Source organism: Malus sylvestris, chromosome 5 (genome assembly GCF_916048215.2).
Source record: "Malus sylvestris chromosome 5, drMalSylv7.2, whole genome shotgun sequence".
NCBI lineage: Eukaryota > Viridiplantae > Streptophyta > Magnoliopsida > Rosales > Rosaceae > Malus > Malus sylvestris.
In genome coordinates, this window is record NC_062264.1 from 5,624,758 (window position 1) to 5,768,936 (window position 144,179).

The window sequence follows — 144,179 nt, forward strand, 5'->3', positions numbered from 1 at the left end:
CAGTCTAGCAGGAAAAGACGATGTTCAAAGCTTGATTCCTTCAAGGATGAAGCGCCAAGCAGCTTTGGAAGTCGACACAAAAGGACCATTGAAGGTAAGGAGGCGCACCATCATCTACACTGGCCAATCTTCACGGTAACAAACCCAAGAGAACCGCACTGAAGAGGAGGCCCAAGAAGACAAAGAAGACGAAATCCTGGAATAAGACGTCATTTCCGGCTCTGTCAACTCAAAATCTTCACCTCAATCGCTGGGGGCATGCTCCAAAACCATGCCAGTCAAGCCGAGTGAAGTTGAAGGATGAACTTATGTCACTCCGAAGAAACTGAACAAGAAGCATATGTCTTCTCCACAAGTTCACCAATGGGAAAGGGGGTAAAGCAGCTCCTGTCCACCTCCATAACAATGTGAAAGTGTTGGAGATAATGAAACTTTAACACGAAGATCATCCATCCCCATCACGATGCGTGACATCTTCCCAGAAGACTTCTTCAACTACTCAGTCAAGGCTCCTTGCTATGAAGATTGCGAGGAACGACTATCTCAGATCGCTTGACGAACCAACAAAGCTTCTTGTTCACACAAGCCTAAACTGCACGAACCAACGCTCTTGTTCCGCATGAGCATAAAAGGCGATACCAACGCTCCTTGTCTGCACGAGCTGAAACTGCAACATGGCACCAAATGCTCATTGTCTGCACGAGTTGAAACTACAAACGACACCAAACGCTCCTTGCCTGCACGAGTTAAAACTGCAAACGGCAACAAAAGAAAATACCAAAAAAAAAACAAAAAAAAAACAAAATATATTTGAACTACGTTATGACTTGATCTCTTCTTTGGAAGGGTACGTAGGCAACTCGAACGTTCAACTTCGAGTACAGTCACATCTAAATAAAAAATAAATGCTTTATTGAAGAAGGTCAATTTTATTACAAAAAAATAATAATAATAAAAAAAAGAGAAAAGGATTTCTTTTACAAACATATATATATATATATATATATATATATATATATGTATGTATATCCATCAACAGCAAGCCTCTCAAAAGGAGGCCATCCAGGCCCAAGTGGCAGCCCCCAAGCTCCAGCTTGTCTTTCCCTATTTCTCCTCGGCCCACGGTGCGGCCTAGCAGCTCACACTCTCCCACTTCCTCACGAGCCACGCCGAGAATCCAGCCGTGTCTTTCCACCCTCACATCTCCTAGAGAAATCAAAGAAAAGAAAAGCCTCCTTGTTTTGCCAGCAGGACAGAGCGATTTTTTTGCAAAGAATGCAACCTTCCAATTCACAACACCAACAATACCACCAGGTTCAAGTAGTCAACCAACAACAAATTCTATAGTGTTTTTGGTTTCTACAACGGGATTCCGAGGAAACCATCTCCGTTCCTACATCAAACAGTTGCAAGATTTGAGAAATATCTTGTCGAAGTGTCGCCAGTGGACTGAGGAATTAGAGCAGCTGCTTTTAGACTCTGAGAGGAACCCAGCCAATGATGGATCCTCATTGTTGCAGTCTCTTCCAAAAGTTATGTCAAATATGCATTTTTTTTTCTTTCGTTCACATGGCAGCTAAGGTGGAGAGTATTCATCAGTACATTGTGTCCATGAAAACAGCCTATCTTGTTAATAAGCGTCGCCCAGGGTACGGGAACGATCCATTCCTCGAGGCTAATCGGCGGGAAACAACTAGGCAAGAAGCTGCTGCTAAGAAGGTGCATCCAACTTTGCATTTACCTGCAACGTCGCAACCATCAATACACGTTGCTGAATTGTTTGCTAGTTCAGGAACCCCTAAGACATCTACTACCCCATAGACGTCTACTGCAGCTACCATTACAACTTCAGCTGGGAGTGGACTTTTCAGGACCCCTCATGTTTCATGTGCTCCAGTGTCTTCCTCTTTATTTGCTAGACCACCGACTGCAGTGCACTGCATTTTGGATCATCTTCCCCGCTCTCCGCCGTTGAGAAACTCCTCCATTGAATAAGCAGCAGCCATGCGGTTCCAGGAGTACATGGACAAGACGTGGGAATCTCTGGCACTCCAACCTGTCGCAAACTCCTGCCGCGATCCGAAGTCGATAGACCAGGCGATGCAGCTGGGCACACCAATCCACACCATTGTTAAAATGGAATGATGATCCTCTCTGCCTTCTTTCCGCCATCTGTGAGCTCAGCAACCGCATTGTGCACTTTTGTCTCTACTGACAACAACAAAAAGGGAGTAGCAAACTAGTGACCTCAGAGACGGCAAGTCCACCGGCAGCTGGAAGACCGACAATGAGGTGATGTCGATGTATGAAGGGTTGCTGACGAATCACGGTAAGCCACTTCTTTCTCTTCTCTGCCATGATCGTCCTCCCCCATCCATGCTCTCTGTCCGTCCTCATCATTCTTGGCAATCAAAGTTTGAGCTGCTGCTTACTCCGCAGTCGTCGGAGTCGAGCTAACCGAACTGGTTATGGTGCAAAATAATGGCATTAGCAGCAAGAAACACGACGGGCCCATCAATAATGAGCGGCACTCCCCTTCGCAGCAAACGGAGACAGCAGCAACAAAAGGCTCCGACAACGCAGCGGCATCAACTGGTGATCCCTTCCTCGGCAACGGCAGGCAGTGCATCAGATATACAGTGGTTATGGTTAGTGGTGGTGCTCAGTGACGGTGCAACGGGTGTGCGGTGGCTCTACGCTAGGTGGTTGCAATCGGTGGTTGCAATCGCATTCCTTCTGCCCATCAGCTTCAGCGGCACATGCAGCCCCTCTTCCTTCGTCATCTCTCGGGCTCGGCCTGGATTTTCACCCACAAACCTAGCCTTGCATAGCACCGTATATAAAGAAAAAAAAAGAAAATATATATATATATATATATATATATATATATATATCATGGTGCGGTATGAATATGAGGACCATCATTTCATTAGTGATGGTGGGTGTAAGCACCACCGAAAGCAAAGAAAAAAAAAGTTACAATAATAATGTAAAAGAGTGATGGTGCATCTGGCACCATGTGCAAAAAAAAAAAAGGGAAAAGAAAGGAAAATATAAAAAAATGGATGGTGCATCTGGCACCATGTACAAAAAAAAAAGCATTAAGAGAAATAAAAGTCCATTTTATTTATTTTTTTTGGAAATTTTACATAAATTTGCATTATACATACCTATAAAAAAAAAAAAAAAAAAAAAAAAGTCAAATCAAATTTACAGAAGGGGATCTTCAAGGATGATCAGGTGGCGCCTTATCACTCGGCGGAACTCCAGGAAGAAGAGGAGCTGGAGGTTGATCATCTGGAGCTTCATTACGCGGTACAACCCCAGAAGACGAAGGCAAATGCTGTTGGAACAAATCCACAAACCTCTGATGATCAAGTAAAATCTGACCATCAGATTCATGCATCTAGTCAATCTTCCTCTTCATGTTTGTAACATAGTTATGTGCGAGACTGTGCAACTGTTTATTCTCATGCTTGAGCCCTCTAATCTCCTGTTTGAGACTCATCACTTCAGCCGCCAATGATTCAACTTGACGGGTTCGAGCAAATAGGCGTTGGGCCATATTGATAGGATTTTTTACTACTTATGTGAACGAGCTTAAATCTCCTATTTTACTTGCAAGAATCACAAGGTTATTGTAGTATAAACGGATTTTGCAAGGTCATCTCCACAGGGATTATTAAATAATTCAAACTAATCAGATTCCATTTAATTATTGTAAAGTAGAAATTGAAGTGATTGATTTTATAACCTAATTAAAATAAAAACGAATTTAATGAATTAAAATAAACAATCTGCAATATTAGGACTAGAGAGAAGAAAACAGTTCTGAGAAAATCAAATTAAGAAAGCACTAGGGTTCCACCATCACCTAGCAATCCTATGAATTTTTACCCATTACTTATGATCTATACATGCTACTTTGAAGGTTAGATTTTCCTAATTCATATTCTACTTGGAACCTCCAACATAGAACGTATATCTAACATGCAACCCGTCCGGACGTTCGGATCAAATCTAAACATGAAAGACTCATTATGCTTTATGAAAATCCTTTGAAAAACCATGCAATCCTTAAGACGTGATATTCATCCTAAGAGAAATTACAATTATTAATCACAAGAAGCCAGTGTCAATTTCAGGGAACCTTCCGACCAAAATTGCATCAAATTACTTTTCTAAAAATCCTAATGGTAATCAGGCATTAAAACAATTAGATAGTTTTTATCTCGGTGATTAACAATTCAAGGTACGCATGCAATCAATCATAAGCAATTAAATAAAAATCACATATTCATGCTAAGGCTCAAGGCTTTGCCCTAGCAATAGAAATTAGTTCCGCATATTCATAATTGAAATCATAGAAAATATATTCAAGAAAAGGATTGAAAGCACCTTCAAGTAAAAAGTCTTCAAAACCCTAACAATTCTCTCTGTCTCCAAAATTGCATAAAAGAAAGCGTAGTCTAAAACTGTAGACAGCTAAGCAATATATTTTCCAAGCCACCCCCCAAACCCTAGGAAACATAACCCTAAATTAAAATAATAAAATTCGTCTAAAATCTGAACAGCCACGTTTTGGCCCATAAGCTGCTCCAAAACTGGCCCAATATAGCTGGATTTAATGTTTGGAATATTCTGAACACTTTTCCAGAGGGCCACGAACCCATCCGAGGTCATCTTGGGCTCCAAAACCGCAATTTAAGCCCAAAAACGTTATTTTTCAGCACTGCGTACTGCTTCTTTATTTCATCGCCAGAAAATAACCGCTTGGTGGAAAAATCCCAAATTTTGATACGATTAAGCTAAGTGACTCATGAACGTCCTCCAACTGGAATTACTCCGAAATTCATCCATTTGGTTTTGTTTTGCTCCAGAGGAAGTCGAAAGTCCTGAAAATACAATTCAAAGTATCAAAATTCTTCCAATATATTAACCAATATATACTAAGATTAGGGTAAAATATATAATACAAAATATACCCATCACATATTAGACACAGACTTGCACACTGCACACTGAGAGCCATAGAATCCTTAACAACCAACTCATCAGACCGTTTGGAAAACAGTCTGTTATCTTTGGGAGTGACAAGGTTCCGGGCCATCACTGCAGCGGTCATGTCATTCTTCATCACCGAATCCCCAACGGTAAGATGACCAGTAGGGGATATGACGGATGGGCGCCATATGTTGTCTGGAGAAGGCGGAACTGCCTCTTCACCAAGGTTCAAGTCAAGACGACGGTCAGAGGGGCCAGACATTTTCAAAAGTGTTGAAAGAAAAAAGAGGTCGGACAAGTCAAGATCGTAGAAGTGAAAGAAGAGAGTTTCTACAGGCAGAAATTCAAGTGTGCTTTGAAACGTCCTGCGTACCTCTATAAAAAATCAGCACTCGACGGGATTTCAGAGATCAAAGAGGCGAGCTCAGAATTCGAAGAGGCCAGTTCAAAAATTGAAGAGGCAAGCTCAGAAATCGGAGAGGCATCTGCTTTTCCAGACGCGTCAACATCCGTCACACGTAAACTCAGCTTTGAGGAAATCACGGGTAATTTGTCGAAGCGCCAATCTCAGATATCGAAGAGGCGCCAGTCTTTTTCAGCCTCGTCAACACCTGTCACATGCACACTCAGCTTGGCAGAAATTACGGACAATTTGTCGAAGATTTCTGATAAAGAAGAAAACACGTGAAGCCATAATGATCAATCACGCAATGGTTGCCGACATGAGTGAAAGAATAATACCTCTACAGGTATTAAAGAACTTCCTATAACTGTCCATCTTCACCCTTCATAGCAAGGCAGACATACAGAACCTTTCTTCATCTCCGAGAATGCCTTCCCAACGAAGCCTCTCGAGTCACTCAGTATTCCTTATTCCTTAGGGTACCTTTGCAAACAAATGACACCAAAGCAAAAGTATCTCATATCACTAGGGTAGAAAGCAAGAGTATCTCATATCATGCGTTCTCCCTGTCATTTTCTTTGTCTTTGTTCTTACCTACAAAGACAAGGATAAAGAAAACAATATGCCGGAACCTTCACTCAAACTCGGGTAAGGAACCGACTGCTTGGAAAAGTTCCCTGATTGCCTACCTAGTACTGCTCTCGAGTACTCGTTTCCTACTGCTGCTGTACTTCCAAAGAAGCTGCCACATCTGCCTGAAGAATAGATAAGGCAAGTGAAAATGATACCTTGCAACACGTGGAGACAACGTGCAGAAGAAACAAGCAGAGAAGAATGCAGCTTGCACAGTCAACTCAGCAGAAGGAGTCTGAGATGAGGAACTCGAGAAGATGCCACATCTGCTTGAGGAGCAGATAAAGGAAATGAAAATGATACCTTGAAGCATGTGGAGACAAGTGCAACAAAGCACGTGCTGATTCATCGGCTACTTCTTCAAAATCAAAAGTATCTTATATCATCAGAGTTGCAATCATTCTGGACGGTGAACTCGTTTTGACCCTCAAATTCTTGGGTCAACTTACTAGGCGTTGTGGGCTGCACGTGCCGATTCACCACCCTTGAATCAAATCATTAAAGATCAAGTCACCAATTGGAAGAAGAGCCCATCAATCTTGAAGATCATACTGTTGACCAAACTGCTCAGGTGTGAATTAGAAAGATTGAACAAAGCAACAAGTCGTCACCTTCACCTCGTGCCTGTTTGCCATGTGTTCGAGTCAACCTTCAAGAATCAAGCCTCAACGGCCCTTGAAGAAAGTTTCCAGCCAAATTCAAGATCAAGCCTCGACGGCCTTTGAGGAAATCACAAGTCCGATTCAAGATCAAGTGTATACCACCCTTGAATCAAATCCAGTTCAAGAATAAGCTGAGGAAAGTCAACAACTGGAGGAATCTAGAAAATCCTCCAACCCAGTTCAAGATCAAAGATGTGGAAAGTCAATAAAGCGCAAAAACAAATACGTGCCGATTCATCCACTACCAAAGCCAAGGATCATCTACCACATGAAGCTCCTTGTGGTCCAATTTCAACCTTCAAGATCAAGCCTCGACGGCCCTTGAAGAAATCTCAAGCCCAATTTAAGATCAAGCCTCAACGGCCCTTGAAGAAATCGCCAGCCCAATTCAAGATCAAGCCTCGATGGCCCTTGGATCGACATCTACAGTAAGGGACTTCAAAACGCATCTCCTACACCCGACAAGCACATGTATACGACGCGCCTTGAAGTGGGGGCATTTGTAGACATCGAAATTTCGGTAAATAAATGTTGAACGATAAATCAAAGTTTCAACGCTCATGTATTACATAAATTTTACACGTAGCGTGTGTCTAAACAAAAAAATCGAAATAAGTTGGAAAAGTCATCAAACAGGACGCGTGTCAACGCCCGGCAGAAATGATTTATTTCATCTAATTATTTAATCCCCAAAATCAAGTTTTGGAATTCTATAAATAGAAGCCAATTTCATTCATTTGAGGAACCAAAATCATTAGGCAAAATTCTTGAAGCTCTGAAGCTCTGAAACTCCGAAGCTCTCAAGCATCCAGGTTCCCGAAGAATCAAGAAAGCTCTCTTCGTTCTTCGTTCTTCGTTCAACGTTCATCCTAAGATCAAGCCCAAACGGCCCTTTGGATTAACAATCATCCATCAATTCAAGATCAAGCCCCGACGGCCCTTGAAGAAAGCGTTATTCGTTCTTCGTTCATCGTTCTTCCAAGATCAAGCCCCGACGGCCCTTGGATCAACAATCCACCAAATCAAGATCAAGCCCCGACGACCCTTGAAGAAAGCACCATCATTCAATATCTGTTCATCTTAAGATCAAGCCCCAACGACCCTTTGGATCAACAATGTCGACAAATCCACACATCCAACCGTTTTTCAAGATCAAGCCCAAAAGCCCTTGAAGATCTGTTCATCACCGTTCTTCAAGATCAAGCCCAAAAGCCCTTGAAGATCCGTTCATCACCGTTATTCAAGATCAAGCCTCAACGGCCCTTGAAGAAACACTCATCCTCAAGATCAAGCCCCAAACGGCTCCTTGAAGATCTGCTCAAATCCACCTTCAAAGATCAAGCACACGGCCCTTGAAGAAACTTCCAACAGTTCATCCAAAATCAAGCCTCGACGGCCCTTGGATCAACGAAACATCCACAAATCAACACCTTACGGAGATCGAATCAGAGGATCAAAATAGAGAGAGATTGTAACCCAAAATCATCAAATACAAAATATTTGTTTGTGCACGTTGTTCTTGTCTCTTTCGTTTCAGGAATTTTCCGTGTTCACAAATTGGCACGCCCAGTGGGACAATCTCTACCTCTCATCTCTTTCTCCGTTCAAGGAATCCAAACACACCTCAAAGTCAATGGCATCAAGCAAAGGACAAGTCGTTCTCGCAACCACCGAGGGAAGGATCCTAAGCACTTTTGTATTTTTAAAACAAAAAAAAAAGTATTTTCGAAAATGTAAACCATTCAAATTTAAGTCATATCTCTCTAAAAAATATTTTAATTATCAAGGGTTATAAGTTATTATTATTTTTTAAATTTAGATTGTTTCAAAAGATATGTTACTTTAGTTATTTATTTATTTATTTTTTGTCTTTTTAAAAAGTTACTTTAGTTGTTTTGTATTGTAATGTTTAAGAGATTTTTTATGTACGTATATACATGAGAATTTTTTTGTCTTATGCGTTTGGTATACAATTTTTTAAAGCTTGAAATCTTTTAAAAGTACACATATAACCATTGAATGATTCTATTTTTGTTTAATTGTTGATGAATAAAAGAGCAAGTAGATACAAATGACAATCCTTGCCGAAAATTGTAAATATAAAAAAGTTGGAAAGAAATACAGTCATAATGGCACAACTTAAAGAAAATGATTTAAGATCATCCAAATTACATCACTACAAGTTTCATTAGTGGCCTTAAGTAATAAAAACTCCGAGGAAAAAAAAGAGTGGCACATTTGCTTCCTTGGAAAAGAAACAAATGACAAATTGCAAACTACAAACCATCCATTTCTTGCAAGAGCCGATGACGGTGTCCCTTCCCTTCCAATCTTCCGTAGCATGCGAGCCACATTTTGGCTAATAGAAAGCCGTCAGTAGGACAAAACACTACACCTAATGAGACTCTAGTTAAATTAGATGTCACATGTATTCATTTGATCAATAAACTAGGATGTCACGTTCATGAGAAAACAAAACACTAATAAAGTAATAAAAACGAATGAGGTAGTTAATAGTCACACCACAATCAGAGTGGATGGTTTGGTACCTTGCCTTGTCTATGTCGAAGGTCAGAGATCAGAAATGCGAACAAACTATGAAAATACCAGTGAGCGACCAATCGAGGGCAGTAGGCCGCCAAATTATATATTGTTCATGATTTTATTTTGTGATAAAAGATTAAATTATTTTTTTGTTTTGTTTTTGTTGAAAAAATAAATAATACTATGGTGACTATCTATTTAAATCGTATTTTGTATGTGGTTGTTGATGATTCGATTATTAAGTGTTGATTAACGTGTTTATTTTCTATAAATGACACATCACATGAATTGTAAATATAATCTAAATTAGTCTATTTAGTATTACTCGATAATAAATAGTTTAGATACCGACCATGCATGGATGGCACCAGAAATGACTTGGATTTTCCATGTGAACAGTAAGGACAACTATTTTGATATATACTTTCTTTAGCTAATAAATCGGTATACGTCAATCCCCCAAGCATCAAACCCTCTCACCACACAAGAGATTTTTCAATGTGCTGAGAACACAGTCCGGTACAACAAGTGTTATAATATAAGTTGTTAGATACTTGATAAAAAAAATTTCAACCACTTATATTTATGACACTTGGTATACTAAGTCATGTTCCCGGCACACTGAAATTTTTTTTCCCACCACACATACTTAGCTATAATATTTATCTGTGTGTACACACACACACGCATCTAGCACTCTATAAAGCTCTCATATTCTTTCAACTAAAAGAAGAAAGCAGATAATTAAGAGAGAAAATGGTGGAATCTCCAGAACAACAACACCCCAAGAAAGCCTTTGGATGGGCTGCCAGAGACTCATCTGGTGTTCTCTCTCCCTTCAAATTCTCCAGAAGGTTTATCTCCATTTTATCTTTTACATTCTCCATCCAATTGGTGTTTCATTAATCTTTTTGTTTTTCTTTCATCCATCTACAATTTGCGTGCTGCACGTAGTTCCTAGGAAATACAATGAAAATCCAAGAAGGAAAAAAGTGTATTTGACAACTTGAACCTTTGCAATACCAGCAATTAGATAAATTGTTTTGAATACTTACATTTCCAAATTGTACGTACTTCGAAATATGAACTAATTAGTGCACCTAAAATCGTGTACTTATGTATATTTTCGAATTAATATACCTAAGACTAAAATGAAAACTAAATCTAACCCAACTATCTAACTTTCTAACAAAAAGTTATTTACTTAATGAATTTAAATCAATAGTCATTTGAGTTCAGTTGTTCATGTCTTAGTAGTGGGTGCAACTGAAGTTGTTTATTCTTCTGCATATATAAACGGATCAGAATGCAACCTACTCAATTTATCTCAAATTACTATAATTTGGTTGCAGGGAACCAGGAAAGAACGACGTCACGTTCAAAGTATTATACTGTGGAATATGCCATACAGATCTTGACATGATTAAGAATGAATGGGGAAATTCTACCTATCCTCTACTTCCGGGGTACGTATACATACCACTCTATACTAAACTTTGTTATGACAAGTTAATGACTTTAGTTAAATTAACTGTCCATTAATTAATCTGTAATATAGACAGACCTAGTTACTGTACGTACTACAGATGAGTTGTCTATTACATTTGAACACTATGACCTTATTTGACAACTTTGACTGTACTAACTATTTCAATCAGATATGATAAATAATCATCGGATAGTACTGAGTAAATTAATCGGGTGTTTAGTGTAATATTGGACTAAGAACAATATTATTTATACTGTACCGGATATGAATGCAATGTGTTTATCTAAAAACCCAAATACTTTTCAAATCCTAATTTTCAAAATAAAAAGCAGATTAAAAAGCTCCAAATTAAAGAAAAAAAAAAATGCCCGGATGAAAATTTTCCTAATTTCCAAGTTGTATCATCATTCTCAACCAAGATTCCAAAATAAACGCATATTAGATCAGAAAAATAGCAAAAAGATATCCAATTCGAATTCTCAACCAAGAGCAGGAGATGGCGAGAACGGCGATGGCGAGAGAAGGCGACGAGGAGAATGACGACGGGGAGATCGATGACGGCAAGAGCAGGCGACAGGGAGATCAATGTCGGCGAGAGTAGGCAACGGGGAGAACGGCAACGGCAAGACGAGATGACGGCGAGAACGACGATGGCAAGAGGTGGTGTCGTGGAGAATGAAGTGAGAGAGAGAAGAAAGGGAACCGGAACCAGACTAATAATCCACTCATTTCCTACTAAATAAGCAGACTGACTAAATTAATCCGACGACTATTTAATACGAGAAGACACCAAACAACCGGGTCCGTATTATTAGTCCTATCCGATCCCTTATATAACCCACCAAACGAGGCCTACGTATATGATGAATTGGATTAATGTGCTAACCATGTAACTAGCTTGTCAAATGTGAACTTAATTAATTTAATCGGGCAATGCATGCAGGCACGAGATTGTTGGTGTAGTAACTGAGGTAGGCATCAAAGTAGAGAAATTCAAAGTTGGAGACCATGTCGGTGTTGGATATATGGCAGGATCTTGCCAATCTTGTGATAGTTGTTCCACCAATGCTGAGAATTACTGCCCCAAAATGATAGCGACTTTTGGTGACATATACCATGACGGAACCCCAACATATGGAGGTTACTCTGACATCATGGTCGCCAATGAGCAATTTGTAGTCCGTATTCCAGGCAGTCTACCTCTCGATGGCGCTGCTCCTCTCCTATGTGCTGGGGTTACAACTTACAGCCCCTTGAGGTATTTCGGACTTGATAAACCCGGTATGCATGTGGGTGTGGTTGGCGTCGGTGGCCTAGGTCACGTTGCCCTGAAGTTTGCAAAGGCTATGGGGCTCAAGGTCACAATGATCAGTACCTCCCCGAAGAAGAAAGAGGAAGCTATTGAAAACCTTGGTGCCGATTCCTTTTTGATCAGCCACGACGATGGCCAAATGCAGGTGATAATACGAATAATAAGATCCAATAAATTTATGACTTTAGTCATATTTGTGAGCACTGTGACATACAGATGTGTTTATTTTGATTGTGTAGGGTGCCGTGGGCACAATGGATGGGATCATTGACACTGTTTCTGCAGTACACCCTCTCTTGCCTTTGGTTGGACTATTGAAGTCTAATGGAAAGCTTGTTCTGCTTGGAGTACCAGATAAGCCTCTTCAGCTACCAGTTTTTCCTTTGCTCATGGGTAAGCAGATGAATTCACACTAACTTCTAACCTTAATTGGGTTTAGATAAAAGAAAATTATGATTTAAAAGAAAAAAAAAAAAACTAAATGTCATGTGTAACTAAGTGCGTGCGGAGAAAGATGGTGTGTTGAAATCAGTTTGTTTTACATTTGATCGGTTGTGTATTTACATATTAACATTAGATTCTTTTTTTGTAATTTTAGGGAGAAAGATAATAGCTGGTAGTTCTATTGGAGGAATGAAGGAGACCCAAGAGATGTTTGATTTCGCAGCTAAGCACAACATAACAGCGAACGTTGAAGTTATATCAGTTGATTATGCAAATACAGCTATGGAACGTCTTCTCAAAGGAGACATTAGATACCGTTTCGTCATTGACATTGGGAACACATTGCACGTCTAGGTCTTACGTTTTGCATCCGAATTGTTCAAGCACTCTAAAATTAAAACTGATCAATCATTTCGCACATTTTTATTGTCTACTATATCTAGGTTTTATGCAAAACTGTGCCTTATAATCTGCAAAATGTGATATGCTCAATTCTGAATAAATAAAACTAGATATAATTAGGAGTGGTTTTATATTAGGAAGTTGCAATCCACGTCCTTACGACTGGACCACTTGCTATGATTAAAGGCCCAAAGAGTAGATGAGAGTTGATGTGTCACAAAAAGTTAATTTTCTCAAAACAAATGAGTTGGATGAGAATATCATGCATCTAGATGGAGATTGGAATCCAATCCAAGCGTTCAACCCAGTTGCACCAGAGAAATTTAAGCTTGTTTAATACACTTTGACTCCAAAAATTAATGTAATATAAACTGAAAAATAGAACGATGTGTGATAACCAACGAATGAAAAAGTAATAGCAGACATTTCTTTATTGCACGACGAATCTCTTGTTTATTATTATAAGATGGCAATTCATACAAATAAAATTAGAGAAAATTAAAAAGTATAAAGTATAATAACATAAAATTGTTCTGGTGTCTCTGCAATCAAGAAAATAAAGACAAAGTAAAACTTTGTCACACTAATGTGGTGTGAGCCAAAAGCTCTAAATTAACTAAGTTGACTTAGAAAAGGAATGAATGCACAAGCTTGTTGAGGAACAGTTACCGTTCCATTGAAGGTGAGCATACCAGAAGCCCTCCAATACCTAAGTCTCAGCTTGAAGGTGATTTTTAATAACATTTTTAGGATAAATTAATCCATCTATCACTTTGTAATTTGATTTAATTTTAGATCTAATTCTGGGTTGTGAATTTGAATAAAAAAAAAAAGAGCAAATCGTTGAACCCCAGAAAAATCCAGAAAAGAGAGGTACAATTAGAACTAAGGTAGGAAGATAGATACCCAAGGCCAAATATCTGAAGCCAATCTCCAGATCCCAAAACTGATCAAGTGGGAAGAAGATTTGGGTTCGATTGGACTTGGGCTGTTTTAGATATGCGTCCTTGGTGAGGCAGAGCAACGGAGAAAGAGGGAAAAGAAAGGTGTGTTTAATTGCAACCGCACGATCTGATTAAAGCGATTGGACCGCTCTCGTCGATGAAAAGCCAGTGTTTCAATCGACCCAACCACGAAAGCAACAGATTTGGGGTAATCTGTAGAATGGGTTCAAGGATTCGAACTTTATTTTTCAAATTCTAGAGGTAATACCAACTGTGTTCCGATTTGAAGGGTTCACAGTTTCGTTTTCTGGGTTTTTTTCCCCTTCCTTTTTGGTACCTATACATCAGTCCTTGTCTCCTTGAGGAGCCTAAGCTGCTGCCCAGAAATTGGGAAAAAAGATCCCAAATAATTGAACCCATTCGGAAAAGCTGTTGTGCAATTTGAATCAAGCAGGAGGACACCCAAATACATTCTCCAGAAAATGTCCAACTGGAAAAACCAACAATTCCAATTCCTTGAACCCATTTGTCCAGAAAATTATAAAGAAAAAATAATAATCAAATCGTTTAACCCGTTCATCGAATTGCCTATAATTGATAAGGCGGAGGAAACCCATATCTGAATTTGGGAAACAACACGCCAGGAAGAGATAGAAAGATTGGGGTTTTGGTTTGCGATTCGTCATTCGCGAGGGAGAGAAAGTAAAGGACGAAAAGAAAGAACAAGGAAAAATGGCCGGGTGTTTGATGCTCATTGGTCTGGAACACCGTCACTAGTGAGTTGTTGTTTCTGGTGCTTTGAAAAATTTCTCTATTTTTAGACCAAGCACGGCGCATTACCAACATCATTGATATTATCCTTACATAATCATCTATTACTAAGTATTAAGTTATATAATAAAATAATATCAGGGTGGAATCTCCCATATAAGTTGTATATGTCATATTATTATAATTTTCATGTGAAAATTTGTTGAGAGTAAATCCTATATTGGGATAAGAAAATGACTTTGCATGTGCTTCTAAGCGATCGAGTTGCTTTAATATTATCAATTGGTTTTTTTGGAGAAACCCCAACTTTCTACAAACGCATAGTTTTTTCTGAGTGATTGGTATGAGTGATAAGAAGGGTCATTTTGGTTCCGGTCCCTAATCAACCTAATTGTTAGACTAAAACCTTGTTTGTTTAAATATTTTGATCGAGATCTTTAACATCATTTAAGAGATTTAATTCATGCATTATGCATTTAATGTCCCACAAATTATGAAATTTAAACAAATTCAAATAATATTTTCAAAATATAATAAATACTTAAAAATAAATATTAGAGTAATATTTTTCTCAAAAAATTATAGCAAGAAAATAATGTACCCACATAATTATTAACACATTTAAAAAAATAACTACTGATATATTTTAAAACATAAAATAAATACATATAATTAGCATGGGTACATTTAGCACAATTAAAAATGAGTATAAATAAATTAAAAAATATGGGTACAAATATAAATAAAACTTTAAAAAAATATGGCCACAAAAAGAAATTAATATATGGGTACAAATTAAAACTGAAAAGAAAATTGGTGCAAATTAAAAAAGGGTTGCAAATTAAAAATGGGTACAAACTAAAAAATAAAAATATATGATAAAAAATTTAGCTATAAATATAAATATACCAAATGTAACATTATTTTTAAGAAACAAAAATATATTTTATTATTGAAATAATTAATGACGTTTATTAAAACCTAAGGATTTTAATAAAAAATTAAAAAAAGAATAATGTTTTAATCAATGGAGTAGCCAAAAAAAAGATGAGAACGTAATTTCTTCTTATAAGAATATTATCATTACTCCAGTTAATATTCTATTCTATTTATAATATATAAAAATATTTAAAATAAAAATGATATCGTTTATTAAAAAAAAATATTTAAAATCAAATTGTACTGAATTACATGGATGCCATTTGCCGACGAAATATGTTGCCAACTTCCCACCACCACACCAAGGCATTCCACGCGTTTTGTTCATAGGAGGAAAGCAGAGAAGACAATCCAAAGCTCAAGTCTCTAGCGAAAGAGAAGGCTTCATCTGCCCACCTTGCTTTCATATAACCGGGCCCCGCAGGCACCACATTTTCTAGGTGCGCTCTGCTTAATCCATGCATACTACGACCAAAAGTCTGAGACTTTGTTGACTTTTGACATTCAGCGTTCTTTAACCCAGTAACGAAAGCAAACGCATGCACCGTAGAATTTGGTCAATTCCGACTCAGAATCTGGCAACCAGGTTCCATCTTAATTTTACATACCCAGAAGACCCGTTGCAGATTTTGGTCCTCTGCTTTTGCTTTTGCTTTTGCCAGAGAAACAGAGGGAAGAGTTCGTTTTTGGACTTTTTTTGTGAGCCCCACAACCCCTCCCCTCCGCATATAATTGGCTTAAAAGGGTTCTGGGTTCTCTTTTGGACCAAAAAGGAGATTCTGTTCTTTATTTCAAAGGTTATTATTATTCTTTTGAACTTCGAAAGATTGTTTCCAACATTGATATATATAAAGCAGTGCAGTTTGGCATATCAAAGCAACCTGCAGCTTTCTTGGTCCTCTAATTCTTTAGGTGAGTTGCTCTGTTTCTCAATTTATTGATGTTTTTTTGCTTTTCTTTCATCTGGGTTCTGTAATTTTCATATACTTTTTGTTCTTTTGATTCATTTGCTGGTATGATCTTCTTCTAACTGCTGAACTTAGTAGAGCATTTCAGTCAGATATTACAATTAAATATTGCATCTTTGAGGAGCTTTTTTCTCCTTGAATTTTACTGTTTGATTCTTGGGTATGTTTATTTCTTCTTGCTCGACAGTTTTTTTTTTTTTTTTTTTTAATTCCATCGGTTGTGATATTGATATGATTAGATTATTGCAATTAAGCATTTTGATTAGATTTCAGCAAACAACATAAGATTCGTGCCGGAATTCGATAAGATAGAAGCTAATAGAACACTTTGATATGCAGGGGAAGCCTGTTTGAATTGATAATTTGATACAAAATGGCCATAAAGACAATTGGTCTTATTAAAGGTCGACTTCCTGAGGAGTTAAAGAAGGTACTTTTATCTGTAGCTTCTGAATGGGGGGATGTAGTGGATGATATGAATGGCTTGCAGGTTATCCCATTGAAGGGGGCCATGACTAACGAGGTCTATCAAATAAGTTGGCCTACGAAAAACGGCGTAGACCTTTTCAGAAAAGTTCTGGTCCGGGTTTATGGCGAAGGAGTTGAAGTGTTTTTTAACCGGGAGGATGAAGTTCAGACGTTTGAGTGCATGTCCAAGCACGGCCAGGGGCCGCGCCTTCTTGGACGATTTGCAGAGGGACGGGTTGAGGAGTTCATTCATGCTAGAGTATGTGAACTGCTATGTTTACCATTTCATATTATCTTCTATTTTTTAGTAGTCTTCAGCTAATGATGTCTTTCAAATACTTTCACTAATCCACTATAATTGTCACTACTTTTCCTTATTCCCCTCTCTCTCTCTCTGCCTCTCTCTTTTCCTCCCCACCCCACCACACACTCATCTTAGTTTAATGGTTCAATATGCACTTTAGGACTAAATTGAATGATGCAGACAGCAAACAGAGAGGCGGTACGGTCACTGTAATCTTGACCGTTCCTTTTAAGTGGTACTATAGCTTCTTTTCTTTCTTTTTTTGGTATGATAAGGGTATCTGATTTCTTAATTGTTGTGAAAGGAAGAAGCCGTTAGTCACTTAATAAATCATTTTTGATGAGTAAATTTTTGATAAGATTGTGATAATACTAGAAAATATAGACTGTTGAAACCCTTGTAGGCCTAGTTTACAGAATTATGCTTACTGAAATACATTTTGGATACAACTGAACCGCGATTTGCAGAATCTTATAGTTAATCGAAAAATTAAAAGGAGAGGCTATCAATCTTTTAGCTATCGAGATAGATGATGAATATGTAATAGATCCTCTCCAGTTTCACCTTCTATTTACTGTGTCAGCTGGACAGCTTATGCATCGTCTAATTTGAATTGACTTCAGTGATCTTATATTTTCTCAATATAAACTATAAATCGTCAAAAAGGACTGTCTTATTTGTTTTTGAATTTTATCCACATCATACCAAAAACGAACAAAGGGACGTTTGAGGTTCACTGTAATCTCTTCAAATTACCTGTTGCAGAAGATATTTTTAGCATCTCCATAAGCTATTTGTCTTTTGAATTCCCAGACGCTATCAGCTGCTGACCTCCGTGATCCCAAAATATCTGCAATTATAGCAGCTAAGCTTAGACAGTTCCACAATTTGGATATGCCTGGTCCGAGAAATGTAGTCCTTTGGGATAGAATGAGGTAATTTTATATTTTGAAAAGCTAAAGTTTCCCTTTTGAGGATTCATGAATTTTTATGCAATTTACCTATTTTCCCCAGGAACTGGCTCAATGAGGCGAAAAACTTGTGTTCGATAAAAGACATACAGAAATTTGGCTTGGACACTTTGGAAGAGGAAATTAGTATGTTAGAGAAGGAACTGTCACAGGGCTATCAAGAAATTGGGTTCTGTCACAATGACCTGCAATACGGTAACATAATGATGGACGAAGAGACCAGATTAATCACTATAATTGTGAGTTCCTTACTCGATTTCAATGAAACTGTTTCATTATCGTTAACTCTTTCTGTGGTTTTAAATCTGTGTTGCAAATTGCTGTACAAGTTCTAATATGATTTTGTTATGTTTCCAGGATTATGAATATGCCAGTTACAATCCTGTTGCTTATGACCTTGCAAATCATTTCTGTGAAATGGTAGCGAACTACCACTCTGACACACCTCACGTTTTGGACTACAGGAACTATCCAGGTAACTGTTAATCTGTTAGTGATTCGCTCTTCATTGCATTTTCTCCTACTATAAGAGCAGTTCCACCGTTGCTAAGGTCCCCAGGCTATCCACTATTTAATCCACCTAGTGAACACTAACTGCCCTTAATGAATAGTAACTGCATTTTGCATCTCCAGCTCTACACTGAATAGTCCTGGCAATAGACAATAAAATATTAGTATTTTTTTAAATAATACAAAATAATTTATTTGTAATTTCGGATATGATTTTTAATCGGTCTCGTTGTACCACTTTCTATTAAAAAAATTATTTTTATTTTTTTAATTTTTTCTTTCACATGCTACAGCACACCATTCCAAAACCTTTGTTTTTTTTTTTTTTTTCACATGGTGCCGATGCACCATTCCAAAACCCTTTTGTATTATTATTATTTTTTTTCTTCTTTTCACATGGTGCCAACGCACCATTCCAAAAGCTGTGTGTGTGTGTTTTTTTTCTTTCTTTTTCAAGCTCAGCAGCTCTCTCTCACTTGAGCTCCAAAGGCAGGGCCTCAGACTCTAACAACATCAATAGCTGATCCGTGTAAAAATTCACAATTTTTCCTTAGTTAAGTAGGTAAAGGTCGCCAACTCCTTAGTTAAAATTTCTCTCTCTCTCTCTCTCCTCTTTCCCCCAAAAACAAATCCCAAATCGTGCGATCTGGGTGCGCGTGGAAGGAGGGGGATCGCAAGTGCGCGGAGGCGAAGGCAGCATGGGGTGCGGCGCAATGGCGTAGCCACCCACAAGGCTAAGGTGGGCTATAGCCCAGGGAGGTTTTCTGTAAGGGTAGTGTTATCCATGCACTCATTTTTACTTCTTACACACTTCTCTTAATTGTTGATTGTTCGGATCGAATGAATTGAAAATGATCACTGACAAAATATTAATAAGGCTGTGTTGGAAGTAAAAATGGATTTGTGAATAGATCTATTCTTTTGTAAACTCATGCTTAGAGCCTACTCAATTTCAATACATATTATTATTTAATGTATATTTAGTAGAGGAGAGATAGTAAATAATAGTTTTATGCTAAAAATTATAAATTAGTTCTATCTCTAGTCCCCCTTTATTCTATTCTTTAAAGAAAAAGACCATTTACCCTATGTAGTTTAGCCTCTGTGCTTCTTACTCAAGAAAAGATTAATAAGTTCTTTAAATACACAATTAAATCCCTATCTCTGCAATTCCCGACTTTCTGTGCACTTTTTCAATGAATGTCACATTTGGTACGTTCTTAATCTCTTTATTTACTTATTCTTGATTTAATTAGTAGGTTAATTATTTATATGGTCCTTTAATTTATCGGTTAGGGTTATGATTTTAAGAATAGTTTATATTATATTGTTGTTCTTTTATATTGATTATTATATATTTTATAGAAGCAAAAAATATTGTGGCTGACGTCGCCCTGATGTCAGCCCACGTCACATTGCCTTCGGGCTCTCGGGTTGGCAACTCGTGCCGGGCCTCTCCCTCGAGCCTGCACAGGCTCCCTCACCAGCACACGCTGGGCTTGCTTGCTCAGGCTCTGCCACTGTTCGCAGGCCTGTCCCTTGGGCTCTAGCACACGCTGGAGCTGCTCTAACCTTGAGCATTCAATCAAGCTGCAAACATGGAATTAATCATTTTTGTATTTTTATTTCGTTACAAATTAAATAATTTGGTTTTCTCCACTGCGTTGCATCAGGTCTGGAGGAGCGCCAGAAATTTGTCCGTGCATATCTGAGCTCTGCAGGTTAGTCTATTGGTTTTGCGAATGATTTGAATGTTTGATTTGAAAGCTTTGGTGATTCTCAACAAATTTCATCTCCAATATTCCATATAGATTACGAACCCAGTGATGCTGAGGTGGAGCAGCTAGTTGAAATAACAGACAAGTACACTTTGGCCAACCATCTCTTTTGGGGTTTATGGGGAATAATTTCGGTAATAATTTCTAATTTTTATTACACTTTTATTCGCAATAGCTTGTGTTTACATGTGTTCGAGTGATCGCTTCTTTGTGTGTGTAACGTAAGATACGTTCGCTGCTGGTTTGCAGGGTTATGTGAACAAAATTGATTTTGACTACGTTGAGTATGCAAGGCAGAGGTTTCAGCAGTATTGGTTGAGAAAGCCTGCGTTGTTGGGTTCTTCAGGCGATTCCCTGTAATAACACGAACAAGGACTTTATACTCGTTCGTACTTAGTGATGTTGCTTCATAAATTTCATCGGAAGTGTGAAATAGTTGTACAAATAAAAACGCGTGAGATATTTGTACCAAAGAAAAAGAAAAGAAAAAGATACGTGTGAGATATAAATATGAAATGTAGTTGTCAATGGCGTTGACAGCTGATAATAATACTCAAAGGGATGATGCTCGTAAACGTGCTTAGTTTCTTCTTTGTTTTGTTAATGTCTTGCACAAGTGCTTATTAGCTAATAGTTGTTGAGTATGAGTACCCTTGTGAACTTTATTGTGTATAGTTAGGGGGTGTTTTACGCTCAATTCATTCCGTCGCCTCTTCTCAACCCTTTTCGAACTGAGAGGAAACTAACTAAACATACGTGCTTACGAAGATGGAGTATGTTTTATGCCCAATTCACATGTTCCGTCACGTGTGGTGAAATTTTTTGTGGCCAATTTAATCGACTCTCATGTATTATGCGTTCTAGTTAAACTTCATATATGAGCCAATCGACTATTAATTAATGAGGAATTTGTAATTTGAATACAAACCAGTTATTGAAGATACACATGTATAAATATCCAACTTTACTGTACAACCTACTCTCTACGACTCAACTCGACCCGACTCAATTCAACACGGCTCAACTCGACCCGACTCAACTCGACTAAATATGCTCTCCGACGAATGCGAAAAATCACCTATAATATTTATATCTAACTGCAACATGCATCACTGTTGAGTGCTGACAAATTAGGGCTTGTTTGGATATGATTTTAAATAACTGAAAGCGTTTTTGGTGAAAATATTTTTGGAACCAAGTAAAAATGCAAGTAAATCCTAGAAAAGCACTTAAAGTGCTTCATGGAAGAAGCATATAACTTGTACTTCTTGCAGAAAGCACTTAAAGTGCATTTGGAACCCAAAAACATTTTCTCTAAAAGCGCTTTCAGCCATTTTAAAAACACATCCAAACGAGTCTTGAATCAACCCAAAGAATGAATGTTCCCTGTAAATGTAAACGTAAGAAATTTCACAAGTTTTACCAACTCCCACCAAATTTTCGCATCCATTAACGCTCCCAATCAGAAATATCCTGCATCAGGAAGCATGTTTAGGAAGTAGGAATGGAATTACAAATGATTTAAGCTATTCACTAAACAAAACCGTATCACAAGACGACTTATGGGCAAGCCGCAAGGACAATTGAGCATTTGAGTAAACTTTGGGGCCGAAAAAAGGAGGTATTTTTACAATGTAGTAAGTACACATGAGTATTATAACTTGGGAGTTAGCGACATTAAACAAAATGATAGTTGTCGCTCAATCTAGTGCACAAACAAAAGTGACAATGAGGATTGATAGTTCTTAGAAGTAGAGGTACCAAATTGTATATGCAAGGCATTAAACAAAAAAACTTCAAGAATGTAACTTGGATCAATTTCAATTGAGAAACACATCTATCAACACAAATCATGGAAAAAAGGCCGTTGGTTTGGAACCAGGTTGGGTGAGGGGTTGACAGTCGAATTAGAAAATCCAACAAGATATTAATCAAATCAAATGCCTAGGAAAGTACTAACCTGTTCCAATTTTAAGCAGTTCACTCCAACATCAATACCCATATCCATTACGATGTCCTCATTTTCAATCTCGGCATCAGTGAACGTGAGGGCCCGTTGTAGCCTCCTAGGACAAAACACCTCAACCTCAACTGCATATGTGGCAGTCACTGGCCGATGATCAGAAAGTTTAAGTTCAGCCCTTCTATAACTCAGTAACCTCATTGCTCGTCCATATGAAAGAATGCGGTCACACCTGAGAAATACAGTCACACTATGGTCAATTCTGTTCAAGGAACCGATAAAAATAGAAGAAACACCTTATATTGCAACGAACATGAAAATAATTCAAACGCTTGTTAAGACATAAATTCATAAAGAGGACACAAATGTCATTAAACTTCTTTAGAGATATTATTAAAGATAATATGAAACTTCTTTAATATAAATAGGACACAAATGTCGAATGTCATTTCACTCTCTTTGGTTGACAAGGAGGGTTCCTTAAATATTGTATAAATTCTAACACCTATATTACGATAACTAGATAATCATACCAAAATAAAAAATAAAAATCAAATCAGCCTTTACGAAAGAGTGGTCGACATGTATTGTGCAAAGCACTCATTGAAACAAAACAAGTAAAAAAGTAAGTCAACAAATAAAAAACCAGAAATGGAGATGAACAGAGGCCTACCATGCTGGAGTTCGCCTCCCGGTCTTTGCATCCTCCCCATAGTACTTCTCTGAATTGGTCTCATACTTGTACGTTGGTGGAAAATTTACAACACCCTCTGACCATCCATCAAATGCACGGCCTTTTTTAAGCTGTTTTGCAAGCTGTCAAGATAAACATAAATGTGACTAGTAGCTAAGTTTGGAATCGCACTTAACTTCACTGAAAGGCTAAAGTTCGATCAATTAAGAAAAAAATTCAGTGGAGGAATCTCACAAAAATATTAAAGTCAAGTCAATAGACTTTTTAAAAGCAGAGATGCTGTACAGTTCATCACACGACTCTTTTAATGGAATGGATAAACCATCAATCATACACATTAGGGTTATATGTTTTAAGATGCTCAAATTATTGGCTTCAGAATTTCGATTTTTCATTTATGAATTTGTTCCGTGTTTCGATCTTGTTACATCTTGCATCTTAAAAAAATCTACAATCCAAACACATTATCTAAAAGACCCAACTGCCTAGAATCAGTAAGCATGAATTAGCGAGCAACAAAAGCAGGCTACATAATATCAGTAAAAATTCTTAGTAAATCAAATGAAAGTTCAAGATATTCAGGGACACATTATAAAAATAAATAAAAACAGCAAACTGTCTTAAGAAAATTACAAAAACATACCTGGTCCTTCTCAACCAACGTGGACCACGCCCTTTGGGAGATAAGATCTCGTGTTTTCTCATATGACAAATTAAGACGATAATTTAGATCACCCAACCAAATTATTCTTCTGCAGGAAAAGGAAATATTTTTATTGTTATTTCTTCAAGAGGGGTAAATATATCCTTAAAACACTATTAAATTGAAGTAATAGTATAGTTGAAAGTTAAACTAATTTTTCACATCGATTAAAGTAGAAGGTGAAGCCAAGATTTGCAACTTCCTACACCAGATTAATTTATAACTTACGTAGTTATATAATTTTTCTGACATGAGATCGTAGGATATAAAAACCTCTAGTTGAAAACTATTACATCAAAATATGTTACTGTTATAACTGAATAAAAGTGACCAGAGAATTGTCAGTATCATGCAACTACCTTTCTTTACGATTTCCAAAAGTATGTCCACCATAATTATTCAAAGTCAATGTCATGCAAAGCGCAAACCTTTCTCTCTTCACAAGTATAAAAGAAAATTCCAACATTATTTGATGATTCATGAGCAATATTTTCATCCAGAAAAGATTTCAATTAAGACGACGAAAAAAGAAAAGAAATATGAGAAGACATTATCTCTGAAGAAAGCATATTGTAGTTAAGCAGCAATGTACTTACTCATGGTCATAGATAGTTTTGGGAAGCCCAATACCAGAAAACGAACGAAAGTGAGTTCTCCGATGTATTTCTTGCACATCAGCATTTCTTTTTATTTCATCTGCCTCTTTCTCACCTGCTGTCAGGTGAGTGCACACAAAACAAAACAGCGTCTGATACACAGACATGCTGACAGATATAGATCCCTGAAAAAAATTGAATAACCGTCTAAGAATCAAATAAATGATAAGAAAACTAACCCGACAATTATTAACATTACTCCATAAGGGCACTTTCTAATGTAGAATATGAAGGCATGAAACATGAAGAAACAAGACCTAGCATTGAATTATTTCCGGAATATCTACTACTTCATCCTTCTTTGAGCAAAATCAACGAGCAGGCGTGCGATGAAAAACGTTTATGACATAGCCATAGAACAAGGGTGGTCGGGATAATGGGAACATTCAAATAGAAGGAATATGAGGAGAGAATAAATAATTAAGGTATAAATTCTAAGACAAGGGTTGCAACAGTAGAAATTAAGGGGAGAGAGTTGTTCAAAAGATAGTTTTGATCACATGTAATATGAACCAGTCTGTTAATAAGTGTATTCCTTGAGACAGTTTTGATCACATGTAATATGAACAGGTCTGTTAACAAAGTGTATTGCTTCAATGAACGAAGAAAATTAAAGGAAGGAAGATATAATGGAGATGGATCATATGGAATAACGAGATAATTAAGGACCTACAGAAATGGACCCTTCAAAAGAGCCTCAACATTAGATGGGTTGGAAATTTCAACGTGTAGGAACATGACAGGATCGTCCAGTGAAGTGGCAAAAAAGTGTTGCAGTGACACCATAATATGGAAACATAAAAAAATTTCTTAAACATTAGAAGTAGACCTAGTAATGATTAATCAACAGAAAATGTACATTTGATATTAATAGCATATTAGATATTAGTTATTACAGGTGGAAGCAAAGTGAGGAAACCACAAAAGCGCTCTAATTTTTACCAATGGTTTGTACAAGTTATCAGCTATGTGAATGAATACGTCATAAGATCCATTCACAGAATTATGTTAGCAGAAAGAAAGAAAAAAACTGTGAGACTATCAAATAGTTACTGACAAAGACAAAAGCTTATGTTAACGTTTGTCACCAGTTACAACGCTCATAGTGATGAAAAAAGAATTTAGAAAAACAGAGATAGGAATTTGTATAAGAGAAACACACCTTGTTACCAATGTATCCCATAACACCAACACCAACAGTAGACACCTTAACGTTCTGAATATGTTTACGCAACCTCCTACGAACCCATACAGTTAGGAACACCCCGACCATCTGCTTGCTTACAATCCTTACATAGGATGATCTTCTTTTTCGTTTCATGAGAGATTCAAGATCAACCTCTGCAAGCAATGCTATTTCTGATGGCACATCATTCACAGTTGACTTGAAAGAATTGTACGTTTTCAAAGATTTTGGGGATTTGAAAGACTTCATTGTTCGAAAGGAATTCCGTCTTTCTAGTAAGTGCTGAGATAGCAAGTTTAATGGAGGCTCTGGCCAGCTCAAACCAATCCTTTCAGATCCACTAAGCATTCTGGTTAACTTGCCATTAAATTGGACACCAGAAGTTGCTTCATCATCTAATGAACAATCATCTGTCCGAAGGCTATATAACCTATCCAATCTCTTTGCAGGATAACTTTGCCTCAGTAAATCCTGTCCGGTTGGCATGCCTGGTTTGCTATCAGTAAATTCTTGAACTTGAGAACCAATATTCACTATTTCATTTGTGACTGATATACCCTTGCTGTCACCAGAATTTATGGTTTCATCATCCAATGGATGGACTTCTTCACCAATATCACTATCACTTTCAAGTAGGATCTCCTCTTCTATATCAGGGATATCATCAGCTGGCTTAAACTTTGATGGAGATGGAGGATCACTGAAGGATTTAACCTTGCTCGTCGCAGGTCGAACTCTATCCAGTGTTTCACGAATAATGTTTTCCCACTTAGTAATTGGGCGGCTATCTTCGGCGCCAAAGATATTCCCAGCATTTAATGGTACAATCTCCTGAAGACTGAAAACAAAAAACAAAAAAGTTCACACTTCTAAGATTTACTCTTAACCACGAACAATAGATTCAGATAATACAGATCAAAGTGGTAGAGGGTATTAAAGAGGACAGAATTTTGATCTTACACCAAAGAGTAATAGCAGACACAAATATGACAGATACGGAATCCGATACAAGTGATGCAACTCTATTTTGATAGCACTTGTTTATCCATAATTATCGTATTTTCAGTAGCAGTATCATTCACATGATAAACAGATCATGACAGAAACAGCTTAAGTGTTAGTGTGTAAATTGTGATCTGATGTGGTAGTTGTATTTCTAGCTTATATTGCTAGGATGATTAGCTAAATTGGTTGTATGCTTTCTTATCTAAGTCTCATAGTTCTTAAGTAAGTGAGTGTACATGTGTCTTCATCTCATAGGGTGTAAGATGGATGGCTAGGATTACTTGGATGTAATTTTGAATACTGCCAAAAGTTTGGAAGTGTAACTGTTAAGTGTAGAGAGATGTTCCTCTCTCACTTAGTGAGCAATCAAACAGTGCGTGTGAAAAGAATTGCAGTGTCATATTCTCTGCTCTCATTCTTTCTCTCTCTCTCTCACTCTAGTCATTGCAGCATATCCTCCATTGTTGTACTACATTTTCTTCTAATTCTAACATTAAGATCCCTAAATGCAAAATCAGTGAATCAAGGAAAAAAATGGAAGGAGAAACGCTTACCCAATCACATAGAAATCAGATGGCTCATTGACATCTAACCAACCATCAATGTCCAGGTCATCGGGTGGAATTTGTCCTCCAACATTCCATGTTGTAGCAAATACTCTGGAAACACCAAAAGTAAGAAAGATCAGAAGTTAAAGGGAAGGCCTGATAAACCACGCAGTAATTGTAGTGAATTATACTTTAACGTCACAAAAAACAATGGGCATCAACCTGAATTCCTTTGTGTTTATATACTGTGTCCTAAGAGTCTCTGACATTCGTCTTCGTGCCCTTGGAAGATCGTCTGCATAACCAAAAAACAAGAAGCAAAATACAATCATGAAAATAATTAGCGAAAAGCAGTATACTGGAACTGGGATATCCCGTAGCACAAAGTAAAATAATACAAGGCACAGGAGACTCAAATCAGAAGTTAGAACACTGGAAATGCATATGACCCTTGAGACTAAACAATGCTACAAAAGATCCAAAGGACATTGATAAAACATCAGAATCAAAATATTCACTACCATCTTCATTGCAAACCTTTAAGCTCAGAACAAAATAGTGGAGTCCTTTTTAACTCAAACAGATGCAGAGAACCGTGTTTTAAGTCATCAGTAATCATCAAAAGCCAAAAAGAAAGCATAAAAACTCGAGGACGGTAAAAAAGAATTGATATTTAAGAAGAATGAAGAATAAAATCCGGTTAAAGCATAATATTACCAATAGCATCATCACTCGCAGTCTCATCTTCTTTGATATCTTTAAACCTCGAATCTCTTCCCCGTTGATAAAACTCTGCAAAACCCATTTTACAGTCAGCCTAAAACCCCAAAAGGGTATTCTAAAAACACAAAATTGAGCTCAAATTCCACAAGAGATACAGTAAAATTCCCATAATATTCAAACAAAAAATAACCCATTTTCCAGATTCCAATTTAAACACAAAGGCATCATCAGAAAACATAAAAATTGTCTGTACTGGGTTGAAAGAGAAGAAGAAGAAGAAGAAGAAATGACAGCCACCTTGGGTGTCGGAGTCGGCGTCACAGTCGTCTTCGTCCTCCGTGTCGGCGCTGTAATCAGAATCTTTGGCGGAGATGTTGAGCCACTTGCGCATGACGACTCTTGGCCAGAAGAGCTGTATGCAGGACCAATAATCCAAACAACACATGATTTCAGCCCAACTCCTCTGCACATTTCTCTCATTTTTTCCCATGACTAACACCCAACTTAAACGAAATAAAAAACACATGTCCCCTCCTACCCTATCCATATATATATATATATATATATATTATATATGTATGTGTGTGTACACAGTGAGAGAGAGAGAGAGAGAGAGAGAGAGAGAGAGAGAGAGAGAGAATACCTGTCGTGGGTTCTTGGAGCGGGGCTTCATCTGAGAATGTGAATGCATGGTCGGAGAACATAACAATTAACAAGAAGAAGAAGCAGAATGAAGTATTCAGGCTTGGAGGAATAAAAAAAATTACTTAAAATTGCGAAAACAGAAGAGATGATCGTAAATGAAGAACAAAGACTAAACCAGCGCCACAACAGTTGGAAAAATACACAGTTGGGAGGTTGGACTCGCAAATTGCCATGATTTGACTTTCAAGTTTTTATATTTGAAAGACAGAACTACCAAGCACTGCTGCCTGGCCCTGCATGTGCCAACCATCTTTTTTGAAGCATGCATTAATGTTAATGAGATTAAAATGTACAACAAGTCTTGTGGCTCTATCTTGTAACTTGTAAGTGTCACCAAACCAATATAATTACATGCGTACAAAAGTAGGATTGTGAGAGGAGGGAGAGAGAGCAAATGGTATTAAAAGACCCATCACATTTGTTTCCACCCAAAATCCAAATCCAAAATCCAATCCAATCCATTGGTTTCCTTGTGGCCTCTCCACTTGTTCCTGTCCATTGGTTTCATTTTGGTCCCTTTTAGTTGAATCGACTAATAACATTTGACCTTCTAGACTAAGAGAAGAGAACCCACCCGGAAAAGAATCCGGCGAGGATCTGGAGGTCTCAAAAATCATGTTCGCTTATCGTACATCGTACGGTTATAAATTATTTAAAATTAAATATAAATAGTATCTAATATAAACTGACCGCACGATATACGATGAATATACATGATTTCTGAATCCTCTGAATTTCCAGAAAAATGATCCGTACAGTATCCTTTCCCAACCCACCCATCTACACAAATTGAAAGATAATAATATAAAAAAGAAAATGATTTTTGCAGGCTCCTTTTTTCTTTGTGCATATCTTTATTTAATTTTGTTCTTTAATATTTTTTTCTAATTTATCAATCTATTAATAATTGTCTTGGGTTGACCAATTAATTAGTGCGGTGCCACCAAAACCAAATGATGGCATTGGCAGCACAATAGCACATGCCGCCGGCCGACCAAGTCCTTGTGGCTTACATATTACATAACCAAAATAACGAGGGAATTGTTATTAACACTCTAAATTTTTTATTTTACGCTTTAAATTTTGTATATTTAGAAAGAAAAATACACTTGTGAAGAGTGTAGAATGAGATTTTTGGAGTATCAATAACACTTCCCATTAACCAGGTTCTAAAAAACGCTAGGCGCTAGTCGGGCGGCGGACATGAGCCTAGCGCCTAGGTGGCTAGGCGGAGCCTAGGCAGTCTAGGCGGATTTATGTAAATTTATTATATATCTTGTAAATAAGTGTCTATTTACACCTAAAAACAAACTATACTTCTATGGATACTAACATAATCATAAAATGCAAAAATAAAAGTAAAAAAAATACACAAAGTATATACATCCAAAATAACAGAACCCAAAAAAACCTTGTATATTTAGTTATTTACAAAGAAAACCCTAACCTAAAGATGATAAAAGATTTGACAAACTCCTAGATGTTTTGCTTAATTTATTATATATTCTCAATCCATTATTTATTAAAAAGTAATTTCTTTCCAAAAAAAAAAAATAATAATTTCCTTTATTAATTGAATCATATTCTGACACCCAAACCCATTAACACCCATTTACTTTTCTTTATGCGTCAATTCCAAAGTCCCATCCCTTCTCTTCACTTCTCCCTACCCAAGCCCATTTACTCTCATCTCCTTTTTCTTTAAGCCGTCAATTCCAAAGTCTCCAATCTCTATCCCCTCTCTTCGCTTCTCCCTGGTTTAAGCAAGCCTTGCCCAGTTACCCTCTCCCTACAATGTTGTCCTGTCATCGACCAAACAAGCCTTCATCTTCATCAAAACGCAGATCCCGACCAACCCAACTCAAAAATCAACTGAATTGTGTAGGTTAGTGTAGTGGTGATCCCCGACGTTGATGGTTTCAAGAAGTTCCAGACAGCTTTCTCTTTCTCTTATTTCAACAACAAAATTGCAGATCTCTTTCTCCTTCCTCAACAGATCACTCTGTTGTCGTCAGTACAAAGAGTTTTTTTTTTTTTTTTTTGGTTACAAAACAAAGAGGCCGCCGAGGCGGCCTAGCCGCGTTGCCTGCCCAACGACCGCCTAGCCCGCCCAGCGGCCACTTAGATACCGATTTATAGCCCTTCCGATTTGTTGAACGATTTCATAATAATCGCGGCGGAGGCCTGTCGTCCAGCGCCTAGCCGCTGCCTAGGTGGCCGCCTAGCCCGCGTTTTAGAACACTGCCCATTAATGAAATGATTAGAGCATGTTCGGTACTCTACTTGAATCCAACTTTTTAAATTCAAAAACAATTTTCAAGTTTTAGGCCTTAAAAACTTGTTTGGTATGACTATTTTCAAAAACTGAACTCAAGACTAATTTAAAAATGTAGTATATTATCTAAAAACATAAAAAATTAGTTTTTAGAGTTTTTAAATTTAAACTCACTCATTTCTTTTCTCTCCCTCCTCCCCTCTCACTTTAAATATATCTCCCTTTTTTCTTCTTTCTCTCTCCTTTTTTTTTATTTTTACCTTTTTTGTCTCTCCTCCAATCCGTTCTCTTCATTATCTTGGTTCTTTCTCTCACTCATCTTCCTCTTTATCTTGTCCAATCCTCTCTCTTCTTTCTCTTTCCTTCAATCATCTCTTACTTTGTTTTCTCCACTTTCCTTTTTCTCCCTCTCATGCGACCCCCTCTTTTTAGATCTCTTTGTCTAGTTTAAATTGAAAGATTTAAAAAATTTAAATCGCAAACCAATCAAGTTTTTGAGTTTTAAAGAAAATTGTTTTCAAGAAATGTTCTTAAGAAATGTTTTGAGAAATGATAAAAAATTTCAAATAGGATACCAAATAGGGCCTTAGATTTCTGTTGATGATTTTTCAAGTATATCCAGCAATGTAGAAGAAATATAAAATATTATGCCAAATCACTTTGCAAAAGTCATTATTGGTCTATAAATTTGAGGAGTCGTAGAGAAAACAAATCGCAATTTTCTATTTGATACTTTGTTATGTTATGCAATGTACCATGTATGGTAGACTATTCTGGTGGTCAGGTCAACTGTCAATCTTTAACCCGAATTCCACAATGAAATGATGAAGAAGGCAAAGAAATATTTTCTTACTATTGATTACCAATAAAGTTCTTCTTGTGCCGTTTTTTCTACACATTAAATTTATATATACATCTAAAATTTTGTGTTCAATTTCATGTCTTAATATCATTTGTCTTAAAAACTTAGGATGATTTGACAAAAAAAAAAAGCTTAGGATGATTCGATGATTCGTGTGTTGATTCAAAAAGCACTTGCACAAAATCTTCATTGTTCAAATTTCTCATATGTTTTGCCATAAAGAGGATGAGGTAGCAACTGACTGTCTGCTTTTGGGTTGTACACTTTGCCAACGAGATATGGTTTGAGAAACCTCTTGACTTTATTTGGGGTTCGAAACTCGTCACGAAAATGGATTTTTGAAATAGTCATATATTTTTTTGGTCCAATTCCGAACTGAAAATTTCGAGATCTTGAAAAATACTGAAACTTATTTTGGTTTCTGGTCGATTCAATAAAGTGTGTTGGTGGTGATGACTGAAATTTGGTGACGACAATGATTGATTTGTAGTTGTGGTGGCGAGAGGAAGGATGGAAGGAAGAATATGCTAAATTGAGAGAAGGAGGGAGAGAAAGAGAGAAAGAGAGGATCTGCATAATTGGGAGGGTTTTATATTAAAATGATGATGAGAGACCGAGCAGATCGTGGTGTTGTGGTGGCTCGTGGTGTGACATAGAGATGGAGATGAAGGGCGGAGATGGAGGTCGTGAGGCCATGGTGGTAGTTTGTTGGATGGCGGGGATGAAGATAAAGGGCATGTTGGAAATATGCCCTGAAAGTCAATCTTTGGAAGAAACCTTTCAGGACAAATAAATCGATGTATAAATGAATCTTATACATTAAATGGCAAAGATACTAATTAGGACTATCTCAATAAACGATATATGTCCTAAATAGTGTATCCATGGACAATGGATCGATTGAAGAAGTAATCTAATGATGTTAGACTACAGAGACCTTCTTCACATAACCAAGTGTCCAAAAAGGTTCCTAGTCATTGGATTGTCGGAGGGATACTGACAATGCTTAGACCGGTACATACTGTGTCTGCTTCAAATGGAAGGATGGAAAGTCTCATCCCATTCGTGTTGTGACACTAAGACAAGTATGTAGGTGCTCATTAAGGGAATGAGTTCACTGAACACAATCGAACGAGAATACTTGCATGGAGGTCTACTCACATGTCAAGCAAGTAACTCTAATGGTTGGAATAATATAAGTAGTCCTTTGACCTGAGGCATCGTCGTTGTCTTGTGGTTAAGTACTTAATCTTTGATTATGTCAAAGTCTCCCCATTCGCGGGTGTCCACGGCATAATTGGGGTTAAGCCACTTAGTCATGAAGGCAAGTGTATGCGCAACAAGGAATCTCTAATCCTCGATAAGAGAGGAAGAATACTCTAAGATATGATTCGGGAATCTTCGGCCGAAGTATCGAGCGTAATAAAGGAAAGCGTTCCTATACGACTCAAAAGAATCATATAAGAAGGAATAATCACATTAGGGGTTTGACATAATATTTCCATACCCTAGTAATGTGATTGAGAGTATTGTTTTAGAGAAGGATCGAATTACATTGTAATTCCAACTGAATAGGTTCTCCGAACAAACTTCTACATTAGCTATGATATATGGTTAGATGTCACTCATGGTTTGTGAGTTCTTTTAAATGATTAAATGTAGTCGTCAAAGAAGAAGGTGAATTAAAAGTATGTTTTAATTCACTAAGTGATTGGATTAAATATAATCAATTGGATTGGTGCCAATCACCTCACTGCCTTACTAATTAGAACCTAAAAGATTGTTCACCAATATACTATTGTAGTGAGTAACTAATGGATGATGGAAATAATTAATTGGATTAATTAAGTGTTGTGATTAATTTAGAAAGTCTAAAGAAATCATAAAAGCGATAAAGATCGTTTTGGGCTTAATGAAACGTTCGGGTTTAATTGGGCCCATTGGGCCTAAACCCATTGGGCTTTTATTCAAGCATTGGATGACTTGAAATATATAAAAGCCCAAAGCCCAAATCCAACACAAGAGGCCGGCCACTTTAAGTGAAAGGGAGAGATATTTAGTCAAGTGGTTGACTAGGTTTCTTTTTGTCTATATAAGGAACTTTATAGAGATATTGTTCATTAGGGTTTTTGAAGTGTTAAAACAACAAAGAGGCAAAAGAAAAATAGCTCTCTAACACTACAAAGGCCGGCCACCTTAGGGGTGTTTTTACTAACACATCTTTCACCCTTTTGGTTATTCCTTCATCCTTCTCACTACACTAGTGGGTGAGGATCTTTAGAGGTTTCCTACTTTGGAAACTTGAAGAGAACCTAGGAGCACTCATTCTAACAAAGTGGAGGAGGCAAGGAGGGAAGCTAGGCTCAAGGAGTTCAAGGAACAAAGGGCTTGGAGGTGGTCCATCCTTGGTCTCAAGTCTAGATCAAGAGGTATTAGACTAAACCTTCACTTTGTTCTTCTCTAAAATTGTTTTGATGCATTATATATAAACCTATGAATCTTGAAGGGGATTTGCATGACTATAGCTTTGATAATTTGTTATAAATGCTTCCGCTGCTTTCGTATATTAAATTTAATTTGTATATGCATGATAGTCATTTTGAAATCCCTATATGTGAAAACTCATAATTTTCCCTTCAGGGCAGAGATGGGGACAAATGAAAAGAGACTCGATTTGCAATTGTTGTGGCGTGTAGGTTGTCATACGAAAGAGAGATGGTGGACATGGAGTTCGCGGGCTATGTGGTGGTTTGGTGGATGGCGAAGATGGAGATTATGGTAGAGATGGAGAAGAGACTTGATCTACGGTTGAAATGAATGGAACGAAGTGAATGTCGGCTAGGGTTTTTAAGGGTATGCTAAGTTGAATAATTAATAGTTATTAGATAACATATAAGGGCGTGTTTGTTTGGTCTCGCTAACCTTCACTGGACTGGACTAGCTTAGCCAGGATTACTAGTCCGTGTTTGGTGCAAGCACGGACTAAGTTTAATGGGATTAAGTTGGACTCGTGTGCTCTAAGGCCATCTCTAACCAAATGAGGGCCAGAGGACTCCTTTTAGCCATCCAAGAAATTAATATTTTATAATAGTGTCAAGCCATATTTCTTACCATCTTCAACCAAATGGGCCAAGGGGCCATAGGCAAAACATAGCCCTGTGACAAAAAACCCATGGGCCAAACATAATTTATTATTTTAATTGAATTAATATGGTTACTTAAATTAAATTACCTCAATAATTTTTTGAGATGTAATCTCAATAATTTTTCGGATAGGATTTCGAGTGACACGTGCCACTAAAGTGAGTATCTCTCCAGATTTCTTATCGATATGTAATCTCAATAATTTTTCGGATAGGATTTTGAGTGCCACATGTCAATATGTGAGTAACTCTCCAGATTTCTTGTTGATATGTAATCTTAATAATTTTTCGGATAGGATTTTGAGTGCCACGTGTCGAGATGTAATTGGTTTCGCGAATTTTAGATATGATTTTTATCTGCGTGACACTTATTATCTTTAGCTTCCAATGTCCATAAATAGGGTGGATATTGGGCTATAATTCACACACCTTCATCTTTTCCCTATCCAATATCTCTTTCAATTCAAGTTTGCAATGAATTCCAACTTTGGATCCTCTTCGCATTTCAAATGGGGGTTCTCATCCAATTCTGAATTGGAAGATAAATGGGCACATATGAGATGAGAAGATGAGGAGTCCGATGAAGAAGATGAAGCATGGCGCAACACAACATATATGGCAACAATGGCTGGGGTCATGGCGTGTGAGCCAACTGAAGAACAGCCTCAATAGGGTGGCTTCGTTGTTGGTTGTTCTTATAAACCACGAAATAGAGAGATGGCGCATGAGACTCTAATGAATAACTACTTCAACCCTAACTTGATGTACACAAAATAGGATTTTAAACGTCACTTCCGGATGAGGTGTCATGTTTTCGAGCGTTTACTTTATCATGTCCAACATGTCAATCTTTACTTATGACAGAAGTTGGACAGAGCAGGTCGCTATGGTTTCTTACCTCATTAAAAGGTTATTATTGCACTCTTAATGCTTGCCTATGCCTCCCTAGCTGATGAGATGTATGATACATATGGTATGTCTGAGTCTACATGCCTTGATAATCTTGCTGAATTTTGTCACACAGTTATTCAGATTTACAAAGAGGAGTACCTCTGTGAACCAAATCAAGCAGATCTGGATCGGCTCCTTCGCAAAGCTGAAGACCGTGGCTTTCCAGGCTTGATAAGGTCATTAGATTGTATGGATTGGCAGTGGAAGAACTATTCCACTGGATGGCAATGAGGCTTTAGCAGAAGATCGAGAAAGCCAACTATTATGTTAGAGGCGGTTGCATCATTTGACACATAGATCTGACATGCTTTCTTTGAAGTCCTAGGATCCTAAAATGACAATACATTACTTGGGCATTCATCCCTCTTCAATAACCCGATGAAGGGTAAATCACCTCAACTTGACTGCTACATCAACGAGCATTAGTACAATATGAGGTATTACTTGGCAGATGGCATACCGAAAAGGTGGTTTACTTGACTACTACATCAACGGACAAGTGTCCCAATGGTTCAAATCCAATGGTAACCTAGTGTCAACATGAATTTAACTAGTCGTTGCTAGTTGGCGTCATGCTGACTCCAGGTAGCGGTTGGACTTGAACCATTTGGCTGGCCCAGGGCTGGCTGGTTGGTTGGTTCGAGCTAGCTGGTTAGTTGGTTCAGGCTAGCCAGTTGGCCAGATTGAACAATTTTGGCATGGTACGGCCTATGAGCCTTTTGACAAGCCCTCGATTGGAGACGATTTTCGTGTCATTTCCGGCTATTTTTAGCCCTATGGCTCTCTGGCCAAATCAGTTAGAGATGGCCTAAGTGGTCTTAGTGAGACCCCCCCCAAATGATTGTTAATCCTGTTTCCAACTTCCGCATGCATGCGTCTTCGTTTGCAACTATCCTCACCCATGCCCATATCTAGCCCCACCCACCACCTAAATCTAAAAAATAAGGCTTGCCATCTGCAATTCCAATCCCTACCCATGCATAGACGCAGCCCCCTGCCTAAATCTCAAATCCCATGAGGGAAACCATATCAGAGAGAGTGTCAACAGCAACGAACCATCTAACAAAAAACTAAAAATCTCATTGTTTTCAGCAGAGTAGCGACAACTTTGTGAAATCGTTGTCGAATACCCATAGAAACCAAGTATTTGAATCTCGATTCCCTCTTGTGATTCTTATTTTCTTTGCGCTGCGCTGCGCTGCACTACTCATCCCCTTGATTTTCTTCGTCGGTCGTGGCCTCCACACTTCCAGTTCGTGCTAAATGGTAGTCCAGCCTGTCTCACAGTCACAGTCTGAAAATTATTTTTGTCTGGTGCGAAGAAAGAAAGGAAGGTGAAGATAGGGGAGAGAGTATGTCTGGTGCGAACTGCGAAGAAAGAAAGGAAATGTGAAGAGAGAGAGAGGGAGAGAGAGAATTAAAAAGTGTGAAAATATCTGGATTTAAAAAATAATTTAATTCGTGGTAGCCCGGTATTGCACCAAATGTTCCATTATTCTTATACTACTTAGTCCATGCCAAGCCAATCCCGTTTAGTCCCTAAAGCTAGTCCAATCCAAAATAGTCCGGTACAACAAACGCATCATAAATATATTAGTTACATTTCAATATCACAAGTTGAAAGTTGGCTCGGTGGTTAAGACCTTTGATCTTCTAAGGGAGATCATTGATCTAAGTTTCTCTAGCCTGGTTAAGACCTTCGATGTTGGCACCTCTGTCGAAAAAGGTGAGGGGAGGTTGAAGAAGTGTATTGGTTTGGGGAGGCCATAAAGGACTGTATGTGTGAGGAGGTCGGATGTGCGAGAAGTTGTGAGTGGGTGTTTTTTTTGTGCGTCTTTGATGTTTAGTTGTATCATCTCATATGGCAAGTGATGTTATACAGTCAACATCCAATCAAATATATTCATTAATTGACGGTAACATGCATATATCATTTGTCACATGAGATCATATATCAATTTGGTACCAAAATGTGATATTCCTAACAATTTTGTAATATGATGATATGTAGTATATACACAAAATTTATTTTTAAAAAGCATAAGAAAGGATCCTCCACAAGAGTCCTAAATAAGACCAAGTCCAACCCTTTCCTTTTGGTTGGGAAAATGGGGCAATTATTGCCCAAAAAATAGAAAACCTAACTACAGCCCAAGACAAACAATTGGGCAACCATTGGGCCCTACACTATCGGACTGCCCAACTAGGCTATCCTAGCCCGATTTGCACCTGTACCATCTGACGTCATGTTGACATCAGCACGATGTCAACCACTATCAAGAGCCCACGCAAACGAGCAATAACAGAACTTGGCCAGTTGAGGGGCCACTATTGTGTTGTTGCATCTTTCCATTAGCAAAGGCCGTTATGTTCATTGTAACTGTGCTCGCTGTAGCGCTACTGCACGAGGAGGACTTAGATTTGGTGTGGATGAGGACGGTCTGCCATTGTTGATGAGAGAGAGAGAGATAGTTTTAGAGTGAGAATCGAGTTTGGAGAATTGTAGTGAGACAATACGGAGAAAGGGATTTGATTTGGGTTTCGAGAGGGAGAAGGGAGGAAGAGTGTGATGGAGAACAGTTGGAAATAGGAGGGATGAGATGGAGAAATGAGGGAGATAAAGATAAGGGAGACAAAAAATGGTTCCTGATTTGTAAAAAAAAAAAAAAAAAAAAAAAAAAAAATTAGTAATAGATAAGTATTAATTAAGCCTGGGTTCATTTGACGAAGTTCTAAGGAGATAATTGTCTATTGCATAATTAGCTGACAATTGCCTTGAGGGGTAGAACTGCTTTAAGAGCAACCCCACCCCAAACAGATTAGTCGGACAAATGGGTGATTCTTGCCCAAACTAGAAGAAAGTGCTTTAGCCCATTCATATTAGTCAGGCAACTAAGTGGGCCTCAGCTCGCCCGACTGGTCCATCATGCAATTTTAACCCAAGCTTTTACCCAAGTGGTTTGACGTCAGCATAACATCATCCACGGAAGCTGACGAACAAGACCACAAAAGAGAAGGCGGGGGTCGCGACAAAGCAAAAGAAAAGGTAGAAAAGCAATTCCGGCGATGCTCTTTAAGCTGCCAAGAAGTTGAAAACAGTTGGAGTATAATTCCAAGAAGAAGTGGTGGCCAAGAGCTCAGAGTCGGAATCAGAATCAGGATTTCGTCAATTTCAACGACGAATGCGGTGAAAGGACTTGAAGGGGAGGAAGAGGAAGATAGAAGAGGGTGGGGGCCAAGAGCTCAGAATATTTGGAGGAAGATCAAGAAGAAGAAGCGAAGCTAGTACAGAGCTCAGAGAGAGCATGGAGAAGAAGGATGAGAAAAATGGGAGATGACTCTTTCGAGTGAAAGGAAGAAGGTTGTAGAAAATAACATAATTAATTAACATTATCTTTTATTAATTTAAAAAAATATAATTTCTTACTAAAAATTGTCTAGATAATTCATTTTTACGGGGTGGTGATGTACTTAGGCAATTATTGTTCACTAAGAGCATTTCCACCCTTAAAAGCTTCCCTGAGCTATAAACAACTCAATCCCCTATGAACAATAACTGTCTTTAGTGAACAATAACTGCCTAAGTGCAACTCCACTCCTGAACTGAATAGCCTATAAATTCGTATTAAGATATTATTTTTTTACAAAATAATAAAAATAATTTTATTTTTAATTTTGGATAATAATAAAAGATTGGTTGAAAGTATTTGAAAATATTGGAATGTGGTGTAAGGTGGAATAATATGTTACATATTTATAGGAAAAAAATATTTTTTTTGTATTTTTAATTTTTTTAATTTTTTTAATTTTTTTTTAATTGTTATAATTTTTTAATAGTGGATGACGTTATCATTACTTCAGCCTTACGTCACTGCCCCTAGACATTGAGCCAATTGCAAAAATTGGGCTCCTCTAGAACCTAGTAGATTGGTGTGGGCAGAAGGCCTTTTTTTGGGGGGGGGAAGGGGGCAAGGGGATTTTGTGGCCTATCCCCTAGGGGATTTGAATGGGGTGGACTTGCTCTAAGGTAATAATTGCGTGTTGCCCAATTACCTGAGCAAGTATTGCCTTAAGAGTATGTCCACCAGTTGGTGGAGGCAATGTCAATTGAAGGGCGAGGGCAATTTTATTTTCACTCTAAATAGTAATTGCATTTGTGCAAGTCCACCAGTTTGGAAGGAGGAAGGAAAAGAGCAAATGTGATTACTATTCACAACATATTTTTTTTAATTTTTAAATTTTTTTCGTCGTCTTATTCCTACATATCATTATTGCCGTATATTTTTGGGTAATTTTAAACATTTAATTTGCAAGTGTGTTCAACTTTGTAAGATTTTTAAAGTGTGAACTTTGTAAGTTTTTTTTTTAACTTTTTGATAGTTTTATGAATCTTTTAACTTTTTAGAGTTGGATTAATACTAGTTGTTAAATTTTTGAAGTTTTTTGTTGAAATCAAAGGCTCAAAAAGAGCCACATGGGTGGTGAACTGGGAGAGCTGGTGAGAGCACTTCCACCCCTAAAAAGCCCATTGGGCAATAGACAATTCAATTCCTCAAGTGAATAGTAATTGTCTTTAATGAATAATAACTGTCCAAGTGCATCTACACTTCTAAACTAAATGACCCAAGCAATTCGTATTAAAATATTATTTTTATAAAATAATAACAAATAATTTTATTTTTAATTTTGGATAAAAATAAAAAATTGGTTGAAAGTATTTGAAATATTGAAATGTGATGTGAGGTGGAAGAACACAATTAGGTATTTATAGAAAAGAATTATAAATTTTTATTATATTTTAAATTAATTTATTATTATATTTTTATAATTTTTGTATTTTAATTAATCTTTTATAATATTTATTATTTTTATAATTGTTTAACAGTGGCGGGCGTCACCATGACGTCAGCCTTGCATCATTGCTCCTGGGGGCTGGGCCAATCAATTATCCATTGGGTGAGCAACTGGGCTCAGTGAATTGGACGGGTTGGTGAGCAACTGGGCTCAATGAATTGGACGGGTTGGTGAGCAACTGGGCTCAATGAATTGGACGGGCTGGAGTGGTTTTTTTTTGGGGAGGGGGGATGGGATTAAATCAACTAACCCCTACAGATATTTGTTGGGCTAGAAGTGCTTTGAATAGCTTATGGGTTGGACAAATTTGGGCTTCACGTGAGGGGGCCCTCTGTTTGCTAGGCTTCAAGCAGGGCGCAAGCCCTTTCAATTGTTGAAGGTGCATCTGCCCTTGAAATTGTCGAAAGGGCAGCTACCCTTACAACTGCCTTGAACCCACTACGGGGTGGTTTGGGAATGAGGTGCTTAAAAAAAAGTACCCATGAAAAAAAGTTGTGAGGGTTTTAGGTGTTTGGTAAACTGAAAAAAAAAGGCTTATTTTGGAAGCTGCTGTGAGAATAAGCTGAAATCAAAGGAAAAAGCTGAAGCTGTTATTTGTAGCTTTGGAAAACTGGCTTTTTTTTCAAAGCACACGGAGCTATAGTGCTCCTTTAATGAAAAGATCCACTATCAGACTGCTTTTTTTTTTTTTTTTTTTTGTCCAAAAGCACTTTTACAAAAAAGTTTACCAAACACTCTGTTGATTTATTTCACAGCCGCTTCACAGCACAGCCGCTTATTCTCACAACAACTTTTTTTTCAAAGCACAGTAATACCAAACCAGCCCTAACTCCTGTTTTGTGGACTATTAAAGGAGTCTTTTTTTTTGGGTGAAGAACAACTTAACCTAATTGCCCGACTGGTAAAAATACTCAAAAGGGTGGAGTTGATATAAGAGAGTTCATCTAAAATTACGGGCAAACAAACAGATGTACAAGCGGAGCCACACAACTACATTTTCGGATACACACAAAGTTCCCAATGGGTGAAGCACAAAGTACAAGTCGGTAAAAGTCGTTTGTCACTTTGCCAAAATTAGAAGGAACCCCATCATCTTATCCACACAAAAAGGAAAACGTGTGATTTTTCATGAGGTCCATACCTACCCAGCTACCCTAGAGATGAAAGGAAGAAAGAAAGATTACGTTAGCTTGTCAAATGTTGTAAGTTAGTGGAACAAAAAAATGGGAACATAGTTGTCATTGTATAGTTTGGATAGTTTTAAGTTGTGTATCGAATTGATGGGCATTCAATTAGTATTAGAGTTTAATGATAATTTTTTTTACTTCTAAGTAAGAGGTATTAAAGTTTGTTTATGTATATAACAAATTCACAACTAAATTATTACAATGGTGCTTTTCACACCCTTTTTTATGACTATCCTATTGTGTAATCTAAATCTATATCGACTAGAGAAAAAGAAAAAGTAGACATGTCCAATATTTAATGTATAAAACTTACTCTTATCAAATTTACACCATTATGACAATAGTATAATATAAATCAAATTTACAATGCCTAATTTATATATATACACACATCACAAATCACCGTGGAAAGCAGTGTTGATATATAGTTTTGTTCATCGAATAGTAATTTTTTCTCGTCAATTTATTCATTGGAGTTAATGCGTTTTATAAAAGAAAATAATTAATAATACCTAGTATAAGAACAAGGAGTAAAGACTAAGTTCTGGTCCGAAATCAAAGATTCAATGAATCCTCCCGTGGGAAAGGGCAACACAGTTTCATGCTAATGTATAAGCTTCCTAAAGAAAATCCGTTCATCGCATACTAATGTATAAAAAATATCTCATTGTGAGGATCCCGGGGATTTTCCAATCACATTCGTTCATTGTACATTGTACGGCCAGTTTTCGTTAGATATTGTTTATATTTAATTTTAAATAAAAAGATTTACAATGATTTCTGGCCGCACAATATACGATGAACGGATGTGATTGGAGGATCCCTGGGATCCTCACAAAGAAAATCCGAAGAGGATCCTCATTCTATAATTTTTCACCCTCTGTGTCCCTTTTTTTCTCCCACCAACATCGCATACTAATGTATAAGCTTTCTTTTTTTTTTTTCACAAAAATTGTCAGGCCTATTTCTTGCATGACCTGTTAAGAAAAAAAAAAAAAAAGGATTCGGGTGAACCCGTTGATGAGTCGGATCGTTATTGGATTACCCGTTAACGAATCGGGTCACCCGTTAAGATAACGGGTATGACACGTAAACGACACAACATGTTAACGAGTTGGGTCATTATCGAGTCACTTGTTAAGAACTTGTTAAGATAATGAATTTAATACGACACGATCCGTTAAGACACGATAAAGACGACCCTTTTGCCAAGTCTAAAAAATTGTACTCCCTCTAATACTCTTAATTACCAATTGACCATAAGCTTTTTGCTATATATATCAAGTTGATCACTATTCACAGTTTGGTGATTATAAATGACGACAAATAAAATCCACTAATTAAACATATTGTATTAAGAGAGTGGTCCATGATCATGATGTGTCATGAGTGAGCAGAGCAACAAGTAAATCATGATTTCTTTGTCAAAGAAGGCACCGTGGCTATTGATGCAACTCAACTGGTTTATATTCATGCTAATCAAGGTGGGTGTGGGGTGAGGGAGAGTTAGGATCCTTTAATCTCTTTATAATATGGTGAGGACAGATGACAATTCTTGCATTTTCATTTAGGTGAAATCATGCGCGTTGGACTTAAATTTAGTTGGGATAATAATAATATATTGGTTCAAAACTTAAAGATACATCAAAAATAGGTGATGAAAATGAAGCAGTATCTATATATAACTATTTACGTCTTTGTCCAAAGAAAAATAACTATTTTAAGTTGTCACACATTCACTAATTCTCACAAAATTTGGGAGATCTGGTCTAGCGAACATATTATAAACAGGAACAAGAAACTTAATTGTCTAAATTAAACAAATTAAAAAGAAACCAAGTCTTAGAATAAATATATTATTGTACTATAAAAAGGAACAAACTAGAATTTTTCTTCCCCCGCTGATAATAAAACAAACTTCTATGTGATTAATTTTTCTTCCGTAAAAAAAATAGCAGATTTTCAAACTGCAAGAATTTTTCCACTGCATTTTGACTGGTTGCACTCATTCATTTGGTCTGTGCTTTGATTATGCTTTGTTTACTCAATTATCAAAGTTTAAAAAAAAAAAAAAATTAAGAAGGAGTGTATAAATGAAGATAAAGTCGGAAATAATATATAAGTCATTGATTGATCTGGATTCATCAACCAATTGCGGTGAGTGAGATAGAAAACAAAAACTCTTGGCTAAGAAAAAAGAGATAATACATAATATATATTTATATACATAACATAGATGAATATATGTGATGAGGAAATTCTTTTGCTTGATTTGTTTTATGTTTCCCTTTCATGTTCCCGATAGAATTATTAAAGTCTTCTGTTTCCAAAAGAAAAAAAAATGCTCTAAAAGCTCTTCGAACTTACAAATTTACAAAAATCCCATAAAACACACGAACTAGCTGAGAAATCCACAATCCACAAACAGAATGTATTACATGTTTCTGCTTACATTAACATGATTGAACTGCTATACATATCTAGTTCACTAGCTGTATGGCTATATATATGTACTGAAACAAGTAACATGCATGCATCTGAAACAGAAAGGAAGAGAGAGACACAGAGATCGAGATAAAAATACAGACATACCTTTGGTTTCATAATATATACTCTTTTTCTACTGCTTCAGCTCTTCAGATGATGAGAAGACTCTTCTCCCCAATATCCACAGAAAAGACGACAATTCAGCTGTTGTTCTTTTGGTAGATGAGTGTAGGTGTTTAGGAGAGATAGCTAAAGTTCCTCTTTTATCTAAAAGGAAGGTCCTTCTTTCTCTGCAGATGGATACATTGGCTTTTTCTCGGCGTAATTGTATTTCTTTGAGAGAGAGAGAGAGAGGGAGAGAGAGAGAGAGGGAGAGAGAGAGAGAGAGAGATAGTTGAGAGAATGAGAGAGAGAGAGGGATGAGCCTTGTAACTATTGGCTATTATAATGTTGGAAGAAACAGCACACGTCTTTTTCAACTCACCATGTCTCTGATTAAAACATTATATATATATATATATATATATTTTTTTTTTTTTCTTTCTAAAATAAAATAATATTACAAGAGGATTCTCGACCGATCTTAAAACAATACAGATCAAACTTTAACCTAGGCAATACTAGATTTGGAAAATTATTAAACTAGAAACAAGAGTAATTGTAGCTATGACCTATATAAGCAAACTCATCCGCTGCCATAGTAGCTTTCAATAAATATGAATTATGGTAATTCAAAATGAATATATTTGCATCCCCAGCGAGAGGAATGCACATTTTCCACAATTTCTGAATACCATGTTTAATTGCCATATAAATTTTATAAGGGGAACCGTTTAATTTATTAATTTTCATTTGAAGATTATTCTTACAAAAAACATCATTTGAATTGGAGATTGTTTGTGCATCCAAACGATGAAACAAAGCAACAATGTGATTACTAAGTAACATATTTATAATGTGACTATCAAGTAGCATATTTAGAATGAATCGTCCATTTATTTGATACATTTGGATAATTAAACTATCCGATTTGAATGAATTTTTTTTTTGTTTTGGTGAGATGGTCTTCGAATGAAAATCAGGAAATGGTTGCAATTTTAAAATTAGGTAAAAGACTGTTTACTACCCTCATGTTTTGTGGTTTTCAACATTTAGTACATCAAGTTTTTTTCGTCTCAGATTCATATCTAAAGTGTAAATTTTGGGACAGTCTCATACATTCGTTAGTCAAACTGTTAAATCTGCCGTTAATTGTGACGTGGCGCCATGACTGGGCGCCACGTGTCGTCCACGTTTTTTTTTTCTTTTCTTCTTTCTTCTTCTTCCTTCTTCTGCAATTTTTTTTTCTTCCTCCTCCTTCCTTCCCCTTCTTCTCCTTCTTCCTTCCCCTTCTTCTCCTTCTTCCTTCCCCTTCTTCTCCTTCTCCTTCTTTTTCTTCTTCCTCCGAATCTGGGGAAGTTTTGTTTTGTTTTGTTTTGTTTTTTTTTCTTTTTTTTTTCTTCTTCTTCCTCCTTTTTCCTCCTTCTTCTCCTTCTTCCATCCCCTTCTTCTCCTTCTTCATTCTTCTTCCTTCTTCTTCCTCGAATCTAGGGAAGATGAAGGTTTATTTTCTTTTTTTTTTTGAGGAAGATGAAGAAGAAGGAAGAAGGAGAAGAAGGGAAAGGAAGAAGGAGAGGAAGAAGGAGGAAGAAGAAGGAAGAAAAAAAAAACCTTCATCTTCCCCAAATTCGGAGGAAGAAGAAGGAAGAAGAAGAAGAAGGGGAAGGAAGAAGGAGGAAGGAAGAAGGAGAAGGAGGAAGAAAAAAAAATGTTGTAGTTGGAGGAAGAAGAAGAAGAAGAAGAAAGAGGAAGAATGAGGAAGAAGAAGAAAGAAGAAAAGAAAAACGTGGATGACACGTGGCGCCCAGTCATGGCGCCACGTCACAATTAACGGCAGATTTAACAGTTTGACTAACGGATGTATGAGACTGTCCCAAAATTTACACTTTAGGTATGAATCTGAGACGAAAAAAACTTGATGTACTAAATGTTGAAAACCACAAAACATGAGAGTAGTAAACAGTCTTTTACCCTTTAAAATTATACAACGAAGATGCGTTATTCACAAATGGTGGAATATGTACATTCCCCGGGTGGGGGAATGCAAGTATTATTCCTTCTGGATTTGCTGAAAATTGTGACAGCCCGTCCCGAAATTTTTTATCGATGGTGTGAAATGACTTATATACCCTTGGACGTTAGATGGTGTTGTGTGACATGCACTTTGGTTGTGGACCAAATATGTTAAGTTCTAATTGTTTGGACCTAGAACTAGGTTTTTCTTTGTTTTTAGGTGGCAGCCCAGTCTGGACCACACACACACCCATACCACTCCTGTTGACCGTTTCTCTTTCCTTCCCTCTCGAGTTTTCTTCCATTTTCATACAACCGTACGGTCAAGCTTTCATCCAGCTCTTTCATGCATGGATTGAGGATGTAGATGTTGTTTTCTTGTTCCTTGCAAGCTTAGAAGTCGAGCTATAGTTTTGGTTGAACGTGAAGACCTCGGAAGCTCAGGAACCTAGAAACCCCCGAAGAGATGCACAGTAGCTTAGTCGTGATCACGAAGATTTCATTGAGTTTTAAGGTCTTAGGGAGCCTTAGGACTGCTTCACGAAGCTTAGGGAAGGATTTTGAAAGGTTTTGGACGTTGGGAAGCTCGGGTTTGACTAGTTGCAGGGTTTAGTCGGTTTCCTTGAATTTTTCCGACGAGATTCTGTTGGTTTTAGGACCTTAGAGTGGTAAGAATGTGTTCTTCTCATCCTAAGCTTCATTTTGGTACAAATTTCATGAATTTTGGATGAGAAATGAAGAAGATTTGAAAATTTTCCAGAATCCGGCGACAGCAGCAGTGGCCGGTGCTGGACTCAGGCGAGCCAAGGAAGAAGAAGAAGAATACTTCATTAATTTTGACGGAATATGCTGACGGCGTCAGGTATATTTAACGGCATATGCTGATTTTTTAACGAAATATTCCATGATGTCGTTAACTGTTCCGTTTGGTGTGCTAGGCACGTACTTGCACGTGGTCGTGCATGTGGTAGTGCCTTGGCCGGCGCGTGAGGGTGCGTGGGTGTTCGGAATTTTTTTCTAAAAATATGGGGATGTTTGTGAGGTTGAGTAGATCACATTGGTATATTCAAACACCCAATTGAGCAATGTATGAGAAGTTAGTACCTAGTTTTGGTTATGTGCTTTAAAATAACATTTATATAGTTGTTTTGCATATAGATGAGACCTATCTAGAGGACGAGCGTAATCAAGCGAGACTCGAGGGCAACGACCCTTCCACATATCAGTGAGTAGTTGGTTTTCAGTATATACTTATATACTTGGTATTTTTCCCAGAAAATGTGTTTAAATGAAATTATGTTTTGAAATGCCATGCCTATTGATTTATGCTTAGACTATGAATTTGTATGGTATGCATAAATGTGATTTGACGCTGTGGACACTCAGGTAAGTACCAGGTGAGTTGTAGATTGTTTATGTGAATTGATGATTATGTGAAATGTGTTGAGAGCTCATTAACCTGCACCCCGGTGTTAGTGCTCCCACTCATGGTTAGGGCACAATCCTTCACGTGATGTTCACCTCCCGTACCATACGCTCACCTTAGATCCAAGTTAGGTGCACAGTTCTGTCATACAAATCATTATAGGTGGTTTTAACTCGTAGGTGACCCGCGATTATTCTCAGTCTTCACGTGATCATAGCACTAGAGTGTATATATTTACATCCAGTCCTGTTGTACAGACCACTTTAGGTGGTTCTGACTCGTGTGCAGGCATACTTGTTGAGCTATAGATTTTGCCGTACATGCCACTTTAGGTGGATTCGGCTGATATGTTATTTCTCATGAGTTAATTCACCTGAGTTACTTATTCAGTTATTTTGAGATATTTGGCATGGCATACTTTGAATATTACTATTCTGAGCATGGTTTTGAGATATGTATATATTCTATTTTCTGGGAAATTATACAGGTTTTACGGCGAGAGGTTACTATCTTTGATGTTGAAATGGTTTTGGAAAACTTTGTTTTTGCCCACTCACACTTTCTGTTTTGCGCCCCTCCAGGTTTTAGGTAGGAGTGCTGATGGAGGTTCTGACAGATTATCACCAATGTAGGATCACCTTTGGGTGTTGTATAATTAGTATTCATCCTGCTGGACTACACTTAGGCTACTTGTGCTCTGGTTGTGCAATCACACTTAATATGGCACTAGCACATTATCTTATCTAGTGCTCTAGTTGGTTTGGTTTTTATTTTATTTTTTTTGTTTATTCTCATTTCTTACATTAATATTGCTTCTGCACTTTGCACATGGCTACGTCACCCTCAAGTGATGGCCAGCATGCCTCGATCTAGGTCGGGGTGTGTCAGTTTGGTATCAAAGCCTAGGTTTGGCAATCCTGCATATCTTGTGAATGTTCTAATTATCTTGGTGTCTTCTTTCAGAACTATGCCGCCTCGTAGAGAGCCACGTCATTCAACTGAGTCTGGTTTCCCTAATATTACTCAGTTAGTGGAAGCTATAGCTAATGCTATTCGGTCTTCATTTCGCCCTCCCCAAAGGACTCTTTTGGAGACTGTGTATAATTTGAAGTTGAGTAATTTCATGCGTAATGAAGGACATGAGGGAGTAGAGCAATGGATTAATCATCTTGAGAAGACTTTTCGTTTGATGCATAGACAGGAAATCTTCTGGAGGATAGGTGGGTTGAGACGACCACTTGGTTTTTAGGTGAGCAGCCTGCATCCTGGTAAAGACAGGAGTCTTATCAGTTGTCCCCAGAAGAAGTTGCCAATTGGGAAGTTTTAAAGCAGTTATTTCAGAAGAGATTCATTCCTCTAGAATATATAGATCGCAAGAAGCAAGAATTCAAGCACCTAAAGCAGGGAAAAATGACAGCTAATGAGTATTATAGAAGGTTTACTGATTTATCTCGCTATCACCCGGAGGTTGCTGCTAATCCAGTTGAGATGCTCTGTTGTTTTAGGTTGGGTACTCGAAAGAAATGGCGTTCTATGGCGACCACAACTTCCTGTGCTACTTACCAAGAGTTTTATGAGATTTTACTACGAACTGAAGATTCCGAGAATATGCCTAGTGAGAGTGAAGAGGAAGAAAATGATGGAAATCAGAAGAAAGATGATAAAGGTAAAGGTCAATCATCTTTAGGACCTCACAAGACTCAGAGCTTTAAGAGAGGTGGAGCTAGTTCCAGTTCTTCCAGTGGGAGTTGGGGTTCCACTGGTTAGAGGTAGAGGGATTCTGGTGGCATAGGTGTACCTTTATGTCGCAGGTGTAATAATTGGCACTTTGGTGAGTATAGGCGAGGTAGTAGCGGATGCTATACTTATGGTCAAATGGGGCATTGGGCTATGCATTGTCCTCAGAATCAGTAAAGGCCCCAGCAGCTTTCCTTACCAGTGCTGATCCAGTAAGTTCAAGGATTTAGTAGTTATGGTCAGACAGGTCACAAATGTGCTTATCATTACTAGGGTGAAGTAGTTATGGTCAGACAGGTCACAGATGTGCTTATCATTACTAGGGTGATGTAGCTCCTTATTCTGCAGGGCAGTATCAGTACCCACAATACTCATATCAGCAAAGTGGTTATCCTTAGTATTCTGAAGGTTATATGCCATATCCGCTGTATTCAGCTGGTGGATCTTAATGGTATCCTGGAGGATAGCCTCATCACGTAAAGGTTGCTTCCAGTAGTGCGGGATCATCGAGGCAGCCTGGTCAGCCAAGTCAGGGGTGAGGTGTGCATGGGCGAAGTAATCAAGCTAACATAGGTCGTGGAGGACGACAGTAGGCCCAGGGACGTATACATCACATGACATTGCATGATGCTTAGAATAATCCTGATTTGATCATGGGTACGTTGAATTTTCTTGGTCATTTTGCTAGAGTATTAATTGATTATGGTGCTACGCATTATGTTATTTCTCATACGTTTGCTCAATTAACACAACCTCATCCTACACCTCTTGGATATGATTTAGAGTTTGCAATGCCTAAATGGGAGAGATGTTATGTTAGTTATGTATATCCAGGATGTCCCGTGTTAGTGGATGATGTAGTTATGCCAGCTAATCTCAGCCCATTAGATATTGTGGATTTTGATGTGATTTTGGGCACAGATTGGTTGCATTACAATCGTGCCAATATAGATTACTACAGGAAAACAGTTACTTTTCATCGTCCTGGATTAGCTAAGGTTACTTTTGTGGGTGAGTGTAGTGGGGTGAGGCATGGTTTTATTACTGCTATAAGAGCTAAAAAGTTGTTAGATAAAGGTTGTCAAGGATATTTGGCTCATGTAGTGTTGAATGATAAGGTTCCTAGCAGTGTGGAGGATATGCGAGTAGTCAAGCATTTTCCTGATGTGTTCCCTGATGATTTACCTGGATTGCCACCAGACCGAGATGTAGAGTTTACTATTGATTTACTTCCAAGTACAGATCCTATATCTTTAACTCCTTATAGAATGGCTCATGCTGAATTGAGGGAATTAAAGATTCAGTTGCAGGAATTAGTTGATAAGGGTTTTATTCAGCCTAGTACTTCACCATAGGGAGCTCCGATGTTATTTGTGAGGAAGAAAGACGGAACTTTGGGGCCATGCATTGATTATAGGCAATTGAATCGAGTAACAATTAAAAACCGTTATCCATTGCCATATATAAATGATTTATTTGATCAGCTTCGAGGCGCCTGTGTGTTTTCTAAGATTGATTTGAGGTCTGGTTATTATCAATTGAAGATTAAAAGAGAAGATGTTCCTAAGATAGCTTTCAAGACTCGTTATGGTCATCATGAGTTTCTTGTGATGCCATTTGGGTTAACTAATGCACCTGCAGCTTTTATGGATTTGATGAATCGAGTATTCCAGCCATATTTGAACAGGTTTGTTATTGTCTTTATTGACGATATTCTGGTATACTCTAAGTCTTAATCAGAGCATGTTCGACATCTTACTTGGGTGCTGAAGAGATTAAGGGAACATTAGTTGTACGATAAATTTAGCAAATGCCAATTTTGGCTGGATCAAGTGGCATTTCTGGGACATGTCATATATGCTCAAGGTATTCAGGTGGATTATCAGAAAGTGGCAGCTGTGGAGAATTGGGAGCAACCACGAACCGTCATTGAAGTACAGAGTTTTCTTGGCCTAGCTAGTTATTATAGATGGTTTGTTAAGGATTTTTCAGTTATTGCATTACCGCTGACGAGGTTAACTAGGAAGGATGTTAAGTTTAAGTGGGATGATAGTGATAATTTTGCGATCTACAGTGATGCTTCCTTGAATGGTTTGGGATGTGTGTTGATGCAGCATGGTAGGGTGATTGCTTATACGTTGCGATAGTTGAAGCCTGATGAGATGAATTATCCTACTCATGATCTTGAGTTAGCAGCTATCGTCTTTGCTTTGAAGATTTGGAGACATTATCTTTATGGCGAAAAATGTAAGATCTTTACGAATAAAAAAAGTCTTCAATATCTTTTTACTCAGAGGGATCTTAATCTTTGACAACGAAGGTGGATTGAATTGCTCAGTGATTATGATTGCACGATTGAGTATCACCCTGGTTGTGCAAATGTGGTGGTGGATGCATTTAGTAGGAAGCCTCAAGGGAGAATTAATGCTTTGTACGCTTGTCATGTTCCTCTTCTTACGGATTTGAGGTCTACTGGAGTGAAGTCAAGGGTGGAAAAATGAGAGGAAGCCTTACTTACTAATTTTCAGGTCAGGCCAATATTAATTGATCGAGTACTCAAGGCTCAAATGAATGATGAAGAAATCCATGTGTTAATTGAGGCAAGAAATCAAGGGAAAAAGAAAGATCTCAGAATTCAGGAGACTGACGGCATGCTTATGTAGGAGAATAGAATGTACGTGCCGAATAATGTGGAATTAAAGAAAGAAATTTTGGATGAAGCGCATTGTTCGGCTTATGCAATGCATCATGGAGGTACTAAAATGTATCATACCATTCGACCATTTTATTATTGGCCAGGTAAAGAGAAATTGCTGAGTATGTGAGTAGGTGTGCTATTTGTCAGCAGGTCAAAGCTGAAAGGAAAAAGCCATTTGGATTGATGCAACCACTTCCCGTTCTACAATGGAAATCAGAAAACATTACCATGGACTTTGTGTACAAGCTTCCTCGTACACGAAATGGTTATGATGGAATTTGGGTGATAGTTGATCGGCTTACTAACTCAGCGCATTTTATTCTAGTGAGGGAGAAATATTCTTTAAGCCGATTAGCCGAATTGTTTATATCGAAGATTGTTAAGTATCATGGAGTTCCAGTTAGTATTATCTCGGATTGGGATCCTAGATTCACTTCTAAATTCTGGGTGGCATTTCAGGAGGCTCTTGGTTCAAGGTTACTCTATAGTACGACATATCATCCCTAGACAGACGGACAATCTGAGAGGACTATTAAGACACTAGAGGATATGCTAAGATCTTCGTTATTACAGTCTGGCGAAGCCTGGCATCAGCGGTTAGATTTGATGGAGTTTGCATATAATAATAGCTACCATGCGAGCATCGGTATGTCACATTTTGAGGCACTTTATGGCAAATCTTGTCGTACACCTTTATGTTGGTCAGAGGTTGGTGAAAGACTTTTGGTGGGCCCTGAGATTATGGATGAGACTACTCAGAATTTTCAGGTAATTAAGTCTAACCTGAAAGCGACTTAGGATTGACAAAAAAGTTTAGCAGACAAGCATGCCACTGACCGAGTGTATAAAATTGGTGATTGGGTGTTTCTGAAGTTGTCACCATGGAGAGGTGTTGTACGGTTCGGGAAGAAAGGTAAGCTAAGTCCTAAGTACATCAGACCGTATTAGATTATCGAGCGAGTTGGTGAAGTTGCTTACAGGCTTGAGTTGCCTCCAGAGTTGTCTAAAGTGCATGTTGAGTTCCATGTTTCCATGCTTTGACATTATGTTTCAGATCTGTCACATGTGGTACCTCCTTAACCATTGAAAATTAATCCAGATTTGACTTATGATGAGGAGCCAGTGACGATTTTGGATTGGAAAGATAAGGTTTTGAGGAATGAGACCGTGCGTTTAGTGAAAGTTTTGTGGAGGAATCACTCGGTGGAGGAAGCCACTTGGGAGATGGAAGAACGTATGAAATAGATGTATCCACACTTATTTTACGCTTATTTTATGTGTGAAATTTCGAGGATGAAATTTTCTTAAGGGGGTAGGTTGTGACAGCTCGTCCCGAAATATTTTATCGATGATGTGAAATGACTTATATACCCTTGGACGTTAGATGGTGTTGTGTGACATGCACTTTGGTTATGGACCAAATATGTTAAGTTTGAATTGTTTGGACCCAATTAGAAGTAATTTTTTCTTTGTTTTTTGGTGGTAGCGGATCTGGACCACACACACACCCATACCACTCCCGTTGACCCTCTCTCCCTCCTTCCCTCTTGAGTTTTCTTCCATTTCCGTACAACCGTACGATCAAGCTTTCATCCAGCTCTTTCATGCACGAATCAAGGTTATGGATGTTGTTTTTGTGTTCCTTGCAAGCTTAGGAGTCGAGCTATAGTTTTGGTTGGACGTGAAGACCTCAGAAGCTTGGGAATCTGGAAACCCCCGAAGAGGTGCACAGTAGCTCAGTCATGATCGCGAAGATTTCATTAAATTTTAAGGTTCTAGGGAGCCTTAAGACTGCTTCAGGAAGCTTAGGAAAGGATTTTGAAAGGTTTTGGACGTTGGGAAGCTTGGGTTTGACTAGCTGCAGGGTTTGGCCGGTTTCCTTGATTTTTTCCGGCTAGATTCCGTTGGTTTTAGGACCTTAAAGTGGTAAGAATGTGTTCTTCTCATCCTAAGCTTCATTTTGGTACAAATTTCATGAATTTTGGATGAGAAATGAAGAAGATATAAAGAATTGAAAATTTTCCAGAATCCGGTGATAGCAGTGGTGGCCGGCGCTGGACTCCGGCGAGCTAAGGAAGAAGGAGAAGAATATTCCGTCAATTTTGACGGAATATGCTGACGGTGTCAGGTATATTTAACGGCATATGCTGATTTTTTAACGGAATATTCCCTTACGGCGTCAACTGTTTCGTTTGGTGTGCCAGGCACGAGCTTACGTGTGGCCGTGGCTTGGCCGGCGCGTGAGGGCCATGGGTGCTCGAAATTTTTTTCTAAAAATATGGGGATGTTTGTGAGGTTGAGTAGATCACGTTGGTATATTCAAACAACCCAATTGAGCAATGTGTGAGAAGTTAGTACCTAGTTTTGGTTATGTGCTTTAAAATAACGTTTATATAGTTGTTTCGCATATAGGTGAGACCTATCCGGAGGACGAGCGTAATCAAGTGAGACTCGGGGGCTATGACCCTTCCACATATCAGTGAGTGGGCTTTTGGTTTTCAGTATATACTTATATACTTGGTATTTTTCCTAGAAAATGTGTTTAAATGAAATTATGTTTTGAAATGTCATGCCTATTGATTTATGCTTAGACTATGAATTTGTATGGTATGCATAAATGTGATTTGACGCTATGGACACTTAGGTAAGTACCAGGTGAGTTGTAGATTGTTTATGTGAATTGATGATTATGTGAAATGTGTTGAGAGCTCATAAACCTGCACCCCAGTGTTAGTGCTCCCGCCCATGGTTAGGGCACATTCTTTCACGTGATGTTCACCTCCTGCACCATATGGTGACCTTGGATCCAAGTTAGTTGCACAGTCCTGTCGTACATACCACTATAGGTGGTTCCGGCTCGTAGGTGACCAGCGATTATTCGCACAGTCTTTACGTGATCGTAGCACTATAGCGTATTTATTTACACCCAGTCCTTTTTTACAGACCACTTTAGGTGGTTCCGACTCGTGTGCAAGCATAATAGGATATGAAAATGGACTCAAATTTGCATTAGATTGAATTTTTTTGTATAAGTCTATTTTAATTTATTTTACTGAAACTGAATATATTGACCTAAATTTCTTTTGTACTTAAGCATGAACCCAACCCAAATATATAGTACTGTTATAGGTATAATTTACTGAACAATTATGGAGGCGATAGAGAGGGGGTGCGGCACATAGAGAGAGAAGAGAGAGATGTGTATTTGTGAGGCGTATGCTATTTCACTCCATTGTGCCTTTTTTATAGTAGTGGGGAAGGTTAAATCCTTACCCTAATAGGATTACAACTCTAATAGGATAATATTTAACCCTAAAGAATATTCCAAGATATCCCTAGATACACCAGGATTTACACAATCACATTCCTAATCTAATAGGACTGCAACACTCACCCTTGAATTTGTAAATACTCAAACAAATGGCGCATCAGGTCTTTAGTGATGAAGTAAGTACAGTTGATGAAGTCGTTGGCACAATGAGCAAATGCAAGTCTCACATCAATAGAAGAATGCATAAAAGGTAAAACTCACAAAAGCTCACTATGGTAAAACCCAAGGTGGGAGAAAAACCCAAAGGCTAAGGAGAAAGGTGAGAAGTTGCATTAAGTCAAAACTATACGTCTTTTGGACGTAAGTAGAAGAGCTCACAAGGGTATGATCAGCCCAGGGTAGGTGCATTGTCAAAACCTAGTTAGGTAGCAAAAACCCAGTGGGAAAAATTCTCCTAATCGTAGGGAAAAATAGTACATTAAGATCAAGTGAGTATACTTCTAGATACTCCCCCAGAGTTTGACAGAACTTCCAAATGAGAACTACAAGCATTGCATATGAATAGTTAGGCATACCAATTCCTCAGACAAGCTTCTGGAATATTGACTTCAGCAGTGACATTGTGTAGAGGTTAGCAAGGTTGTCTGAGATTGGTTTGCATGACTTCACTCTCCTGATGCTTTGTTGATATGATGTAGACATAATATGTCTTAACGGTAAAGACATAACCATTCGGGGATGTGCCTTGTGCAAGTCTGATAAGTAACCAGCGTTAGCATAACAAACAAGGCAAGCATCATTCTGAGGATCAAGAAGGTTGAATCCGTTCGGGATGCATTGGGATTTGCCCAAAGCTGTAGTACATTCAGGGTGGTGGAAAACGTCTTTAATACCAATTCAGTGGTTGCGTTGCATCTTTACCAATAGATCAATAGTGAAGGAGAGGTCTTATCTAACGCAATGAGCTAAGTACAACAAAGCACAAAGTTGAACTTAGATATGGAATTTCGGATTCCATAACCTCTTCAAGGGTCTCATTTGCATATAGTGTTGGAAGATCACATGTATACTCAAAGGTAACACCTTCGAGGTGTAGTTTGATTGGTAGACCAAAATACCGTCAGAACAACACTTGAACTTCAGGTTAAGGCATAAACGAGTTTTCCCAAGATCCTTCATCTCAAATTCTATCTTCAGGTGCGAGGCAGTTTTCTCAAGCTTTTATAGAGTCTTAGTGAGATTCATGTGAACGACATAAACTGTAACTCTAGCAATTTGAAAGAAGACTTCATAGTTTAACACACAAGGGCATACTTTATATCCCTAACTAATCAAATAATCACTTAGATTGGTATACCACATCCGACGGATTGCATCAATTTGTAAGTGAATGCCTCAAACGAGTTGAGAGGGTGTTTCGTGGTTTGGAACTATTTGAAGCAATCCATGTAATTCTTCGGGAACTTACATGTAAATCTCCGTATCAATATCTCTATGGAGAAACACTAACCACATTCATAATGCTGTAGTAACCACTATCAGCTCTACGTTGTCACTAATCAACGAAACACGGTTCGATATCGTCGCTTTCATTTAAGTTGGTAGCTACCATATAAATGAAAACATCATCGATGATAATCTCATTTCAATTCCATTATCTCATCCAAACTAGTATGTTGGACAAAAACTTCAAGTCTCAGGAGTAATCCGGATTAATCTCATGAAATGGAAATGATTTGAGACAACGATCGAGTATATATTCATTTTGTGCTTTGTCTTCCTCTTCTAGGGAAGTGAATCCTATGAACCGAGTGATCTGTTGTGCTTCAGGCTAAGATAGATTGATTGTATATCCGCTGGTGTACCAAACCGTCCAACAGGGGAAGCCAAATTGTCCAACAGGTTGACTCGATGTCTTTTAAGTACATCTATCCTTGCGAGCATGTTTGCAGCTGGTATATGATCCTGTCACTTCAACTAGATCAAAAGAATGCGTCTAGAGCAACATTCTGAAGGCTAAAATTCATTGCACTTGCTTATCACATTTGTGCAGTACAGATATTGAGATGAGACATAGTAGGCAACGTCCATGCAAATTCACACCATTCTACAAGAACGTTGATGTTCTTATCTCCCCCTAATGGCGGGAAGATTGTCTCATTGAAGTGACAATCCACAAATGAGCGGTAAAGAGATCACATGCAAGAGCTTTAAAAGAGCTAGTGTGAAGGAGAATTGTAATCGACAAAGATTCACATCCTTCTTTTGAGGACCTATATTGGTAAATTGTGGCGGCGTAACTTGGGACATGGAATGCACACCCAAATGCGTAAATACAAAACGTCAGGTTCGTACCCAGTAACCAAATGTAACGTTGAAATGGTTGGGTGGCAATGGGCCTCAAGGTGGACCAACATAACTGCATAAAAGATTGTATAGCCCTAGGCAGAAACTGAAAGCTTGGTGTGTTTACCAAGGTCCAGGCGATCATTGAAATTGTGCTTTATGATCACTTTACGAGGCTATTTAGGGTGTACATAGGAATTCGATGTTCAATTATAAACCCAAAAGACATGCAATACTTATCGAAAATCGTTGATATAAACGCTCAGGCATTATCCAGTCTTCCAGATTTTATGGGATAAGTAAGGTGGTGAACCCTTAAAATCGACCAGGAGGTTTAGCAACAATATGTGTGGACAAACATGTAACCAGTTTTTTGATTCATCAACCAAAACCATAAGTATTTATATGGTCCGCATTTTGGTTTGATTAGTCCACATATATTCCCTTGAATCCACTGTGAAAAAGGGTGATTTCGTATCTTTGCGAGTGATGATTTATAAAATCAATTTCCCCAATGAGAAGGCTTGGTAAAGTGTGCTTGTAGGCATAAGGTCTTTACTTCGGGTAAGGAAATGAGTCATGACATCATTGTTCGACCTAAGTGTCCCACAAGGTTGTGCCAAAGCAAGTAAATTGCTCGAATCATCTGGCTCTAGGCCGGCCACATGTGGCTTGTTCCCAGTTGGGAGATAGCCCATTGGCCCCAAAACAAAGGTTGAGGCTCATTTTTGGAGGTAGTGCAAAGATATTTCACTTTATTTTCTTCAGTGGTTTTAGTCATGATCATTGTTTTCTCAAATATCATTAAGACTCAATGACATTATTTTGGAACGGGGAGAATATAAGGTCTCTAACATGGTAATTTAATACCATTTATACAACGAGGAGCTTGCCAATACTCTTAATCAGGTTGGTTAGACCTGAAGTCGTTGCTAGGGATGTGATTTAGGCATAAAGTTAGTGTGTGGAGTATCGCATTCATCCAGTCAACTAACTTGCCCACATTTGTACCTAATCACATGTTCAATTAAATTCGGTCACATGTATACAAGAAACATGATTCAATTAACTCGTATTTGAGGACAATATCAATAAGATTATCCATAACGAAAAACAAACACCAAACTTGAATCCAAGAACATGGAAAAATGTTCACAAAGTAAATGGTTTACTGAGGGAATTCGGCCAATAAGGCCATCCATGTCAAATTTTTTCTATTCGAACGATGTTTAGTGGAGCAAAATCAGTTTCACATATTGACTACGAGAATGGTACTCCTTAACGACATTGGTAGAGGCACGAAAAGATGCATAACCAATGATCTATTCCATTGAGACAGAAGTAGATTATGCAGGGTTGAGGTGTGGGAATAATATCCCTTATTCTTGAAGTTTTAGGCCTTAGGTGCCAATGATCAATCTTCGGGGGTGATGCCATACCTTGGCAGGCCCTGATTCTACCATATGTTGTAAAAAATAAACTTGAAATTGGATTGTGAGAGAGATAAACCCAGATTTGGGTTCAGTAGGCTCTAGCCGAAGTTTGAGGGGTTTGTTCGGTAGTCTTCTGACGAAGCAGAGCAATACCATTAGGTGAGCCCCAGCTGAAACTAGGAATCACCATTCAATAGGCCTTGACCGAACTGGGTCGAGCTATTCGGTAGACTCTAGCCGAAGTTGGGTCTATACCATTCAGTAGACTCCAACCGAGGCTGGGTCTATACCTTTTTCTCACATTTATGATAGTAATCAGATCTAAGAATTTGATAAACTCTCGCTCTCTACACTGCTGCTTCAGGAGCGAGTTAGAAACTTGGAAAGACGAGAAAAGTATTCTCTAGTCAAAATTCGATCAGATTTATAAACTTCAGAATCGTACTCATTCATGAACGTAATCATGGTGTGCTTTAGGCAATGTCTCGCATGATCAGAAGGTCTGTAGGAATGAGCCAAAGAGCCATGGAAACCTTGTTCGGGAGGTACTTCCGTTTGTAATGCTTCGGGTATAAGTCTTTAAATGAAGAACATGGCGGGGCTTATTTAACTCTTCCATGCTAGTGTTGGCTTCAATGGTTTCTCAGCTACTTGTAGTCAAGTGGAGATTCACGTTTTGTACCCGACATAAAGTGGTTTCTATTAGAAACATCCAAATTAGGAAAATCGAACTTGTGATGGTTCGACAATCTACTAAATTGGAGGGAACAAGATTGTGATTGGTGCTATGGGAATGAATCATCCATAAGCATCAAAATTAGAACATTTGGGTTCTAAGACATGGTATACACGAAAATTTCGGGTTTTCATGAATGTATTGTTTTATGAAAACTTCGAGTTCAAAGGCACTAAATTTGAAACTACAAGTTCAATTTAGTTTATGAACGTTTAGTTCATAAAAAAAAAGGTTTATGAAAGAACACATAATACAAAGTGTTGATTTAAGTTGCTTCGGGATCTCAAGTGTGAGCGCTTCGAGACTACGAAAGGATGTCAACGGTTCAAAGAAGAGAAATAAATTATTGAATCGTTAATGTCCAAAAGTGGGCTTTAGGCTAATAATTGTCAATTTCTTGTTAGATTAATGGAATGCTAGTCACTTTTAATTAATTCAATAGATCGAGACCATTCGGGGTTGATCGTGGAAGAAAAATAATGACATATGGGTCATATTAGCTTTGGCTGGCGATGGGTCAAGTGACAAGTATATTATAGCTTAATTAGCATTAACAAAGAACGTCCCAAAAATATTTGGGTATGGTTAATAAGTAGGGGATGCCAAAATATGGCATCTGGTCGGGAAAAAAAAAACCACAACCCAGCACGTTTGGGGTGGTTGTGTGAGGTGCGGCCATGCAGTAAGTTGTAGGCCTTAAGTTATATGAAATGGCTACACAGCAGCCTAACTTGGCTGCAGGTTTGCGGGCCAGGGAAATGAGGTAGAGCCCAGCAACGCTAGGCTTGCTGACAAAGGCGCGAAGGAAGCCCATTGGCTGCTGGTTTTTATTTTCAAGCCAAAACACAGAAGCCCAACGAAGTTAGCTTTTGAGGGCACACCAAGTCGAGAGAAGCCCAGCAAGGGTTGCTAGATTCTGGAACAGACTGAGGGCATGAAGCCCATGCACCAGGGATTCAAGCGGCATGCCTGGTCCTAATTCGAGCAGTGAGCTCAGAGGACTGCCCAGTTGCTGACCCAAGCTTCAGGCTTGGCTTGAGCTTGGCGTGAGCGCATGGCTCTAACGCAGCTCCAGTGACCAGCTCGGCTTGGCAGTGCGACTCAGTTGAGTTTTCCCTTTTTTAAGATTTTCAATTAATGTTTTTTTCGAGTTCTAGGGTTTGAAAAACCCTAATTGCTTTCTAATTTCTTTCTATTCTTTGAGTCACAAATTCCACATAGCAAAATTGCGTAATGCATGAATGTGTATGTGTGTGTGTGTATATATATTGACAAATATATGAAACATATACAATATATATCGGAAGGTAAATATAAATGTAGATGGTTTATGCATTATGGGGAATGTTTTCATGCTTCATGGTCGTTTTAAAATATCTTCCTTTATTTGAAGCGTACCTGAGTGGCAGAAAACGTCAAAAGCTTTTAAATTTGTAGAAGATCTTCTCTGAAAGCCGAAATTGCATCTCCAATGTATTGTATCACGTTCAACATAGAAAAATTAAATTGAATCAATAACATGTAGATCAATTTAATAAAATAATAAATTAATCATAACAAGAATGATTAAAACATAATACTCCCCTGATTGAAGATCAAACTCTCTTTAGCGTAGTGTCTAGAGCGTGCTGATAACATGTTATAAGCATAATTTACTAAACAATTATGGATGCCAGAGATAGAGGGAGTGTGGCACATAGAGAGAGAAGAAAGAGATGTGTATTTGTGAGGTGTGTTATATTTCACTCCATTGTTCCTTTATTTATAGTAGTAGGGAAAGTTAAATCCTTACCCTAATAGGATTACAACTCTAATAAGATAATATCTAACCCTAGAGAATATTTTAAGATATCCTTAGATATACTAAGATTTATACAATCACATTCTTAATCTAACAGGACTACAACAATTACAAAGTATTAACAATACCATCTTTACTTTATCACATCGTATGATTTGATCACGTGTTTCTGCACGTGTATGAACAAATCTTACCTAATTGCCAAATGGCAATATGTGATTAATCGTGTCACCCTATAGGTTAAATAATTTAACAACTTTATCTTTACAGTTAAGCAAGCATTACGCTCGTAACTAATGGTTAATTAGTTTATAAGTACCTAGCCAAGCCAAAAGGTTGAACCGGACACTTTGCCATAGATTCATTATTGTGGGTCCCACCTTAAGTAATTTTTGTCAAAAGCACGCATGTTACAGGTGGATCATCAATCGAGTTAAAATAATCCACTTGATAAGGCTTCAGTCATCCAACTAGGAAAATTAGCAAAAGTTTTTTTTTAATTAAGCGATAAATTAACCAAAATTACAAAGAGAAATATTCACGTACTATTGTGCCCAATATTTAATTGACAGGGAGAGATGCCGGCAGCACAGAGAAAATATAAAGAGAAATGTGTTTGTAGGGTTGTGTAGATGATGTGTTATTCCCTTACGCAATGTCTTTATTTATAGTAATAAAAGAGAGAAGAAATCATTTTCCTGCGACGAATACAAGTTCTAATAGGAAAGAATAATTAGAATAAAATCTAATCTAGGATTTACACAATCACACTTAAATAAGAAGTTTATAACACTCCCTATTGAGTGTGTAAATACTCAAGTAGATTCGGCATCATGTAGAGTTGAGGAAGTCGACTTGTCGGCATTGATTCTGGGAACACGCAAGTCTCAATAAAGTAGGAACTTGCATAAAGAAATAAGTCTAAAAAAAAAACCTTAAGGCTATGGTAAAAACCCAAGTAGGGACAAAATCCATAGTCTAAGGAAAAATGCGTGAGTAATGCAAAGTCAAATGAAATGTCTACGGGACGTCATCAGGGATATGATCAACCCAAGGTGGCTGCCTCGTCAAAACCTCATTAGGTAGCAAAAACCCAGTGGGAAAAATGCTCTTAATCGTAGGGAAAAAAAGTACATTAAGATCAAGTAAGTATACTTAAGGATACTCCCCCTGAGTTTGACACAATTTCAAAGAGAACTAACAATGTTACAACTCATAAAGTTTACGCATACCAATTCCTTGAACATGCTTCTGAAACGTCACATTCAATAGTGATTTGGTGAAGAGGTCGGCCAGATTGTCTTGTGAACGGATTTGCGTGACTACAATCTTCTGATGCTCTTGTTGTTAATGTGAGAAGAAGAATTTCAGCGCAATTTGCTTGGTGTTGTCTCTTTTGATGTAACCCTTCTTGAGATGTTCGATGCATGTTGCGTTGTCTTCATAGATCGTCGTCAGGACGTCAACGACGGGGTACATATTGCAGAAACTTCAAATATGGCCCACAACTGCTCTCAACCAGAAGCATTCCCGAGTTGCTTCGTGTAGGGTAAGAATTTCAGCATGGTTAGATGAAGTGGCAACTAAGGTCTGTTTAGTTGATCTTTAAGAGATTGCGGTGCCTTAAACGATAAAAATATAACCCGTTTGAGAACGCGCCTTGTGCGGATAAGATAAGTATCATGCGTTGGCATAACCAAAAAGGTGAGAAGCGACTCGAGATAAGATGGTGCAGCATCACTTAAGGATCTGTAGGGATAGAACAAGCCCAGATCCACGGTACCTTTAAGGTAGTGGAAGATGTCTTTAACACCAGTCCAATGTCTGCGTGTTGGTGCATTACTGTATCTTGCCAAAAGATTAACAGCAAAGGAGATGTTGGGTATAGTTCATTGAGCTAAGTACAATAAAGCGCCTATCGCACTTAGATAAGGAACTTCAGGCTCCAAAATCTTTTCATCATCCTCATTTGGATGGAAGGGAACTTGTTTTACATCTAGTGATCGAACGACCATAGGAGAACTCAAAGGTTTTGCTTTATCCTTGTTAAAGCGGCGCAACACCTTCTAGGTGTAGTTCGATTGATGTACTAAGATTCCATCTGAACGGTGCTCTATCTCAAGACCGAGATAGTATCGAGTCTTTCTTAGATCTTTCATCTCAAATTCCGACTTCAGTTGCGCAGTAGTTTTCTCAAGCTCTTCAGAAGTTCCGATTAGGTTCATGTCGTCGACTTATATTGCCACAATAGCAAAACCAGAATGTGACTTCTTAATGAACACAAGGGCATAGTTCGTTGTTCACATATCCCTGACTAGTCAAATACTCACTCAGACGGTTATACCACATTCTTCTGGATTGCTTCAAATCGTAGAGTGAACGCCTCAGCCAAATTAAGAGCGTGTTCCGGGGTTTGGAAATATTTGATCCAGTTAACATAATTCATTCAGGAACTTTCATATAAATTTCCGTATCAAGATCCCCATAGAGATACTCAGTTACTAAGTCCATTAGTTGCATACTTAGTTTTCGGAAACTACCAAACTGATAAGGTAGCGAAAAGTAATCATATCCATAACTAGTGAATAAGTTTTGTCATAGTCAATCCGGGGCGTTGTGAGAAGCCTTGCGCAACAAGATGATCTTTGTAACGCACAATTTTGTTCTTCTCATTACTCTTCCGAACAAAAGCCCACTTGTAGCCAACGGGCTTCACATATGGAGGAGTACAAGCTACAGGTCCAAACACCTTACATTTCGCAAACGAATCGAGTTCGACTTGGATTGCTTGTTCTCAGTTTGACCAATCGGTTCTACGTTGACATTCATCAATGGAACGGGGTTCAATGTCATTGCTTAACATGATCTCAGTAGCTATTGCATATGCTAATGCATCGTCGACGATCATCCTATTTCTACACCAAACATCATCCAAGCTAGCATAATGGGCCGAAATCTCACAATTCTCAGCAAGTGAATTCATCTATTCAAAGATACTTCTGTAAACTAGAATTTCCTCATGAGTTGGATAGAATGAATAGGCAATAATCAGATTCAAGGTAGGGGCCTGGGCCATGGATTTCCTCTTCTGGGGGTGTGAATCCTTTAAACAAAATGGTCTGCCACACTTGTGTGTAGGGGTAGATGATTGGCTAGTCGCTAATGTACGTGGATCGGCCAAAGTGGCGTCCCGGGCCTCCAAGAGGGAAGTCCATCGTACATTTGGTATATCCATCTTTGCAGGCACATTTGCAGCTGGAATATGTGATTTTATCACTCAAGCTAGATATGTGAAAGCATCTGGCATGCTCTCAACTACGTTTTGAAGATCTAATATGCGCTGCACTTCAATTTCAGACTCAGCAGTGTAGGGATCTAAATGAGACAAAGTGGGAATTGTCCCTGATAATTCACATCGTTCTTATCTCTCCCTAACGAAGGGAAGACTGTTTCATAGAAGTGGCAATTCGCAAAATGAGCGGTAAATAGATCACCTGTCAAAGGTTCTAAGTAACGAATGATTGAAGGAGAATCATATCTGACATAGATTCCCATCATTCGCTAAGGCCCTATTTTTGTACATAAGAGCGGCAAAATCGGTACATAGACTGCACAACAAAAAATACATAGATGTGATGTGTCGAGTTCGTATCCGGTAACCAACTAAAGGGCGCTATATGGTTGGGTCGCAACAGGCCTCAAGTGGACCAACATGGCTATATGAAATATTGCATGGCCCTAAGCAACGATCGGGAGCTTGGTATGTATGACCAACGATCGAGCAATCATTTGTAAGTGCTTAATGAATGCCTCTGTTGGGCCGTTGTGGGTATGAACATGGGGGTACTGGATGTTCAACTTCAACCCCAAACGACATGCAATAGTCATAAAAAATTTTAGATGTGAATTCTCCAGCATTAGCCAATCAAATAGTTTTGACTGGATAATCAAGGTGGTAAGCCCTGAGCTTGTTAATCTGAGCCACTAATGTGGAGAAGTCAGCGTTTCTTGTGGACAACAAGCAGCCATATGACCAACGTGTGGAAGCGTCAACCAATACCATAAAATATCTAAATGGTCCGCATGGAGGTTAAATCGGTCCATAAATGTCCCCCTGAATCCTTTGTAGAAAAATAGGAGGATTCGAACGAATCTTGTCATAAGAAGGTTATAAGCTTTCCCATGAAGTAGGTTTGACATACGATTCCTTGAATCGAACCTAAATTTCGGGTTAGTGGATGCTCGTGTGATGATTTGAGGATATAGCACATCACTATTCATCCAGGGTGTCCTAAACGATCATGCCAAAGTGTAATTTCGTGCGCGGTCCTAGACGTAGAGCTGGACACATAGTAGCTTTCTATAGGGCGTATGGTCGTAGTATACAGACCACTTGGGATACGTTCCATCTTCTCTAGAATACACTTATGACCATATTTGTAGGAAGTTATGCACAGAAATTCAACTCCGTTTTCTACATAGGTTTCAGCGTGGTAATTATTATCTCTAATGTCCTTGAAACTCAACAACATTCTTCCGGAACGTGGAGAATAAAGTGCCCCATCAATGGTCAAAATTGTACCATTGTATAACATTATATGTGCCTTACTGTGTCCTTCGATCAGGTTAGATGGTCCTAAGAGGGTTGTCAGAGGGGCATTCTTAGGTATGAAGTTAGTGAAATAAATGCGTTCACGCAAAACGATGTGCATGGTTGCACTATCTGCCAGACAATTAACTTTCCCACTAGTAATACCTAGAATAAAATTAATTGAACCAACCACATGCATAAAAGTTCGAAAACTTAAATCCATTCAATTAATTTTTTTCGAGAAAAATTTATGAACTTCAGGTTCATTGTACCTACAAACAAATGCATATATATATATATATATATATGGAGAGAGAGAGAGAGAGAGAGAGAGAGAGAGAGAGAGAGAGAGAGAGAGAGAGAAATATGCAAATAGATATTCAAGTCTAAAATTATAATTTAATTAATTATTTGGACTTCGGGCCAAAATTAAAGTGCGGGTGAAAAAATTATAAAATCCAAATTGTCTAAAAAAAAATTAAACAATTAAGCTTGGAGGCACGAAAATATGGGCCAAAACCCATGAGTGGGTTGAGCAATGTGCCGTGTAGCCCATGCCCAAAAATGGGATGTGGTGGACACAGGTTGATCAAGTAAAAAAAAATTCGGCTACGAGCCCAATAGCAGCAAATGAGATGCAAAAGTAGGGTCTAAAACAGAGGCCCATATGGGCATTGATCAGATGCGGCGCGGTGTAGGTGCACCAATGCACCAGCTGCAGGCTGGGATCGCGTGCATGCAAGAACACGGATGCACCAGCACATGGCTAGGATCTGGTGTAACGCTTGCATGTAAGACACCATAGCCCTCGTGCTGGTGTCACGTGTTGGGCTGAGTCGTGGTGTTGGGCCCTTTCAGGCGAGCCTAGTTAAAAGAAAATTTCTTATTTTTTTTTCATAGACCGAGTAGGCCAACCCAATGTGGGCTTCGGGTTTAGGTATCCAAAACACCCCAGCGTGTGCTGGGTAGCTTCACCGGAAAAGGAGACCGGCACCACCTTTGCGGGCGGTTGAGTTCTGGGTTGAAAACCATAGTGCAGGTTCGTGAGTTCGATGGGGAACAAATCCAAGTGATTGAGAAAAGGTTTCTCGATCAAGGGATTTAGTACCAAAGATTTGGAAAAAATTTCGAAGGAATTATTTTGGAATTTCGTTCAATCATCGTCCAAGAAAGTAGCCCAAGAACATAACTTCAGGTCGTGGTTGCCCAGAAAAGAAGACGGCAAGGTCGTGGCTCGTGATGACGAGGGGGGTTTTCTGGGTTTTGGGACGACGCCAGGGACGGTGTCGTTTTGGTTCGTTCACAGGCTGGAGCTTCAGGCTCCATGAGGTTGGCTTGGGTCCTGAGTTCGAAGAACCCTAGATGATTTATGTTTTAATGTTTTTTTCAATTAGTTCAATGCATATGTATTCAAATAATTTAATGCATGGACATATATTTGATGCAATTCATGGCAATATCAAATTCACAAAATTCAACAATTATGGATATAAGGCATACACAATTTATGTAGAATTTAAAATTCGATAAACGTAAAGTTGGGTCATGCATTATGGTGAATGTTCATGCTATTAGGGCTGCAAAAATATTGAGATAAAAACCGTTGTTTTAAAAGAACCTGATTGCATGATGATATTGGTGAACTAGTTTGATGCAAAAAACTTCCACGTCAGATTCCTAAGCGTAGCAGTAGGAGAGTGTTGATAACGTGTTGTGGCCTATATTTAACTTACAGGGAAAGGGGGCCGGCAACATAGAGAAAATAGAGAGAGACAGAAAGATAGATGTGTTTGTAGGGTTATGTAGAGGATGTGTTATTCTCCGTACGCAGTGCCTTTATTTATAGTAATAAGAGAGAGAAGAAATTCTTCTCCTCCAAAGAATACAAGTCCTAATAGGAAAGAATAACTAGAATAAAATCCAATCTAGGATTTACACAATCACACTTAATTAGTAAGTTTATAACAAATACGAATATGTAGTGATTAATAAAGGGCGCATTTATTCTAATTAACGTGATTACACTCACGTCTACGAACTAAAAAAAGTTAAAATAAAAGCAAGAAAAAACTTATTAAAAAAATATTATTCTTTTGTTTGCTAACTGCTAAGAATAATAAAAACTAGCATAGTGGTTACTGTATGTGTTTTTTCCTATACCAGTTGGCAGCACCTTTAATGCTGTTTAGTATACACTATTGATTCCATTAAGTGCGATTTGTTTTCCAATTTTCTATTTAGCATTGTGGTAATCGTGTGATATTCCAATAAGAGAGGTTCAACACTTTTGCAAAAGCTAGCCACTTGAAACTTTTTTATGGTACTAGTTACAACGAGAAACATACATGGTACGTCAGATTATACGTAGTTATATTAGTTTAGTGATATTTATTTTTTTCCATATTAAAAGAGGTTCATACTTTAGAGTTTAAACTCCCTTCTTTGTTAATAATAATAATAATAAAAAAAAACACTAAGAAATACCATGATGATGCATGGATTGAATTTTTTTGGGTTGAAAAGCGCTTAGGAATGGGAGAGGTTATCCCATTTCAGGGCTAGGGCATACTGCAAGCTTCTTATAGATGGGGTCTTAGCTCTTTTTTATTGTTTTTATATATCACCCACCAAGAGGGATTGCCAGCAGCGGTACTCGAACTTTGGCCTTGCTCTAACTAAGATAACGATCTTTACCAACTTAGCCAACCCTCGTGGCGATGCATGACTTATTTTACCATAAAACTTATATTACCAAGAGGAGTTGCGGGCAGCAAGACTCGAGCTTATATCCAACGTTTATTGTTTACGTCTAATATAAGTGACAATATTGCTTTGTTATCCGACACTATATAAATTATCTATCGAAAATTTCTTATCCGACAACATATAGTATAAAACCGCCACCATTCTTTGACGCATTAAGCTAATTTTGTAGTAATATGATTTGGTATTCTGTTAGCTAAAAGAATAAGTATGCATTAATTTTTTTATATCAAATGAAAAATTATTTAAGATCGATAAAAAATGTAACCAAGATTTCACACACTAAAAATCAATGTATCGGGTTCATATTTGTATGCAAGAGCGAGCATTAAAAAATATAACAATTATGAGCTCATATTCTAACCACCTCAATTTTGAATAACAGTTGTTAGTACCACTTACTTCCTCTCTACGCCAAAAGCATATGGATTATGGATGTTTGCATGTGCATTTGGATCAACATTCATATATTTTTTTCCTTTCTAAACTCTAAACCAACAGCTAATTAAAGTGAAAGACGTGTGGGTCTTGCCGTTTGCCTAGTTGCATGAGTAAAGTTAATACTGGAAGTCGTGCGACTGCTGGGAGATTTGGTATGTCTTGAAGTTTAGGTAATTTTAGGTGACAATTAGCCAAATTGTTTTGGAGTTTTCTTGTCCTAGCTAAATAAGGAGGGGGTCATTAAATGGAGTAGCATACTAAATTTAGAAATTGGAGTAGCTACTTTGTGGACAAATTTTGTAAGTGTCTGGTATTCAAACGGGTACTCCACGTGTCATAATATAAGTGAAGAGACACATAAAAATATATCATTTCCTTCACTTGTATTATGACATGTGGGGTACAGTTTGAATACCCGATATTTGAAAAAATCTCCTAGTTTGTGAAAGATTTTCAGCACACATAATAGCTGCCAGTTATATTATATCTAGCCGGATCCACCTTCATTGCTATATACTGAAATTAATTAATATAGTAAATTTTGCATGTGAAGAATGAACTAAAAAGTTAATGATTGAGCTGCAACGGATTATTGTGATTAGAGTTTAGGTAACGTGGCATGGCCACATAGTTGTACGAATTTATCTACATATAAGAATACATAGTATTATTTTATGACTTTTCTTTAAAAATACGTTATTTGCATTCCCCTTTGAAAAAAATAGTGTATCTAAATGTATCAAATAAATGAACGATTTATCATTAAAATATTACCTTATACTTGGGCGAGTCAGATCATCAATTTATTCCACACATTTGAATAACTAACTTCGATTCCAATGATTTGTTATAACAATGAGCTTTGAATGAAGATTAAGAAGTTGAACGGTTTCGATTATAAAATTTATATGGTGAATATAAGTTATTCGTAAGAAGGGGGATATATGCATTCCCTTGTGGAGGAACGCAAGTATTATCCTGAAATTAGTAGTGTACATCATGGAATTAACCATCTTAGTTATTCATTTTTGAGTTCCCTACCTTCATGTTTCACAGTGTTGATATTAATATTCAACGCTTGAATTACAAGAAATGTAAAGTTACACCATAATCATTAATAACACAAAATACAACTTATATGTGGGAGTTCCGCTTCTAATACCACTAAAGCCTTTTGTGATAAAAACACCAACACATAGTAATAAGCAGTCTATAAAATATCGATATCAGTTGTCTTCGACAGAAATGATAGAAATTTGCAATGCGGTGAGTATATCACTCCATCCTCTTTTTCATATCGATCCTTGATTTTTCAGAAATTTCGACAGACATAAAAACAATATCATGCATATTGTAATTGGTAGTTAAGTTGGAATATTATTGGTGATGTTGGTGATGACCATGCTGAGCTTAAAATGTTTATCAGTTATTACTATAACTAACAAGGTTGGTGTTTAATATGTGGATTTCCTAGGATACTATAAAGTATTTTGTTATGCGTGAAAAAACTTACGTCTTTGCCTCACAAAATGATTGTTCAAATTAAGGAGTACCGATATATTTTTTTTAAAAGGTACCGATTAGCCAAACCCTTTTTCTAAAAGTGTAATATTACCATTTTTTTTCAATTATATATGTTATATAATTAATTTTTTTTTAAAGTTCTCTTAGACCATCACAAACTTTGGGTTAAAATTTAAAATTTAGGTTTTAAACTAACTCAATTATTCTCTAATAGTTGGGCCTAATATAAGTTTTAAGTTAAAACCTAAAATTTGGGCAAATTAACCCAGAATTTAGGGTAGGGTTAAAAGGCTGGCTCACCAAAATTTAGGTTTTCATTTTTATTTTTTAGCAAACGATATTATCTACAATAAGGGATTGTGGGAGTGGACTAAACCAAAATTTAGGTTTTAAACTAACCCAATCATTCTCCAATGGTTGGGTCTAAAATAAATTTTGGGTTAAAACAAAAAATTTGGGCAATTTTAAATATATTAAATCCAACGGTTAGGATCAAATATGATCAAATATAACGGTAAAAAAAAATCTAATGACCCAAAATTAGATCCAACTGCTATAACAATTTAAAAAATATTTAAATCATAATTCACCCAAAACTCTATCAATACATGTTTCATAAGGTCGGTTTAGTGAATTTTCAACTTTTGTCGAAATTTAAATATGTTTAAGTTAAAATGTTTATAAAACAAATTATAATAATCTACATAAATTTTATTTTGAAAAAAAAGTTTCCGAAAAAAAAAATAGCCTAAATTCATTATTTAATAATCTCAAATTAAAATTTTAATCCAGAACATTAGAGCAAAACAACTATTCCTGGATTTAAAATTTTAAGTTTTAATCTAAGAGTTGAAGATGGTTTAATAATCACTAAATAATATTTGATTAAAATGCTTTTAAAACAATTAAAATTAAATGAGCTAAATTGCGACAATTAAAACTCCCGGACTAAAATGAAACTTCACTCAAACTACATGCAGTAAGATCATGATTTTGGCTTAGTAACCGTCAACTGTTTGAGACCTAATTAACAAGGCAACAAGAACAACTTAAGATGTTAGACGTGGTTAGAAAAATTTGTCCTGCTGCTTGCTCCCAAGCCTCAATATCGGGAACTCATGATAGTTTGATGGAAAAAAATAAAACCCTCATGAGGAGGCAGCATGTTATTTTCTGGAAAATGCATGGTCGGATGGACTGTCTCCCGTATCAATACGTGTCAAAACCCTGAGCACAAACAACAAATCAATACGTACCAAACTGGGAACGAGAAGAAAATACACATTGCGGGTAACACGTGAAGAAAATTTGACCTCACATAATTTATAGGACAAAACACCTTACGAGTGCCAGAATATAGATACAGAAGACGTGAAGTAAATTTGACAAAACACCTTTCGAGTGCCAGAATATATATATATATATATATATATATATATATATATATATATATATATATATATATATGGATATGAGAAACTCAAGATATTTGATTAGTATCAGATTAGGGTTTACTGGAAAATGTAGATTCATAGAATCAATTATAAGAACATAAACAACTAAAACTAGGCTGAAAATAGGTGTAATATTCATGCTTAAGATAATGAATTAAAATTAATGATGCTGATATTCGATTGAAAATATATTTATTGAAAATCGAAAGACTTACAACAGTTTCGTCTACTGACGATTTTTAAGAACAGAATCGGGAGCTCGCAAGCATCCTTCAAGATAAACTAAATTGTTTTAAAATGAAATACAAGTGTTTGATTCAAAATAAGAAACTCTGTTCAAGATGAATACGCAGAGTTCTGGATTAAAAAAAAACTCTCCCTGCCAGAAACGGAGGAGTCCCCCTTTGTAGAGATGGGAGCTGGCTGAAATTATTGAAGGAGAAGCGGGATTCCCGCTTGCCATGTGCTGTTGCTGTAAAGAGGCCGAAAGCAGAAGATGCTGTCGGGGACAGAGAGCGGATGAAATGATGGATCTGCTACTGTAGTTTTGTCCGAAATGATTGCTGCTACTGCTGCTTTCACTTGCGGCTGACTTTGTCTTCTTCTGCAGCTACTGCGGCTATTTCCAAAATACAAAGTATTCTACTGAGAATACATGTAGAAAACTACTGATTTCCTATTGGGATACAAACTATTACATTTTTAAATAAAATTCAAAACTCGTAAGGGTCTTGAGAATTAGGCGGGAAAATATTTCCTTGTGTAGCTACTGCGCATTGGGATGAAGCGTCTGAAGAATTGTCGGAGTCCGAACTTTCTTCATTTTCTTCTTGCAGTTCTTTCATGAGGATCTTGGCTAGAGCCTTGAGCTTTGAAGTCTTCTTCTTTTTCGAACTGCTTGAAGATTTGGATGATTTGGCCTTGCCTTTTAGGGAGGAAGAAGGACTAATGTCCGATAATGATTCGATTTCTTCCTTGGTTGGTTCAGGTAGGGCTTCAGTTGATGGGGCTGCGACTGCAGGTAGTGGAGATGATTCCATGGGGAAATCTCTGAGTACGACTTCGATAATCTTCTGATGGTTGAATTTGTCCCACCACTTGATCATTCTTTGCCGGAAGACTTGATTGGATTCAATCTCGTAGTTCGAACGGAGGATCCAGGGGACCTTGTATTTTGCCATGAACAGGGTGAACAAAGGGATTCCTTCATCAAAGCGTGTTCTATCGAATTTCTTCTGGAAGGTGCCTGATAAGACTTGCTTGAAATCATCCGGCATGAGGTCTGAGATTAGGCCATGATCTGACCACCATCTGGGGAACCATGCAGGAAAATTCAATCTGAAACTTCGATCAAAGGTTATAAACCATGAGTGACTAAAATCTTCTGATTGGTGCAAGAAAATATTAGTCCAAGCTTGGATGTAATCAAAATAGTTATAATGGTTTGAATGGCTAGGGAAGGTATTACTCTTAAATGGTTTGGGTTGAAAGAGAGGTACTCCCCATTCTGATTCTATCAAGAATTTGTTAATGGTAAGGGAATGATACAGGATTCTGTTTTGGTTACCATGGGTTTTATCGAAAATAGGTTTTATGGTGATGGATGAAGTCTCATTTAGAATGGTGGTATAGTATTTGAGGGTTTTGTGGAATTCACTTGGTTGAAAATGGGAATTGGTTGGGAACATCTTTTTGGCTATGACCTCAGGTGTTTTCAGGTGTTTGTAGTTGAAGGGTATGCTGAAGAGATATTCTTTGGAAGGTTTAATAACGTAAGGGGATGTTTTGGTATAGCTTACTGAGGGAGATGGCGATTGCCTGTAGGTAGAAGAGAAAGGATCATACTGGTTTACTAACGCTGTCTGGTAATTTGGTCGGATACTTCCTAGAGTTGATCCTAATGGAGTAAATCTATTGGTTATGGCTAAGGCCGAGGAACCGGGAATAGGTTCCTGTTTTGGTGGTGGTAGTGAGGCTGGAAGCCTCCTTTGTTGGCTACTGCCTTGTGAAGAAGTTGTGTTTTTATTAGACATTCTTCTCCTGCAAAAATTCTCTGGTTAGGAAATCTGGAATGCAGTTATGGCTGCCTTTAATGTATTCAATGTCAAAATCAAAGATTGATAATTTGGCTTGCCATCGTGCAAAAATCTGTTTTGATGCAATGTTTTGAACATCCTTTTGTAAAACATGTTTTGCAGATTTGCAATCGACTCTAACAAGAAATTTTTGATTTAATAAATCATCTTGAAATTTACTAATGCATAATACTATAGATAATATTTCTTTCTTAATAGTACTATAATTAGTTTGAGCAGGATTCCATACACCTGAATGAAAACGAACAATCTGTTCAGGTGATCCGGAAGAAGTTTGTTGTTTGAGGATACCTCCATAACCAACGTCAGAGGCGTCAGTTTCAACTATTTTAAAAGAGTTGGGAGTTGGAATGCCAAGACAGGGCAAAGTCTTAACATGATTTTTTATTTGTTTAACAATAGAAGTGTGAATAGTAGACCAGGCAGGAGGATTCTCCTTAAGACGATCAAACAAAGGTTTGCATTGTTGACGCAAATGAGGGTAAAATTCAGAAACATAATTCAAAGAGCCTAAGAATCTTTGAAGCTGGGTTTTTTCAGTAATCTGGTCTGGGAATTTATCTGCAAATTGGATGACACGGTCAATTGGTTGGATAGTAGATCTATGGATATTATAGCCTAAAAATCTAACATTGAGTTGAAATAATTTAATCTTAGTGGCTGACACAACCAATCCATTTGATCTAATGATCCTAGCAAACAAGTGCAAATGTTTCCAGCGTTCATCTATAGATTTAGAATAAACAAGAACATCATCAATATAAACAATAGTAAAATGGCTATACTGATTAAAAATCTCATTCATTATATTCTGAAATTCAGATGGTGCATTTTTCAAACCGAAAGGCATAACGTTCCATTCATAATGGCCGAAAGGCGTTACAAAAGCAGTTTTATACTTATCAGATTCATGGATTTGAATTTGCCAAAAACCTGATTTCATATCAAACTTTGAGAAAATAGTTGCTTTATCAAGCCTTTTTATTAAATCTCTTTTGTTGGGAATTGGATACCTAATCCATTCCAAAACTTCATTTAAAGGTTTGTAGTTAATAACTAATCGAGGAGATCCTCTTTCAAGCTCTGCATTTTTCTGAACATAAAATGCAGGACATGACCAAGGTGATTTACTTTTGCGGATAATTCCTTTCTTAAGAAGATCCTGGATTTCTGCTTTACAGAAGTCCATTACTTCTTGACTCATTTGAATAGGTCTGGCCTTAGTAGGTATTTTTGATTCATTAAATTCCTTGATATAAGGTAATTTAACAATATGTTGTTTGCGATGCCAAAAGGCGTTTGGAATATCAGAACATACTTCTTTTACAAGCTGTTCTTCAAATTTAATGATTTTTTGAGATACAATCTCTTGTTTGAGTTGTTCTTCAGTTCTTTTATGATGAATATCATCTTTCAAGAATTGAAGGTGTTTAGTCTTATTAGAAATTATATTCAAGAATCGTGAAGTACAATTCTTTTGAAGATGTCTAAGTTTTTTGAGGTCTGTTTCTAAGCAGAACTCAAAGGTGGCTTTCTGTCCTAAGACTTTTGAGGTAATCCTATTATGATGAGTTTTGAAAGGATAAAGGAGTGCTATAAAAGGTAATCCTAATATGACAGGGTCAGATAAATTCTTAATCAGAACAAATGGTGTTTTGAAACAAACTTCATTTTGGCAAACATGTGCCCTAGGAAGTTCATATTTGATTTCCATTGGAGATTCATTAGCAGCACTAAGGATTTCCTTTGATTTGTGGAAATACCTGGTGGGAATTAGTCCTTCTTGAATACAATTCAAGTCTGCACCTGAATCTATTAATGCTATGGTTTCGAAACGAAAATCTTCGATTACTATCATTACTTTAGAATACCATTTTTGGATTCTAATTATGTGAAGGAGGTTCAGAACTAAGTGTTCTGAAGGTGTGTCAGAATCTGACTTAGAGTGACTACTGGAAGAAGAGGAACTGAGTAGTTCTTCTTCGTGAGGGGTTTTGACTTTAGTGAGTTGTGTACGAATATCGTGGTTATCAGATTTCAAAAGTCTGATTTCCTCTTTAATCGTATTAATTTCTTTTTGGAGGTCACTAACCGTAATTTCTTTCTTAGTCTTACTAAACTTTGCTAGTGTAGTGCTAAGAGAGATTTGTGGTTTCTGGATTTGGGGTTGGCTAGTGCCTACTTCTTCTTGGGAGACTAAGTTTTTAAGCTTTTTGAGGTAGAACCTTTTCAGTTCAGTATCCTCAACATTGCTTATTAGTTCTAAGAGTAATTCTTCTTGTTTTTCTTGTTTAGTTATTACTGATATGTTTTTACAACAAGTATCGGGGCATCCGAGCTTGATGTTTGGGGTAGAGTGCTTACTAGAAGCAGATTGATATGAAGATGATGAGGTATAACCAAGATCTTCTTCGGATGAGTGACTATTGTCAGTATCCTGGAGTTCTAGAGTTTGGATAAGTTGAAGTTTTTCTTCTTCAGAAATCTTCAACTGATTTATGATTTGTTTTACTTTACACTTATTAGCATAATGACCTTCTTTGCCACATTTGTAGCATTTTCCCTTATGACTATTGTCTTTAGAATGGAATTTTCCAGAGGGTTTACTCTTTCCTTTCCATCTCTTGGATTTGGGTTTTTCATAGAATGGGTTTGGTTTGGCATACTTGTCCTTACGATATTTGGAGTATTTAGGACGAGATTTAGAAATCTTAGATCTATTGAAGGTTGTTGATTTTTTCTTGAGGTTGGAAGGAGCTATAGGTGGTAAACCATATTGCTCACAGAAGGTTCCTAACTCATATTTGGCGATAGCCTTTTCAGATTGTGCATGTCTAGATATTTTCATATCTATGCACATTTTTAATCCTTCTTTCTGGATAATACTTATGATATGTCCATAGGTTAGGTTATCATATGGTATAATTCCCTCTTCGTTTACTAAGGTATTCCTAATTTTATGTGCGAAAAGGTTTGGTAATCCATTTATGAACTTTTCTTTCCAAAATGGTTGATTACTATCATCTCTAAGCATAACTCTTGACATGAATACATCTTTATATCATCTAAAATCACTTAGGGTTGGACACCTTAAGTTGCTTAGTTGGTCATGGATTCTAGATGTGATGTTGGAAGGGATTCCTATGAAATGTTGTATAATTTTATATAGTAAGGTATTGACTGCATCCGGGACACCACGTTCGAGATGTTCATCGAAGATAGGTATTCCTTCTTCATCTTGTTTTACTACATTTCTTATTAGATTTCTGGATTCTTCTGTGAGGTGTTTCTCCCACCAGGAATGAAGCATTCCAGTGAATCCAGAGACAAGGATGTCTACAATTTGAGTCTGACTAAGGTCATGATTAGTGATATAGCTATTTGCTACCATAGAGATATGTTGGAGTTTGTTTAATAACTCTTGTTCTGATAAGCCATCTATATTCCATTCATAGAGTTTATCAGAAGAGACAGTGAATTGGGAGTGGGAATTCCTTTCTTCAAACTGAAGATCGGGAGGTGTTGGTCTGGGATACCAGTTTTTGGTTAAGGATGTAGGATTAGTTCTTTTGACGTTAAGACGTTTTACTTCAAGATTCTGAAAGGCTTTTTCCATTTGATGGATGGAAATAACACTTTCATCTTCTGAATCCTGAGTGGAGGAAGGAGTTTCAGAATCATGTGGGTTATTAATCACACGAACTGATTTCTCTTTTTCTAGCTTATTGAGCATTTGTTCTATCTTAATGGATGTTGAGGTTTTTAAAGAGGGTGACTCTCTAAAACTGGTTAAGGGTATTTCTTTATTAAGAGGTTTGGTCGACAAATTGTCAATTTTTGTTTCAATTTTATCCAACTGTTTTCCTATGGTATGTAGGCTTTGGTTGGTAAAGTTGTTTTGTTCAATGACAGGTTTGACACCTGCATCTTCCTTTGGAAGTTTGAACGGTGAGGCTAAGATTTGTGTATTCGCAGTACTAATAAGAATAGTTTCTTTGGGCGGGTGGCTGGAGGAGACAATTGTCTTGTCTTCTTTAAGCCAATTTTCTTTGGTTATTACCTGCACTTGTTTTTCAGACTCATAATGTTTTTCTACGAAGTCGAAGAAAAATATTTCAAGTCTGTTGGTTTGCATGAAATTTTTCCATGCCTTATGGATTTTTAGTTTTTCTTCAGTAGTATACTTACTTCTGAAGATATTTCGTCTAGGGACATTTTCTAAGGCTTCTATGTCTCTACATAGTTTTTTACGATCGTATTTAAAAGGTTCTTGCCTGGTTAAGACCAATAGTTGGTGATGTACTGGTTCTGCCTCAAAGTCAGAAGCAGTTGGGGATGTTTGTTCTTCCTTAGTAGGAATGGATGGGGTCTGGTAAGTAGGCTGGACTACTTGAGCGTTTGTCTCAAGTGATTGAAGTTTAAAATTTAAAAGATCATTTACTAATTCTTGCTGGGTGACCGAGGAGCCTGAGTCTACTGATTTTAATTTCCTATTAGCTAAGGAATTGATTAATTCTTGGTCTCGACCTTGCCTATCGTTTGGCATAGATCCAGAGAAAGAATTCCTACTGGAAGCAAAAGATTTAAGTGATCTATTAGAGTCACAAGACTTTCTAGCAGGACGATTAAAATTAATTTTAACCGTTCCGTCAAAGTATTGTTCTATGTTATCTAAATTGACAAGACTATTTTGAATGGCTACTGGCCGACTTTCATTTATCAGACACCAATATGAGGGAAGATTGATTTCTGACCACCTAATGGTTCTTGGTATTTTAATATTGGCATTCTCTTGATTGGTTTGGATCAAGAGAGTATGATCCTTCGGACTTTTGGTTAAAGCCTGAAAGTTCATATTTGTGCCAGTGACTTTATAATAAATTCTGTAAATTAAGGCCAAAGGCTGTGTTCCTTCGAGGACTTTATATCCTGAAGTTTTAATATTTAGTGTAAGCGCTTTTAGCATGTGTGGGTCGGATAGACTTATGGTAAGATCTGGAAAGCAATCAAAATGGATAGGTCCATTACAGAGACTGGATTCAACCATACCGAGTATGCTAATACTGAAGTCAGTGAATCTAGCATCGCGGAGACACAAAAGGATAGAGGTATTAAGACCTCTACGTGTTAACGGTTTAGCTGCAATTTGCACTAATCCTATATGAATATAATTATGACCATCTTTCCTATGGGAATTAATTTGTTCAGGGGTGAACAATTGACATGTCTCATGTTCTTTACTAAGAGCATAAGCTTGTTCAACCGTTTTGACATGGTGTTCAGTTTTAAAAGAGGCAAATGCCCATTTCTTTTTATAAATATTTTTTGAAGATATTTTTGGAATATTCCATTCAGAAAAATCAAGACTACTGTCTGTTTGAAATTCAAATTTTTGTTCTTCATTGACAATGTCAGGTATTGTTCCTAAATTTGATCTAGAGCTAGTGCTGGCCATAGAATTAGATCTAAACAATCTACTCATACCAATAAATATCAAACAATCAAAATACAGAAACCTTAACAAGAAAAACTTACTAGTGAACCTAATCACCAAGCTCTCTGGGTCACGCGCGCCGCTCAGGCCCTATCCTCCGGGACTTACTGTTTGGGTGACGTCTTACTGCTCAGACCTTATGGTAAAAGGATAACACTAAGAAGATTAAACAGGTTAAGACTTGCTGGAAAATGATGGAATGAAATTTAAAGATACCAAACAGAGTCAATATCTAATTAAATAACAATACAAAATAATATATATAGGGATAACTTAGGACTATTTGGCTTAGTGACACCTAGTGACCTTATATATATATATATTTTGGTTTTCGTTTCTTTGCTCTATCTCTAGGTAAGAAATGAAAACTAAAAATAAAAATAAAAATAAAAAAATTTACCAAGCTAACCCTCAATTAATTGAGTTAATAATAATAAAATTTCAATTAACATGTTAATTACGAATTCATTAAAAAACATTATACATCAATCATTTTCTTTGTGTTCGGATGAGGAACTTTCAAGTTACAAATGAACTCTAAGTGATTGTTAAATAAGGACAGCAAATAGGCAGTTAACTCTAAACAACAAGGTAGAGTTTAGGCCCCCAATACTGTCACCTTAAACCACCTCCAACCCTTGGAGTAAGTCTCAAAATTTTCCTTCTATTCACCCCGCCCCCAAAAAAAAAGTTTCATTCCAACCCTTGTGCTAAAATAGGGTTATGTGTTAAAAACTCAAAAAAAGGGCAAATTCCGACCAAGATTTAGGCCAAAGTTAGTGGTGAGCCCACGTGTGAGAGTGAGAAAGCGCAACTGAAAACCATCCGCCAAACACGCACCAAGCCCAGCAGGTCTACCAACATCACCCATGTGGGCTTGTTCCGTACTTGTCTCATGCAATAATGAGCCTAATGGCTCTATTTCTGACCGTGCGGCCAGGTTTAAATGGGCCGTTGGTTGGTCCAACAGTCCATATATATATATATATTGTATCCAACGGCTAAGATCGAGTATAATCAAATTTAACGGTAAAAAAAAAGATCTAACAGTCCAAATTTAAATCCAATGGTTAAAATAATTAAAAAACATTTTTTAACTTAAAAAATTCACCCAAAAACTCTATAAATACCTATGTCTTTGTTCAAGTATTCACACAAAACTCATTTTTCTCCTACAATTCTTCCAATTTTTCTTTCTACCATCTTCCAAAACCATTTCTTCCCATTTTCAAAATTTTCTAAATGGCAAAAGATCATATTAGAGGTCGTAATTGGTCCTTTGAGAAAGATGTTGCCGTTGACACGAATTAAAATAAGAAGGTTTTGTGGGCTAAAATCGTTGATAAGTTCAATGAAAACTCCAAGCCGGCCGAAGGGAAGTTGGTAGTGTTTACAATCGGTGGAAGGTTATCAACAAAGCGTGCACTTTATCAAAGGGAAGATTGGAGAGAGCCGTGGTTGACATGACTAGTGGAAGGAGCGCCATAGAAATGGTGAGTTTCTTTGTTGATATTTTATTTGTCATGTACATAATCTTATTTTGCAACTAACTGTATTTATGTATTTCTTGCATAGGGTGACAAAGCATTGGCGATTTACAAGACAAGAACTATGCCAAAAAATCAAGTTTTTAAGTTGCATCATGCTTGGGATGTCCTTAAGGATTGTCTGAGGTGGGGAACCGATGTGGACCAACAATGGGCAAAATTATTTGGTAGTGAAGTCGCAAGCACAAATGATTCAATGAATGTGCCGATTCGTTGACCCCAACTTCTTCTTTTGCAAGGCCCCCGGGAAGAGATAAGCAAAAGGAAGCACAGAGAAAAGGGAAGATACAAGATCCGGTTAGTACAACAATTTCTACTGGATTTGCAAAATGAGCTGAAAATCATAGCTCTCGGGAGGAAGAAGCGGAAAGGGAGCATGAAAGGTTCGAATGTGATTTGATGAGGGAAGACCTCAACAAATACACTCCAAATAGGAAGAGGTTCTTCCGTGATAAGCAAAATGAAATTATGCGAAGGCATGCCACAAATAGTATCTTTCAAGATGATGATTCATCTCAAGCCTATATCTCAAGTTCACCACTAAGTCAAGGTGGTAGATATCATTATTAATTATCATTTATATTAAGTTTATGTAGTTTATTAATTGTCGTTTGTATTAAGTTTATGACTTATTAATTATCGTTTGTATTACGTTTATGACTTATTAATTATCGTTTGTATTACGTTTATGACTTATTCATGTGTCGATTTAGTGATTTTTCAATATTTACCGGAATTTAACAAATTTTTTTTAAAGAAAATTAGCTTAAATTCATTCTTTAATAATTTGGAACTAAAATTTTAACCCAAAAAGGTTGGAGCAGAAAAATTGTTTCTGGATTAAAACCTAAATTTTCTGAGCTAAAAATTTTAGGTTTTAACCTAAGAGTTGAAAATAGTCTTAGAACTGGATCTCGTATTCAATAGATGAAATTGTACGTTGCAATGCAATTGCAAAGTTATTCAGAAATTTGGTGCACTGGGTACGTCATAAAACCTATGAATTCAACGTCCACATTAAGAAACACAATATGAAGTAGCTAGGATTGCCTGTTTTTTTTTTAAATATTTTATGAGAGAGTTTGAAGAGGATTAGATAGGCACGAAATTTATTCTTTTTAGTCCTACTATTTTAGAGGATTATAACGTATAAATTTTTTTAGTGGGTAATCTATCTTCTGCTTTCAAGTTTGACATAGTTTTTTCATTTCCTTCTTCAACATACGTTAAACACATAGTGAATTATTAATTTTAATTTAATTATAGACATCAAATGATATCTTTAATTAATTGGTATATACTCAATTATTAAGTGTTTTATGAGATGTAATGCAGAACATTATGAGTTATTTATCATATGATTTTGCTTACAACTATTTTAACTGAATTATGTCGTCTAGGGATGGCAACGGTTCAGTTTAGAGACGGAAATGCTATATCCGTCCCCATAACCGCGAAAATTAACCTTATCCATAACCGCAAATTAACCATCGGGGATTATCCATAACCATATCCACTGGTTAACGGATTTTCAATCGATTATCGGTTATATCCATCTTCGTCAAAAAATTAAAAAACAAATTATATTCATCCAATTGATGCACTATAAATTTTAGTAGATACTAATTCCATTATTAAATAGCAACATCCAATTACAAAAAACATAACAATATATATGAAGTTGTTTATGATAAGCCAATATGATAAATTGGTCCAATAAAAAAAAAAAGGACAAAAGCAAATACGAAAGGAAGATAAAACAAATTGATTCAATGAATTAATTTCTTGACAGTGAGACTCTTGAAGAGAGATGAATCTGATAAACTTGGAACATTTGATAATTGATATATAAAATGATTCAATGAATTAATTTGGTTGAGTATAACAATAAGAGTATTGAATTGATGAGGTTGTTGGTATGCCCCATGCATGACGTTTGGTGCATAATAAAGATAGTATAGGGTTTGATGCATGCATAATGAATTAGTATAGGGAGGGTTCGATAAATTGAATAAAATTATATTATATATCCAAAATATATATATATATATATATACACACACACACAATATATTCGGTTCGGATTCGGGGATGGATATGGATTGGGGACCCCTATATCCATATCCAAAACCATAACCGAATAATGTTCACGGTTTTTCTCCATATCCATACCATACCCGAATTTTCATATCCATATCCAATCCATTCGGATGGTTATCCATGGTTATCGGGTTTAACGGTTAGAATTGTCATCGCTATTGTCGTCTTAATTAACAAATATATATTATCCTGAATTCATGATGAGCGGAGACAAACCACAATCTCAAGACACATTTGGCAATGAGTTAGATCACGAGATGCTCTCCAATTCTAATTATACGCATTGAGAGTCAAACAACAACTTAGGTAATCGTTGTAGGTAATGTAGAGGAATTGACACGTATCTTTTTGTAATATCGTCAAGAAAATTTGATAGTTTCAAAATGATTGATGAAAACACTTCACTTCTTTAATCAAATCCTACAAAAAAAACGTTCAAGTGTAAGGTAGAATCTAAAGTCAACCGCTAATTAAGTGTGAACTTTGAGGATACGCGTCATTGTATAAAATCGTACTTAGACAAAGAAAGCTATTATTTAATGTGTTTTATCACGAAAGTTACAGAATAATTAGAAGTAAAACTACTCAATATACTTATATTAATTGTCACATTTGTCAAGGGGAGTCCTCGTGGCTGTAGTCGCTCTCTCCTTTTGACGAGGTGAGCGTTTTTTGCAACACGATTATGACTTATTGCTTAACCTCAAATCTTAAGAGACGATCGTTGTTTAAATTTGAGATGGTGACTTTGTGATTTGTGTGCACGCCAAAAGATTATGAGGATGATGCTTTTGTTGAAGGCGACTCATCGTAGGTTTTTTGTTGATGAATGTAAGATCATCAAATGGTGGTGCGATCTTTCCACTTTGGTGTCATTGCAGTGGCTTGAGGTGATTCAAAGCCATATCCCATATGTTCTTTTTTCTAATTTGTTTTCTGATTTTAGTGTCTGTTCACCTAGCAAAGAACTATGAGGAACCCTTCTTGATGTCTCACAGTAAGGTTTTTATGCCGAATGAGCGTTGTCTTTTGCAAGTTTATCAAAAGGTGATGCAATGTTTGTCCTTGTGAGCATTATCTTTCCGTTTGGTTGGATGTGATTATTTGGCTGAAATTTTGTGTTGTTTTTATATTGCATTTGTAATCGTGGGATTGTACTCCTTACCGTCAATGATGTTCTTCAATTAATAAAAAATTTATTACCTTAAAGAAGCATATGTGATTGTATGTATATAGTCCCTAGGGGTATTGTTAATAGTCTTATTTCACGAGTAGATGTACTGAACATATATGACACAACGGTCCAATAACATAACATTAGGCATCACAGTCTAAGACAATATGATTGCCTAATGTATGCTCCTATTTTCTTGGAGAGCACTTAAATAATTGTAACTTCAGATTCATTATTTGTACAGATGGAAGGAGGTTAGAAGAGTCTAAGATTTTAGATTCGAGCCACGTATGTCTAGTTTATTTTATCTGTTGCCTTAAGAAAAAGGAAAAATAATGAAAATGACTTGAAAACTTTGAGTTTTAACGATAAGGACAAAATAAAGGGTAAAGTAAATAGCATCAGGATTGACTTTTTAGTTTAAAAATATAGTTTTTCGTTAAATTGAATAATACCGGAAACTTTTCGTTAAATTTCCCTTTAAAAAACATCTCATTCTTATCTTACTTACCACGAGGTTCCCTAATGTGTCCTGAATTGAAAGCAACATCGAGATCAAGTCACCAACAAGGAAAAATGATAACATTATTTAAAATCATTGTCATTATTTGCATTGCATGTTTGCACGCAGATGCAGGTAGTTCTGAGAAAGTTGTTTTGCATAATACTTGAATAATAAGTTTAAATGTATTTTGTTTTGTGTACATCCTTCCTCTTTTACTTGCGGTTTATATGCAACCAGATGGCTCGATCGATTGAGGCGCCGTCCGTTTATTTGTTTCTTTAATCAGCCGGCAGCTACCATCAGAGAAATTTTTCGTTATTAATAAAATAATCATCTACACTAAATTATATAAATCATCTACACTAAATTATATATTTTTAAGTAGAATTACATGACGACTCTTTCGGGTACCAATAAGAAATCGAAAACCAAGTTTTCAAATTATATATAAATAATTATGTGGATGATTGACAGAATATTTTAGCATGGGTTGTTGTGATGACTCTGGAAGGTTAATTACATACATAGAAAGAGACTTATGATGGTGTTTAGTTAAGCATGACATGTGATGAGAGTTTAGAGTCAACATGTGTATACATGATTATTCTAAAATACTAGTGCTTATGATCTGTGTTCGACTCAATCATTCTTGTTTTATAGGTTTTTTTAATGATTTATTTTTTAAATAAACATCAAATGATGATCCCTTTTTTGTATTGGGAAAAGCTAATTTATGTTGTCGTTCGTGTTTTTCATTAAGAAGGATTAGGGTTTCAGAGATTGTCAATTTTTTAACTTTGCTTTTTATTTATTTTAACTCCGCCGTGTAAGTTTATCTTACATTGCCGGTCCCAAGCCCGGATAAAGGAGGAGGGGGAGGGCGTCAGGTAGTCGACAGCCGGCACTCCATGATCACGTCGAATCCTTATGAAAATGAATCCAGAACGAAATCGCGCTAAAGCTAGGGCGTCACCCGTAAGTGGCGCGCTGTGTGGCCCGAGCACAGTGATAAGTGAGCAAGGGTCGCTGTATCTCCATCGGCACCCGGATGCAGTGTTAAATGAGCAAGGGGGCTATAGAAACTTCTTTTCGAACGACTCCACTCAAAGTTGTTTGGGAGCATATGCTCCTATCAACTTTACACGGGACACACAAAAGAAGTACTTTGATCCTATTAGACGGGGAATGGTGAAGAAGCTAGGACAGAAGGGTAGAGTTCAAGAGAGCAAAATGCGTTTAGGAACGTGGAATATAGGAACCTTGACGGGAAAATCTATGGAAGTAGTAGAAGTTATGGTGAGGAGAAGGATAAATATTATGTGCCTACAAGAAACTAAGTGGGTTGGGCGTAAGGCAAAGGATCTAGAAAACTCAGGGTTTAAACTATGGTATTCGGGCACAAATAGAACGAGAAACGGTGTTGGCATCATTGTGGACAAGACCTTGACACAAGATGTTGTAGATGTCAAGAGGGTAGGAGATAGAATCATGGCAATTAAGATTGTAATAGGACAAGAACTTATCAATGTGATTAGTGCGTACGCACCTCAAGTAGGGTTGGATACGAGTTCGAAGGAGAAATTTTGGGAAGACCTTGGAGACTTGGTGCAAGGAATTGCTCAGACGGAGAAGTTATTTATAGGAGGAGATTTAAATGGACACGTGGGCAGGGAGACAGGCAACTATGGAGGTTTTCATGGTGGCCATGGTTTTGGGGAGAGAAACGAGGATGGGGAAGCTATCTTGGATTTTGCAATGGCATATGATCTCTTCTTAGCCAACACCTTCTTTAAGAAGCGGGAAGAACATGTGATCACCTACAAGAGTGGGTCGTCAAAAACACAAATAGATTTTCTTCTAATGAGGAAAAGGGATCGTATAACTTGTAAGGATTGCAAAGTTATACCAGGAGAGAGCGTGGCTAATCAACATCACTTGTTGGTGATGGATGTACATATCAAAAGAGTGAGAAAAAAGAACAAGACTTGGAAGTGCCCAAGGACTAGATGGTGGAATCTAAAAGAAGAAAAACAAGTCATTTTCAAAGAGAAAATAACCACCCAGTGTGTGTGGGATAGAGAGGGGGAAGCTAACCAAATGTGGGATTCCATGGCTAGTTGTATCCGAAAAGTAGCAAAAGAGGTATTAGGAGAGTCCAAGGGCTTTGCCCCACACCAAAAGGAATCGTGGTGGTGGAATGAGGAGGTACAAACAAAGGTGAAGGCTAAGAAGGAATGTTGTAAAGCCTTATACAAGGATAGGATCGATGAAAATGGTGAAAGGTATAGAAAAGCGAAGCAAGAGGCGAAGAAAGCTGTGAGAGAAGCTAAGTTAGCGGCTTATGACGATATGTATAAACGACTAGATACCAAAGAAGGAGAGTTGGATATCTATAAACTAGCTAGAGCAAGGGAAAAGAAGACAAGGGACCTAAACCAAGTGAGGTGCATCAAGGATGAGGATGGAAAGGTTCTTGCTACAGAGAACGCGGTTAAAGACAGATGGAAAGGTTATTTTCATAATCTTTTCAATGAAGGACATGAAAGGAGTGCTTCTTTAGGGGAGTTGAGTAACTCAGAAGAGTGTAGAAACTACTCTTTTTATCGTAGAATCCGGAAGGAAGAAGTGGTTGTAGCTTTGAAGAAGATGAAGCATAGAAAAGCAGTAGGCCCAGACGATATACCAATCGAAGTGTGGAAAGTTTTGGGAGAGACGGGTATAACATGGCTCACTGACCTTTTCAATAGGATTTTGAAAACGAAGAAGATGCCAAATGAGTGGCGAACGAGCACTTTGGTGCCTATCTACAAGAATAAGGGCGATGTACAAAATTGCATGAACTATAGGGGTATTAAGCTAATGAGTCATATAATGAAGCTCTGGGAGAGAGTCATTGAGCATAGATTGAGGCAAGAGACACGGGTTTCGGACAACCAATTCGGGTTCATGCCAGGGCGCTCTACCATGGAGGCAATCTATCTCTTACGAAGATTGATGGAAAGATATAGAGATGGGAAAAAGGATTTACACATGGTCTTTATAGATTTGGAAAAAGCGTATGATAGGGTCCCAAGAGACATTCTTTGGAGGATTTTAGAGAAGAAAGGAGTACGAGTAGCATATATCCAAGCTATACAGGATATGTATGAAGGAGCAAAGACTGCCGTAAGAACTCATGAAGGACAAACCGAAAGCTTTCCCATAACTGTAGGATTACATCAAGGCTCATCCTTAAGTCCTTACCTCTTTGCGTTGGTAATGGATGAGTTAACAGGACATATTCAAGATGATATTCCTTGGTGTATGCTTTTCGCAGACGATATAGTGTTGATAGATGAAACTCAAGAAGGGGTAAATGCAAAGCTTAACCTTTGGAGAGAAGTGTTGGAATCTAAAGGTCTTCGCCTAAGCCGATCAAAGACAGAATATATGGAGTGCAAGTTCAGTGCAAATGGAGGCCAAAACGAGTTAGGGGTGAGGATCGGAGATCAAGAAATACCAAAGAGCGACCGTTTTCGTTACCTAGGATCTATCTTGCAAAAGAACGGAGAATTAGATGGAGATCTCAACCATAGAATACAAGCTGGATGGATGAAGTGGAAGAGTGCATCCGGCGTGTTGTGTGACCGCCGTATGCCACTGAAGCTCAAGGGAAAATTTTATAGGACGGCAATAAGGCCGGCGATGCTGTATGGCACAGAATGTTGGGCGGTGAAGCATCAACACGTACACAAAATGGGTGTAGCGGAGATGAGGATGCTTCGTTGGATGTGTGGGCACACGAGAAAGGATAAGATTAGGAATGAGGATATCCGGGGTAAAGTAGGAGTAGCCGAAATTGAAGGAAAGATGAGAGAAAATCGGTTACGGTGGTTTGGACATGTGCAAAGAAGGCCTACTGACGCTCCGATTAGAAGATGCGACTATGGGACAGAGGTTCAGGGCCGAAGGGGTAGAGGAAGACCCAGGAAAACTTTGACAGAGACCCTAAGAAAAGACTTAGAGTACTTGGATCTAACGGAGGACATGACACAGGACAGAACACAATGGCGTTCTAAGATTCATATAGCCGATCCCACTCAGTGACTTGGATTTTCCAAGTCTCCAACCGAGAAGTTGTCCTCGTTCGGGAAATTAAGGGAACACTACCTCAACCTACATGCTCCACTCACAAAGCTCCAACATACAAGCTTCAACAAAAGAAAATTCAAAGAACTTAGCGAAGAAGGCTTTGGTGATTTAACACAATACGTTGAAATGAAGGAAAGCTTATTTATTGATATCTTGATAAATTACAAATATGTACATATACTTGAGTCAAAATAAACAAACAAGAGGGAGCCTTCACAAAGGTTGCTTAGGAGAAGTCTCGGCAGTCGGTAGAGCCCCAGAAAGAGAAGGCACCGGAGGGGGATCATTCGGAGCCTCAGTACTGGACAGAACCCTAGAAGGAGGAGGCATCAGAGGTTGATCATTTGGAGCTTCATTACGCGGTACAGCCCCAGAAGACGAAGGCAATAAATGCCTTTGGAACAAACCCACAAATCTCTGATGATCAAGTAAAACCTGACCATCAGATTCCTTCATCTGGTCAAGCTTCCTCTTCATGTTTGTAGCATAGTCATGTGCGAGCCGGTGCAACTGTTTATTCTCATGCTTGAGCCCTCTAATCTCCTGTTTGAGACTCATCACTTCAGCCGCCAATGATTCAACTTGGCGGGTTCGAGCAAATAGGCGTTGTGCCATATTAGACACAGAACCTGCACACTGAACACTAAGAGCCAGAGAATCCTTAACAGCCAACTCATCAGACCGTTTGGAAAGTAGTCTGTTATCTTTGGGAGTGAGAAGGTTCCTGGCCACTACCGCAGCGGTCATATCATTCTTCATCACGGAATCCCCAACGGTAAGAGGACCAGTAGGGGAGACGAAGGATGGGCGCCATATGTTGTCTGGAGAAGGCGGGGCTGCCTCTTCAACAAGGTTCAAGTCAAAACGACGGTCGGAGGGGCCAGACATTTTCAAAGGTGTAGAAGAGAGAAGAGGTCGGACAAATCAAGTTCTTAGAAGTGCAAGAATGGAGCTTCTACAGGTGGATATTCAAGTGTGCTTTGGAACTTAATGTTAGCCTCTATAAAAATCTGCACTCGACGAAGCTTCAGAAATCGAAGAGGCGTTTGCTTTCTCAAAAGCTGGGCTGCTCAGAGACCACGAGGGTCGATCTCAGAAATCGAAGAGGCGTTTGCTTTCTCAAAAGCTGGGCTGCTCAAAGACCACGAAGGCCGATCTCAGAAATCGAAGAGGTTTGCTTTCTCAAAAGCTGGGCTGCTCAGAGACCACGAGGGCCGATCTCAGAAATCGAAGAGGTTTGCTTTCTCAAAAGCTGGGCTGCTCAGAGACCACGAGGGCCGATCTCAGAAATCGAAGAGGTTTGCTTTCTCAAAAGCTGGGCTGCTCAGAGACCACGAGGGTCGATCTCAGAAATCGAAGAGGCACCTACTTTTCCAGCCTTGTCAGCACCTGTCACACGCACACTCAGCTTTGCGGAAATTATGGGCATTCTGTCGAAGATTTCTGGCGAAGTAGAAAGCACATGAATCGTACTGTTCAATCACCCACTTCCCACACGCAACAGTAGCTCATGGGTACCACATATAACTTTGCCAAAGTTCTCTGACAAAGTTGAGACTACTTTTCCAGCCTTGTCAGCACCTGTCACACGCACACTCAGCTTTGCGGAAATTATGGGCATTCTGTCGAAGATTTCTGGCGAAGTAGAAAGCACATGAATCGTACTGTTCAATCACCCACTTCCCACACGCAACAGTAGCTCATGGGTACCACATATAACTTTGCCAAAGTTCTCTGACAAAGTCGAGATACGTGAAGCTTGCAACTCTCACTACATCGCTCTGACCAAGAAGGGTAAAAGAATAGCAAAGAAACAACACTAACAAAGTTTAGACACATAAATTTTGACGGCCTAGCTACCATATTATTACCCACAAGGGTAAAGGAACAGTACCACTGCTGGATAATTGGAAAGTCCCGGTGTGTCAACCTCTGTGCTTCATGGAAAGGTAGACTAGCAAACATGCCCAACCTTTACTCACATTCGAGAAAACACTCCCAACAAGATTGCTTGCCCCAAAATCGAAGAGGCATCGCCCTCCGAATCTCGAGAGCCAGACTCCCAACATGATTACTTTCTCAAAAATCGAATAGAGGGTAAAGGAACAGTACCACTGCTGGATAATTTGAAAGTCCCTGTGTGTCATCCTCTGTGCTTCGTGGCAAGGTAGACTAGCAAACATGCCCAACCTTTACTCACATTCGAGAAAACACCCCCAACAAGATTGCTTGCTCCAAAATCGAAGAGGCACCGCCCTCCGAATCTCGAGAGCCAGACTCCTAACATGATTACTTTCTCAAAAATCGAAGAGAGGGTAAAGGAACAGTACCACTGTTGGATAATTGGAAAGTCCCTGTGTGTCAACCTCTGTGCTTCGTGGCAAGGTAGACTAGCAAACATGCCCAACCTTTACTCATATTCGAGAAAACACTCCCAACTCCCAACATGATTACTTTCTCAAAAATCGAAGACACCGCTCTCCGAATCTCGAGAGCCAGACCCCCAGCATGATTGCTTTCTCAAAAATCGAAGACACCGCTCTCCGAATCTCGAGAGCCAGACCCCCAGCATGATTGCTTTCTCAAAAATCGAAGAGGCATCGTTCTCCGAATCTCGAGAGCCAGATCCCCGACAGGATTGCTTGTTCGAAAACCGAAGAGGCACCACTTTCCCAACTTCAAGAGCCGGATCTCCTTGGATAAAGCTTGTCTGTAATCTTCACACGCAACATCAGCTTTCCAGATACCACAGACCACTTTTTCAAAGTGCTCTGACAGAGTTAAAACTTGTGAAGCTGGCAGCTCCCACTACCGTGCTATGACCAAGCAGGGTAAAGGAATAGCATTATTACTTGATGTTAGGGAGACTCCTATATATGGCGACCTCCATCCCCAACGGACAGGCAGACCTGCAAAAATGCTCAACCCTTCCTCTTATCTGAGAGGGCACTCCCAACGAAGCCTTTCAAAATATTCAGCTTTCTTTCCCCCCGATAATACCTCTGTAAACAAGCTATACTAGAGCAAGAATATCTCATATCATCAGGGTTAAAAGCAAGAGTATCCCATATCATGCTTTTTCCCTGTCTTTTCCTTTGGCCTTGTTCTTACCTGCAAGACAAGGAGAAAGAGAGCAATCAGTCAGCACTTGGAATCAAGCTTCCAGCCAGGAACTGACTGCCTGGAACCCCTTACCCTGGCATTGCTCTCGAGTACTCATCTTCAACATCTTATGCTTCCAAGGAAGATACCGCATCTGCCTGAGGATAGGGCAAGTGAGAAGGATACAAGGAAGCATGTGGAGACAAGCGTAACAGCACACGTGCCGATATATCCACTACTCTGTCAAAAGCAAAAGTATCCCATATCAGCAGGGTCGAACGTACTTTAGATTTGATGGACTTGTTTTGACCCTCAAACTCTTCAGTCGGCCTTATACTTTGGAGGAAACCAGAAAACCCTCCAGCCCAGTTCAAGAATAAGCCTGTGGAAAGTTACTTCTTCAAAAGCAAAAGTATCCCATATCATCTCTTCTCATTTTTCTTCTCTTTATCCTTCATGCTGCCTGCAAGATAGGGAGAATGTGAACAATCAGCCGGAGCTCTGATTGCTTACCTTGTCTGGTACCTCTTTCAGCAGATCCCCTAGCTCGGCGACTTGGGGGACTCCTACTACATGGTTTGTATCGCGCTTGACCAAGCCTGAAACTACAAGTAAGCTTCAAGTGACATTGATACATTACCTTGTGCATCTCCACCAGTTACAGATACCACCCCTGGATGGAGGAAGAGTACTTCCAGAGAAGATTCCACATCTACCTATGAGACAGATAAGGAAAGTCAAGCCGATACCACACTCCGGGACTTAGAAGTTTCGTGGTTACGAGATCATTCTCCCACAATATTTCCTAATGTCATTTGTACTAAATCATTCACTTGTACTCCCTAAAGGAGAGCTTGAACCTATGTACTTGTGTAAACCCTTCACAATTAATGAGAACTCCTCTATTCCGTGGACGTAGCCAATCTGGGTGAATCACGTACATCTTGTGTTTGCTTTCCTATCTCTATCCATTTATATACTTATCCACACTAATGACCGGAGCAATCTAGCGAAGATCACAAAAAGTTACCGTTTTCGCTACCTAGGATCTATCTTGCAAGAGAACGAAGAATTAGATGGAGATCTCAACCATAGAATACAAGCTGGATGGATGAAGTGTAAGAGTGTATCCGGCGTGTTGTGTGATCGTCGTAGGCCACTGAAGCTCAAGGGAAAATTTTATAGGACGGCAATAAGGCCAACGATGTTGTATGGCACAGAATGTTGGGCGGTGAAGCATCAACATGTACACAAAATGGGTGTAGCGGAGATGAGGATGCTTCGTGGGATGTATGGGCACACGAGAAAGGATAAGATTGGGAATGAGGATATCCAAGGTAAAGTAGGAATAGCCAAAATTGAAGGAAATATGAGAGAAAATCGGTTCCGGTGGTTTGGACATGTGCAAAGAAGGCCTACTGACGCTCCGGTTCGAAAATGTGACTACGGGACAGAAGTTCAGGGCCGAAGGGGTAGAGGAAGACCTAGGAAAACTTTGGAAGAGACCCTAAGAAAAGACTTGATTAGTTGGATCTAACGGAGGACATGACACAAAACCGAGCGCAATGGCGTTCTAGGATTCATATAGCCGACCCCACTTAGTGGGAAAAGGCTTTGTTGTTGTTGTTGTTGTTGTTGTGCTTTTTATTTATTTTTTTATAAGAGAAAACTTGTAAGACAACCATGAGGGCAAAAGCCCCAAATCAATATATAGCACACCCTTCGGGGCTTTGCGACACCCACCAAGTACAAAATCTTTTAGTCCAAAGTCCAATTGATGCAAGTGTATCTGCTGGCTGCCCATATTTACAAATTGCATGAACCGGAGTGAGTCAGTTTTTGGGTAAAATCGCCACTTCAATTCACCAGAAGACATGACGTAGTCAATTTGGATAAAGCGGTGTGCTCTTCTCTTTGCACCCGTATGACATCTTACCGGTAAGTAAAATTAGAATAACTGTTTGTTGTAGTTAATATTGTCTAAGAATGTAATTGTGTAAATCTAAAAGTAGAATCTAATAGGATTTTGGAGACCAAATCTTTTTATAACTTGTATTACCTGTAGGACAAATAAAGCCCATATAATTAGTACAAATTGAGACATAGGTAAAAAGGGAGAACGTCAATTCAGAACAATTGTCTCTATCTTGATTTCATGCCTAGTGTTTGGGTTAATATTTGAATATTGGGTTTAGGAGAAGGAAGCCCAAAGGCGCTAAACCAGGTTGCATTTGCCCGAAGCCCAACCTTGAAGCCTGATGTAGATTAAAAGCCTTCTTAGCCAAGTCATAAGCCACGTGTCTATAACTGAGTGACAAGTGATGGATACCAACCTACTATCAGCCAAAAAGCACTTTCTAGTGGCACTACAAGTTAAAAGTTGATGACTCACTACCCTCCAAAAGCTTTCAGGCAAGAGCAGAGCTGGAAGTAGCTGGGCCAAATTGCCTATAAAAGGGGAAGCAAGCATCTGAGACAAGGACACTTAACCAATCAAACAAACAAGCATACAAACTCTACTCTCAAGCTAGATTTGCATCTAGAAAGCTGAAATCAACTTAGATTCAGTCTTTTTAAGAATAGTTCCCTTAGAAAAACTACCTATTGTCTAGTGTAAAAGCTTTGCTACCTTCCCTAGTGTTGTAATATCGATTCCTTCGTGTAAAACCTGTTTACCATCCATCATTTTTAGCATACAATCTCTATAAACACAAAGAGAAGTGGTTGCAAGAATTCAACCTTGCCTAACAAGGTGAAATCTTGCCCGAATCTATTTGTTTGTCCTCTAAATTAGTAGATATGTTGCTTAATGCACTTTTCAGCATATATTCAAGTTATTTCCATTTGTTTTCTACTTAAGAGTCCCATTTACATTTGGATCTGGTTAACTTAATAGATTTGTTTTCATTAAGAACAACCTGGAATCTAGGAAATCGTTTAAAATGGCTATTGACTCCCTTCATTCGAACATATAAGATTATGAACTGAAAGTACTTGTTTGAAAGGCAAGAAAAAGAACTTAATGCACACTTAACCCATCTGCGACATTCCTTTGATAATAAGAAGTTTGAGTAACTTGGGGTGAAAGTAACCACTCAAAACACATCTATTTCAACATCTGTTATACAGAGATAAAAGTGGCATGCCAAGCTTGTTGTTAGTTTTGATTGCGAGCTTCAAGGCCTTAAAAAGGCACATTTCATAACTAACTTTGTACTCTTCTTGCAGCACGCCAAGTAGCAATAAGCCAATAGACATCAACATTCATCACCCAAAGTGCCAACCTCACAGGGGAGCTGTGCAAAAGGCCATCCATCTTTTGCCCTCGAGCATAGTTTTGGCATGCCCGGTGGAACCAACAATATTCTTATATGCCAAGAAAAAGAAGGAAGGAATGGACTTTTAAGTGGAATACAAAATTCGGGCCACCCCATTATTTACCAAGAATGACAGATCACCAAGAAGATTTCCCATCCCCTACGAGGACCAGCTATTATGGAAAGCTCGACTTCATTTGAGAAGTCAATAGGAAAGGTGACTAATGAAGACTTACAAGCCACCATGGTACAAATGTTGAGGAGTATGAAGAAGATTTCTCTGGAGATCAGATGAGAGGTCAGCAGACTTTGTTCTCTAACAGGGAGTCTAAAGAGGAGATTAGATCTGAAGTACTCTACCCCAAAAAATGATTATGCTAGGGAAACGATGAAAGAGGCCAACCCTGAGAAGGAACCAGTTATCACCCTATTTCCTTTGCTCGAAGAAAATAAGGAAATAGGAAAGGAAAAAATTTGGCATGAAGCCAGTCAGCCAGTATTAGAGGAGATTCTGGAACAGAGTTGCCCGACCCTCTATTACTTCCACTAGATAGTAGAGGGCAGATCGGGCAAGATAAGAGGAAGTATGAGATGAATCAATAAGCTGGAGAGTCCAGTAGGAAGGGCAAGCCCACAAGGGTAGATAAGCCTCTTCCTTATAAGCCACCACCATTGGCTAATAAAGGAGGAGATGTCAGATGAAGACTGCCTGAACTAAAGAAATAGACTTTCTTAGGCAGTGATCGTAACCCAAAGCGAGGACCTCCTTATACCCCATACAACAATGCAGCCAACCAGCAACTCAGAGATAAGTTGGATGAACTGAGAAGAATTGTGGTCCAGAACGCTCAACCCCAAGCTCGCCCACTGTTCAGAATCACGTATCAGAAGCCCTACACTGAATACATTGATAAGCATAACCTTTTTCCCCTTAACTTCAAGATGTCCGCGTTTCCAACATTTAGTGGAGAAAATGGCAATGTGTCCTTTAGAGAGCACATTTTCAAGTTCTTCGATTATTGTGTGGCGTTTGAAGACAATCCTAACTATAAGTTAAGGTTGTTTGGGAACTCATTGGTTGGTTTAGCATCTTAATGGTACTCTTTGTTGCCCCCCTTCCCCCAAATTCGATTGCTAACTGGGGGCAAATGGAGATGCCTTTCTATGAACAGTTTTATAGGGTGGAGCTCGAGATGACAATCAATAATCTGGTAAAAGTGAAGCAATATGAGCATAAGTCTACTAAAGACTTCATGATGAGGTTTAGAATGACAATGATGAGATGCCAGTTCCCTATCAACCATGCCCAACTTATATCCATTGCTCAGAAAGCCTTGAGACTACCTTTGAGGAAGAAGTTTTATGATGTACAATTTAATAAGCTATAAGAGTTGGTAATTGCGGCTACCAAGTATGAGAAGTTGTTGATTGAAGAACAATAGGTGAAGCATTCATCCAATGTGCCTCCTTTTTACAAGAATAAAGCTGCAATTCACCAACTGGAGCTTGAAGGGATAAAGCTAAAAGAAAGTGATGATCGTGGAGGAGAGGGAATAGATATGTGTGCAGCAGAGATGACCACTCCCTTCAAACCTTTAATGGTGAAGGGGTTGGTCCAACCAATTAAGGACCAGAAAGTGGTGATGAATGATGGCAGATTTGTGCCTAAGAAACCCCTCATGCATCAAAGTTATTCTTTTGATTTGACCAAAACGGTAGAAATCTTTGAAGATTTGGTGCGGGTAAGAATGATTGTGCCTGACAGCACCAAAAAGATGCCTAAGCCTGAGGAATTGAGAGGAAAGAAGTATTGCAAATTGCACTATACCTTCAACCATTCCATAACCAACTGCATACAATTTAGGAACTAGATACAGGACCTCATAGTCAAAGGAAAGCTGTTGTTAGAGAAACCTTAGGCAAACATAATGATAAATACATATCTTTTCCCAGAAGCCCCAATAAACATAATCAACTTGAGTTGGGTTGAGAAATGGAATGGAAAAGCCATTTGGGAAGTAAAAGAAGAAAGAAGGCAAGTTGACAAACCTACAAAATGAGATATTAGGCTGCCCAAGAAACCCAAAGCAACCATAGTTAAAGAAGTGGTGTTGTGTAGCAAGTGCCAATGCGAGTATGAACTAGAAGTACTAGCATTAGGAGTTATCAACCAAGAAAAGCAGAAGGCCTGCAGAAGTATCGTGTGGGTAGCTGAGAAAGAAACCTCCAAAAATGTCTTCCAAAGTTTGGGAAAAGATTCTTAACCAAAGGGCTTGTCTGAGGTATTCAGAAACTATAAAGCTTCAGATGAGGTGGAGGATAAAGAAGCCTAGATGCCTAAATGGATGGATGTAAGGCCGCCCCCCCAGCCAAGTTATAACGGAGGAGATGTCAGAGTGAAGGGAAGAACAAAGAACCAGGTATTTCCAGTCACCAAGAAAGATTCTTCCCGACTCAGGCGGAAATGGTATGTAGTGGGAAAGGATGGGAGACATGTAAAGAAAATGGGAGCCTCTATGATTAGGAGGGCCCAAAGGCAGCACAAAGCCCATATGAACTCATTAAAAGTCTCTACTACATCAAAAACCTCTAAGAATGTGAAGTTTGAAAAAGTGCCTCATGAGGGAAGAAATCAACTTCAATGGAGAAGCAAAAATGAGGTGGAAAGGGCCAATAGCAAGATTGAATGAAAAGGAGATCATGTACCACAAAACCCTCATCCTAGAAAATACAAAATCTTGAGGAAAGCTCAAAAGGATGTGGTAATTATGCCAACCCCAAGATGGAGCCCATAACCGATATGTTTTGGAACTATTTCACCTGAGATGGGAATACCTTCACCTTTGTTGATTGATACCCTTTGTGAGATCTCAGAGCAAGTGTAAAACTTTGGTATAACTAAGGGGAAGAGTTACCTAAACTAATGTTACCACAAGAAGCACAGGCCAAGTTAGATGACTTCATAGACCATATTGGATGTAAAAAGGAAGATTTACCTGGACCTAGTAACTTCCATGTAAACATGACTTATGTTCTATCTTCCATATTTTACATCGAACCTGATCAGCTTACCACGATAGAGGGTGATTACTTGGTAACAAAACCTATGATGACATATGTTAATTTTGAGGAAGCAAGAAAATGAGAGTTAGGCAAGATAGGTTTGCCCGAACTCTCAAAGAAGAAGCCTGATAGAGTGTATTCAAATAGAATGGTCTTCAGCCACCTGAGTATGGCCTTAGCTAACCATCTCAAACCCATATATGTAGCTGCTCATCTGAAGGGAGTACCCTTCAAGAGGGTTTTGATTGATAGAGGAGCTGCAGTTAATGTAATACTGCTGAAACAGATAAAGATGTTGGGAAGAAGTGATAAAGATCTTATTCCTACTAACCTAATAGTCTCCAGCTTTTCTGGAGCCATTACCATAACACATGAGATATTGCCTTTAAAGGTTGACTTGGGGTCCAAGCAAATCATGCTAGCCTTTTTTGTAGTGGACAGTAGCTCCACTTATGGAGCCTTGCTTGGCAGAGATTGGATTCACCAAAGTCTCTCTGTGCCATCCACCCTGCATCAACAAATAGCTATTTACCACGAGGTAGGAGGCATGGGACCAGGATTTTTGGAGATGGTAGAGGCCGAGTCAAGGCCATTTCTTCCCACGGCCAACGTCGCAGAAGCCAGCTTTTACAATCCCAGTGTTGGGATTTTGCAATGCTTATGAGCTGATGAGAATGGTCGCTCGACTATTGTGATGGCCTAAAAGCTTCTAGAGCAATTATTGTTTCTCACCAGGGAAGAATGGGATAAGCCCTATATTGTCCCAGCTCCCCAATACTAATAAATGTCAGAACAAAAGAGAGATGACCAAGTAGTTGCAGTCAGTCCTTCATTAAGAGATTATTGGTGTATGGGAGAGAGAGAAAGCAAGAAATGGAGAGCTTGGCCAAGGAAGAAGAAGAATGAAAGAAATGGGCTTCAAGAAACTAGGACAAAGAAGAAGAAGAGTTTCTTGAGATGGAGATAGAGGCAGCCATACTTATGGCTGAGTGTATTTATGACTTGGATTAGCCATATGACATGCCCGAGGGCCCAGAGTCAGTTAAGTTTTTGTGTACAAAACTTGACAAGCCAGCACCAAAGGTACAAGACCCTTTAAAAACCATTGATTTAAAAACTGAGAAGGATTCAAGGCCTATACAAGTCAGTGGCTTGTTGGAAGCTGAGGATCGGGTAAAGATAATTAGCCTTCTGCACGAGTTTAAAGATTGTTTTGCTTGGTATTACATTGAAATGCCAAGTTTAGATTCAATCTTAGTAGAGCATATGATGTCTATTAAGGAAGGATATAAACCTGTAAAGCAAGCATCAAAAGGCCGGTAAAAGCTGGATTTATTAGGCTTGCCAAGTATGTCGAGTGGTTGACCAATATTGTACCTGTATTAAAAGTTATAACTAATGTAGTTCGATGTTGTGTTGACTATAGAAACATTAATGAAGCCACGCCTAAAAATGAATACCAAATGCCATGGTTGACCTATCCATAAATGCAGTTGCAAAACACAAAGTTCTATCTTTCATGGATGGAAATGAATCAGATAAGAATGGCTAAAGAAGATATACATAAGACAACTTTTAAATGCCTAGGACATATCGGAGCATATGAGAATGTAGTCATGCCATTCGGGCTAAAAAATGTGGTGCAACTTATCAAAGAGCAATGAACGCCATTTTTCATGACTTAATCAACCATAGCATGGAGATATACATTTATGACATTGTGGTGAAGTCTAAGACTGAGGAACAACACTTAGTAGACCTCAGACGAACCTTGGTAAGAATGAGGACCCATAAGTTGAAAATGAATGCTAAAAAATGTGCTTTTGGGGTAAGATCGGGCAACTTTTTGGTATTCCTTGTTCATCAAAGAGGGGTAGAGGTAGACAAAAACAAAGCTCGAACAATAATGGAATCACCTCCTCCCACCAATAAAGTACAACTGCAAAGGCTGCTGGGGAAAATCAACTTCCTAAAGAGATTTATTACTAACTTGGTGGGCAAGATTCAGCCGTTGACTCCTTTGCTAAGATTAAAAGATAAAGAGGAATTCGAGTGGGGCCCTCCACACCAAGAGGCCTTTGACAAAATAAAGGCTTACTTAGCTTCTCCACCAATGCTCATGCCGCCTCAGAGGGGGAAGCCTTTAACACTTTATATTTCTGCCTCTGAAAACTCAATAGGAAGCATGTTGGCCCAAAACAATGAAGCTGGGAAAGAGCAAGCAATATTCTACCTCAGTAGAATCCTTACTGAGGTAGAGGCAAGATATACCCCAGTAGAAAGGTTATGTTTGGCTCAGTACTTCACTGCCTGCAAGCTAAGGCACTACATGTTGCCTTCCCATATCCATATAATTGCCAAAACCGATGTGATCAAGTATATGTTGTCAAAACCAATGCTAACAGGAAGAATTGGAAAATGGATTCTAGCACTTTTAGAGTTCAATTTTCAATATGTACCTTAAAGAATAATAAAGGGCCAAGCAATTGCATACTTCTTGGCCGAACACCAAGAATCACAAGATGAGCTTATCAATGTCCCAGGAACTCTAGAAATGGCCAGTCTATGGATCCTACCAAGCAATGTCCTCTCAGGTAAAGTGGAATGGATTCAGCAAGAAGTAAAGAGGATAACTAGCCTTTGGATCACTCCTTGGAGGTTGTATTTTAATGGATCTTGCACTCAACATGATGTTGGGGCCAAGATTGTCATTCTTGATCCTAAGGGTGTTCAACACAGTTATTCATTTCTTCTAGATTATTAAGATACCACCAACAATTGAGCAGAGTATGAGTCACTAATAATTAGCTTGGAAATCCTGATAGAGTTAAGGGCAACAGAAATTGAGGTGTTTAGTGACTCAAAATTAGTGTTCAATCAACTAAATGGAAAGTACAAGTGCAAACACATCACCATGGCTGGTTATTATTTGGCAACAACACAGCTATTGAGTTATTGAAGCACTGGCATATCAGTCAACCATATCCCCAGAGAATAAAATTCGATAGCTAATGAGATGGCACAGTTGATTTATAGAGCACAGATCTAAGAAAAAAAAATTTAAAGTAGATGTGGAGGTACAAATGAGAAATCTACCTTCTATCTTTGAATGAGGGTTCAACCTAGATGTAATGACTAAAGAACCAGAGATAGAAGACTGGATGACACCTATTACTCAGTACTTAAAGGATCATTCCTTCCTCACGAGTAAGAGAAATAGAAGCAAGCAACTAAGTATGTCGTATGGGAGGAAAATTTGCTAAGAAAAACCCCAGATGGACTTCTGTTGAAGTGTTTAGGCCTAGAAGAATCAATGAGAGTGATGGCTAAAGTACATGAAGGAATCTGTGAAGCACACCAAGTTAGAACTAAGATGAGGTGGTTGCTCATAAGATATGGCTATTTCTGGCCTGAGATGAAGAAGGATTGCAAGACTTATGCCCGAGGTTGTAAAGAATGCCAAAGACATGGACCCTTCCAACATGTGCCCTCAGTACCTTTGAATCTTGTGGTGAAGCCTTGGCCTTTCAGAGGATGGGGCAATGGACTTCATCGGGCAAATTTATCTAGCTTCTACCAAAGGGCACACTTTCATAATTATGGCAACAGATTATTTTACCAAGTGGGTAGAAGCTTTAGCTGTGAAAACTATCACTTCAACTGCTGTTAAAAAGTTCATTGAAACTAAGATCTTACATAGATATGGCGTGCCCGAGACAATTATTTCAGATTGCGGGCCATTATTTATCTCTAAAGAAGTGGAGGAATTTGCAAACAAGTTCAAGATAAAGATAATTCAGTCTAGTCCTTACTACCCCTAATCAAATGGTCAAGCAGAGGCCAATAACAAGATCTTGGTAAATATTGTAAAAAGGATGATAACAGATAGTCCAGAGAAATGGCACGAGAAGTTGGGAGACACTTTGTGGGCTTATAGAACCTCCAAGAGGGCAAGAACTGGAACTAATCCTTATGCCCTAACCTTTGGGCAAGATGATGTACTCTTTATGGAAATTAATGTGAGCTTTATTAGAATTCAAAACCAATTTGGGTTACACAGTGAAGAATACATTCAAGCTATGTGTCAAGGGGTCGACGATCTGGATGTAGCCCGAATTGAAGCTTTAAACAAGATTCAAGAAGAGAAGAGAGTTGTTGCCCGAGCTTATAACAAAAAGGTGAAGTTCAAGGAAGTAGAGTTAGTGTGGAAAGCAATTCTGCCCTTAGGAGCTCAAGTTAGAGGTTTTGGGAAGTGCAATCCCACTTGGGAAGAACCCTTTAATGTCCACCAAGTATTGGACCAAGGAGGCTATTACTTGGCAGATTTGGAAAGAAGCTCGCAAAGGCATCCAGTCAATGCTAATTTTTTTTAAAAGTATCACCCAACTTTGCGGGATATTAGAGACTGCTATATTGAAGAAGTTTAAATTGCTTTGGAAAGCTGAAAATAATTAGTGCATTTACCACAGTAAAGCTTTAAATAATGAAAAGTCAAGTTGATATGAAGAAAAATGTTATTTCATTTTACCAGGAGTGAAAGTTACAAAGTTTTAACTCAATAACTTTACATCTCTTGCCAAAGCCGCTATTCTGGAATGATATGTTTGCATGATCGTAAAGATTCTACCAGGTTCTTCTAAGTGCATATTGTTGTTAGCTAATTGGGCTTCAGAACCTTTAACTTCTTGATTCAACATCTTCACTTCCTCTATTTTCCCAACAAGTTGGCTTGCCAAGGTCTCATTCTCAGCCTTCAAAGCAGAAAGCTGCTCCTTCAATTTATGAATCTCAAACTCCACTACCACAATCCTAACTTCCAGGGTTAATCCTTCTTCTACTAGTTGGTGAAGTGTAGCTGAAGTACGAGTGTATTTTTCTTTATAGCACCTCACTCTGTTGGATGCCCACTCCGCCCATTGATATTGATCCCTTAATGTCCTCAAGTTCTCGAAGAAGCTAATGAAGGAATCAAGCTGAACCTTAGACATTAACTGCGCTTTGTAGAGCTTAGTCAAGGCATTCTTAGCATCTTGGAGGGCCTTGAAGCTGAAGGAAGCCGTGAAGTCTCTACACATCAATTCTTGGAAGACTTGGCATGCATCTTGGAGAAGTTGGGACTCGAAGAAATGCCGTGGAAACTTCAGCCTTGTCCTAATTTACCCGAACTCTTTAACTAGTTCGTGCAAGGAAGTCATAGCTGGAATGGATGCAAGGGACAAGGACATCACTCATTCACCCCTAGAAGCAGTCACTGAAGAGGTAAATGTAGTTGCAGTCTTATTCTTTTTTGGAAGATAAGGAAAGGGTCCAGTTGTAGGAGTGGAAGTGACAGTAACAGTCTTATTCTTCTTTGGCCGAGGGATAGAGATCCCTATGATCCCAAAAGGCAAGAGAGGTCTAGGAAGAGCTGCTTTGCGCGCCAAGGATGGAGGAAAGTGGTCTGAACCATCGCCAAAACCCTGTTGCAAACCAAGAAAAATGAGTTAAAAGGATGTGGAGGAGATGTTGTGTCTTTTAATGGCTGAGGAGGATCAACCCTGCTTGTTAAAAGGGGAAGAGAGTCACCCAAGCCCTCAACAGAAACCTGAAACACCAAATAAAATACAAGTGTTAACAAACTAATTTGTACAGATGAAGAAAATAGAAGTAAGAATACTTGTATACCTGAGCAGGACTTTAAGTGGAAGGATGAGGCACCTCTGTGGTGGCAGTGGCCTTAGGAGAAGCTGGTGGGTTGGCTCGAAAAGTAGTTTGGGGAGCCCTCGGGCTAGTCACTTCTAAGACCACAGGGATCTCAGGGATTATTAGCTCCCAAAATGTAGTTAGTGGTGGTTGATTAAACTCCTATGCTGGGGAAGACTGGGAAAAGCAAAGTAGAGGATAAGTATAAATAAAGAGAAAGCTTAAAGACATAAAGGTTCAAGCTAAGAATATTCACTGAGTTACTGTCATCCTCCACGAAGTGCAGCATCTCCCCAGTCCTTGGATCAAACTAGGAAGTTAGTGCAGGATGAGGAGTCGAAAAAGTAGGAGCAAAGCTTTACCCAATTCAAGGCGCTAGTTCTCCAACCTTATCCTATAAAAGAATAAAATTTAATCATTAACTTCAAAAGTGGCAAAGTCACAAGCCTAAAGCTAAGAATGAGAAAGTGGTATACCTTTGAAGACTTAGCCCAAGAATGGGAAGCATGCACTGTTCGTGCAAGAGGAGAAGAAGGCTCGGGCTGAGTGGTCCCTTCACTTGTCGTGTCCTATTTCAAAACATAAGTTAAGAATTAGTGCAAATATTAAGGGAGATGATTATGAAGAAGAGCTAAGTGCTCAAAAGAATAAAGGTCATACTGTTAGCTCCTTGAGGATAGTGTCAAGAAGCTTCTTGTCCCTCTGGTGGATCTCCACACCCAATGACTTCTCTTTCAAAGTAAAAGTAGGCCTTTTGGTTGCTTGAGGCCCTAGTCATAAGGTAGAAAAAGATATTAGTTCATACCCCAAGGAAAATTGAAACTACAACTGAGAAAAGAACATTGCTTACTAGAAGACTTCTGATTTTTCCTGCCCGCTTCAGCCTAAGGGGCAGGGGGGTTTGGAAGCTTTAGAGGTTTGGACCCTAGTTCTCTTCTTCATGGGGGTTGCCTGTGGACCTGGTATAAAGAGTTAAGACTGAGGTTTCTCCTCAGGCTTGGACTCAGATGACTTTACCATTGTTGCCCTTGTCCACCGACTTGCCTGACTTGCCTAAGTCTTTATTGGAGGCTCAGCTTCACCCTTAAAGTCTCTAAACACTCAGAGAGGTGCTCAGTGTCACACCCCGACCTGAGCTCCACTACACCCCGGGCTCGACTCTGTCGTAGCACAATATTGTCCGCTTTGGGCCCTGACCACGCCCTCACTATTTTGTTTCTGGGAACTCCCGCAAGCAGAACTTCCTAGAGGGTCACCCATCCTGGGATTAATCTGGCCCCTTTCTTGTTTAACTTCAGAGTTCCTACGGAACCCGAAGCCAATGAGCTCCCAAAAGGCCTCGTGTTATATGGAGGTGGGCATGTACATATAAGGCACATCACCCCCTCTCCGTTGATCGATGTGGGATGTTACAATCCACCCCCTTAAGGGCCCAACGTCCTCGTCGGCACACTCACACCGAACGACATAGTGGCTCTGATACCATTATGTCACATCCCGACCCGGGCTCGACTTGCACTTCAAATCACCTTTTCACAAATATTACCAATCCATGAATCAATTCACATTTAATAAAATAGATCAATGGCCAATTATAAAAGAATCACATTTTAACAGAAAACACATTTATAAAACCAAGTCACATTTTAACAGAAAACACATTTATAAAATCAAGTCATATCCACAAAGGATATTAATATAAAGAATCGGGTAATCACCATATCATATATATTAAAGTCACTCACCCGAGCTTCACAACTTATCCGAGTGTCTGATTTGCCCAGTGTGCCATCTCCTTGATGGAGGGATGATTGTACATATAACAGGTCTGGGTAGATTACGAGAAGCAACTTGGTATTTTAGTTTCGTTGAGTGGTCCAGAACCCGAGATTGTTAGATTCCACTGAGTGGTGCAGAATCCTTGCTCTTACTCATTTCCATAAGGTTACTCTAGAACCCTAGGTTCGAGCAAATGGGAATTAGATATTGTGAATGTAAATTAGAATTACCATGTTTATTACTCATAATCCAAGTAGGGAATTATATAGAGTTCCTTAGTTAAACTCGTGAAATGAAAAGTTATCGCATTGATTGATTAACTTAAATATATGCTAAGATATGCATTTTGATTCATGAATTGATTAATTGACGAGGTTGCATAATGACTTTGGATATAGATGTTATTATTATGATTATTTTAGTTGATCAATGTGGCTTGAGAAGAATATTGTGCTTCGTCATTGGTTATTTGACATATTGCATGGTATGCATTGTGATATATTGTTGAGACATAGCAATTTATGTGATGGATGTTCGAGTGTAATGAAATGACGAACTACGATGGCTTGATCCCTATTGAGGGTATGTAGGCAGTCTAACGGGAGGTTAGATGCAGCCATAAAGTGTACGAAAAATTACTACACAATTCAAGGCTTGGGATGTGCTTGGTACATATTCCAGAGGCGGGTATATTAGATATACGGTTATTTGATGATGTCACATGTCGATCATGGACGTATGTTGGGATCTGGGCGTAACATGAGTCCCCAAAAGGCCTCGTGTTAGGAAGAGGTGGGCATGTACATATGAGGCATAGAGGATCCACTTCTCTAGGCGATGTGGGATTTAACACTCAGCGTCGCTAGTAGCATGACTGGACATAGCTCCTTGCCTTACAGCCTCAGCCGCGGCTTCTTGAACAACCAATACGTTCACAACTTCTTCATCTAGCCCGACATCCACCTCTTCAGTGTTGCCTTGGGTTGCGAGTTCAAAATAACCAAGGGAAGGCTTAGTGGAAGAACAAATTATAAAAGCTTCATAAAATAAGTTAAGACAATGAAGATTACCTATTAGAAGAAGCTGGTTCTTCTGATGGATCATCTCTTTCCAGCTCTCAAGCTCATTCGGCTTTGAGAAAGATTTAATGGATAGCTGCCTGAAGAGGCGGTCATGAGCTCCCAAGACATCTCCTCCAAACCTTTTAGACCATTTCGCCTCCCACCAAGTAGAGAATAAAGGGGTACACTCGAAGTTCAAAGCTATGGGCTTGTGGGCAGTCTTGCTCATCACCTCTAAGAAACGCTGAGCTGCCCGAAATGTGACCTCCTGAGGAGAACAAATGCGATACGAGGTTCCACAGTGCACAGAGTCAAAGAAGAATACTAGAATGACATGTATGAACCCCAATTACCTAGCATGGAAGTTGGGGTAGTAGACTTCCAACCAACGTTATATCATGTGTGGTCATTCCGCACTCCCCAAGCTAAGTCTTGTTGCTGGATGCAGCTCACGAACTTTTCCTTGCAGAACGGGCTAGCAGTTTGCATTTGCCCGAAGCCCAAAGGCCCTAAAGCAGGTTGCATTTGCCTGAAACCCAACCTTAAAGCCTGATGCAGATTAAAAGCCTTATCAGCCAAGTTATAAGCCACGTGTTTATAACTGAAGTGACAAGTGATGGAGACCAACCTACTATCAGCCAAAAAGGACTTTCTAGTGGCACTACAAGTAAAAAGTTGATGACTCACTACCCTCTAACAGTTTTCGGGCAAGAGCAGAGCTGGAAGCAGCTGGGCCAAATTACTTATAAAAAGGGAAGCAATCATCTGAGACAAGGAAACTCAACCAATCAAACAAACAAGCATACAAGTTTTGCTCTTAAGCCAGATTTGCATCCCAAAAGCTGAAATCAACCTAGATTCAGTCATTTTAACAGTAGTTGCCTTAGAAAGGCTACCTTTTGTCTAGTGTAAAAGCTATGCTACCTTCCCTACTGTTGTAGTATCGATTCCTTTGTGTAAAACATGTTTACCAATTATCCCTTTTAGCATACAACCTCTGTAAGAAAAGTGGCTGCAAAAAGTTCAACCTTGCCCGACAAGGTGAAATATTGCATGAGTCTCTTTGTTTGTCCTCTAAATTAGTAGATTTGTTGCTTAATGCAGTTTTCAGCATGTATTCAAGTTATTTCCATCTGTTTTCTACTTAAGAGTCTTATTTACATCTGGATCTGGTTAACTTAATAGATCTATTTTCATTAAGAACAACCTGGAATCAAGGAAATCATTTAAAAGGGCTTTTGACTCCCTTCATTCGAACATATAAGATTATGAATTGAAAGTCCTTGTTCACAAGGCAAGAAAATGAACTTAATACAGACTTAACTCATCTGCGACAATCATTTGATAACAAGAAGTTTGAGTAACTTAAGGCGCGAGTAACCACTCAAAACACATCTATTTCAACATCTATTATACAAAGATAACAATGGCACACTAAGCTTGTTGTTAGTTTTGATTGCGAGCCTTAAGGCTTAAATCTAAAGCCCTACAAAGGCACATTTCAAAACTAACTTTGTACTCTTCTTGTAGCACGCGAAGCATATGATGATACTTTAAGGACATTTCACATGTTGAACTAATCTAGTTTAATATAAAGGGAAAAAAGTATTATTTAAAGCTGTCTCATATAAATGTTATATGCTTAAACGATAAGTCCAAGGAATATGTAATTGCGAGAATGTGATCTAAAGAAGTTAGATTCATGAGACCATTCTCTTTCTTATACATATCCTAAAAGTTCCTGATCATAGGATTGCCAATTAGGCATTGACAGTCCGTTAAAATCAGTATGTGTTATGTCTTCTCTTAAGGAGAGTGACTGGTCTAGATTCATTGGTGTGACTAACACCAAGACAAGCATGTAGGTGCTCAATAGAGAATGATGCCATTGAACGCGATCAACAAGGAGTTCTCGTACTTATGATGCAAAGTAGTCCTTTGATCTTAAGGCATCATAGTTGTCTTGTGGTTAGGCCCTTAATCTTTGACTGTGTCAAAGTCACTCTGTCAGAGGGTGTCCACGGCATAGTTGGGGTTAAGCCACTTAGCCATGGAAGCAAGTGAATGCACAACAAGGGATCTCTAACCTTCAAACCATTTAAGGGAGAATACTCTATGATATGATTAAGAATCTCTGGCTAGAGTATGAATAAGATTTAGGAAGTCGTTCCAAATCACATTCAAGGTAATCATATAAGTAAATGAATCACATTGGATAGTAGACATGAATAAACTATCATACAAAACAATGTGGTCAAGAGTATTGTATTAGAGAAAGACTGTATTGCTTTGTAATCCCAAACTGAATAGGTTCTTTAACCTCTTCTTATTAGCTTGGGTAGCCATGACATACTGCTAGGTGTCACTTATAGTTTGTGGAAGCCCTAAAGGTGTATAATCGCTAAAGGGAGAATTGAAAATAACTTTCAATTCACAATTGATTTGAAGAGTTCTAATTGCCCACTGCCTCACTAAAAAGAATCTAATGGCACACCGTGTAAGGTAATGACTGAAGGATATAACAAAGATGAGTAAAGACAATTAAATAGTTTAATTATATATGGCAAGGATTAATTAAAAGTTAATTAATCTAGAACGAAAGGTTCGTTTTAGGCCTTAAGTTAGTTTTCGGTTTCGAGACACAAAAAGGTTTTGGTCCACAAGGCACATAAGGTTTAAGTTGTGTGACAACTAAAACAAAATGGGCAATTAACCCACTAACAATAGGGAGGCCGGCCATGCTTAAAGAGGGAGTGGGTTTTGGACTTATTACAAGTTTGCCACTCCAATGAAGGTAAGTATAAATGTGACTTTATAGCCTTTTCTTCATTAGGGTTTTTCTTTGAGTAAAGATAAGAGAACTTTGGCTCTCTCTTTCTCTCTAGAGAGGACGGGCACCATGGGGGAATTTACTAGCATCTAATTCTTCCATGGTCATTCATCATCTTCCTCAACCATCCTTGGTGTTGGAACTTAAAGGTCTCCAACTTTGGGGACTTTTGGAGAAACTAATTCTTCCATCCATATCTAAGAAGACATGGAGCCAAGAAGCAAAGTTCCTTCATCCACATCCATGGAGCCAAGGAGCAAGGTGACAAAGGAAATAAGGCCGATTAACCTTTGCTAAGCAAAAAGGTGATTCAAAGGTATAAAGAAATCTGAACTCTTTCTCTTAGATCTTGAGTTGAGTCTTGGTTCACCATAACTACTAGGCTTTGAATTTCATGTGTAAAGTTTTGTTTTTGAGTGCATACAAGCATGATTCTGCCTTTAATTGTTAATTGCATGCATAGATGTTGCTCAAATGAACTACTTTTCACAAATATTTCCTTCAACATCAACATTCATCACCCAAAGTGCCAACCTCCCAGGGGAGCTGTGCAAGGGGTCATCCATCTTTTTCCCTCGAACACCTAGGATGGCTTTGATCTTCTTTGGATACGCCTCAATGCCTAGTTGGGTGACTAAGTATCCAAGTAGCCAAGAAATCTTCCTGAGGAAACTCCGTATTTGCACTTGGTTGGATTTAGCATCTTGATGTAGACTCGCAGGAGCGAAAACGTCTTTGCGAGGTTTTTGATGTGACCAACACGTTTTGGGCCTTTCACCATGTTGTCTACTACATAGACTTCCATGGTTTTCCCGATCAAATCTTTGGAGATCTTGTTCACAAGTCATCAATCAAGTCTTTGAAGATCATGTTCACTAGTCGTTGTTGATTGTTCCTAATCGTTTGAGCGGAAAGGAAGTAAGCTACTTTAGTAGTTGGGCAACCAAAGTTCGAGGTATTGGTTGTTTCGCTATGTTGCAGAGGAGAGTAAGGCTATTAATGTAGACTGTTTATCAAGCCTTATGTATAGTTTGTCTCACCTAATTCGTTAAATATATCTATTTTTTTAATTCCAGTTTTATCTTTATACTGGAATTGTTTTCATTAATAATACTAGCATTTGTCTACACACTTTGTATGTATAAACACATTTTTTTAGAAAATGAGGAGCGAGGGAGAGAGAGATAATGTGGGGGAGTGGGAGGATTTTATTTTTTATTTTTAAATATTGGAGGTATTTTAACATCATTTGTAGGTGAGGCTTCAATAAAAAAAAGTAAAATTTGGACCTATGAAATTACATTATTGCCCAACATTTTTTTTGTATGATAGAAAACTAAGTAGTCTTTTCACCTCTTTTGGTTGACAAAGAGGGTTTTATTATTTAATAGAGATAATAACCATCCTATTCAAAAAAAAATATTTGAACCTATGAAATTACATTAATGCCCATCATTTTTTTTGTATGATAGAAAATTAAATAGTCTTTTCACCCTTTTTTTTGTTGACAAATAGGATTTTATTATTTAATAGAAATAATAACCATCCTATTCAAAAAAAAAAAAAAAACATTGTTTCAATCAAAATGGTTTCACACTCATCACTGCATTGTTGTATTTGCTGTGCGAGCCTCTAATTCTATCTAAATTCTTCTAGATATTTCTAATCAATGTTTGGTCCGATTATTGAGGAGTCTGTTAGGTTTCCCTATACTATATGGACATTATACTTGTGCCAAAACCCAATAAAGAAGCACTGTTCAAGAGCAGTGAACGGGCAAAAATGCCCTCCAATTCTTTTGTATCAGCCATTTTTCTTTTTTTTTACACAGTAAAAAGATGATTTTGCCCTCCCAGCCCATGCGTCATCATCGTTGCACCCATGGAAGAAAATGCCGATAATATCGATGAAATATCGCCGATATTATCGGTTTTTCGGGATATGGATATTTTAATTGGTATCCGAATGGTTTTCGTCCAAATATCGCGATATTTTTTTGAACGGTGCAATCGAACTCCGAGCCGAACGTCGGAGAAGAACGCCGAAGATGGTGTGCCTATTCCCGAGCCGATTTCGTCCCAAAAACCTTGCAAAAACACAATTTTTAACTTCAATTTCACATATAAACTTCAAATTTCACGCATGCAAGAGGTAATAAACGATTCAACATATGTGATGTCGGTTTAGGGTTTAGGGTTTCAATGGAATCTCACCTGAAAACTTGTTTTCTTCGAGTCGAAGACGAACCAGATGACTGAGCCAACTCCTTGCTCAGCGGCGCACCGCCACAGACGACTGAGCCAACTCCGACTTCGCCAGAGCCACGATCAACGGCGGCGACACCCAGATATCGAGAAGGATTCGAGATTGTCGGACTGAGGAGCAGAAGGCCGTGGTGTGTGTGTAGGGGAAGGGAGAAGAGAGATCGAGATATCTCTGTGTGTGTGTGTGTGTGCATGGGAGAAGGGAGAAGAGAGATCGGAGAAGGGAGAAGAGAGATCGAGAGATCTGTGTGTGTGTGTGTGTGTGTGTGTGGGAGAGGGAGAAGAGAGATCGGAGAATGGAGAAGAGAGATCGAGAGATCTGTGTGTGTGTGTGTGTGTTTGGAAGAAGGGAGAAGAGAGATCGGAGAATGGAGAAGAGAGATCGAGAGATCTGTGTGTGTGTGTGTGTGTTTGGGAGAAGGGAGAAGAGAGATCGGAGATCTCTGTGTGTGTGTGTGTGTGTGGGAGAAAGGAGAAGAGAGATCGAGAAGGATCGAGAGAGAGAGAGACTGAGGTCGTGGTCTGCGTGTGTGATGTTTGTGTGCGTGCGTTGTGTGCGTGTGTGGTTGCGTGCGTTGTGTCATTTGTGTGTGTGTGTGTGGGTTCCTCCTATCAGGAGGACACATGACTCACTCAGTATTCCCGACAAGTTTTACAATTATTTTGACAATTTGACACATGACTCACTCAGTATTCCCGACAAGTTTTACAATTATTTTGACAATTTCAGACCACTTTTACAATTACAATTTGTATTCTTTTCAGACCATGGATGGTGGTTTCATTCAAAACCGTGTGCAGATATTGTTTTAAAAGGTGGAGTATCAGAGCCATTGTGATATTCTTTCAAAGCTGCATTATTTCAAGAGGTCAAGTATCATAGCCATTCAGAGCCTTTTCGATTGTTTTATTTCCCTTACCCCTTTCAAAGTCATTCCAGATCCATTCCAGAGCTTGAACACAAAGGGTTCCATATTTAAAGTAAGTTTACAAACTTATATTTATATTCTTATAATTTATACAACAACAAAAAAATTTGTGTGAACTCGTATGTTAATTTTTTTAAGTAATTAATACTTGCATGTTAGTTTTTGTAAGTAATTAAGTAATGTTAACAATTACATGTTAATTTTTTTAGGTAATTAATACTTGCATGTTAGTTTTTGTAAGTAATTAAGTAATGTTAACAATTACATGTTAATTTTTTTTTAAGTAATTAAGTAATGTTGTATAATTATTCCCTAGGATAATTTTAATATGTTTAATGTGATTTAATATTTTATTTCCCTTACCATTTTCAAAGTCATTCCAGATCCATTCCAAAGCTTAAACACAAAGGGTTTCATATTTAAGGTAAGTTTACAAACTTATATTTATATTATTGTAATTTATAACAACAACAAATAAATTTGTGTGGACTCGTATGTTAATTTTTTTAAATAATTAATAATTGCATGTTAATTTTTGTAAGTAATTAAGTAATGTTAACAATTACATGTTAATTTTTTTAAGTAATTAAATAATGTTGTATAATTATTCCCTAGGATAATTTTAATATGTTTAATGTTATTTATTATTTTATTTCCCTTACCATTTTCAAAGCCATTCCAGCTCCATTCCAAAGTTTGAACACAAAGGGTTCCATATTTAAGGTAAGTTTACAAACTTATATTTATATTATTGTAATTTATACAACAACAAATAAATTTGTGTGGACTCGTATGTTAATTTTTTAAAATAATTAATACTTGCATGTTAATTTTTGTAAGTAGTTAAGTAATGTTAACAATTACATGTTAATTTTTTTAAGTAATTAAGTAATGTTGTATAATTATTCCCTAGGATAATTTTAATATATTTAATGTTATTTATTATTTTATTAATATTAGGTTTTATTATCAAATAGGATAATTATTCATTAATATTAGGTTTTTTTATTATCAAATTGGATTATTATTCATTAAATTAGATTATTATCAAATTGGATTATTATTCATTAAATTGGATTATTCATTAAATTGGCTTATTATCATATTGGACTATTCATTAAATTGGATTATTATTAAATTGGATTATTATCAATTTGGATTATTATTCATCACTATGTTTTATATTAGGATTATTTTTAAGATAATTGGATTATTATTCATTAATATGGATTATTCATTAAATTGGCTTATTATCAAATTGGACTATTCATTAAATTGGATTATTATTAAATTGGATTATTATCAAATTGGATTATTATTTATCACTATGTTTTATATTAGGATTATTTTTTTATCAAATAGGATTTTTATTCATTAATATTAGGTTTTTTTTATTATCAAATTGGATTATTCATTAAATTGGATTATTATTAAAGTGGATTATTATTAAATTGGATTATTATCAAAAAGGAATATTATTCATCACTATGTTTTATATTAGGATTATTTTCATGAAACATAATTATCATCATTTATAGTAGGATTATTTATATTAGGATTATTATCAAAAAGGAATATTATTCATCATTTATATTAGGATTATTTTTTTATCAAATTGGATTATTATTCATTAATATTAGGTTTTATTATTCCATATTATTTTTTTAATTACTTAAATTTTTACAATCATTTTCTTTACTTCATATTTAATTCTTCTGTAGAATAACTTTATTATTTAGGTTCTCTTATATAACCATCATCACTACTATATTTTTTGGCCAAAAAATATTTGTCTAATTTTCATGAAAAATAAATGTAGGTACATTTACGATGTCTAGTGGAGCTACTAAACGTGATCCAGCTTGGGAACATGGATACCCAATAGACGGAAACAAACATGGCACAATTTGCAAATATTGTGGTCGGGTAATGAAGAGTGGCGGAGTGACACGACTTAAGTACCATCTTAGTGGATTAGATCCAGCAAAAAATGTCCAACGATGCGATAATGTCCCCCCAGAAGTGAAGGCATTCATCAGCACATTATTAAAAAATAAAAAATAGCAGAAGGAAAAGATAATACAGGGAATGGAAAATATTCGAGCTGGGCTACGGGAAGAAGTCTATGGCCAAGAGCTTGACAGTGATGATGATGACGATGAGGACGAATGTGATGATGACATGGGACCTAAAGAACGACGCAGTTTGAAACAAGCATTACGTGCCTCCAAACAGTCAGCATGGGAAAGAGAACACCTTCATAAAATTCCTAATATAGCACAAGGTTCCAGGACAAGTGGTGGTGCACAAATGAGACGGGGAGGCAGTCTTAGAGAATCACAACCAACACCACCAATAGCCCCAAGTTTATATAAGTCATCCAAAGCACGTCAAAATAGTGTTTGGAGTTATTTCACTGGAGGTAATGTGAAGGAGGGAATGGGGCGTCTAATTAGCAAGTTCTTTATCTATGAAAATGTCCCTGCTGCGAAGGCATCATCACATCATTTCAAAAATATGGTAGTGGGATGTCAACAGGCCGGTGTTGGAGTACAACCTCCCACTCCCTATGAGATAAGAAACAAATATTTGGATATGGAGTATAAAGACATTGGCGAGTATGTTAACAAGTTGAGGTCAAAGTGGGAAACTAATGGTTGCACAATCATGTGTGACGGATGGACCGGCCCGACCAGATTGTCTATCATCAACTTCATGGTATACTCCAAGGGAAAGATAATTTTTTTTGAAGTATGTTGATGCTTCAGACCATATAAAGAATTACAAGTATATTTACAAATTATTGAGGGATGTAATCATGGAGGTGGGAGAGCATAATGTTGTCCAAGTCGTGACCGACAACGGTTCTGCATTTGTCAAAGCTGGAAAAAAGTTAATGAAGCATCATAATGTGTTTTGGACATTATGTGCAGCACATTGTATTAATCTCATGTTTGAGGCAATGGGGATGAGAGAGAATGTTGCTACTGTGGTCAAAATAGCTAGAACGATCACAAATTATATTTACAATCACGGTTGGTTGTTGGCAAAGATGCGTGAATTTTGCAAAGGAGAAATTATTCGTCCAGCTACCACTCGATTCGCCACCAACTATATTGCATTAGACAGCATACTCAAGAAGAAAGCAGGGTTGAAGCAACTATTCACTAGTGACGATTGGGCCAACCACAATTTGAGCCGCTCAAATACAGGTCGTATGGTGGAAAGTATAGTGCTTGATCATGCTTTTTGGACTTAATCAGAACATGTGTGCCAAGTGTTTGAACCTCTTTACAAAGTTTTACGGCTCGTTGATAGGAGCATATTTATGCGACTTAATTGGCTTGTTCTTGTGCGTTTACGTTGTGTTTCTTTAGTTATTTTAGTGTTTAAAGCCATTTTCATTTGTTTGTAGGTCTTAATAACAACCTTGGCAAGAAAAGTGCATTTTGGTGCATGTTGGATCAATATTGAGCTCAAATGGATTGCATGCATGAGGATGGACGTTTTGGGCATATGTGTGTGCAAGTGTGTGTGTGTAATTGCAAGGATAAACAATGACAACTCATACACATGCAAAGAAGCCCACATGCAAAGTGAAAGACTCTAAGTACAAAGTATGCAAGAAGATGCATTTTGGAGGCCTTTGGAGCATGTTTCGGGCTTGGAATGGATAGCAAATGCATGGGCCAAAGTGGATGGACGAATTTGAGAACTAAAGAGGCCAAGAATGTGAAGAATTAGTGTCCAAAAGATAAAGAATTCAGCCCAAAAATTTGTCACTCCAAGTTGCACACTCCTTGCCATGCAAAACACATAGAATTCCCTTTGGATTCCCATGCCATGCTTGATCACTCTTGTCCCCTACATAATTTCTGATTTCATGCTTTAATTCATTTAATTATTTCACTCAATTGCTTGATACCTCTTGTTCCCTTCACCCATTAGATTTTAGACAACCTTTACATCCATTACATGCACCAATTGATGCTCCATCATTCACATTTGGAATCCAATGGCATGTGTCACACATGTTGTTGCACCTTTGACCCATTTGTTGACACATTTCACCTCCCTTTCCATCTCTATGCAATGTACACAATCATTCATGCTCCCTAGCTGCAACACCACTCCATTTTACCCTTCACACTTTGCATCATCACTTCATTTTCACCCTTGGACCATTGCACACCACACACACCAACTTGCCATGCATTTCATCCCTAGCCTAACCTGATTTTCTAAGGTTTTGGGGCCTATAAATACATGTTTACACCCCTTGGCCAAAGAATAATCCCCCATATTCATCATTTTATCACAGAAATTCGTCCATACACACCCTAGGAAGCAAAACACCCAAAAAACACCATTCTAGTGCCTAGAAAACATAACAGCCACTTCACCTTCTTCCACCCTCTTTGCCTAGTTCTCCACCACCTTCCAACCATCAAACACTCTTCCACACTCACCCTAAACCCCTCCATATCATTCCCCATCTATTCTACACCATAAATCCACCCAAAAATCTGTCCACAAGCTTCATGCCGCAACAAGGAGGAAGGGAGATCCATTGATGCACTTGCTTTCCAAGTTGGAGCATTTTAGGTGTTTTCTTTCCTTCGATTTTAATGTCTAATTTTATGTATCTTTGTATTGCAAGAATGATGAACTAAACCCCCTTAGTTGGGGGGTGATTCGAAACCATGTACATGCTTGCAATATGATTTGATTACATTCAGTTGTTATTTCATAAGTTGCGGATTCAATTCGTTCATCTACTTAATTGATAACTTATTTGTGTATGTTGATTGAGAGTGCACGCTTAGTTTTCATGCATGAATATGATGCTAGATTATGAGGGAGTTTCACCTAATAGTTACAATCTTATAATCACAAGTAGTGAAGGTCGCTTGAAAACGATCGCGTTGAATGAATTCTTGGCACTAGTTTCATGCTCATCATAGTAATGAATGCCTCGTCAACACTTATAGTTCTCATTGTGCTTCATGATTCTTGATTGTATCTTTATTGTGCTCATCACGTAAGGAACCTTTGAGGAATGCTTTGAATTGTTGTATGCGCTTTTCCATCCAATTCATTAACTTAAGGAGAACTTGAAGGTTAATTTAAGCGTATCTAATTAACTTGGGGTGTTGAGTTTCATAATTTATTGAAAGAACAACTGAAAATCATTTTGTTTGCAAGTGTGTCATGTGTGGAGAAGAACCTCCTAACTAGCCTTTTATCCATCCTTTTCATCCAAAAACGTTTTACAATCTGTTTTGTTTTAAAGTTTCTGTTTTGTTTTCAATTTTCGTCCAAAACAAATCCCCCTTTATTTTGAAGTCTTAGATTAGTTAGAAAGTGTTTTGATTTGTGTTTCTAAGTGTTTTGATTCAAGTTTTCATCCAACTTCGTCCAAGTTCTTGTTAGGTTCTCAAAACTGCCCAGAAAGTGGTTTTTAGGCAGTTTTGAGTCATTAGGTTGCTGTTTTGAGTTTTATGTTTGTTTAAGTATTTTAAAGTATAGTTTTGCATTCTTTGAGTCTAGTTTAGTGTTTTAAATTTTGTTTTTATGTTTTTAAGTCAGTTTCAAGTGTTTAGCAATCCCTCCTAATCCCCGGCCTAGAACGATCCCTACTTACATACTTTACTACAATTGATAAAAAGAGGGTTTAATTTGTGTGTTTAGTTATTTTACGCATCAAATTTTGGCGCCGTTGCCGGGGATTAGCAACTTTGCTAATCTCTTGGATTGTTTTCTTTCGAATTATTGTATTTTGTTTAAGTTTCTGTTTAAGTTGCTGATTTGTTTTGTTTTCTTTGTTTTTAGGTACTAGTTTATGACCCGTAGCTCATAACCTGTTCGTGAGCATATCTCCGACTTTGACGGTGATTTTGAGAGGACTTTGAGAAGGAAAAAGAAATTGCAAGAGTCTAATCCTCCTAGTCCCGAGCCTGAATTAGAAGAGCAAGAAGTTGAGGTTGAAGAGAAGGCCACGGCACAAGTGGGTGGAGAAGAGCAAGGTATAGCCATGGACAACCGTATGCTCAAGGAGCTTGCCGCCTCGGGTTTGGATAATGCCGCACCATTGTGTATCCAATATCCCATGGCTGCTCAAGGTAAAACTGAAGAGTTCGAGTTAAAGTCAAGTTTGCTCCACCACATTCCAAAGTTCCATGGGCTGTCCATGGAGGATCCGAACAAACATTTGAAGGAATTTGAAGTGGTATGCTCAAGTATGACTCCAGTTACCGTTGACGGAAGTATTTTAAAGATGAAGGCTTTTCCATTCTCTTTAATGGACAAAGCCAAGGATTGGTTATACGAGTTGGCTCCCGGTACAGTTACATCTTGGGAGAGTATGAAGAGGGCGTTTCTGGAGAAGTTTTTCCTAACTTCTCGCATCATTCTTCTTCGTAAAAAAATAAGTGGAATTCAGCAAAGCCAAGGTGAATCTTTTCCATCTTATTATGAACGATTTAAATCACTTGTTGCTTCTTGTCCACAGCATCAGATGAAGGAGAAGTTACTTCTTCAATACTTTCACGAAGGTCTTTTACCACTTGAACGGCAAATGTTGGATGCTTCCGCGGGAGGAGCTCTAGTGGATAAGACACCTAGGGATGCCAAAACTCTCATTGCGAATCGAGCACTCAATGCACAACAATATGAAGGTGTTGGGCAAAGAGACACCCCACGGCCACATCATGTCAATGAGGTAAGTTCTATTTCTGAGTTACAATCCCAAATGGCTAACCTTACGTCTATGTTATCGCAGTTGGTTGAAGGCCCCAAAACGCAAGGAACTACAATCTGTGGTGTATGCTCCATTCAAGGACACCAATCTGATCAATGCCCTCAATTAATTGAGAATGGAGGATGGGAATCGGCCAATGCTGTGGGTTATGGGAATCAAAACCAACCAAGGAATGATCCTTTCTCCAATACATACAACCCGGGATGGCGTGACCACCCCAATTTCAGATGGAGAGATGCACCACAATATGGCCAACAAAGTGGATTCCGACAACCCCCGGGTTTCTTTCCAAGGCCAATGGAACCACAACCACCTCCTCAGGCACAATCTTCCCAAACTAACCCAGGTACGTCTATGAATGATGATAAAACATATCAGTTACTAACCACCATGGCACAGGGAATGCAGAACCAAGCAAAGGAGGTTAATGAGCTGAAGAAGCAAATGGGCCAAATGGCCGAATTTTTGGGGCAATTCCGTGAAAATGGTAAGTTACCAAGCACTACGGTGGTCAATCCAAAGGGTGGCTTCGAATCTGCAAAGGCTATCACATTACGAAGTAGAAAAGAGGTGAGAAACAAGGAAGATGAGAAGATACAACTCGAAGAAGATGAGAACACCTACCCCACGGCAAGGGTACCATCACCCATGCCGCAGCCATCTAAGACATCCCATCCGTCCACCTCAGGTAAGAATGTTCCAAATGTTGTGATTTCGAACACTAATCTGCCCAATGACCCCTTTCCTAGCAGATTTTTGCAATCAAAGAACGAAGAGGAGGAAAAAGATGTTCTAGAGACATTTAGAAAGGTGCATGTCAACATTCCCCTCCTTGATGCCATAAAGCAAATCCCGAAGTATGCCAAGTGTTTAAAGAAGCTTTGTACAACAAAGAAACGTGTCCGGGAGAAAGAGGTGGTACATGTAAGTGAGAATGTCTCCGCCATCTTGCAACATAAACTACCCCCCAAATGCAAAGACCCGGGAAGTTTTACAATTCCATGTGTCATTGGTAATACCCGTTTCAAATCTGCCATGCTAGATTTAGGAGCATCTATTAATGTTATGCCATATTCTGTGTATGCATCTATGAATCTAGGAGCACTTAAACATGATGGTGTAATCATACAATTGGCCGATAGATCTAACGCTTATCCAAAGGGAGTTTTGGAAGACGTTTTAGTGCAGGTTGATCATTTAGTCTTCCCAGCGGATTTCTATGTCCTCGAAATGGATGAATCGGACCATGCCCCTTCATTGCCCATCCTCCTTGGAAGGCCATTCATGAAAACGGCTCAAACGAAGATTGACGTGGCCAAAGGATTAGTCACTATGGCATTTGGTGGTGACATGATTAGTTTTAAAATTTCTGAATCCATTGAGACTCCTAATATTGTTCATTCTTGTTGTGCCATTGGTAAAATTGAAAAGATAAGACCGGACCATTCAGCACCAAGCACGAAGGATGCATCAAGAACCATGCAAGACGAGGGAATTGGAGTGGAGTACAAGGACCATACGGCCACTGCCCTCAAAATGCTCAAAGTGGCCGAAAGCACCATGGGGAAGAATGTTCACATTGCTGCCACTTCATCACATCACATAGGTAAGCCACCTAATCCAAATCCAATGCCATTTAAAGTTGATAGGTGGTTCCCTTCTTTGGTGCAGGTACCCAAGCAAATCCCCGATGGTGGGCGTATGAACATGAACCTTAGGCAACACAACGCACCCATCAACAAACATCACTATCCATTTCCGTTCAAGGATGTAATCTACGAGAACTTTGTGGAGCATGTTGTGGAGGATATCCCACTGCATGCCGTGGGTTCCAAGGAGAAGTGAAGGTGTTCATCGTCCGGCTGGAAGACGTTAAAGCAAGCGCTTTAAGGGAGGCAACCCATTTATTCTGCCTGATTGTCAATTTTATTACTTGTTTAATTATTTTTGGTTATGATTTTCTATTTTGAAATATTAACAAATATGCAAGGGATTTTTGACATTAAACTTCATGAAATGAACAGGAATCTAGGAAATAAAGAAACATAGCATAATACAAGAGGAAGAGCCTTCACAAAGGCTGCTTGGGAGAGGTCGTAGTAGTCGGCGGAGTTGCAGTAGTTAGCGGAGTCTCAGCAGTCGGTGGGGCCACGGAAGGAGGAGGTATCAGAGGTTGATCAGTTGGAGCTTCACTGCGCGGTGCCGCCCCAGAAGACGAAGGCAGATGCTGTTGGAACAAACCCACAAACCTCCGATGATCAAGTAAAATCTGACCATCAGTTTCCTGCAGCTGGTCAATTTTCCTCTTCATGTTTGTGGCATAACTGTGTGCAAGCTTATGCAATTGTTTATTTTCATGCTTGAGTCCTCTAATCTCCTCTTTGAGACTCTGTATTTCAGCCACCAACGATTCAACGTGACGGGTTCGAGCAAATAGGCGTTGGGCCATGTTGGACACAGAACCCGCACACTGCACGCTAAGAGCCAGAGACTCCTTAACCGCCAATTCATCAGACCGTCTAGCGAGCAGTCTGTTATCTCTGGGGTGACAAGGTTCCGGGCCACCACCGCAGCGGTCATATCATTTTTCATCACCGAATCCCCAACGGTAAGAAGACCAGTAGGGGATATGAAGGACGGGCGCCATATGTTGTCTGGAGAAGGCGGGGCTGCACCTTCACCAAGGTTCAAATCAAAACGACGATCAGAAGGGCCAGACATTTTTCAGAGGTTTTGGAGAAAGAAGAGATCGGACAGATTAAGATTTTAGAAGTGCAAGAAGGGAGTGTTTACAGGAGGGAGCTCAAGTGTGTTGTGGAACAAAATTAACGCCTCTATAAAAAGAAGAAATCAAAGAGGCGCTCCTCAGAAATCGAAGAAGCGTCCTCTCGCAAATTGAAGAGTCGAGACTCCTTTCTCAAAAGCCGGATTCTTTTCTCAAAAGAGGTGTTTCATTTCTCAAAAAATGGGCTTGCTCAGAAACCACGAGCCGAACCCCGGATTTCAAAAGATCAATTTGTCCAGACGTGTCGTCACTCGTCACATGCAACTTGCAGCTTTGCGGAAATTACGGGCAGCTTTGTCAGAAAGCGCGTAATTTGTACTATTCATCCATCCACCGGCTGCCAACAATGAGTGAGAGAATAGTTCCGGTTGTGAAGAAAAGCCCTATAAGTATCTACCTTCGCCTTCCACAGCAAAGGCACACCCTCTCAGCACTTCTTCATCTCTCTGAAATGGCTTTCCAACAAACCCTCTCGAGTCACTCAGTGTTCCTTATTCCCTGGGATACCCTTGCAAACAACCCATCCAGAGCACAAGTATTTCATATCATAAAGGTTGAGAGCACGAGTATCTCATATCATGTTTTCTCCTTGTCCTTTCTCCAGCCAGCACCTGCTCTCGAGTACTCATCATCTTATGTTTCCGCTTCGTCTCTCACGTATAAGGGAAGTGAAGATGATACCTCGAAGCATGTGGAGACAACGTGCTGATTCATCCTCAACTAGGGACAAGGAGAAAGAGAGCAAGAGGTGGGGGCACTTGGAAAGATTGAAGAAAGAAACGGACCAACACCTTTGCCTCGTGCCTGCCCGCCGTGCAAAAGAAACAAGCAGAGAAGAATGCAGAATGCACTCTGATATTCCCTGCTCAGAATTCCAAACCAGTTCAAGATCAAAGCTGTGGAAAGTCAACAAGATCAACTATCTCCAAAACCAGATTTGCATTCTTAAACTCTACTCTGTCTGGTTTTTACTTTGCCATATTTGTCATGTTTATTTGTCGTTTGTTATTTGCTTGTTTTTGGTGTGAGTATATGCTTGAAACATTGAGGACAATGTTTGATTTAAGTGTGGGGGGGTAACTAGTGTTTTGCATAAAATTCGTAGAAAATTATCACCCATTACTTCTAGTGTTGTTCCTTATTGTTTTAAGTATTTTTTTTAAGCTGTTTTGGAGTATTTCAGTGTGTTTTGACATAAAAATCCGAAAATTCATAAAAATTTGAAAAATTGTTTTTGAAAATCCCAAAAAGAGTTGTTTTTGTGTGCTTATTTGTGTCTTAGGGTACCTTCCAACACAATGATGAGGATTCAGTTTGTAATTGCATGACTGTTAAAGAGAGTTATAAACATGGATGAAAGTTTGATTTACTCTTTATTTATGCGTGATTGTGGTTATAACTTATGAAATCACATGTAATCATAAAAGAAAAAAATTAGTTTTTTTTGTAACATGCTTGAAGGAAAGAACTCAAACTAACGCTACAACCTTGTGAGACTTGAGCCTAAATGTTTATTTGGAGAGTTAAAATATGTGCATTATTGTTTTCTAAAGTCGTTGCATGATCTCATTATTCTTTGCTTGGTTATTACTTAGAAGGCGTTTCATCATTTAGTTCCAAATGCTAGAACTCATGCCTATTTCATTCAAAGCATGCTATTGATTTGCATAACACATATTCAAGATGAAGTTGTGTAGTTACCACCACCAAAGCCAAACTGCCATGTATCCCATATCGTTATATGTTTAAGTTAACCCCATTGAGCCTTGATAGCCTACATTCTTTGTTAAACCACATTATCCTTACCTATCCTAGTTTAGGACCATCCATACCCTTGTTCTTGAAGCATAGTGAAGTATGAGTCAAATTGAATTCCTTTTGATTAATGTATGGCAGAAAACAAGTGTAGGGGAAGTGATTCTTGTGTGTGTGTGTATGCCAAAATCATTCATAAGGCACGAGTAGAAAAGAAAGATTCGTGAAAAATAGAATGAAAAGAAGAAGAGCTGTGAAAAGAAAAGGAGTTGAAAAATATGTGAAAAAGAGTTTTAAAGTGTTGCTTGTTGAAGAAAGGGTCCAAAACATTGAATTCGGCCCTAAATATTGCTTGAATCTTCCCTTCGTGTTTAAAAGTTGATTACTGCAATCTAAGTGAATTCTAAGTTTCCATTTCCTTACTTTTCTTGCTATTGCTTTAAGAACGTTTGTTATCCCTATCCTTCATTTGTTAGCCAACACCCCAAGCCTGTTACAACCTTTGACTTCAATCTTGAGTGTTATGTGTTTCAATTTGTGGAGTTTGAATTTGGTATGAGCATATGGTGTCACTGGTTCTCGCGTCTAAGTAATAGCATTCCATTCATGAGATCATATCTAAACATGCTTATTAACTCCAGAAATTGCTTTCTTTGTGATACATATATGTGAGCATTCGTTTTCATATCTACATCAATCTTCTCACATATAACTAGTATAGGGTGTGTAGTTGGAAAATCTGAGTGAAAATTGAGTGCATATCTTGTAAGGAATTGAGCGAATTCTCTAAGGCATGTTACTACATCAAAAACATTGTTTTAATTGATTAATTGTGAACTAGTAAGTGGTGACTATGATTAAGTATGTGCTTAAGTGTAAAGATCACTCAAATCTGTGGGGATAATGATTTTTAACATGTCATGTGCATTGGAAATCCCTGAGGCAAATGTTGGAAGGCTTAGGTTGTGTTTTATTTGTTTTGTTTCGTTTTATTTCTTTGTTTTGCTCGAGGACTAGCAAAACCTAAGTGTGGGGGAATTTGATAGGAGCATATTTATGCGACTTAATTGGCTTGTTCTTGTGCGTTTACGTTGTGTTTCTTTAGTTATTTTAGTGTTTAAAGCCATTTTCATTTGTTTGTAGGTCTTAATAACAACCTTGGCAAGAAAAGTGCATTTTGGTGCATGTTGGATCAATATTGAGCTCAAATGGATTGCATGCATGAGGATGGACGTTTTGGGCATATGTGTGTGCAAGTGTGTGTGTGTAATTGCAAGGATAAACAATGACAACTCATACACATGCAAAGAAGCCCACATGCAAAGTGAAAGACTCTAAGTACAAAGTATGCAAGAAGATGCATTTTGGAGGCCTTTGGAGCATGTTTCGGGCTTGGAATGGATAGCAAATGCATGGGCCAAAGTGGATGGACGAATTTGAGAACTAAAGAGGCCAAGAATGTGAAGAATTAGTGTCCAAAAGATAAAGAATTCAGCCCAAAAATTTGTCACTCCAAGTTGCACACTCCTTGCCATGCAAAACACATAGAATTCCCTTTGGATTCCCATGCCATGCTTGATCACTCTTGTCCCCTACATAATTTCTGATTTCATGCTTTAATTCATTTAATTATTTCACTCAATTGCTTGATACCTCTTGTTCCCTTCACCCATTAGATTTTAGACAACCTTTACATCCATTACATGCACCAATTGATGCTCCATCATTCACATTTGGAATCCAATGGCATGTGTCACACATGTTGTTGCACCTTTGACCCATTTGTTGACACATTTCACCTCCCTTTCCATCTCTATGCAATGTACACAATCATTCATGCTCCCTAGCTGCAACACCACTCCATTTTACCCTTCACACTTTGCATCATCACTTCATTTTCACCCTTGGACCATTGCACACCACACACACCAACTTGCCATGCATTTCATCCCTAGCCTAACCTGATTTTCTAAGGTTTTGGGGCCTATAAATACATGTTTACACCCCTTGGCCAAAGAATAATCCCCCATATTCATCATTTTATCACAGAAATTCGTCCATACACACCCTAGGAAGCAAAACACCCAAAAAACACCATTCTAGTGCCTAGAAAACATAACAGCCACTTCACCTTCTTCCACCCTCTTTGCCTAGTTCTCCACCACCTTCCAACCATCAAACACTCTTCCACACTCACCCTAAACCCCTCCATATCATTCCCCATCTATTCTACACCATAAATCCACCCAAAAATCTGTCCACAAGCTTCATGCCGCAACAAGGAGGAAGGGAGATCCATTGATGCACTTGCTTTCCAAGTTGGAGCATTTTAGGTGTTTTCTTTCCTTCGATTTTAATGTCTAATTTTATGTATCTTTGTATTGCAAGAATGATGAACTAAACCCCCTTAGTTGGGGGGTGATTCGAAACCATGTACATGCTTGCAATATGATTTGATTACATTCAGTTGTTATTTCATAAGTTGCGGATTCAATTCGTTCATCTACTTAATTGATAACTTATTTGTGTATGTTGATTGAGAGTGCACGCTTAGTTTTCATGCATGAATATGATGCTAGATTATGAGGGAGTTTCACCTAATAGTTACAATCTTATAATCACAAGTAGTGAAGGTCGCTTGAAAACGATCGCGTTGAATGAATTCTTGGCACTAGTTTCATGCTCATCATAGTAATGAATGCCTCGTCAACACTTATAGTTCTCATTGTGCTTCATGATTCTTGATTGTATCTTTATTGTGCTCATCACGTAAGGAACCTTTGAGGAATGCTTTGAATTGTTGTATGCGCTTTTCCATCCAATTCATTAACTTAAGGAGAACTTGAAGGTTAATTTAAGCGTATCTAATTAACTTGGGGTGTTGAGTTTCATAATTTATTGAAAGAACAACTGAAAATCATTTTGTTTGCAAGTGTGTCATGTGTGGAGAAGAACCTCCTAACTAGCCTTTTATCCATCCTTTTCATCCAAAAACGTTTTACAATCTGTTTTGTTTTAAAGTTTCTGTTTTGTTTTCAATTTTCGTCCAAAACAAATCCCCCTTTATTTTGAAGTCTTAGATTAGTTAGAAAGTGTTTTGATTTGTGTTTCTAAGTGTTTTGATTCAAGTTTTCATCCAACTTCGTCCAAGTTCTTGTTAGGTTCTCAAAACTGCCCAGAAAGTGGTTTTTAGGCAGTTTTGAGTCATTAGGTTGCTGTTTTGAGTTTTATGTTTGTTTAAGTATTTTAAAGTATAGTTTTGCATTCTTTGAGTCTAGTTTAGTGTTTTAAATTTTGTTTTTATGTTTTTAAGTCAGTTTCAAGTGTTTAGCAATCCCTCCTAATCCCCGGCCTAGAACGATCCCTACTTACATACTTTACTACAATTGATAAAAAGAGGGTTTAATTTGTGTGTTTAGTTATTTTACGCATCACTCGTTGACACAGAGGTGTATCCTACTATGGGGGCAGTATATGAGTTGATGCGTGTAGTGAAGGATGAATTGGAAAGAAAACATGGTGCAAGGTGGGTCATAAAGATAATTGAAGACCGATGGTATAAAACATTATACCACGATTTGCATGCAGCAGGTATAAATTATGTCATAATTTGCAATTCGTTTCTTTAGTTGCATAAGTATTATTTCTCTTATTAGAGTATGTGTTTCTTTGAACAGCATATTATTTGAATCCCCGATACCAATACAGACCCGGTGTTGGAGATGATGGTAACCTTATACGTGCTGTACATAATGTATACTCTAAATTAGACCCTGCATCACCAGCAGTTGGCCAATTTGGAAATGAGGTAGACAATTACTTAAATTATAATAATTACTTTGTTGGATTAAACTAACACGATTTATTGAATTCAGCTAACATGGTTTAAAGATGCAAGAAGAACTTTTGGAGAACCAACATCAGTTGCTGCTCGAACAAATATGTCTCCTAGTGAGTATAAACATATTTCACTATAAGTTTATAATAGAATTTGTTGGAGTTATTAGGCTTATCAATATTGTTTTTCATTGTAGCTGAATGGTGGATCATGTATGGGACCGATGCACCAACTGTGAGAAAGTTAGCAATCAAAGTATTATCACAAACAGTTTCCTCATCTGCTTGTGAAAGAAATTGGAGCACATTTGCACTCATACACACAAAGCAAATAAATAAGTTGGCTCATAGTAGCTTGGAAAAATTAGTTTATTGCTACTACAACATGAAGCTTCAAATTCGAGATAAGGAAGCAGAAATAGATCATGTCAACCGTGGGGACCCACTAGATGTGTTTGATATTGTTGGTGAAGATGATGATACAGAGGGTAACCAACTTTTTCAATGGATTAGACCTCTTCATTTAGATGATGATGAAGGCAACCCAACTCCCAGAGTTGCTGAAGAAGCACGTAATGAAGGGATAAATGTAGAAAGAGTATTAGAGAAGGAGGTGGGATCTAGCAGCGCTGACTCTTTGGACGAACTTTTGCGCCCAAGACCAAGAAACACTGGAATTCCACCTTCTTCCAATCCTATACAACCACAACATCGTGCTGATACTAATGATAGCTCTAGTATAAGATCAGGAGACTCACCTTCCATCGGAGGTGGGAATGATGAAGGACATAGTGGAGCTGGAGGTAATGGAGCTGGAGGTAGTGGTGGTGGATATGGAAACTATTATGGACCACCACCTTCCGGATATATGAGCCCCTTCACTGGTGAGGCAAACTTCACGCATGCAACACAGGATGATGACCATGGCAGTAGGCGGGCAGGACCAGGAATTGGTGCCATAGGGAAGGACTATACTCGCAGAGAAAGAGGCAAGGGGATTTTGTCAAGTCAAGAAGATGACTCGTTATCTAGAACTTCAGACTCTGTTGAATTGGGAAGTAGTAACTATAGTTATACTCATAACAAACCATTTCCCTACCCTTCATATCCCATTCCTGTTGGGATGGAATCGAGCGACTCATGGAAACAATCCCAGACTCAATCTTCAAATGATTTTCCTTATGGACAACCTCAACCAATCTCGGATCCATATGGGTGGCATGTTAACAATTACATGCAAAACTATTTTGGGGATTTATCATTTGATAACTACTCTTCACAATACACTCATTTTACACGTAGAGATGATGAAGATAGTGAAAAATTTGAACCTCATAAAAACTCTATGTGGTACTAAAGTGTAAAATATTGTACTAATTCATTATATATAAATGATTATGGTGTGTTTAGATTTCTTTCATTAATTACTACATATTTTCTACACTCACAATGTTTGTCAGCTCGCTATATAATCAACTTGATAATGTTAAATCCATCATGCAATGCATTTCCTTCCAATTTTTTGTGATAAACTAATAGATAATTGACTAAATAAACATCCTGCAAAGTTTCAATAAAAATTTCCAAGTTTTTCTTACAATTTCCGTGGTTTCCATGTAATTTTTATCGATATAGATATTTTACCGATATTTCCATCGATATTTCCGTGTTTTCAGACTACCGATATTTCCGATATTATCGATATTTTCTTCCTTGTTGCACCTTCTGCTTCGACAAAACGATATTCACCTGTTGTGCACGTGTCGACCATCTTGGAGTGGGAAGGGGTTGAAAAGAATCATCGTTCTCCAATCGCTTCCAGAAACCACGGCCGCTAGAACTCTCTCCCACAAACCTTCGTTCTCCATTTGTTGTTTTCGTCCAAAATTTCACTATCAACTTCACTTAAAATCCTTAGAATCTCAAAACACAACTTTCTCAAGCTAAAGAAATCGTCATCAGCCTTCACCCATAGAAAATTTCCCCAGAAATTCTCCACAGAAGGTCAAAATTTTCTCGACTTCGAAGATTCCGGCAATGGCTGGCCTCAAGGTTGATCTGAAACGACTTCTCATGATCTCAGATCTTGCATTTTTTCTCATTTATATCATTTATAACACTTAGCTATCTCTGTAACTAAATACAAGCCAACCCTATAAACCCAAGACCAAACAGAAGTCTTCTTCTTTGAGATCTGCAAATCTATGCGATGGCTAGCATGGCTTCTTCTTCAGCCAACCTACCATCCTCTTTAAGCCCCACCCCCACCTCAGTAGTAGCCATCTTTCACAACAAAGGACAACCATTCACAATTCTTGTAGAAGAGAGAGATTGGTGGTGAGTCGCTAGAGAAGAGAAGGATTGGTGGCAGGGTTGGCCCGTTGCGGTCGCTGGAGAAGAGAAGCCATGCTAGGAATGGCGTGGAAGATTCGCGGAATTGCTAGAGAGGAAGATGAAGTCTATTTGGTCAGGCGTTTGAACTCAAGTATACGACCAAGATAGTTTTAGACTGTCGTACTCTTAACATCATAGGAAAAGTAGTAATGAAAATAGATTGAAAGCTTTAAGTTTTAACGATAAGGATAAAATAAATGTTAAAATACTAGAATTGATTTTTTAGTGTAAAAATGTAATTTTTCGTTAAAGTGAACAATATTAGAAGTTTTTCGTTCAAACAGTGCCAAGTTGCAAAAGCTTTTGCTTAATCAACCAAATTATTATAAGAAATAACTAAACAGCTTGAGCTCAATTTCCAACTCAAATTTCTAAGCTCGTTCAATTTCGAACTCAAATTTTTAAGTTCGTTCAAGTTTGGCTCGTATAAGACACATGCCAAGCCTAACTTGAGCTCGAAAATATAAAACAAACCAACAAACACATGAGCATAGTAATATTCGATTCAGCAAAAACCTATAATTTATTCTCTTTCAACATCAATAATTATTTTATTTATTATGTCGTCTACTATAAAAATAAAATTACTTATTGTACTATTAGTCAATTACAAGTGGTTGTGCATTCAGTGTAGATTGGCTTTACTAGTGAAGATGAAGATGGAAAGAGTCCTTTTCTTCTTCTTTTTTCTTTTCTGAAGAAAATATAGTCCTTTTTCGTGCCTGTACCATCTGCAAACTATATATATATCAATGCAGTATCAACATGACCAAATCTTATAACATAATTTCAAAATAATATAATATATGAAAATCCTTGCTTGCTTTTCTGCCGTCATGCTAATGTACCAATGAGTACCAATCAACCATCATTATAATGGGTACCTATCAATACAGTCACTCCATGGATTATCATCACCACCTTGATCTAAATCCGAAACTGCCTTCCAAACAAGACTTCCAACCTTGAACCCTGTCCCAAACGGCAACATCCACACCCTATCTCCTTTCCTAACTCTCCCCTTAGCCTCAAAATACGCTAATTCTTAAAACACAAGACTACTTGATGTGTTCCCGAATCGGTGCAAACTCGTCCGAGCCGGCTCAGTCAACTCGTCACCCAACCTCAACACCCGCCCGACCTGCTCAATCACCGCTTTCCCGCCCGTGTGAATACAAAAGTGATCAAACGCCTTGGTGAAATCCGGAACTATCGGTTTCGACTTGCTCCCCGACAATGCACAACATATTATGGAGTACACGTAGAGACCAAGTTGACTCAGTGCTAGGACTCGGGGTGCAAGAATTTTGATGTGCTCACGTAAAGACATGCTTGCAACCGCTATTAAATCTTTAGCAAGGGCAACCCCGGTATTGCCCTTGTCGTCCTCCTCTTGAAATGCTGCTTTATAGGCTCGATCACTCGCTCCGTGGTGAGTACGAAGGGAGTGAATGAGTTCCATCTTTGCAACTCGGCGGCAACCCGGGTCGTTTGTCATCAATGCGGCAGTACAACTGATGGGAAAAATGCAATTGGTTACAAGCATGGGACGGTTATCACCGTAGTACCAATTCAAACTAATAGTCTCGGTTGCGACTACAAGGGCATAACCAATTTTTTTACTTTGCTTCAACACATTGGCGGCTAGATCGATTGATATTACACCGGAACTACATCCCATGCCACTTAAATTGTACGTTTTTACGCTGGGTTTTGTTAACTACATTGCAATATTTGGGAATCAAAGGGAAAATCAAGAAGAAAAGATGGATGAACACAGAGATATTAGAGAGAGTGTTTAGAGAGAGAAATAGGATTTGTATTAACTAACTAAAATATTACATACTCTGTTTTTATAAGAGAAATCCTAACTATTTTAACCAAATACTAACAAACTTACTAACTAACTGTATTACTTAATACTCCCCCTCAATCTCAACCGGGAAAACCCAGTTTGAGATTGAAAGAACATCTGCAATCACTACTATAAAACAGAAGTTGAACCATCTGCAATCTTGCAATCCCACTTCATCCAATCTGAGACATCTGCTTGATCTTCATAGCTGCAATAATGGAACCCATAAGGGATTTGGGCGTCTCTGTAGCACTTTGACTGAGCACCACCTAGAGCTCCTGCCGTAGCAGTAGCTGCAGTAATAGCTATATGGAGACCAATCGGCTGATGTTGAAGAGATTGCCCTCCCTTGCTTTTGAGGGTCAACATTAGCAGTCAGTCCTGGTCCACCACGACCCTGATCTCGACGTCTATTAGTGCCTTTGTCATTTTCAGTAAAATCCACTCGTAATTGCCGGCCATTGATCTCATAACCCTGAAAATTACCACGAGCACTTAGAGCAGTCTCTTCATCCTTGTACTCACAAAACCCGTAACCCTTTGGTTTTCCAGTCTCTCTATCAATAACTAGTCTGAAAGATACAACTGGACCAACCTCCTGGCAAATTTCTACAAGTTGTTCCTCATACATATCCTTAGTTTCTTCACATGACCATACGACAGAGAGTAAGCGCATATACTCAAACCATATCACCAAAGCTTCTAACTTTCCCAAGGCCCTGAATCAAACAAGTATACCCATGACCTCTTTGTAGCTGTTGACCAAAAAGTTAATAACTTAAAAAAATAAAATTTTCCACTTCTATTAAAACACGTGGTATACCACTTGTGTTCCCGTCACAATGAAAAATTTCTCCATGATGTGGGTGAATTTGGTAATGTTGTTAACTCAGGTGCAACATTTTCCTAAGCAATTGTGAAAGAATGAATTATTCTAACCTTAAAAAGTAATTAGCTAGGTACAGTTCATTTCTCTTTGAACTATAATAACGTAATATAATTATGTCTATGCACAAACAATTGGAGGATGTTCGTGAGTCTCTCAGCTTGTTCATGTCAAAGTTTCACATTTTTTTACCAAACAGTTTATTTATGACGAAGAAGGAGCAACGTGCCCTGCTGTCAAAGTGACGTTTTGGGCTTGATTGCAAATTTTGGAGCCCAAGATAGCCTATTCTGGATTTGGCCCCTTCTGGAGATGTGTTTAGATTGTTCTAATCTTTAAAACAATCTCATGGACCAGATTTGGAGGAGATTTAGGTCTAAAACATGGCAGATTTGTTAAATGGCAGATTTCTCCATTGTTTGACTAGGAGATTGTTTCCTAGTTTAACTTAATTTATTTTGTTTCCTAGTTTTATTTTAAGACCATCTTCAAAGGAGATGTCAAAAATACCACAAAAACATATAACAGTAACAAATGACATACCATTTTCACCAACCGAGATGTCAAAGTTGACATGTAAAAGAAGGCTAAGCTAACATGGACAAAGAGATGTCAAATTTGAAGTTTCCTTCAAATATGATTTTTGCTATTTCCAAAGGCATTCCACTTATCTCACCTTAAATGCTAGCACATTTAAGTATTATTTTATTATTTTTAAACCAATAACAACCCAACTTTTATTATTTTTATTTAAAATAAACATAAATGAAGCAATAAATTTTGGCATATAGGGTGGAAGTGAAATATTGACAGTATGTTAAATTGTCAAGCCAGCCATCAAATTGAAATTTGATGTTTTGAATTTGACGTCTCATTTGGAGATGCTCTAAGACCTTTTCTGGTAGGGTTTTATTTTGTAGTGGTATAAATAAGGCTATTTAGCCATTAGGGTTTTGGGGGAATGCACTGCTTTGGAGAATTCGGCTTAGAGGGCCTTTGACAATTGAAGTTTATTTTCTAGGTGTTTTTGTCCAAGTTCTTAATAATATTTTGTTTTATGATTGTTCGTAATTAGTCTCTTTTGCTAGGGCCAGGCCATGAGCCTTAGCAAAAATATGTTGTTTCTTTTCAATTTACTTATGATATTATACATGCATGTTTTGAATTATTAATCCGCGTTTGAAACTAAGTGTCTTAATGATTCGCAACCATTAGTATGTTTAGAAAAGTAATTTGATGCAATTTTGGTCGAAAGGCTTACTAAAATTGGCGATAGCTTCTTGTGGTTAATAATTATAAGTTCACTTAGAACGAGAACCATGTCTTAAGAGTTGCATGGTTTTTCAAAGAGTTTTCACAAAACTTAATGAGTCTTTCATGTTCATATTTGATTCGAATGTCCGGACATGTAGCTTGTTAGATATACGTTTTATGTTGGAGGTTCCAAGTAGGACATATATTAGGAAAACCTAACCTTCAAAATACACATGGGTAATTCTTAAGTAATTGGAAGAACTACGTAAGATTGTTAAGGTGACGGCAGAACCTTTAATGCTTTTACAAATTGATTTTCAAAACCATTTTATTGTAGTTTATTTTACTTACCAATTATTTAATTGTTTTTATTTTAAATTCATTTTTATTATTTTAAGTCACAAAATCAACTTTTTCCAAATCTTATTTTAAATAGTTAATTAAGAATTAGTTTAAATACGAGTTATTCATGGAAAATGATTCTCGCCGGATCCTTTTCCTAGGGATCCCGTGATCGTGACCGTTCATCGTACATCATACGGTCAGAAATCATTTCAAAATTTAAATTTTAAAATTAAATATAAATAGTACCTAACGAAAACTGACTGCACGATGTACGATGAACGATTATGGGATCATTGCATGAGCATTCTTACTACAACTAGCTCATTCTCTTGCAAGTATTTTTAAGTGTTTTTATCCCTAGTTTTGCATGTAAAATCCTATCACTCTCCTTAAAAATGAGGTGATCCAGCCACACCTTCCAATATGGCTACCTTGTTACGACTTCACTCTAGTCCCTTAGCAGCACATCAATTGGCAAGGCTGAGTTTGACACTCAATATCAAGTAACTTGGTTTGATGAACCTTCGGATGTAATTTATGATATTCTTTTTTAGGATGGCAATACTTTAGAGTGAACTGCTAATTTAGTCTCTGAATTATCACCTAAGCAAAAATTAGGTGCCTAAACTATTTTTTCAGAAAAATTAGTCTTTGAATTATAAAAATCTGTCAATTACATCCCTAATATTAGATTCGAAGCTACTATATTTAATTTTCCGTCAATTTAAATCATGTTACTTGCATGTGATACACATTGGAGGGTAGATTGGTAATTTTTCATAAAGAAATAGTGTGTTAACTTTGGAGGGTAAATTAGACGTTAGATTCGCAACTTATATGAAATGTTAAGGGCTTATAGCCGAGAAAATGACAATATTACACTCTAAAGTGTGTCAAGTTGATGAAAAATAGGATAAAATAGCTTGGAATATAATAGTAAAGATGAAATTAGCAGTTTTTAATGAATTTAGGGACTTATTTTATCCATAAAATAATTCAGGGACCTAGTTTTCACTGAGGTTATAGTTCAGGGACTAAATTGGCACTTCACCCTACTTTCTATTTTGATTGGAACGGGACACTCTTTTTCCCTTCGATCGGATTGGAATCCTAGGCAAGGTTTTTATTGACGCCCATTTTTAGCACCTTATTTCACTACTTGTACGTGTTCCTTTTCATCAATGAATACAGTACTTCATCTCAAAAAAACTATAACCTTTTCAGCCATTTAGTGCTACAGTGTAGTGGGTATTCCCCCTTCACTTGTAAGTTAGAGTTCTAGATTCAACTATCGCCAAAGGCCAATTTGAACCATATAATTGCTAGCCCACTTCTCCACCCTCTTAATATATAACATTTCCATTATTATGTAAAATTGGACTGTGTTGACGCACAAAATCGGAGGGGTCTTGGAACAACGTAAATCCGATCGTGAATTTGCAAGAAATGTAAATAACATAAGAGGTATCGTGGTTCACCCCAATGTTTGGGCTACGTCCACACTGATTATTGTATTTCTAGGGGACAAAGAGCTCTGAATATGAGAGTGAGATCTTTGAGAGAGCTTCTGAGGGTGAAAGAACTCTTCCCATGGCCTAAGAAATGGCCTCAGAGGGTGAGAGTGAGGCCTCTCCTAATTGTGAGGGTGATGAGTCCTTTAATAGAATAAGGGCTCCTCACTTATTACATATTTGCCCATTCCTTTATTACATAATTACATTTAAGTCCCCCGAGTATATGTACGAGATCTAAATACGGAGGCTCTAAGTATGGTATAAACAGTAGTCCCCCAAGTCTTCAGTCAAGAGAGTCTTTTGGTTGGAGACTTGAAATTTAGTCCATGTGTGGACCGAAGTAACTAGATGTTGTCTTGAACTGATGCTCGATATGAGGCAGTGCTCAATCTGAAATGATGCTCAACTTAGAGTAGCACATGCTACAAGGCTACTCGGCTCATGGCTTATGTTGCCTTGGTTGGCTCGGCTTGTGGCGTTGAAGGTGAGGGAGTCCCTTTTATAGAATAAGGGTTCGCTCCTCAATACATGAATGATATGCTAGAGTTGATGCTCTCTAATGATGGTGAGGTAGTCCCTTTTATAGAATAAGGGCTCGCTCCTCAATACATAAATGATGGGTTAAGAGTGATGCTCGTGGCGATGCGGTTGCTCAGCTAGCGACGATGCTCTCTAATGAAGGTGAGGGAGTCCCTTTTATAAAATAAGGGTTCGCTCCTCAGTACATGAATAATGGGTGCTCTCTAATGAAAGTGAAGGAGTTCCTTTTATAGAATAATGGCTCGCTCCTCAATACATAAGTGATGGGTGCTCTCTAATGAAAGTGAGGGAGTCCCTTTTATAAAATAAGGGCTCGCTCCTCAATACATGAATAATGGGTTAAGTCCCCCGAGTATTTTGATGCGAGAATTACTTGACACACAAATTTAAACCCTCTTTTTGACAATTGTAGTATAGATGTAAGTAGGGTATCGTTCTAGGCCGGGGATTAGGAGGGATTGCTAATCTATTCTAAATTAATTTAAAAATAGTAAATAAGACTCAAGGACACAAAACTAGGCTAAAAACTCTAATAACTCGAAACACACTTAGAATGACTCAAAATAATGAAAACAATTAAATTAAACACTAGGAACTGAAATGGACGGAAATTAAATTAAAAGACTAACAATAAAGAAAACTAAATAAATAATATAATTTAATAATGGATGGGTGTTTGGTTTTGATGAAAAGTAAATTAAACTTAATTAAATTACAGAATTGACAAAAACATGAAATTAAGGTGAAAGGATAAATGACGGACTAGCTAGAGGGTTCTTCTCCACACATGTTATACTTGCATACAAAATGATTTCCAGTTGTTCATTTAATAAATTGTGAATCTCAATACTCCAGATTAACCGTGAACAGCACTTTTTTAATCTTCAAGTTTTCCTTAAGTTATTGAATTGGACGGAAAAACGCATACAACAATTCAAAACATTCTTCAAAAGTCCCCTACGTGAAAAGCACAATAGCGATACAATCAAAGATCATTAAACTTTGTGAAAACTATAAGCATTGACGAGGCATTCGTAACTATGAAAAGCATGATACTCTTGCCAAGAATTTACTTAACGTGATTGTGACTAGCAACCTTTACTACTTGTGAAAATAAGTTCATAACGATTAGGTGAAATTCACTTATATTCTAGCATCAAATTCATGCATGTAAATTAAGCGTGCACTCTTAACCAACATACACAAATCAGTTTTTATACGAACGGATAAGTAAATTGAAATCACAACTTATGAAATCACAACTGAAGGTAATCAATTCATATTACAAATATATTCATGGTTTCGAATTAACCTCTAGCTAAAATAAAATTAGTTACACATTATTAAAATAAAACCAACAGTAAAATATAAGTATGGAGAGATTTAACCGAGAGAAGTTTGGAAAGATTAAATCGAAAGATGAGGGAGTTTGCTGTCTGTCCGTGCCTCTCGCTTCTGACTTCCCTGTCTCTCGGTCCTCACTGACCCCGTGCTGCCAAAGCAGCTCCCTGCTGACTTGCCACGTGCTGCCCAATCCGAGCTTCTTCCTCCTGGCGCTCCTTTTCTCGCGTGGACTCTCCTCCTGGCGCTTCTGTTGCGTCGCCAGCTGCCAAAGGGCAGCCTTCCTCTACACCAATCCCCCAGACCCCTTTATTTCTCACGCTTTTCCCCCCTGGATTCCTTTCTGTCATCATATTTTATTCCTTGCTTAATTATGCCATGTCCCTCTTTTCCCCCACCAGCCTTTTGCACCGCCCAAAGCCTTATTGCCACACGTTGCAAGCTGTCAAAATCCCTCCTAGCCGTTGCAAGTGCATTACCAGCTGCTTTTCCACCTTGCAAGTTGTTGCAAACTTTAATTCTCCTTTTTGCATGTTCTGTTATAAGTGGTCCGATAATTGAGTATAGAGAAATTCCATCTGCCAATTTCTGATCAGAATCCCCAACCTAAAGCACATGCCAGCTCTCAATTAGCAAATATGATCAGATGAATATGTCGATCCCATAAGCCATCTTTAGACTAGTAATTGTTATGCGACAAAAGGTTATTAGGATTGATTGGGGAATTGAGATAAGATCTATGATATGCGACAAAAGGTTATTAATATTAGTAATCCATACAGAATTAAGTTCACAAGTGACTCAACTCAAAGGTGAAAACACAAGGTTTTGGGCAACACAGGGCCTTAACATTTCTGTTTGAACCAACACTAACCACGAAAATAACGTAAATAGATCTCATTTGTGCTATTTTATTTTCTTTGCATAACAAATCCTATAAACACAAAAATAACGTAAATAGCTCAAAAATATAAGGAACTAACTAAGAAAAGACGAGTGAATTCGAAGTAAAAATATATATAAATATGATCCGATCAAATACCCCCACACTTAACTTTTGCTAGTCCTCGAGCAAAACAAAGAAAACATGAAAAAGTACTAACATGAAAAACATTAGTTTCCCCCTATGTGACCCTCATAGAATTTCATTCGAGAAAACAAATCATCAAGAACCATAGCTAGCATCAAGGAAATAATCCAAGTTCATCTTCCTTATTCAAATATTAGCAGTAATCTTTAAATCATCCTTGAAGTGTAGTGTGTGAGATAGCCATGCTAATGCAATTTCAAGTTTTTATTTTTAAAATCATCATATGCAAACTAGCGACCTTCTCACGGGATATGCACTCAATCACACATGTGTTTAGTTTTAATGTGTTTCGCTCAAAGAATCAAATGTGAAATTTCTACCATAAGCTTGCATAAAGATCTCATCTCCACAATCATAATTGCAAAACTTAAATCAAGAGGACTTTTATTGGACGTAATGAGGTTTAAGGAGAGGGTTATTGAAATGAAAGAATAGGAAAACACAAGTTCCAAGCTACATTGCAAGCAATTCTTTTCTTTAGATTTATAAGAACTCAAGCTCTCCAGCAATTCTTCTAGCACCTCCAACCATACTCTTAAACTGAAACTTGAATAACTTTTTATTTTCTTTGTGTACAATTTTTCTTTTTCTTTTTCTTTTCTTCTCTTTTTTCCTTTTTTTTTTTTTAATCACAAACATGAAATACCCCCACACTTATTCTTTTGCCAAACATCTTCACAGTACTTCACCAACGTTTCTCATAAGACAATTTCGCATTGCTCGCTTGGAAAGGGTAAGGAAAAATGTTTCAGGTATAAGGGTAGACATATCTGGTGATAAGAAATAAAAGGCTCAACATACACGGCTCAAATTGGCAATCTAATGATATCATTTTTCTTTGGGAAACATGGTTATTTGGGCCATAGTGGTAAACCTAATGCCTCTATCATTTCCAAATTCATGCAATCAATGACAAACATTTCGAAAGATCGTTACGCAAGTTCTAGAGATGTATATCACATAAGTTCATCACACATAAAAAAATAGGAGTGTATGAAAAATGCACACACTTTCAATAGGCTCAAAAACTCACATAGGATGTATATGGTCACTAAATTCACATATGAAGCTTTAAGTCATACTTTAGTTTCACATTAACAAGGCTATGTGCATTTGGTTTTTCAAAGATGGTCAAACATGTACAAAACTAACAAGAGAATAAGGAATTTCACAAAACACATGTTAACTAAGTTCTTGATGATCATGGTTCGAATTTGATCCAATTATATCATTGAGTCGGGAAACTAACAAAAATCTAATTCAAAACAATAAGGGAAACAAGACAATATTTTTAGATTTTTAAATTTTCCGATTTTTTATTTTTTTATTTTTTATTTAAATTTTTTTTTTTTAAAAGAAAACAAAACTAATTAAGAACACAAAAAACAGCAACACAGAAACAAATGAAATTCTAGAGATTTCTACCCCCACACTTAAACTTGACATTGTCCCCAATGTCAGAAAACACTATAATGCAAATAAAAAATAAAAAATAAAATAAATAATAAGAAACAAAATAAAACAAGTGGATTGAAAACTTCCCTAATTTGCAGTAAAATCAAGCGATGACCCCAAGCTAAAATTCTGCAATCAACTTCAAGGGTGGAAAGAACCAAAAGTTCCTGCAAAGAAAAGAAATAATTCAGTTAAGTAACGCAAGAAAATTAATTAAAAAAAAATTGCAAACGAAAAATTGAAAATTACGATAAAAGATAATGAATAAAACTAATAAGTAATCATTGGTCGTGCTTGTTGACTTTCCACAGCTTTCCTCTTGAACAGGGTGACACTTAGCTTTTCACTTGCAAGTGATGATTTTATGATATTGTACGGCGAAGCTTTGCTCTTTGGTTATGTTGCAGTTCCTTATTTGTTCTCCAAGCAGATGTGGCAGCTTCTCTAGTTCCTCAGTTCGGACTCCTTCCGCTGGGATGATTGTGCAAGCTGCATTCTTCTCTGCTTGTTTCTTCTGCACAACAGGCAGGCACGAGGGAAAGGTGTTGGTCCTTATTTCTTTCTTCAATCTTTCCAAGTGCCCACCTCTTGCTTTCTTTCTCCTTGTCCCTAGCTGAATTGTCTCCACATGCTTCGAGGTATCATTTTCACTTCCCTTACTGTCCCCCAGGCAGATGTGGTAGACGAAGAGAAAGCATAAAATGATGAAGATGAGTACTCGAGAGCAAGGCTAGGTAAGCAATCAGGAAGGGGTTCCAGGCAGTTGGCTCCAGATCGGAAGATTGATACCAAATGCTGGCTGATTGCTCTCTTTCTCCTTGTCGGAAAACAAAGACAAGGAGAAGGACATGGAGAAAGCATGATATGAGATACTCTTGCTTTCAACCTTTATGATATGAAATACTTTTGCTTTGAATGGGTTGTTCGCAGGAGTATCCCAAGGAATGAGGAACACAGAGTGACTCGAGAGGATTCTTTGGGAATGCATTTTCGGAGATGAAGAGGTGTTGAGAGGGTGTGCTGAGAGAGTGTGCTTTTGCTGTGGAAGGCGAAGGTAGAAACTTATAGGACTTGTCTTCACAACCGGAACTGTTCTCTCACTTAGTGTCGGCAGCCGGTGGATGGGTGAAGAATACAAATTACGCGCTTTCTGACAAAGCTGCCCGTAATTTCCGCAAAGCTGCCAGTTGCATGTGACAAGTGCTGACTAGGCTGAGAGAGACAGATGGTTGGAATCGGCACTTCGACAGACTGCCCGTGATTTTCGCAGAGCTGAGTTTGCGTGTGACGGGTGACAACACGTCTGGACGAATTGATCTTGCGAAATCCGGGGTTCGGCTCGTGGTTTCTGAGCAAGCCCAACTTTTAAGAAATGAACGCCTCTTTTGAGAAAAGAATCCGGCTTTTGAGAACGGAAACTCCTCTTTTGAGAAAAGAATCCGGCTTTTGAGAAAGGAGCCCCGACTCTTCGATTTGCGAGAGGACGCTTCTCTGAGGAGCGCCTCTTTGATTTCTTCTTTTTATAGAGGCGTTAATTTTGTTCCACAACACACTTGAGCTCCCTCCTGTAAACACTCCCTTCTTGCACTTGTTTAATCTTGATCAGTCCAACTCTCTTCATTCTTTACCACCTCTGAAAAATGTCTGGCCCTTCTGATCGTCGTTTTGACTTGAACATTGGTGAAGAGGCAGCTCCGCCTTCACCAGACAACATATGGCGGCCATCCTTCATATCCCCTACCGGTCCCCTTACCGTGGGGGATTCGATGATGAAAAATGACATGACCGCTGCGGTGGTGGCCCGAAACCTTGTCACTCCCAGAGATAACAGACTGCTCGCAAGGCGGTCTGATGAATTGGCGGTCAAGGAGTCTCTGGCTCTCAGTGTGCAGTGTGCGGGTTCCGTATCCAACATGGCCCAACGCCTATATGCCCGAACCCGTCACGTTGAATCCTTGGTGGCTGAAATACAGAGTCTCAAGCAAGAGATTAAAGGGCTCAAGCATGAGAATAAGGAATTGCACAAGCTCGCACACAGCTATGCCACCAGCATGAAGAGGAAGATTGACCAGATGCAGGACACCGATGGTCAAATTTTACTTGATCATCGGAGGTTTGTGGGTTTGTTCCAACAACATCTGCCTTCGTCTTCTGGAGCGGCACCGCGTAGTGAAGCTCCAACTGATCAACCTCTGCCGCCTCCTCCTTCTGTGGCCCCGCCGACTGCTGAAGCCCCGCCTACTACTGAAGCACCACCCGACCAATGAACACTATTAGTTTACATCATTGTAAAATTTTAATTTTAAATTTTTTTTTTTTTTTTTTTTTTTTTATGTTTTTTTTTTTTTTTTTTTTTTAATTGTTTTTTTTTTTTTTTTTTTTTTTTTAATTTTTAAATTTTTTTTTTTTTATCATTAATTTTAAATTTTATCTTTTTTTTTTTTTTTTTTATATATGTAAATTAATGTAAAGA

General features: G+C 38.0%; 3 protein-coding genes and 1 pseudogene across 6 annotated transcripts; 2 read left to right on the forward strand and 2 right to left on the reverse strand.

The window, feature by feature from the left end:
* The first annotated feature begins 9,942 nt into the window (after positions 1 to 9,942).
* LOC126621014 (probable mannitol dehydrogenase) lies at positions 9,943 to 13,012 on the forward strand. Its single transcript, XM_050289372.1, has 5 exons — positions 9,943 to 10,100; positions 10,599 to 10,712; positions 11,679 to 12,192; positions 12,287 to 12,440; positions 12,646 to 13,012. The coding sequence occupies exons 1-5, from the start codon at positions 10,003 to 10,005 to the stop codon at positions 12,843 to 12,845; spliced, it is 1,080 nt and encodes a 359-aa protein (XP_050145329.1). The 5' UTR covers positions 9,943 to 10,002; the 3' UTR covers positions 12,846 to 13,012.
* A 2,949-nt stretch (positions 13,013 to 15,961) lies between these two features.
* On the forward strand, positions 15,962 to 21,177 carry LOC126621017 (probable choline kinase 1). 2 transcript variants are annotated; one of them, XR_007622768.1, is made up of 9 exons: positions 15,962 to 16,459; positions 16,855 to 17,242; positions 18,101 to 18,222; positions 18,302 to 18,497; positions 18,616 to 18,733; positions 20,442 to 20,489; positions 20,580 to 20,680; positions 20,796 to 21,000; positions 21,106 to 21,177. XR_007622768.1 is itself a non-coding variant. In XM_050289376.1 (8 exons), the coding sequence occupies exons 2-8, from the start codon at positions 16,889 to 16,891 to the stop codon at positions 20,904 to 20,906; spliced, it is 1,050 nt and encodes a 349-aa protein (XP_050145333.1). In that variant the 5' UTR covers positions 15,962 to 16,459; positions 16,855 to 16,888; the 3' UTR covers positions 20,907 to 21,177. The 2 variants fall into 2 exon arrangements, 1 of the variants encoding a protein (XP_050145333.1); XM_050289376.1 differs by having other exon boundaries at positions 20,796 to 21,177.
* A 245-nt stretch (positions 21,178 to 21,422) lies between these two features.
* LOC126621015 (type IV inositol polyphosphate 5-phosphatase 3-like) lies at positions 21,423 to 44,884 on the reverse strand. 3 transcript variants are annotated; one of them, XM_050289375.1, is made up of 12 exons: positions 44,594 to 44,884; positions 28,668 to 28,697; positions 28,322 to 28,436; positions 28,019 to 28,093; positions 27,524 to 27,596; positions 27,308 to 27,412; positions 25,725 to 26,586; positions 24,503 to 24,687; positions 23,847 to 23,955; positions 23,183 to 23,325; positions 22,507 to 22,741; positions 21,423 to 22,019 (listed from the first exon to the last, which is right to left on the reverse strand). In XM_050289375.1, exons 1-12 carry the CDS (start codon positions 44,603 to 44,605, stop codon positions 21,996 to 21,998), a joined length of 1,968 nt encoding a protein of 655 aa, XP_050145332.1. In that variant the 5' UTR covers positions 44,606 to 44,884; the 3' UTR covers positions 21,423 to 21,995. The 3 variants fall into 3 exon arrangements, with proteins under 3 accessions (XP_050145332.1, XP_050145331.1, XP_050145330.1); XM_050289374.1 differs by lacking the exon at positions 44,594 to 44,884 and having other exon boundaries at positions 28,668 to 29,200; XM_050289373.1 differs by lacking the exons at positions 28,668 to 28,697; positions 44,594 to 44,884 and having other exon boundaries at positions 28,322 to 28,593.
* An 87,413-nt stretch (positions 44,885 to 132,297) lies between these two features.
* On the reverse strand, positions 132,298 to 133,912 carry LOC126622500 (3-ketoacyl-CoA synthase 9-like; annotated as a pseudogene).
* Between the last annotated feature and the right edge of the window lie 10,267 nt (positions 133,913 to 144,179).

What these genes read in the sequence shown, in the direction of transcription:
- LOC126621014 (XM_050289372.1), top strand. Translation starts at nt 10,003, where the DNA reads ATGGTGGAATCTCCAGAACAACAACACCCCAAGAAAGCCTTTGGATGG. An exon ending in ACCTATCCTCTACTTCCGGG is followed by an intron (nt 10,713 to 11,678) that starts GTACGTATACAT and finishes CAATGCATGCAG; the next exon opens with GCACGAGATTGTTGGTGTAG. An exon ending in ACGACGATGGCCAAATGCAG is followed by an intron (nt 12,193 to 12,286) that starts GTGATAATACGA and finishes TTGATTGTGTAG; the next exon opens with GGTGCCGTGGGCACAATGGA.
- LOC126621017 (XM_050289376.1), top strand. Translation starts at nt 16,889, where the DNA reads ATGGCCATAAAGACAATTGGTCTTATTAAAGGTCGACTTCCTGAGGAG. An exon ending in GTCCTTTGGGATAGAATGAG is followed by an intron (nt 18,223 to 18,301) that starts GTAATTTTATAT and finishes TATTTTCCCCAG; the next exon opens with GAACTGGCTCAATGAGGCGA. An exon ending in GGACTACAGGAACTATCCAG is followed by an intron (nt 18,734 to 20,441) that starts GTAACTGTTAAT and finishes GCGTTGCATCAG; the next exon opens with GTCTGGAGGAGCGCCAGAAA.
- LOC126621015 (XM_050289373.1), bottom strand. Translation starts at nt 28,571, where the DNA reads ATGGATAGGGTAGGAGGGGACATGTGTTTTTTATTTCGTTTAAGTTGG. An exon ending in GGGAGGCGAACTCCAGCATG is followed by an intron (nt 22,742 to 23,182) that starts GTAGGCCTCTGT and finishes TGTATTTCTCAG; the next exon opens with GTGTGACCGCATTCTTTCAT. An exon ending in ACTGCTTAAAATTGGAACAG is followed by an intron (nt 22,020 to 22,506) that starts GTTAGTACTTTC and finishes TTCCTGATGCAG; the next exon opens with GATATTTCTGATTGGGAGCG.